The sequence below is a fragment of the Kogia breviceps genome, chromosome 2 (assembly GCF_026419965.1).
Source record: "Kogia breviceps isolate mKogBre1 chromosome 2, mKogBre1 haplotype 1, whole genome shotgun sequence".
Classification (NCBI taxonomy): Eukaryota; Metazoa; Chordata; class Mammalia; order Artiodactyla; family Physeteridae; genus Kogia; species Kogia breviceps.
The window spans coordinates 190,822,968-190,967,146 of NC_081311.1; the positions used below are offsets into that span (position 1 = coordinate 190,822,968).

General features: G+C 38.1%; 1 protein-coding gene across 15 annotated transcripts; it reads left to right on the top strand.

Moving 5' to 3' along the window:
• Window positions 1-1,049: 1,049 nt before the first annotated feature.
• Window positions 1,050-71,405, top strand: AGFG1 (ArfGAP with FG repeats 1). 15 transcript variants are annotated; one of them, XM_059051757.2, is made up of 15 exons: window positions 1,056-1,301; window positions 18,777-18,870; window positions 42,697-42,812; window positions 46,246-46,408; window positions 47,452-47,605; window positions 53,586-53,705; window positions 54,358-54,429; window positions 55,758-55,967; window positions 57,060-57,240; window positions 59,673-59,752; window positions 59,982-60,074; window positions 65,355-65,402; window positions 67,335-67,493; window positions 68,354-68,445; window positions 69,182-71,405. In XM_059051757.2, exons 1-15 carry the CDS (start codon window positions 1,135-1,137, stop codon window positions 69,239-69,241), a joined length of 1,809 nt encoding a protein of 602 aa, XP_058907740.1. In that variant the 5' UTR covers window positions 1,056-1,134; the 3' UTR covers window positions 69,242-71,405. The 15 variants fall into 15 exon arrangements, with proteins under 15 accessions (XP_058907746.1, XP_058907740.1, XP_066883163.1 ...); XM_067027062.1 differs by having other exon boundaries at window positions 68,360-68,445; XM_059051759.2 differs by lacking the exon at window positions 65,355-65,402.
• Window positions 71,406-144,179: the final 72,774 nt, after the last annotated feature.

Sequence of the window (144,179 nt, forward strand, 5' to 3'; positions counted from 1 at the left end):
AGCACCTAGCCTCCAGCTCTGGGAGGGGCAGAGGGTGGAGTAGTGAAGAAAACACTGGGGTGCAGGCTGTTTTGGGAACTTAAAGGGAGATCCCAGATAAAACATAGTAAACACTAAAGAAGGAGTAGGATTTTAAACAGCTAGAACTGTGAAGACTACAACACAGCCATTTCATGGAGAGTGACTTTCCAGGAACGTGGAAATATTCACATGGAAATACTGCACTTTCCAGGCTGCATGGATGCCGTGGCCTTCCACGTGTAGCAATGGTCCTCAGCCCCATTGATTTCACTTCCCTCTATCATCACTCCACATACAGCAATGTCAGGGGATTTTTGGTTGCCACAGCTGTGGGAGGGATGGGGAGGTCGTTCTGGCATCTAGCGGATAAAGGCCAGGATGATGCTCAATATCCTAACACCGCACAGGATAGCCTCCACACCAAAAATTAACTAGTCCAAAACGTCAACAGTGGCATGGTTGAGAAACCCCGCTATAGAAAGAACAGCAAGGGCAACAAGGGTCCTGAGTCAAGAGGGAGCTTGCTGTGTTCGGGATACAAATGGAAATCCACTGTGGCTGAATAAACCAGGATGAAGTGAGAGAGGCAGACTGGGCTAGATGATGGAGCGCAGTTTAGGGCACACGGTGAGGAACTTGGAATTATCCCCAAAGCAGTGGGCAGCCAGCCCTTGGAGAGCTTTAGGCATTGGGGGAAGGTAACCCAAGTAATGCGCTTAGCCCTATACGCGTGGTCGCAGTAACTCCTCCTGGCCAGCAGAGGGCGCCGGCTGACACTTGGCCTCCGGCCGCCCGTAGCGGGCTTCCTCTTGCCGTCCTCCTTCCTCGTCTTTTCCCCTCAGGAGAAGTCGGGAAGGTGGCGGCGGCGGCGGCGGAGGCGGTTGTCCCAGCTGGGCCGGTTGGTGTGGCCCGTCAGCCCGCGCTCCGCAGCGTCCGCGCCGCGCCCAGCCCAGTCGAGTCCCGCCGCGGCGGCCGGGTCCGGCGCGGGCGGCGCGCGCTGACGGAGGGCGGCAGCCGCGGCCGCGGCCAGGGCGGCCGGTGGGACCGCGGGTCCCCGGCGCAGCGCCGCCCCGGCTCCCGGCCCTGCCGGCCTCCTCTCTCGGCGCCGCAGCCATGGCGGCCAGCGCGAAGCGGAAGCAGGAGGAGAAGCACCTGAAGATGCTGCGGGACATGACCGGCCTCCCGCACAACCGAAAGTGCTTCGACTGCGACCAGCGTGGCCCCACCTACGTGAACATGACGGTCGGCTCCTTCGTCTGTACCTCCTGTTCCGGCAGCCTGTGAGTGCGGGGCCGCCGGGCGGGCAGGGGGCCCTTCCCCGGGCGTGGGGAGCGGGCGACTGGGTAGGGGGCCTGCGGGGGTCCGGCCGGCGGCGGCGGTTGGGGCCGGGATGCGCTGGGCCCGGTCCACCGGGCTGGGGATGCGCTTTCGATTTCGCCGGGCGAGGGTCCAGGCCCGGGGCAGCCTTTGTGGGTGGGGCGTGGGCGGTGTTGGGGTCCGGAGGGGGCGCCCGGCGTGAGCATCTCTGGTCCCCGCGGAGCCGGCGCCGCCTCCCTCGGGCCTCGGCTCTCCCGGGCGCTGACCCGATGGGACTGCAGGAGAAAGACGGGAGGAGGCTGGGGAGGGCCGTACGGGTCCTTTGTGTGCCCCGCCTCTCCGCCGGACGCGGCGGTCCCGAGCTATACACCTGCCGGGCGCCGTTGGGGGGTGGGGGAGAAGCTGGGGTGGGAGAGAGCAGGGACGCTTAGCTTGGGCTTTTTTTTTTCCTCTGGTCGAGAGTACCTAGGTCAGTGCGAGCCGGCACTTCGGAATAGTAGCAGGATTAAAATGTCTTGATGGTAGAGATGTGATTCCCAAGGGAAAAGTTAGAGAAGATTAATTGCGGGAGAGGGAGGCAGAGAAAGCAGACGTGAGGTTGCGGGGCTTTAGGTCTGTGGTCCAAAGAGAGTCTTGAGGAGTTTGGGGAAGTTTTAGTGGAAATAAGGTATTGACTCGGAGCTGTGTCATTGTAAGTATGATGGTGGTATCTATAAGATTTCTCTGTCAGTAGTTAAGTGTCTTGGCTGTGTACAGAAATGAGGAGAGATGGAAAGACAGCATAGTTTCAGATAAAGGGAGACCACCGTCTTGAATCACTGAGATGGTTTGCATTTCTTCCTCTTTGCTCCATTAAGCTGAGTTTTCCTAAGACTTTTGTTGCTGTGATTGAAGGTTTCTTTTGGAGAGTTTGCAGATGATTTTGGAACAGAATAAGTTGCTTTTATATGCTAGATTATTTTGTATTCAGTAAGTTATTGACGAAGTGGTAGTTACTAAATATTCGTAAAACCTTTGGTCTACCAAACATCTACTTAAGCTCTTTCACTTGTACCATTCTTTGAAATAAAGTACTTTGGTACCCCACTTCTCAAAAAAACTTTGTAAGAGTAATACTGAGGCAATGGATATATGAGAAAACTCATTCTTGGAAAATACAAGGTATGCCGAGTAGAGTACTATTTGTTTATGTTTTGTTTTCTTCTTAAGTTGGGCAAAGAAGCATTATTACTCTTCCATGACTATTATTTCTTCAACAAACATTTCATTGGGTGCCTACTAGGTTCTTTGTAAAGCCTTGGGCTGTGCTGATGATTAGAGCAAAATCCTTGTTCTCTTGGTGCTTACATTCTAGTGGAGGAGATGGGAACATATAATAAGTAATCAAATGAGAAAAATGTTAGGGGCAAGTATGCACTAAAATAGTGTGATAGGGGAGACCTTCTCTGAGAGGTCACTTTTATTATATATATATTTTTTAAAAAAATTTATTTATTTCATTTTATTTTTGGCTGCATTGGGTCTTCGTTGCTGCGCGCGGGCCTTCTTTAGTTGCGGCGAGCGGGGTCTACTCTTGGTTGCAGCTCGTGGGCTTCTCATTGCGGTGGCTTCTCTTGTTACGAAGCACAGGCTCTAGGCGTGCGGGCTTCAGTAGTTGTGGCTCGAGGGCTCAGTAGTGGCTCGCAGGCTCTAGAGAGCAGGCTCAGTAGTTGTGGCGCACGGGCTTAGTTGCTCCGCGGCATGTGGGATCTTCCCAGGCCAGGGCTTGAACCTTGTTTCCTGCATTGGCAGGCGGATTCTTAACCACTGCGCCACCAGGGAAGGCGGAGAGGTTACTTTTAGACTGTAGAGTCAAGAAAGCACTCTGAGAAGTTGATAATTAGTGATGTTATTGAAGTACAACACAGTCCTAGAGCTAGCTGGTATTTAGGAGATAGTCTGGTTCATTGTTTTCATTTACAAATAAAGACTTAGTTTGTGGGGCAACTTTTGGTTTTAAAATGAAGCCAGTAGTCCAGTTTGTTTTGAGTATACTTTCATTATGTGCATAACAAGTATGCCAGTGTTTTTACTAAACACAGGTAAAGTCCTTTGATACATTTGAAGTATTCAGTTTGAAAAGTATGTATATATTTACTCTTCTGGATTTCTGACATTTCTGTGTAGCCATTTGCAAGTATAAATTTACTTTGTTGCAGCAAATATGTAATATGAAAAATATTTACAAATTTCTTCCTAGAGGTCACGTTTCCGAAACATTATATATGAAAGGATATCTCATTATACATGACAATTGTTTATTTTATTGGAATTTAATCTGTAACAGATAGGACTCCATATCTCTGTTTAGTGGTGATTCTAACAAATATTTATTGCTCACTTGGCCTGTGTCATGTACTGTGGGAGGCACTGGCCCTACTTGGATCCCACTATCCTTAAGGAGCTTGCATTCTAAGTATGTAAACATAGTTATGATACACTGTAATGTTTCATATCTTTCAGCTATCCCTGACATATGTAAATGAATAGGGAAAGCATCACAGAAGATTTGATGCGTTAGCAAAGACCTTTAAAGACAAGATCCACATGGCAGGTGGCTTCATGTAGTTGAAAGAACAAATACTTATGAGCTAGATAAACCTGGTTTTGAATCCTGGCTCCACTTATTAACTGTGTGGTACTAAGAATGTCAGTCTCTTTGAGTTTGAAGTTTCTCATCTATGAAAAGGTGAGGATAAGGTTTACCTTATACATTTGGGATGTAGATTAGTTTTCAATATTAGAGATATTGTATGTTTGACATCTCACATGATGCCTGGGATATATAATATCAATAGCTCCCCAATATATGAGGGGCATTATTAATCAGGGGGACAGGGTATTCCATGAGTAGGGAACAATATGTGAAAGATGCTGAAAAGAGAAGCAGCTTTATAAAAAAATCTATCAGTTTGGATTCTTTAGATGTAGCTCAAAACCTGACTCAAGTTGGTTTAAAAATATGAGCGGAGGGACTTCCCTGGCGGTCCAGTGGTTAAGACTCACCTTCCGGTGTAGGGGGTGCAGGTTCGATTGCTGCTCAGGGAGCTAAGATCCCACATGCCTCCAGGCCAAAAACCAAGACATAAAGCGGAAGCAATATTGTAACAAATTCAATAAAGGCTTTAAAAAATGGTCCACATCAAAAAATCTTTGAAAATATGAGGGGAATTTATTGTGTGTTTTTAAATAAGACTTTATCCAGTGGTTAATGATGTTGCATCGATTTCCCTCATCCAAAGATGGCTGCTCCCAGCTCCTGCGGCTACATACGGCCTTAATTTATATCATTGTTACAACTTTTCCAGAAGTTGTGATTCAGTCTGGGTTAGCTTAGGTCATATGGCTAAGTAGAACCAGTGCCCTCATTGGATGTGTTCTATGATGACCTTATTGGAACAACAAGGATCTCCAAAATAGAGTTCCCAAATCAGAAATCTGGGATCCTTGTGAAGGAAAGAATGGATCCTGGATCAAATGTCTGCTGCAGAAATACTGAAAGGACAGTAATTCCTGAGGATTTTTTTCTTTGGAAAGCAATAATTAGGAAAATACTTTAAGAATAATATAACTGTTGAGTTTAATAATAATGTCTTTGCTATTTAGATGCCATGATATAATTGAAAGAATATGAATTTTGAAGTCAGATTTTGACACTGCCACTAGCTTTGTGACTTAGGGCAAACTATTAAGGCCACTATGTGTAGGTTGGCCTGGACCCATCCCCTCAGCCTCAGTTTCTTTATTTGTGATAAAAGATGATAATATATAGCTTAAGGTGGTTCTGAGGATTAAATGGTACAATTCATTGAATATTTATTGAACATATATTATGGGGCTAAGCAGTGGAAGTACATATATGAACTGAGTCATGTTAGCTACTGGTCAGAAACCTTGATGTGCCTAAAAAATGCTGATACACAGTAAAGGGTATCTACCATCATGAATTTAAAATTTTAGGATAGTCACCTGCCTTTTATCGTATATTGTAGCAGTATTCCCCCCCCCCCCCCGCGCCCGGTACGCGGGCCTCTCACTGTTTTGGCCTCTCCCGACACGCAGCAGGCTCAGCGGCCATGGCTCACGGGCCCAGCCGCCCTGCGGCACATGGGATCTCTTCCTGGACGGGGTGATTGGCAGACGGACTCTCAACCACTGCGCCACCAGAGAAGCCCTAGGAGTATCTTTGTTTAAATAAATCGAACAAGTATCTTACTGTTAATGTTACTAGACTCAGAGCTGATCTTTTATTTCCTGTTTTTTTTTTTTTTTTAGATGACTGCACTCTGTGCTTGTATGATGCTTATTTAGAATATGTAACTGAATTACGATTGTGAAACTTTAAAATAGACTTGAGATAGATGTATTAAACTGTTTGTCACTGAGGTAGAACGGGATTGTTCTAACTGATTGATTTGTCACTCTTTCTGCTTCTGTCTACAGAAATATTTAGAATTATGAATGACATTCTATTACAGCCAACATAAAATATTATCTTCATGTTAAAGAACTTACAGTTGACTTAAAGACTAGGTTTAGACCAAATTGTTTATTTTGTGGAGAGTTTTAGCATTTGTGTAATCAGTAAATAATATGAGAATTGTTCTATCCTTTAAAAATGATTCATAAACTTTTCAGAGAGTTTAGATAAAAATAAAAAATAACATTTGAGAAACACCGTGTCCCACTTAATAACAGCTCTTTTATGTGAACAGTGCATTTAAACTTGGAATTTCAAAGGAGGATAAATGTAGACAGATAGTAACTTATATTCTATTAATTTTGTGTGCATTTTGAGTCTTTTGGTGAATCTCATAAGAATTCTGACTTTAAAGTTGGACAGATGAAAAGAGGCATTTGTTTTTATATACTCAGTAGCATTTGAGTGGATTGCAATCAAATATCCTTTTGGAACTCTGTTTATAATATTCAGTACCACATGAGCTCACAGTTGGCGGTGATTTATATCCTTAATTCCCTTTTTACTTTTTTTTTTTTTTTTTTTTTGTGGTATGCGGGCCTCTCACTGTTGTGGCCTCTCCCGTTGCGGAGCACAGGCTCCGGATGCACAGGCTCAGCGGCCATGGCTCACGGGCCCAGCTGCTCCGCAGTATGTGGGATCTTCCCGGACCGGGGCACGAACCCGCGTCCCCTGCATCGGCAGGCGGATTCTCAACCACTGCGCCACCAGGGAAGCCCACTCCTTTTTACTTTTTTTAGTACTCTAACATGGCTACATTCAGTGAGATATTTTGACAGTGTAGTACAACTTCAATTTAGTGTGAGTGGGAAAACTGATACTTTTTCAATTGTGAAGGGCAGGTTTTTTTTTTCTTTTTTAAACAAATATTCATTAAGTCCAGGCACCAGTACATGTGTTAGGGATACAAAAATTAAAGAAATGAAAAATAAGATAATAATAACTACTAGTTAGAATTACTTGAGTGCTCACTCTGTGTCAGGCATTATTCTAGTAACAATCATATAAGGAAAGTACTGTTACCCTCCACAACTTTAAATTGTAAAATGTAGCTTACACTCTTAATGCTTGCTGTAAATTGTTGTGAATTCTATATTTGAGGGATTTAAATGGTGGATTTTACTTCATTGGATTTTAAAAGGCAGGACAGGTAGTTTATGGATGTATCATGCATTTTTGTTTTATAGTTATGTCATGCTTTTCTTAAATAGTTTTAGTTAGCTTCAAATGTCTGTTCATTGACTTATTTAGAAACTGTTGTTGTGTATTGTGAGTGTAATGGCATATGGTACTGACTGGTTCTGATACAGATTTTTTTAGTTTGGCACATAGGTACCAAGGCATTTTTAACTTGCTACCAAGGCATTTTTATATTAGGTTCGTATCTGTTCTTTCATTTGTCTGAATTTGGATCAGTATGATTGTAAACACTTTGACGTTTAGTCAGTTTCAAAGTAGTGGTTGTACAACTTATCTAGATTAAATCTATATTAAAATTTTGTGAGTTGGATTACAAATAAAAAGAATTAAAACATTCTTTTAAGGAACTTGCTGATCTCTGGACCTCAATTTAAAATTTATTGCCTCTTTAGAAACCTCTTTATCTAATTTCAGTATACTCTTTGGAAAATAAGCAAATGCCCAGACTGATAATTTTCAGTCTTCTCTATGCAACATGCATAATGCTTACATTCTTGAGAAGCTTCTGTGGAGATATTCAGGACTAGGTGCCATTACCCTTCCTGTTTTTTCCTCCACTCAGTAATGCATTTCCCAATCCACATGGTCAAATTGATGATTATCTAGGAATATAAACCTTGGGTTCTTCTAATGTATATTAAAAAAGTAAATCATTCATAACTTTGGGTACTTTGTTAATAGGTTCCTTGTGACATCCTTTACAGCCTCACACATTAGAGCTGTTGCCCTAAAGACAGCTGATTGGACATGATTAGAATGAAATTTATTAACTTATAGGAGGGATAGGAACCTTATTTGAATTGTTCTATGTATGGGGAATGAGTTTTTGTTTGTTTTTAAGTTAGAACATATTTTTCCAAAGACTCCTGAGTAAGAGATGGTCTCTTTTTGATTGGTACCATAACTGCGTTTTAGAGGGAGGGAAGTCATAGTACACTTTGCTTTTATTCTAGTTGCTTATTTTAAGAGATGAATTAACAAACTGGAGCATGGTGTGCAGAAGTTGATTAGGATAAGGAGATTTGAAATTCTGTATGAGAGGACTATTTGCAGGGACCAGAAGTGTTATTAGCTTAAAGAAGAAAAAACTAGAGAGTGAGGGTGGGGAGCTGTTCATGTAGTCCCTGTCTTTGGGTAAATTAAGGCCTTTATGTGGAAGAGGTAATAGGTTTATTCTGTAGGGGGAGATACAAGACCAGGTATGGAAGTTACAGAGAAACATACATGTTTAGGAAAGGAAGAGGAATTTTTCTTGTAGTGTCAGGTTCTAAAAATTCTTTTCTTCCCCCACTTTTTGGTTAAATTTTGCAAGATCTTTGATGGGGGAAGTATGAAAATCAGCAGAACTAATAATGTGGGAAGATGTGAAAACTTCCTCATTTCTCTCTTCTAACCTTTATCTCTTACTCTGAATCTTAGTGGCTCTAACTTGGAACAATTGTGTTCAGTAGGTACTTCTATAAAAAGATTGCTAGTGTCTAGTAAAGAGACTTGGTATTTTTGAAATAGGAGGGATTTAAAACTTTAAAAATTCCTCATGTTTTCTAGGAATGTTTTTTTATCAAAGAAACCAGCCTACGTGTATGTCAGTTAAATTTGATTTTGAAGGGAAAGAACCATTTATTTTCCTTTTTTTATGTTTAGTTTTTAATTGAATTTTAATTTTTATTAGAAGAATATATGCACGTAGTTTTAAAAAGGCCAAGACTTATAACAGCAGCAGCAGTCGTCTCTTCCCTTTCTCTGTTTCTGATTACGTATTTCTAGCTAGCATGCTTATAGCTGTTTTTTTGATTTTTTTCAATTTTTGCTTTTATCTATTGACTTCTCTACTGTACAAGAGGGAAGATAAGGCTTTGGACCTCTTAACACTCCTCTCACTCTCCACCTATACTCTGCATCTACTCCTTCAGTATAACATCACAATTTTAGGTTAAATCACTATTTAGTATTTACCTTATTGCATTATGTACATACTGTTCTCAGCTAAGTCATACAGTATATTACTACTACATTTTCTTTCTTGTACAACCTTTTCTCCCTGAAGTTTGTAATTGTCTAGGTTTCTTCACTTGCATTGTTTTCCATGTGTGTATCATTAATATATCCCCAGATAAATTATCACTGGCTGAGGTATATAACTGTTTTCAATATGACCAGATATGTCAGGTACTTTTTCTTTTTTTTCCTGGGTACTTCTGTCATCCTCTGGTCTGGAAATGCTGCTCTCTAGGCCTACTGCACAGCTGTCATCCTGGCACTTGCTCCTGCCTTCATTGTGGAAATGCCCTTCATGCCTAAGCTGTGTTGCAACCTCTTTTTCCAGGACCCCCACATTTCCATTAGCCTGATTCAAGGTTAATGGGAGAGCATTTTTGAGAGCTACATGGCTGAAAGTGTCTTATGCTGCCCTTACATTCACAAAGGTGAAAATACTTTACCCTTGTTTTAAGGCATTGTTTAATTGTCTTTAATTAATTAATTTTTGGCTGCGTTGGGTCTTTGTTGCGGTGCGCAGACTTCTCATTGCAGTGGCTTCTCTTGTTGCGGAGCACGGGTTCTAGAGCGCAGGCTCAGTAGTTGTGGCTCACGGGCTTAGTTGCTCCACGCATGTGGGATCTTCCCGGACCAGGGCTCGAACCTGTGTCCCCTGCATTGGCAGGTGGATTCTTAACCACTGCTCTTACCAGGGAAGTCCCGCTTAATTGTCTTTGATCCTTCAGTACTGCTATTGAGAAGTTTGATTCTATTCTTATTACTTATTATTTGTGCCCAGTTTTCCACTCCCTCTTTGGGCATATATATGATCTTTTTATCCCTACTATTCTGAACCTATATCGAAGTATTTTGGTATAGGTCTTTTTGTTCAATGTTTTAGGCTTTATTTTGGACTTGTTGGATTGGAAACTTACGCTTGGCTAGTTTATAGATATTTTTTCTCCAGTCTTCTTACTGGGGAATTAAAAAACCTGGCTGTCATTCTTCTAGGCGCAAGTTGAGGGAGGGAACTGGGAGCATAGAACCTATTATCATTCCGTGTGTAGAGTCTCAGATAAACGTCCATTTCTTAGCATAGTACCCAGTAGCGATCCTTAGCTGTGCCTGAGTCCAGAGTCTATTTGGTATAGCCTCTCCAGATCAGATTTTCCGTCAGACTTCTGCCTAGGACTTCTTAGGGGTAGTCTTATGGAAGTAGGGAAACTGGGAATCTATTTTTGATCCTATGTAAATCCCCCACCTTGTGGCTTGATTCCTTTCATGTATCTTCCAGGGGTTCTTTGGTGGGAATCATCTTTAATTGGCTTCTCCCACCTCTACAGGAGCATCTGTTTTGGCTTTCTTTTTAGTCTGCACAGTCAGTTACTGCTGGTAATTTTCTAGATTTTGGTATGCCTTTGGGTTCCTTCTTTGTTCTCTGTTCTTTTTGTGGGTTAATGTTTTTTTATTCCTTTGCTATCATTTCAGTAGAGTTTAGAGAGGTAGTAAAGACATTCTTGGGTTTTGTCCACTTTTAGCAAGAATACCTTAATTAGGATTAAATTGTTACTTGGGTATTATTTTTTAGGTGCTTGCCCTAAATGTTACAAGGACCTTACAGTGTAGTGTTTCTGGCTTTCAAAAACGGAAACCCAAAATAACAGTTATAGTTTGCACCGTGTGTGTGTGTGTGTGTGTGTGTGTGTGTGTGTGTGTGTGTGTGTATTTTCAGTGTTTTAAAGTTGTGTTCTGGATAAACTAATATTCTGGACTATCTAATACATACATACCTTGGTATCAAAAGTCTGTAGATTTTTATTTTTGATAACCTGTTAAAGGCATTTTTCATTTGTTGTAGATTTTAAATATAATTTTTATAATATGAAACATTGTATATAATATTTTTACTAAATACTAAGATTGGAATAGATTTAAATGCCAGATTAGCTTTATTACTTTATGCCAACATTAACAACCATCTAAATTTCCACAGCCTAGTAAAATATTTTAACCAGCTTTTCCCCCAGCAGGAGAAAAATAATTAATAAAACTAGCTAAATAAGCTTTCTTACTTATTCATCTAGCACACATTGTAATTTGAGTTGAACAAATGGCTATTTGGAAGATTGTTTGAGACGTAGTTAAGAGTAGCATACTGGTGGACATATGGAATGAGTCACACCATCTGGTTGCAGTCCTACCTGGGTGGTGGTCGTTAAAAACTAAAACTCCTGGGAATCTGCATATGACTTAATTATACTGCAGAAGCATATTGGGCTCCACCAGTAGATGACTTTGGAACTTCTTGAAACCAATTAAGTGACAAACATGCTTTCAAAATATCAATACTGCTGTTATTAAATGAGTCATTAAAGAAATTTCTTTTGCACTAAACTGGAGACTTAAAACGTGCATTTTAGGATCCAGAATGGGTGGTATTTCAATATTGGCACTGTAAAAATGATGTGGTTTACTTGCCTAACACTTTCATTCAATAGTTATGACTAATGTCATTACAGTAAAGTGTTTTATAAACACTGGATTCACATGATAGCTAAACTTGGCTTAGCAAAAAAGGGGAAGTGGCACCAGCTTCCAGGAATATAGCTTGAAAATAACTAGATAAATGAATAATTCAGTTTCGATTGAGGATTTCATTCATTTAAGTGATCAAATTTGGTGGATGGAGAAGGTAGTCTGCCAATGAAAAAAATTTAGTTGTGTAAAAATTGTGGTTTCTATAGACAGTAACATGGACTCTTAAGTTGACATACATTAAAACCAACTTTTTTGTTGTGTAATTTTAGGAATCTTAACATCTGTATAGATTCATGTAACTACCACCACAATCAGAACATGGAATGGACCTGTTTGGTTACCCCTCAAGACTCTCTAACCCTTGTCTTTCCTTAACCCCTGGCCTCTACTGATCTGTTCTCCAACAACTATAGTTTTTCTTTCTGAGAATGTCATTTATTCAGTATATAACCTTTTTAGATTTCCTTCTTCACTCAGCATAATACCTTTAAGATTAATTCAGGTCAGTTGTTATTGGATGGGCCAAAAGGTTTGTTCCGTTTTTCTGTAAGATGGCTCTAGTAGAACTTAGTTAACTGTCTTTAACTTCATTTGAAACAATTTTGTTAGATTGTATGTGGCAGCTGTCATATCAGCATACATTTTAAAAGACTTATCAAAATTGGCCATTTTAATATTGAAGATGGAAGAAAAAAAGCAACATTTTCGGTATATTATGCTTTATTATTTCAAGAATGGTAAAAATGCAACTGAAACACACAAAAAGATTTGTGCGGTGTATGGAGAAGGTGCTGTGACTGACTGAACGTGTCAGAAGTGGTTTGCAAAGTTTCGTGCTGGAGATTTCTCCGTTGGACAATGCTCCATGGCCAGGTAGACCAGTTGAAGTTGATAGTGGTCAAATCAAAACAATAATTGAGAACAGTCGACGTTATATCACGCAGGAGATGGCTGACATACTCAAAATATCCACATCAAGCATTGAAAAATCATATGCACCAGCTTGGTTACGTGAATCACTTTAATGTTTTGGTTGCACATAAGTTCAGTGAAAAAAACCTTCTTGACCATATTTCCGCATGCGATTCTCTACTGAAACGTAATGAAAACATTCAGTTTTTAAAACACATTGTGACTGGTGATGAAAATTGGATACTGTACAACAATGTGGAATGGAAGAGATCGTGGGGCAAGCGAAATGAACCACCACCAACCACACCAAAGGCCGGTCTTCATTCCAGAGAAGGTGACATTGTGTATATGGTGGGATTGGAAGGGAGTCCTCTATTATGAGTTCCTTCTGGAAAACCAAACGGTTAATTCCAACAAGTACTGCTCCCAGTTAGACCAACTGAAAGTGGCACTCGACAAAAAGCGTCCAGAATTAGTCAATAGAAAACACATAATCTTTCATCAGGATAACACAAGACTGCATGGTTCTTTGATGACCAGGCAAAAACTGTTACAGCTTGGCTGGGAAGTTTTGATTCATCCATCATATTCAGCAGACATTGCACCTTTGCATTTCCATTTATTTCAGTCTTTACAAAATTCTCTTAATGGAAAAAATTTCAATTCCCTGGAAGACTGTAAAAGGCACCTGGAACAGTTCTTTGCTCAAAAAGATAAAAAGTTTTGGGAAGATGGAATGATGAAGTTGCCTGAAAAATGGCAGAAGGTAGTGGAACAAAAAGGTGAATACGTTGTTCAATAAAGTTCTTGGTGAAAATGAAAAATGTGTCTTTTATTTTTACTTAAAAAACCAAAGGCACTTTTTGGTCCACCCAATACGTATTCTAGTAGTCCATTTCTCCTTATTGCTGAGTAGTATTTCATTGCTTGGGAGTTTACCCATTCCTCATTTGAAGGACACTTGGGTTTCCAGTTTTTGATACATATGAAACAACCCAGTTGTTTCATACAGTTATTTATATACAGATTTTTTGGTGAACACAAGTTTTCATTTCACCTGGGTAAATACCTAGGAGTGGAATTGTTAGGTCTTATGGTAAGTGTATGTTTAATTTTTTTTTTTTTTAAAGACTGTTTTTGGTTGTTTTGATTTGATTTCCCCTTTTTACTGGTTAGGAAGCTGTGAATTCTATGTTATTTTATGGTCACTGTTGAAATTTTATTATCCATCCTAATATTCTAGAGTTAATCAGTATTTTAACCTTCCCCTAATAATACAAAGTCTTTAAAAATACAAAGTACTCTCACTTAAGTGCTATTTTTGGTAAAACGTTAAATTTGCCCCCTCTCCTCCACCATACATAGGACATTTTGAAATCAGATGCTATTTGTTTAGATTTGCCAATGTGTTTCCCAGTTTTTTTGCATCGCACGACCTTCTTGGGGTTATTTTTCTTCTTAAAGTGTATACAGTCATCCCTTAGTATCCATGGGGGATTGGTTCCAGGATGCCCCACAGATACCAAAATCTGATGACGCTCAAGTCCCTTATATAAGATGCATATGACCTATACACATCCTCCTGTTAACTTTGAATCATCTCTAATTACTTATAATACCTAATAAAATGTAAATGCTCTGTAAATGGTCATAAGTACAATGTAAATGCTATGTAAATAGGTGTAAATACAATGTGAATACTGTGTAAATAGTTGCTGGGCACATGGCAAATTCCAATTTTGCTTTTTGGAACTCTCTGGAATTTTTCCCCCAGTGTTTCTGATCTGCAGTTGGTTGAAATCCTGGATGTAGAACCCAGGGACACGGAGAGCCAACTGTATGTTTCTTTAGTGAAGATCTCCTGGGGGTAAACTCCGATTTTTGTTTATCTGGAAATGTCATTTTGATCTTAGACTTAAAAGATATTTTTGCTGAGTTCACAACTTTTTTTTTTTTACTACTTAAAGATAATATTCCACTATTTTCTGGTTTCCATTGAAAAGTCTTTCAGTCAGATTTTGTTTCCTTTGTCTTTTCTTTCTGAGTGCTTTTAAGATATTCTGTTTATCTTTGAAGTTTCACCCAAATGTTTCTAAGTGTGAATTTTATTTGTCCTGATTTTGATAAGCTGTGCTTCCTATATCTGTAGACGCATGACTTTCATTGGATTTAAAAAAAAAATCTCAGCCGTTAGCTCTTCAAATATTGCCTCTCCTTCATTCTTTCAATTCTGTCTCTCAAAATCAAGAATAGCCTCCCCACCCCTGTTTTTTTTTTCCTTTTCTAAAAACACTTGCTTTTTTCTGTCTCCTTAAGTGTCTGTTCTGCCTTCTGGGTTATTTCTTATTTCTGTTTTCTAATTCACCAAATCTCTCTTTTAGTGTGGCTTACCTGCTCTTTAACTAATTTGTTGAGTTTTTAATTTCCACATTTATAATTTTTCATTTCTGAAAGTTCTGACTTTTAAATTTAACTGTTATTCTGATAATTACACATTTCCTGTTCATTTTCATTCCATCTTTTGTTTTAACATTTCCTACATGCTATATTTACTTTGTATTTTGTATTTGATAAATCGAATGGCTAAAGTCTTGGGAAGAGGTGGCATAAAGCTTTTGTTTCTACTGACTCAAGCTCAGTGATTTGTTTTGTTTTTGTGTGATGATTTTTATTATCATCTCATTTTTTATTGAAATTAATATTTCCAAATCCTGATAGCATAATTTATAAATTAGAAATGCATTTCTCTTGAGAGAATTTGTATATTCTTCTCCTGCAATCTAGGGATACTACCACCCTGAAGCTACTTAATTCTCCATCCAGGGTCTTCGGTTTAACAGGGATATCTCAGGTTTACCTCTCATCTTGTCTTAGTTATTGTTGGTATTTGCCTTCTGAGCAACACTGAATTTTTTTGTATGACATGGGCCACTCTTCTGGTTTCAGCTCACTCTTTTTTATTTCTTTTGGGAAGGGGGAATTCTTTGAGAGCCCCCTTACTTTCTAGAAATGTTAACAATTAGGGTTTTTTTCTTTTATAAAATAATTTATGGGGTATCATGTTTTAGCAGAGGAACCTTTCAAAATATCTAGTCTGCTATACTATTGTAAGTAGAAATTAATGAGATTAGATATGCAAAGTGCCAGTCTAGGTTACTTTAAAAATATTAATTTCCTTCTGTCTTACTGAATTATATTTTGCCTACCAGTTTGTATAAGTGTGCTTGACATCATATGGTTACTTTTTGTGGATACTTTCCTTAATCTCTTATAAGGGTTTCTATTTTCTGTTATTCTGGAAATAGTAAATTTATGGGAAAATTTAAGTTTTTTGTTGTATATGAGGTAAATGTGTAGCATGTTCTGTAGAAGATTGAACCTAGGTAGAATTTATATCTCAGTAGTGTTCCAAAGGAATTCTGCTTCTTTCTTCACTTGGTAGTTAACATATTTGGTATATTTAGAGCAGTGGTTCTCAAGTAGAAGGACTCTGCTGTCCCACCCCACACCCCTGAGGGACATTTATCAGTATCTTGAAACATTTTTCATTATTCCTTCTGGGTTGGGCATGCTTCTGGCATTTAGTGGGTAGAGGCCAGGGATGCTGCCCTACCTCCTACAGTGCACAGGACAGCCCCCTCATGGTAAAGAATTCTCTGGCCCAATATGTCGGTAGTGCCTGATTTAGAGAAATGAGGTAAAGATAAATTGTTGATGCTGGTGGCTATATTTGGGAGGAAAGTTTTCCAGATTTTTTAGAAAAACTGAAAGAAAGCCTTAAGAACGTTCTTTCCTTTTCTTTCTGTAATTCTTCAGCACAGACATTCACATCCAAAAAGCCAGGACTATAAGTCCAAATTATTTGACTACTACTAGTTAATTGAATTGTTTATTATTTCTTGCAATTTTTTTTTTCTGTTACAGAATAAGTAACAAGATTTCATTGTGGAAAACTTTGAGAGAATAGAAAATTATAAATAGAAAAAAAAATCATTCAGTTCCATAATCTAAGCAAAGACTGTTAACATTTTGGGGTATTTAGTTTGTCTGTTTTCTTTGCAGATTTTTTTTTTTTTTTTTTTTTTTTTGCGGGCCTCTCACTGTTGTGGCCTCTCCCGCTGTGGAGCACAGGCTCCGGACGCGCAGGCCCAGCGGCCATGGCTCACAGGCTTAGTTGCTCCGCGGCATGTGGGACCTTCCCGGACCGGGGCACGAACCCGTGTCTCCTGCATCAGCAGGCGGATTCTCAACCACTGCGCCACCAGGGAAGCCCTGCAGATATTTTTAATATAGCTTTGAGAATACTATATAATTTTCATCTTAAAAAAAACCAAGCATAAATATGCATAGTTGTACAGTTTTATTGTTGCTTAACCACTTCCCCTTTGACAATGAAGTGTTTATGTTATTTTTTTTAGTATGAGTGATGTTTGATGAACATCTTGTATGTAGTTAAGTTTCAGATTCCTTCTTTAGAATAGATTCCTAAAAGGTTATTACTGGGTCAAAATGCATGAATAAGGTTATTCACAGGTTAGTGAGTTTATCCTACTGTCATCAGTGTATGAGACTACATTTTTTTACTACAGCCTCATCAGTCTGCATTCTTCTTAAGAAATTGATAGAGTCAGCCTTCTATTTTTTTTTACCAAACTATTTTATAGTCATGTTATATCCACATACAAAGCTCTTGGAAGCTAAAAAAGGAAAAAATTTTGCACTGAAAATACAGTTAATCTACCAGAATTAATAGAATATAAAAGAGTAATTAGAGAAACCAATATGAACAAATGTAAAATTTCCTTGGAGTTACTCAATTTATGTAAATAATGTGGCCTTGCAAAATTGTGTCTACCAGTTTTGTAAATTGAATCTTATTTTAAGTGCACTGAGAGAGCGCATTTAAAGAAGCTCTGTAATAGGTCTTCTTAAGTGGGAAAATGTCCTGTCATAATTTGGTTATGAGTATGTTATGGTTTTGTTTGTTTCATAAGTGAGAAATTTTGTTCACTTATTTAAGTAATATGAATACCTTCTTTATGCAAAAATGGACATTGTGGTATGGTAGGGCCTTGAGATGTATGAGAGAGTAAGCTATACAGTGCAGTGCTTTCATGAGATTACATCTGTGTGTAACTTTAAGAATCAGGGGGTTCCCTCATTTGATGATTTGAGAAGTACAGGGATATAATTCATTGCTCCAAACTTTCTTATTCAAACATACACCCTTGTAGCAGTGTTTGACATTTCCTTGTTAGAAAGTTATTCCTTTGCTTTTTTTATTGAAAGGATACTATAAGGGAGATGGAAGGGTAGAGGGTTGGCTGGAACAAGGAGGCAGTATTAGGGAATAAGGAGAGACAAAGATGCTAAATGTGAGGGAGGGAGCAGAGGAATTTGAGAGAACAATAATAAGTTAATTCCTTTTTAAATTGTTTTGGAACAAGGTAGGACTTGTTAGGATAAATATCATAAATGAATAAGCTGTGAATATGATGAATTTAGTTTTATTCTCATAATACAGGTGAATTGGAAAACAAAATGTCCTGCTTTAAAGGAATAATAATGACTTTGCTAAATTTTCACTTTTGGAAATTTAGATGATATCGTTAAAGCCTTAATTTGTGATTGCTAGTTGTAAAGGTACTTGAAAGTAATTCATATGGTAGTTGTTTCTTCATAGTTAAGTTTGGAAGTTTTACTAGGATGAAATTGCTGTGTTCAGTTTCTCCTACTGTGCAGTCTTCATTTCTGTATTTTATGGCTTACCAAGAGCTGGAAGGAAAGTAATTTATTAGTTTAAAACTTAAAGCAAAACAACAAAACCTAACTTAACATTTCTCCACTTCGAAATGTAAAACAGATAACGTCCAAACCTGACATTATTGTTACTTTCTTAGGAAATATGAAAATATTTAAATAATAACTTTGAATTCTTTACCATTGAGCCCATCATATATATATTATTCTCCTTCCATCACACATACACTAAAGCAATGTTTGTGTTTCCAAGAAGCTCATGTGTTACAGGTACTGTTTGCTTCTAACTAGGTGGTTACTTGAATTTATCTTTAAATATATTATTTAGTGTGGGTCTGACTAAATTTACATTGACATATCTATTGTGGGGATTAATAGTTTAAGATAATTTCTAAATATTTGTAGTTTATGGAATGAAAACACTGTTCCAGGTTTAAATGTGCTAATTAAAAATGTTTTGAATTATCTGATACATAATTTTTAAAATACTATAGTTTGTAATAGTAAATCTGTAAAATATTTTATGTTTCAGACGAGGATTAAATCCACCACACAGGGTGAAATCCATCTCCATGACAACATTCACACAACAGGAAATTGAATTTCTTCAAAAACATGGAAATGAAGTAAGTGTTTTTTACAATTTTCAACTTTTTTGTTGGTAGTCATTTTAATAAGATTTAATAAGTTGTTTAGAATGGTGAATTTTCACTGTCTAAAAAGTTATTTTTTGTATTCTATATTTAGATGTTGTAGAAAGTACTCATTTAATAATGTGTTTAGAATTAATGTCTACTACATAAATACTTTACCTTAAACCTGAGATGAAACGTGTGTAAACTTCGTCAGTATTGAGTGTAAAAGGCATTTTTGGAGGACATCTAGTATTGGAGTAACTGTTAGTTTTTGCTTTAAAAGACAAAATAAGAGAAGGAGAAAGGGAATTAACATGGTATTGTAGTAAACTTTTGTTAGGCTGTCAGCTTTCACTTGAGGACCCCTCTTTCCTTTTTACGTTTTTAAATTTAGATGTATGTGTGATGTTTAATATTGAGCAGGTGCTCAGTAGGGAGGAGGTTAGTAGTTCTGAGGGGGCAGCCTAGTGTCATGAGGAACTCAGTAGAGGAAAGATTTGCAGGGGAGCCTTTTCTTTCTACTCTGCTTTAATGGGCTTTCAGGAATTCCATTCTGTTTTTTGCTTTCTTGTTTTAGTTCCATGTTTTTCTATTAGTAAAAGTGGTGGTCTACTGTTTTTTTTTAAAAAAAACTATAAAATTAACTGCAAAAGCAAGCATGTTTTATAATCTTGGGTCAAGGATGAGCCAGTCAACCCAGTTGATCAGTAATAGCCATTATTATTTAGTAGACACTTTAATCACTTCCTAGAAAGTAAATATTACTTTAGTTGTACTACAGTGGTTGCATGTTTTTGGGTGGTTTTTTTTTTTTTTTTTTTTTTGCATGTTTATGATATGACACAGAAAATAATTTAAGTCTTAAGATTTTATTAATTTCAATCTTCTTTTTCACCCTCAGAAGATATATGCAAGCGTTTTGTACTCTGCCTCTTTTTTTCCCTAACACTTTGATAGTAGCATCTTGAACTTGCTTGTCTACTTGTGAATCATGTGTGTATATGGTTCTAAAGTAGTAAAGAAGTATAAATTTAAGATGATGAAATATTTTTAAGTACATGGTTTAGAGAATTGAGCACACACTTTGAAGTTTCCAGATTTTGCCGATAAAAAATTATCTTGAGGGCTTCCCTGGTGGCGCAGTGGTTGGGGGTCCGCCTGCCGATGCAGGGGGCGCGGGTTCGTGCCCCGGTCTGGGAGGACCCCGCATGCTGCGGAGCGGCTGGGCCCGTGGGCCGTGGCCGCTGAGCCTGTGCGTCCGGAGCCTGCGCTCCGCAGGGGGAGAGGCCGCAGCGGTGAGAGGCCCGTGTACTACAAAAAAAAAAAAAAAATTATCTTGAGTAATCAAGTTCCAGACTGATTGTAGGTACATTACAGGAAAATCTAAAGCAAGATGAAAGGGCAGAAGGTGTGTAATGACAGTAAGTGTAGAAATGTATTTTTGGATTAAAAGACAATTTGAACTATTTGTATAAAGTTTGGAATTAGCCTAGCAGTGCATATTTTAAATTACTTTCTTAGAATTTTGGCCTTCTATACAAAATTTTGGACATCAGAATGGAGTCAGAAATGAAAAAATATTATCTGTTCTTAGATTAAAAATCAACTGACAGTAGATAAAGTCAGAGTAGTAGAACTGGAAAGGTGATAAACAATGCGTTTGAGAAGTAAAACACATTCAAACCTGTCAGTAGATAAGATTAGGTGGAGACTGGTTCCAAAATACTACGATTGAAGAACCTTTTTTTTCTGAAATTGTGGTAAGTACACTTGACAGGAGGTGTACTCTCTTAAAAAATTTTAAGTGTAAAATGTAGTATTGTTAACTATAGGCAAAGTATTGTAAATGGATCTTTAGAACTTACTCATCTTGCATAACTGAACTTTATACCCATTGAATAGCAACCACCATTCTATTTTCTGCTTCTGTGAGTTTGACTGTTTTAGATGCCTCATTTAAGTGGAGTCACGTAGTACTGTTCTTCTGTCACTGGCTTATTTCACTTGGCATAATGTTCTCAAGGTTCAGCCATGCTATTGCATATGACAGGATTTGTGAAGGAACAGTTATTAAGACTGTAATATCAAAATAAATTTAGAATATATGAAAAGAAATTTTAGGTAACTTATTATATCAAATAGTAGAAACAAAATACAATTAGATGACTGGAATGGATTTATGAATCTTAAATCCTAAAAAGAGTCATGCAAATTAATAAGCCATTTAAAGCCCTCACCGTGGCAGTCACTGTACTAGGTACTTGGATACAGTTATAGAAGTGTCACATAGGCTTAGCTGACATAGAGCTCATGGTCTAGTTAGAGAGACAGGTATGTAACAAATAATTACAACAGTGTGTTAGATAATTAATGATAAAGAATAAGAAATTTCAGAAGTAATGTGGAAGGAGGGACTCAGTCTGTTGGTGAGAAGGAGAGGATTGGGAAGATCTCACAGGGGGCTGAACATTTGCTGGCTGACTAGGACTTAGGCTGGCAGGAAAAGATATTGCAGGCAGAGCAAACACAGTGCACAAAGAAAAAGAAATTTGCAATGGTTCTTACAGCTAGAAAGTGTACCAACCATTTAATTACTTGTTAAGGGAGAAAAACATGCTTTCTTGTGTTCCTAAGGACACCTTAGAAACAAAATATTGGACTAGGTATATTTGATTCTTTACAATATTAGCAATATCTGTGTTCTTAAAATTTCAAGAGATGTATAAAAGGTGAGGATTGATATCATGAATTGCAGGATGATTGGTACAACTTAATAAAAAACTATAGACTTGAAGTGCAAGTGCTTTATTATCAGTTTATCTTATTTAAACATTTAAATCTTAAGTATAACATGCATAGAGAAAAAATACAGATCTTTATTTTTTGTTTCAAATTATGTTGCCATATTTGCACTGTGTTATCTCTCAGTAGTCTGGAAAGGGCATACTCAATCATATAAATTTTGGATTAAAAAGAAGGTACTGTCATACATCTTGTGCGTGAATGGGTTCATGCCTGAAGTTAAAAGATCAAAAAGTATATTAACTGGCAGAAGTCTTGGATCTTCTACCCCTATGAGGAAGTTTTAACGTTCTGAGGGGCATGTTTGGTTGTCACGATTAGGGAATGTTGCTGGCTTAAGCAGGCAAGCACCATGGTGGCTGGATGATTCAGTGTTGAATAGAGTTAACCTATATTCCACATGCTTTGGATGTTCCTTCCGACCTTTATAAGTGGGAAAATCCTTTTTACAGGCGGACTGCATGTATAACTTAAATCTGTTTTATATGCTTTCATTAGTAGTCGTGAACAACTTATTGCCAGAAGTCATGCTGCCAAGTCCAGAATCAAGTGTGGGAGGGGACTACCAAATTACAGGGCAGAGGGCTTGGAGACAGGAAGCCGTTAATTGAGACCGTCGATGCAGTGACTTGACACATTTGTATATCTGGGAAAGATTTCACTTTTCATTGAGAACTTTACTAAGAATTGTTCACTGTTTTTGGGAAGTCACAAAACTGATGGCAGCACTTCTCATGGCATTTGAGTCATTAATAGAGTACATCTGAATTGGTCTGAGTTGGTAGCTGTGGTAAGCAGATGATGTTATTAGTATTTATAAATATGTATCACAGACACCCTTGATGTTTATAACATATCATTAGTATCTACAGATATAGTCTACAAGTTACTTGAATATTACTGTAGAATTCTTAGACTCCTACAGTGTGTTCATTGGAGGAGATATGTTACATTATCAGGTTATAGAACATGCCAGATGTTAGTAAAATATTTTATAGCAAAGCACTTCGTGTTTATTGGTGTTGACATTTTTTCCAAAAGTCAAATATTTCACAAAAAATTTCCACATATTTATCTTGTAATGCTTTCTTTTGTATCATGATGTTACTTTAAAAAATCTTTAGTAGTTTGCTCCATATGTCCTCTTTTATGATGTTGTGGGTCAACCATGGTCCTCTAGTTGAAGGAATTTCACTATTGGGTTAACTTCTGATTATCAAACTTAATGGAAGGAAGGCTGGCTAACAGTGCTATAGATAATTCAGTGAAAGGAAAATGTAGAAGTAATTTTATTTTGAACCATACAGTTTTTCTTTTCTAGTAATAAATCTTCCTAATTATGTTTTAGGACAGAGTAAAAGGGTTACTGCTGATGCTCCACAGGCATAAAATCTACATGTAGAAATAAAATCGTGGATTGATTGACAGTATTTGATCATGTTTATGCTAGATTAAAAAAATAACCCCCCAACCCAGAAGCTAAAGCTTTAAAAAAATCCTTCTTAAACAGTAGACCCGTAAGGTAAGGTGTGCTTTTCCCTGGTTAACATTCATGATTGATTCATTCTTCATTCTTGAAGCGGAGATTTATTAATCATCTCATGTGCCAGGGATTGTCCTTGGGTGCTAGGGATACTGTCCATGATTCGTGCCCTCAGTCAAGCATACAGTCTGGTAGGGGAGAGGGACGGTAAAAATCATTTTTTTCAGTTCCATTTTGGTATAAGAGTGAGAAAGGGCTTCAGTTTAGAGTTGTAAATGCTTGGGATTATGCAGACAGTTTTTTTCGAGAAGTTATACTTAAGGCTTAAATAGGCTTTATTTTATGAGACAGCTCTTTAGGCCTTTTGTGTAGTTAAATTGCATCTTTGGGAAGATTGGAGCTGTTTTATAATCAGAAACAAGCATTGCCACAAAGAAAATATTTTGATATCTAAAAAATTTAAAATTCCAAGTTCACGTGCTGTGACAGTTTTGTTGGAATATTCAGGTATCATTTTATGATATGTTATACTCAATCTATTATGCTGTTAAACAGGACACTAGTGGTTATTTCCTAAATCATCCTGTTATAAACTTATAATAAGTGATGGTCATTCTCAGTACAGAACAGTGGACTCTGTAAAGTAGAAGGCCAATATCAGAAAGAGCCCGTAGGCCATTATCATAGTAAAGACAATGAGCTTTTGAATTAATCCTGAATCAGGGCATGGAACTATCAGGTAGTTTCAAAGTGTTGTATTCATTTCTTTTAAGTTTGATTAAAAACTAAACGATCTAACCCAAACTGCAGCTCTGTAGGGAAATTGGTAAAATTTGGGCTGGGCCTATTAAAAGAGTACTTGAAGTGAAGTGGTCTTGTGCAGAAAGGATTGGATTTGGACTTGGAAGGTTGAGAACGATGGACAAGATGCCTCTGAGCCTCAATTTCTACAAGTGTAAAATAATAACAGTATCTTAATATAGAAAGGCTAGAATAATTTGAGCTCAAGCAACCTATGAAAGTTCCCAGCATATTTCTTATAGAATAATATAGATATTCAGATGTTTGTTGAATCAGAATCTAAGATAGTAGAAGGTATAGAAGGATTATCAATTTTTTTTTGACTTTTTGCTCAGAGTGGTTTCATTAGGGGAATTTTTCAGTTTTCTTAGAATACAGTAGCATCATTTACATTAATTTTAGGTTATGTATTTAAACTCTTGGAGCATTTTAATTATATGCTGAGCTTAAATAATATTAGTAAAATTTGGCAGTTATTTTAGTAACAGCATATTAAATGTCATTATTGAGTGGCAGAGTTAAGTTACATACTCATTACTCCAGGGTCTACAATTACCTTGCTGTCTGTACAGAGGTTGGCAAAACTGTTTCTCTAAATGGCCAGAGGGGAAATATTGAAGGCCACCTACATACAGTCTCTGTTGTATATTCTTGTTAGAAAAAATCTTTTAAAAATTACCCTTTAAATATGCATAAACTAAATGATCAGGGGCAGTACAAAAATAGGTCAGTGACCCAAATTTGATCTGCAGGTGGTTGATTTTAGACTCCTGGTCTATGGAATTCCAGAGTTTTCAGTTCTCAATATAAATTCTTTTATAACCTTGCTTCTTTTCCTACTTAATCTTTTTCTTGCTTCATTACCAATAGAAATGTTTGAACACCAGTGGTTTCTGGTTTGTTTTCTATATATGATGTCTGTATCCCAATTTTCTTGCCATTTTGCTCAAGCTGAATCATTTATCCTGAATCTTTTTTTCAAGACCTATCAAAGTTTTTACCCTTCCATCAAGTCTTTCAGGAGTATTTTGTTTGTTTTTCGGTTTTTTTGTGGTACGCGGGCCTCTCACTGTTGTGGCTTCTCCCGTTGCGGAGCACAGGCTCTGGACGCGTAGGCTCAGCGGCCATGGCTCACGGGCCCAGCTGCTCCATGGCGTGTTCCCGGACCGGGTCACAAACCCGTGTCCCCTGCATCATCAGGCGGACTCTCAACCATTGCGCCACCAGGGAAGCCCATTTCAGGAGTATTTTAGCCCACAGGGCCTAATGCCCCCCGCCCCCATACTTTAAGCTTTTTTTTTTTTTTTTTTTTTTTAATATAGCAATGACTAAGAATTTACACAAATTTTTTTTTATTGCTCTCATAGTTTCTTCTGTTTGGTCTTATTACCCTCAAAACATTATAGACATTTCCATGGCATAATTTATATACTTCTTCATTATACCTAGAGCAGTGAGAATGTATGAATGTGTGTGTGTGTGTACATATATATGTATGTAAATATGTGTATTTTATTTTTAATTTTCTTTTAATTTAATTTAATTAATTTAATTTAATTTAATTTAATTTAATTTTATTTGTTAGAATTCCTGGGTTTTACTCCTTAGAGATTCTGACCCTGGGTGTGGGGTGAGGCAGAGGAGTATCTGTTTGCATTTTCAGCCAGAAGCCCCATGTGATTCTGTTGCTGATGGTTACAGACCACCTTTTGAGAAAACCAGTATAGTAACTAAAAAGGCTCCATCCAGTCTAGACTCAAAATAATGTATGGTCTAGTTTCGGCACCACTAATTGATAAGCCTTGTTACCTTGGGGAAACTACTTTTCCCTGAGCTTCATTTTCCATTGTGTACTATGGGAAGTACCTATCCTGCCTATTTGATGAGGTTGATTTGAAGGTAGAACATGTGAAAACATTTTGAAAACTGATGTATTATGTAGATGTAAGATAATCAGTTTTAAGTGCAAATGTACTTTTTCATTGACTTCTAAGCTCAGGGGATAAAAAAGTAATCATATAGGAAAATGGTGTGCTTTGAACTGAATTTAGTTTAGTTTAGGGAGATATTTGCAGAATTACAGTCAATATGATGGTATTAATCAGTATGAAAAGTTAATTCAATAATAATAGTAACATTTCAAAAAATTTTAACTAAAAATATGTAATTATTTGAGAGACTAGCTTCCTAATGAGATATTTGAGGTTTAAAAACATCTAGCTAAAATATCGAAGCATGTTCTGTATTAAAGAGGCTATTTGTTTAACTTCTGCATATTTATGAAGAAGCACATATTTTAAAGTCTGGCCTCTATTTTGAAAGAAAGGCGAGGTGTTAAGAGTTTCTAAAAATTCTGCTGAATCAGATCAGTAATGACATAGTAATCTTTAAAATATTCAGAGTGTATTCTTTGATATTAGTTGTTGGCTTTCAGAGAAATACTGATACTAATTAACAAAAAGAATGTTGGAAATGTTATCTTTGTTTTGTACATATTGTAGCATGTGGATCTTTCTGAAATGATGACTGAAAACTCAAGAGTATTGTAGAAGGAGCTGGACGGTAGTTTGTAACTACTCTGAGCATTTATTTAACTTTTTATTGCATTTGTGTCCCAGGTCACATTATTTATTTCCTTCTAACTCTTTGCTTCAGCCATTCTAGCTTCCTCTCATCTCTCAGCTTTTGTTTCTTTCTTTCTTGCCATTAAGTGTGTTATCTTTTTTTAAAAAAAAAAATCTTACTTGAATCTAATTAAAAATAAAATTATTCATTCTTTTTGTTCTTTTTTAAACTTTTTATTGTGGAGCTGCTCATAAATCTACACAGTAGACAGAATAATGTACCAAACTCCTGTCCCTCTTTTATTATGTTTAGCAGATCTGAGACATAGAATTTTCCTCTGTAAATTCAGGAACTAAATGTTATCTCTAAAAAAGGACTTTAAAAAGAATATATAACTCCATATCGTTTTCATATCCATAGAAATTAATAGTAATTAATTACATAGCCAGTGTTCAAGTTTCCTTTTATTTCATAAATTTTCTTTTTTCTCTTCCTGTAAGCATATGTTTGAATAGAGATGCAAGTAAGGCTCACATGTTATGAGTAGTTAGTATGGGTTTTGAAACTGACAGAGGATTGGAGGCTAGATGGGTCAGGCTTTGGCCTGCCTAGGCCTGGCTGGGACCAGGCAACTTCTTGGGGCCTGTACCACTTGGTCTGTGGTATAGAGAAAGGTTTGTGCCAGGACAGTGGGGACCTCAGACCAGGTGGTTACTCTGGGGCTGGGTACCCTGTAACTGCGGGCCCTGCCAGCTCAAGTCCCTGGGAAACATAGCAGTTGAGGTGAATTCCAAGCTTTGCAGTCAAACTCATAGTACAAGTTCCCCTGGTACATATCTGAGTTGTAGTCTTTCACATGTGTCTTCCATTGCTCCAGCGTCACCTGCTACCAGGCTGCTGAAAATCAATGTTGGGTTCTTATTATAGAGCAGGAATGCTAGTTGGTTGCTAGGACCAACCAACAACCAACAACTGGCATTCATCTTGGCAACAGAAGATGCCATCTGGATGCAGGGTGCTTTATGAGCTGGTAAGAAGGAACTTAAGACAAGCTTTGGGGCCATAGATTTTTGAGGAATTGGTGATGACATCGAAGGGTTTTTGGTTCTGTTTCATGAAATTCAAGCCATCCTGCACGGGCAAGATCATCTTTGGGTAGTAGTAGCCATAGGCCATGCCCGGCAGGAACTTCTTAAGAGATTTAGATGGTATCTTTTGTCAGTTTTCTCCTAGACCATGGGCTCCACCAGTTCCCCAGGGATGATCTCTTACTGGCCTGTTGTGATGCTAGGATTTTTCCAAGGATGAGGTGGCTGTGAGCAGTCATCTTCTGGCACCAGAACCTGTCCTGCTTTGTGCCACCTAACTGCAGTATGGTGCGGGAAGTCTTACTGAAGGTGAGCAAGGTCTCCTGGTAGTGTGAGTGCTGTAGCTGCTCTGCTTGAGGGGGGCCTGGTTGGGTTATCTGCTAAGTTGTCTCTCATACCCCCCTCTCATGGATGGCCATAGCAAGATCTTGTCCCCGGCAGAGGCTTCTCAAAGCCACAGCACAATGGCCATATTTGGCTGTCTTCTGCCCCCGCCTACCTCTCAACATTTTATTATGAGAAATACATAAAACTTTAAGAATTATGCAGGCACATTAAACACGGTGCTGTATTTGCACTATCAAATATCTGTATGTGTCTCCATTTGGTCATCCACCTTATATTTTTCTTGCATTTCAAAGTAATTTGCAAACATTAGTTCATATCACCCCTAAAATCTTTTGTATATCATTAATTAGAATTCGATATTTGTTAAGACTTTTTTGAGGTATAATTTATGCACAGTGAATGTAAAAGTCTTAAGTGTACCTTTGGAAGAGTTTTGATAAATGTATCCAGTTTGGTAACCCAAAGTCCTATAAAGATATGGAACCTGACCGTCATTCCCCCAGAGTTCCCCTAACATCTCTTCCTGTTCAATCCCTCCCCTTTCCTGAGGCAACCACTGTTTTGATTTTTATTCATACTTGTATAAAGAAAATAATTAAGAATGTGCTTTTTTTGTTCTACAAATAACAAATACTGGAAAGGGTATGGAGAAAAGGGACCTCTCCTACACTCTTGGTGGAAAGGTAAATTGGTGCAGCTACTATGGAAAACAGTATGGAGGTTCCTCAAAAAACTAAAAATAGAGTTGCCCTGTGATCCAGCAATTCCTCCCCTTGACATATATCTAGACAAAACTATAATTCAGAAAGATAGATGCATCCCTATGTTCATAGAAGCACTGTTAACAATAGCCAAGACATGAAAACAACATGTGTCCATCAGCAGATGAATGAATAAAGATGTGGTACATATACATAATGGAATACTACTCACCCATAAAAAGGAATGAAATAATGTCATTTACAGCAAACATAGGGGACCTAGAGATTATTGTACTATGTGAAGTAAGTCAGAAGACTTATCATATGATATCAAGTATATGTAGAATCTAAAAAAATGTTACAAATGAATTTACTTACAAAGCAGAAACAGACTTAGAAAACAAACTTATGATTACCAAAGGGGAAAGGTGAGGGGGAAGGATAAATTAGGAGCTTGGGATTAACATATACACACTGCAATATATAAAATAGATAATCAACAAGGACCTACTGATTGCCTTTTCTTTTGATTATGGATCACACTCTCTTGTTTCTTTTTGTGTATCTAGTGATTTTGGATTATATCTAGAGCATCGGCAAATGGTAGGTTGTACAGCCTCTGGGTTCTGTTTTGTTTGTCCAGAAAGTACTGGTTTTGTTTGTTTGTTTTGTTCACTTTTTACTTTAGCAAACTCTGCCTCTCCTGGTGGAAGCCAGTTGAAATCTCTGTTCAGTTCTTTTAGTCCTTAATTGAACTGCTTTGAATTGTCCCTGTACATGCCTCGATCAAGGGTGAGCCAAAGATTTGTGCAAAGTTGGTATGCAAGTTTTGCAGCTCTCCCTTCTTGGACATACCCTTCCTTCACTTTCCAGTTTCTGTGGTTGTGAATTCTGTATTTAAGCTTTTAGATTTGTGGATTTCTTCTTGAGTTTTGACAGCTCTGCTTGGCAGATGTCTGCTTTCAAATGATGAAAAAGAGTAGATACTTAGTGCTGTTTCTTTCTCACAGGTGTTGACTCTTCTCCAGAATCTGTTTACCTTGTGGTTGCTTTCTAGTGTCTTTGATAATTCTTATAATGTGTGCTGAGTTTATAGTTGTTAATTTCTGGGAGCTGGGTTTTAATTTGAGCTACACTGACGTTACTGGAAGTAACGTTACTGGAAGTAACGTTACTGGAAGTAACGTTACTGGAAGTAACGTTACTGGAAGTGGAACCTGCTCTGCTTGTCTTTTAAGTTTTTTTTTTATTCTGTAAGTTTCCCCTTCAGTTATTTGCTCCTATTCTCTCTCCCCCTGCCTTTTTCCCTCTCTCAGCTCCGTCATTTTTCAGTAGTGTCCCACTATCATGATTTTGCTGATTCCATCCACGCAGTGTTCCTCTGTCATCTCAGTTCCCTATAAATTGATAGTTGGATCTAGTAGCTTCCTAAGATTCACATTTAATTGAGGGAAGAGGGAAGACTCAGTGTTTCATAGGTTAGGTGGTGTGTTCTTTTGTGGAGAAACACATTTTCGTGTTTTAGTCTGTGTTGAGAGGGGTTAGCTAATACTCTATGCCTACATCCTTAGTAGGGATTGTAAAATGGTGATAACTTAGTCTGGGAACCTGTAAGGGGGTCCTTGAGACCTTTACAAGGGTTCTCTGAGGTCAAAAAAATTTTTAATAGTAATTCTAAGACTTGATTTGTGGTATTTACTCCCAGTCTCATGAGTACACAGTGGAGTTTTCCAGAAGCTACATAACATAACAATGCAGAAGTTGATCAGAAATCAGCTGTCTTCTATTTAAACAGGTATTAATGAAATTTGCAAAAATGTAAAGCAGTACCACTCTTCTCACTAATTTTTGCTTTAGAAAATATAGCTATTTTTATGATTAAAAGTTAGTTACATTAACATACAGTATTTTTATTGCTGTTAAAAGTACATTAATATTGCCTAGGATGTGGGAGTAGGGGTAATGTAGAGAGACTGCTAATGGATATGGGATTTCTTTAGACGATAATAAAAATGTTCTAAAACAGCTGTGCTGGTGGCACAACTCTTGAATATACTAAAAACATTAAATTGTACACTTTAAATAGGTGAATTATATGTTATACAAATTATATCTCAATAAAGCTTCTAAAAAGTCAAAAAAAAGTACATTAAAACTGTTTCTCATAAATATCAGTAGATAGAGTGCACATAAACAAAGCCGTTTATGGTCCTCAACATTTAACTGTTTTCAAAATGAGTTAGTTCTGTAGCATCTCCCACAGTGACCAATCAGGGGTGTGTGTGTGTGTGTGTGTGTGTGTGTGTGTGTGTGTACAATAAATTGGTCATATATATATCATTGTGAAATTGTTTATTTATTTCAGTCAGTAGCAGTTATTCTTGTTGATGTTCAGTTGTCCCCTTTGGACAGTTAGATAATCTGTTTTGGAAACCTACTATAACTTACCACTTCTGCAAATCTCATTTTTACTTAGAAGAACTTTCCCTAAATTTTCCTTTTCCTCTTTTTATATTAACCTGTAAGCCATCTGTCTATTTGCAAATATTCAAAGAAAACTAAATGTTTCTTCTTCTCATGATTGATTTATGTAGAATATGGTACAGATCACGTTTACTTCAGAGACTTGTTTTGCATTTGGGCCAGTTAATCTCTCTGTTCCTTTGCCAAGGGCTACATTCCCAACCTTAGTCAACTGCCTGGCAAATGCATGCCTTCAGTCACCAGGACAACCAGACAATAGAATGTCAGTCCAAATCAATCACTATTATTGAGCCTTAGATGAAGCTAAAAAGTGGATGAGTAGTGTTCACGTTAGAGGTGGTGCTCTGTCTGGTATTGATGCTATCCCTAAACCATTGATAATCCACGAACAGTTCTTACTTCATATCAAGACAAGTAAATAAAACTTCTTAATATTCAGTTCTAAATGAAGTATCAGACCAACTTGCCCATTCTCTTCCCTTGCTCACCTCTGTGTTTATTCTTGTTATATTCTGAAAAATGTAAAAAATGTAAAACTTGCTCTGTAGGGAGAGAAACATAAACCTTTGGTAATTTTTCCTTCTTGGCAAGCTTGCATACCAGATTCATACTGTCTTAGGGAATGAGAATGCTTTGCTTTAAGAGACTTCACAAATTAAGTTTAGAACAAATGGAACCAAAACGTTGGTGGGAATTTTTTTTAATACCATTTTAGAAAATGGTTCTAAAGTTTATCCAAAAGCTCAAAAAAAGTAAAACTAGCTGGAAAGAATTTATAAAGCGAGGAGTAAATAGGATTGGCTCTAGTAGATACTGAATGTGTCTCTATGTTTATAGGCAGTAATTTGCAATGTAAACTTGAAGTAATTAATTACAGTAATCTGAAGCTAGTGCAGGGCCTAGTAGACTAGATCTGTAGAATAGATCCTGAGATATACTATAATCCTTATGTATATTAAATATGTATATGAAGTTATTATAAAATAGATAAAGTTCAGCAGTCTGCTGTGGAAGGAATTTGTTATTCAATAAATGGAGAATCAGTTAGAATGTTCACTGACATGGTATGCCAAAATAAATTTCAGAAATATTTTAGAGTTAGGAAGCCATAAAAATATAGAAAATATTCTCAAAGTATTTCCCTACAAGATACTTACTAATCTTAAGGGGAAAAATAGTGACTTTACTGTGGAGAAATCTGGCCTATATTGTTTTAACCAAGTGATTAAAGTTAACATCACCAGGAACGGGGCAAACTGACATCATGTGCTTCCTGATATGATGCACTGGGAAGGATACAACATCACTTATGTGGTATTCCTTCCCAAAATGCATAACATAAATCTAATTATGAGGAAACCTAAATTAAGGAACATACTATAAAATAACTGACTTGTACTCTTCAGAGATGTCAAGGTCATTAAAGACAAAAACAGACTAAGGAACGGTTCCTGATTCAAGGAGACAAGACAGTTATGGATACTGTACCAGGAGAACTTTTTCCATTTGCTGTTAAGGATACTGTTAAGATAATGGTTAGTCTGTGGATTAGATAGTAATAGTATAAAGTGTTAATTTCCTGATTTTGATAATTGTGTTACGGTTATAGGAAAGAATGTCCTCGTTTTTAGGAGATACACATTTAGAGGTAAAATGTTCATGTCTGTAATTTAAATGGTTCCAAAACTTTTTTTGGAGAGAGAATGATAAAGCAAATGTTAATCTTAGAGACTCTAGGTAAACAGTACATGGGACTTCTTTCCACTACAATTGCAACTTTTCTGTAAAACAGATTATTTCATAACTAAAAGGCAGGCAAAACTAAATGGTAGTGTTTAAGGTTAGCTGACTACATATTTAACATTTAAATGTGTGGAGACTTTATAGACTAAAAGCAATGGAAGAAATCACAAAAGTAAAAATTGGCAAATTAAACGAAAACATGAAAACTTACTAAAGACATAGCATACAAAATTGAAAGAGCAATACAGGGTACAGGGTAATTTATATATGTCATCTTAGTTTGATAAAATAGGGCAATTGATAATCTTTCTCCAAACTACTTGTCCCTTTGCTAATATACTAAATCTTACATTTATAAAGCTGTTTATAATTCATAAAGCACATTCATGAATAAACGTGTGTTTAGGAGGTGGGGGGCAGCTTTCCAAGCTCATGCTCCTTACTGAGGAAAGGGGGGAAGGCTCCCTCTCCTGGGAAAACCACAAAACACACACGCAACACACAAAACACACAGCTGTTTGGACTAAGAATGGATGCCTAACCCTAGGGGCCAGGGACTAATCAGATCCTCTCTTACGAAATTGAATTAAGGTTCACAGAGGCTGGACTGAAAAGATGAATCACTTAACCGAAAAGGCAGTATATGTAGTTGGGCCATGTGCAGTCTTAACAAGTAAACAGGAAAAAAAAATTGTACTAAGATAAGCAAGAGCAGAGATTAGACATAGTATGGGAAACAAAAGCGATAAACTATGTGTTTGCAGGGGCCGGGGTGTGGAGAAGGGCTTTGGAAACAGGTAATCAGACTGCTTAGGTCCCAGATGGCTTCCTGTTTGCAGGGCAGGTTCCCATGTTTTGTGTTACTGTTGACTTTGCATAGACTTGTTTTATCTGATCAAATGTGGCTGAGTTTTGGTTCTTTGCAACCTACCTGGAATGCAATTCTGACATTAGAGACATTAAATGAAACAAGGCATGGGAGTGTGCTGTGAGTTGTATATACTGACTTTTAGCGTAGGTGTCTGAATTAGATCTGCTGGTCTCCTTCACAACTCACAAACACTTGCAATTAAGGTTTATTGCTATTTCCACTTCATTTAATTTCTCTCTAGTATCCTAAATATTTTCTTCTTTTATCTTTTCTGTTTCTTTGTAATTATCAGTTATTTTGAAAAGTGTTACTCTCTCCCTGAAATTTAAACTCTGGTACTTTTCTCCTTTATTCTCAAGTGAATGGGTATGTATAATAAATTGGCCCTTAGATAGTCCTTACTCTTGGAAAGTTCTTCTTCAGGGAAAGGCTTCTTTCATTTTATGTTCATCTCTCTGTTGTTATTCCCCATGCACATTATAACATGTACCTCAAAAACAGGCTTTTATTTATTATACTATTTAAATCATTGTTCTTGGATGCTGGGATGGTATCATAGTAAGTCCACGTTGCACATAATTAAGGCATTGGCAAGCTTTTTCTATAAAGAGCCAGATAGTAAATATTAGGCTTTTGTATCAGTCTCTGTTGCAACTACCTAGCAAAGCAGCCCTAGACAATAGATAAACAAGTGGACATGGCTGTGTTCCAATGAAACTTCAGCTATAAACACAGGCTGTAGGCCAGATTTAGCCTGGAAGGTATAATTTGCTAACCTTTGGCCTAAATTTGATTTTGAGAATTTGGATCAGTGAATTTATTACTTCTTGCGTAAGTCGGTAAGCTGAATGTTCTAGGTCAGCATGTATATTTTAGATGGAACGAAGGGGAAAAAAAGATAATTTCTACTGTACGTATATTTCAGGGCTGTTAGGAAGTTGCTTCCACTCATGCACCAGATATTTATTTAGTGTCTGCTCTATGTTTGGCAGGCACTGAGAATACAGATAGTGGCGAATCGGAGAGAAGGTTCCTGCCACGTGAAATTTACATTTAGAAGTTGTGAGATAAAGGTCTGTGAAAATAAATAATACATTGTGATAACATGTATATGAGTTTTGGTGTGGAGAATGTTACCCCATTGGAATGGGTGGTCAGGGAAAACTTTATGAGGGGGCCTTTGTGGCTGGAAAGAGCGATGATGTAAGATGAGTTTGGAGAGTTAATCAGGTGTGAGATCCTATGGGGCCTAAACGTGGTGATGAAGAATTTGATTCTTAGGCTAAGGAAGCCATTATAAGGTAGTTCGTGCTTAAATTAAACAACAACAACAACAACAAACTAGGATTAAATAAATTGGATTTGATGTCTCATAAATCTGATACTCCCTCACAAAGGCTCTAGTGTCTCTGTGGTCTGCACATACAGCTTGTGCGTGCCTGTTTTCAATGACTCGGTTGCGTATGTTCTAATTCTTGCTAAAACATTTTTTAAAACCAAATTTTAAGATGGAATATACCATACAGTCCTAAAAAGATGTAAATAATTGCAGAACTATCTGTTTCTTTGCATAAGGCATATGGATAGTGTTATTTCTTTAAGCACTATTAATGAGTATAAATCCTTTATAGATAGGTCATCACTGAGAAATACCTGTCAGCTGTTGACCTAGAAATACTAGCATAGTCATGCTCTTGTAGACTTGGGTGAGTGTAGAAAATTTTAATAATGTACTTGTTGTTTCAGTATTTAACTTAAATCATGACATATATATGAGATATTGTTTCTGAAATAAGGCAAAAAAAAAAGCCCCTTGTTTTCCCTTTTAGGGAAAAATGTTATGTTGCTGATAGAATTTGTGTATGTCTATTGTAACTCTCCAGAGAGCTTCTAATATTAATATTTATTTCTGTTAAGTTTTTCTTTCTGCTTCCAAAAAGTGGATGTTAGTTACTTGCTCATGAATTTTTTAGTTCTTTAAGTCTGCTATTTGTTCCTATATTTTATGGGCAGTACTGTTAACTGCTGTAATTATATCTTACAGAAGAAGGCACTCTCCATCTCTCTACTGAGGAGAGAAAGGACAGAAAGGATCTGAACTCTAGTTGATGTGTATAGGTTGGCTTAATGAAAAACATTTCTCTTCTTCCAGAGAATCTTTCTGTCCTTTCCTTATTTTTATATCTTTGGACCTAGAGGTTGCAAGCAGGGTCATGTCACATTGTTTATTCTTTGTATCTCTTTTATCAAAATAAGGGGTTGTCTGAATCTTAAAGGTAAGTATCCATTCCAGCAAGTTTCCACTCTTATTTTGTTGTCCCTGGGAGGATTATAAAACTGTAACATGTTATCTCTATTCATATCTATTTGTCTGATGCAACACTGTTTTCTTACTCTTCCTTTTATATGTGAGTAATTGAGAATTAGTATGGATGTTCCCTATTTTTTGGTGTTCATAATTGAGTTTGTTAAACTGCTTGCACTGCATGTATTTACTATCATGATTTAGATTCAGTGCTGCATAGCTTTCAGCTTCCCTTCTAGCTCTGTCTCCAAACACCTGGTTTGCCTGGATTCGCAAATGGGCTTTCTTGCCTCCTGGCTTCTGGCGGGGGGCGGAGCGGGGGGCGGAGCGGGGGGCGGGGGTGTTCAACTGATGGAGAACGTTGTCAGCAGACCAAAGAAAGGAAGGAGGGAAAGATTAAGATATTTACTCTCTTAACTTCTTTCATGTGGCATTTCTGTAGCCTGGCTGCCTCCTTTCATTGAAGGTCAAAACTCCCATCAAGTAGCCCTCTTAGTTTTAAGGTTGCCAACCACTTCCTCTCCTTCTACCTTCACTGCCAACGAACCGGTGGTGGTAGGTCCTCCTGTTGTTAACCCTGGGACACTATACTCTCACTTGTGATTTCCTTACAGCCTACCTACGCTTTAAACAGTCTCTATTAAACTTCTCAAATTACCCAAATTGAGTGTGCCATCTGTTCCCTAAGGCAACCCTGACAAATATACTTTAAGTATTTTAGATTCTGTCAGTGGTTATTGTGATTGCAATTCTAAAGTGGATTAGCACTAGAATAAGGGAAAAAATTATTCTGACAGTTTCATGAACTTATTTTGTTGGTTGATGTGTGATTTTATTTTTAATTCCTCCATAAGATCTGGTTTGGGGTAGTATCAGCCTGGCTACTGAACACTTAGTATGGCACAACCCATTGTTTTAAGCATTGTGGGGAATTCAGAAGTAGGTGAGACACATGCTCAGTAATTCTAATAAAAAGCAGTTTGTGGTAAGTTTCATGTGAGAATTACAAAGTGCTATAGTAGTTCAGAGAGGGTGATTGTTCCATTAAGACCACTTTGATTCCATCTGCAGCAGGACTGAAGAGAGACCTACAGTTTCCTGTAAGGCCTGTATTTCCCAGTCCTTTCTTACTTCATCACCCCATAACATACCAATGCAAACCACATAAGATACCAGGCCCCAAAGTAAGACTAACTAATACTGTTTAAAATTCACTTATATATACCTGTTCTGAGTAGACAACATATTAACTCATTTAACCCTTCCAACATCTCAATGAAGCAGGTTCTCTTACCTGAGTTGGAATCCACATTAAGGCAGTCTGATTTCCTAGTCTAGGCTCATAACTACCATACCTACAATATTATTCTCTAATTAAAACTAATTATCCACCTCTCCAGAGAGATCATCAAAACGAATCCATCATATATGCAGCCCTTTCAGATGATGGCTTTTAGGTATCCTTGTTGCTCCTCAGTGATGTTTCAAGGCCCTCAGCCCTGTGTTCCTCTTGCCAGTAGACTTTATCACTTGCTCTGTCATCCTGTTGCAGTCATACCTGTTAGCCCCCCTCATTCAGTATAGATTTCAGCACTTCATGTAGTGAATGTCTTTCTTCCACTAGTGTTAATCATTTCTGCCAATCCCAGTGTCTACACAGATAACTCAGCCTCTGGAATTCTTTGACTTCTTATGTCCAGTAATCCTTCCTTCTGTTTTAGACTTTATTTATCAGTAACTGTATTACTTCTCAGATTTCAAGTGTAAGCATCCTGTTCTCTGACCATCACTGCTTCTCTCTTCCCAGCCCATTCCCTCTAATTTCTTATTCCAGCAGTTCTGGGACAACCATAAGAGACCTCCAGTCCACTGACGCTAAATTTCTTTGTTGTGTATCATCCTTACTGTGTTTTCATTTTTCTTAACCTAGCTTTGATTCTGTGGTCTGTTGTTATAACCACTCACTTTAACTCCTGTTGTATTTTACCCGATTAAAGCCAATACTCTACCTACTTTGTAGCTAAACAACCAGATGAGACTGGTGGAAAACACACCACTATCTTGACTAGTTTCACTTTAAATACTTGTGACCTCAAAACCTTAGTGCTGCCTGGAGTTTTAGTTGGTTCACACTCCCATTTTTCTTTAGCTCTGAAAAACCCTCCCTTTTCAGTTGATGGTGTTTACTATTTTACTTTAAAAGAAAAAAAAACCAAAACGAACATGGAGAAAGAAGAACTTTATACTTTCCTATCAGCAGATGTACAAACCGGAAAGAGTAGTTTCAGGAGAATGGTAGGAGCAGAAGCCAACTTTTCAGGGACTAAAATGTGAATATGGATCAAAAGAGATAGACTGTGACATTTTCCCAGATGTATCTTTGGAACACTGTCTTTATTTCATGAATCTTGCTCAAGAAAAGGTTTAGTGGCTAAGTAAATTTGAGAAGTGCTGAAAACTATATATAGTATTTATATGGAAAGGAAGTTTCCATTTGCTGGCCTAGATTTTACTAAAGCATTGGTTTTCAAACTTTGGTCTATTTCACAGTCACCTGAAGGGCTTGATTGCTGGGTAGCACCTCCAGAGGTTCTGATTTCACAGGTCTTGGGTGGCTCCTAAAAATGTGCATTTACAACAAGGTTTTAGGTGACACTGATGCTGCCAGTCCAGGAAATTGGGGAATCCCATTTTGAGAGTCACTTTACTTGAGTAAGAATTCAGCTGCCAAGAGTGGCAGGTATAGTTAGGATTTTGAGCAATATAGCAGATAGCTATTGTGGGATAGCATAGTCAGAAGAAATAAGAGCAGACTAACAACATCATGGAACTTTGGTAGTAAGATAGCAGGAATTTGTAGTGGACCCAAGCAGTGAGTTTTAATGACTTTCTTCTCTAGCAGTTTGACCTGTCAGAGAGAAGGATGAGAACCACCAGCAGTTAGTACAGAATTTTGAGTGACTCCTACAGGCTGCTCATGTCAGATATCTATACAATTTGCCATCATCAAGCACTCCATCTTTGCTTTGTATTCCCATGATGAGTGCCAAGACAGTAACTTTACGATCTGTCTTTAACCCATCTCCTTTTTATTTGTTCATATCAATGTTTATTATTTACTATTCATTAATTGTTTTTAGTTAAAAAATTGTATATGTTAGTTAATAGGGGTTTTGGAATGCAAAGACTAAATGTCATGAAGTGTCCTAAACTAATTCTGTCAATTACAGTTAATAAGTCTTTGAGCAAATTTCTCTTGTTTTCTCACTTCGGAATTTTTAAAGTAAAAGAATTAGAAACTACCAGTTCTCTCTTTATGAATGTAATTGTAAAGCCACAGAATCTTTTCCAGAGGAGAGTCTCATGTGGGTTTGGTTTTTTTTAAAAATATTTTAATTTTATTGGAGTATAGTTGATTTACAATGTTGTGTTAGTTTCAGTTGTACAGCAAAGTGATTCAGTTATACATATGCATATATTCATTCTTTTTTTAGATTCTTTTCTCATATAGGTTATCATAGAATATTGAGTAGAGTTCCCTGTGCCGTACAGTAAGTCCTTGTTGGTTATCTATCTTACATATAGTAGTGTGTGTCTGTTTATCCCAAGCTCCTGATTTATCCCCCCCCTCCCCTTTAACCATTAGTTTGTTTTCAATATTTGTAAGTCTGTTTCTGTTTTGTAAATAACTTCATTTGCATATTAAAAATTAGATTCCACATATGAGTGATATCATATGATATTTGTCTTTCTCTGTCTGACTTCACTTAGTACAATAATCTCTAGGTCCATCTATGTTGCTGCAAATGGCATTATTTCATTCTTTTTAATGGCTGAATAGTATTCCATTGTATATATATACCACATCTTCTTGATCCATTCCTCTGTTGATGGACATTTAGGTTGCTTCCATGTCTTGGCTATTGTAAAATAGTGCTGCAGTGAACATTGGGGTGCATGTATCGTTTTGGATCATGTGGTTTTTAAAAAGTAGCTAAATATTTATTGGAGAAACTGGCCCTCTACAGGGTTTATATAGTATTTCTAGCGTAAGTTGCATTACCATTCCTGGGTATCTGAACTTCTTGGGCTTTGCCACTGAAATGCTTTTATAATGAGATTGCCTTCACCTAAGCCTCATTTGTGTCAGTTGTACTGTCTTAATGACTTTGTAGTGTCTGTACTGAGCCTGGATTAGGAAGGAACCACAAGAAATGCTGTTTTGAAACATGCTTGGGGTACATAGTAAGAGAGGAAAAGGGTGAATCCTTTCTTCCTGTCTTTATTTCTCTCTTACCCACTTCAGTGAGGAGGTAAGCTTGAGAAGGGTGCTACCTTTCTGTCTCTGATTTCTCAAATCTTTGTCAGGCTTTTGAAGTTAGATACTGCCTTCTTTTCAGTGTTACAGCTGGTTATTCTTTAAAGTAATATAATTTTGGAAACGTGTGGATGTGTTTTTATAGCATTACTAAGGAATAATTATTTATAATAAATTGTGTATATTTAAAGTGTACGATTTGAGTTTTGACATATGTTAAACCATCATTACAGTAACAAGATAACATACATTTTCATCATCCCCAAGAGTTTTTTGTGCCCCTTTGTAATGCTTCTCCTGGTCTGCTTTCCATCACCATAGATAAGTTTACATTTTCTAAGATTTTAAATGAATGGAATTACATAGTATGTACTTTGTAGGGGGTGGTTCTGAGGTCTGTCAGTCAGCATAATTGTCTTGAGGTTTATGCATGTAGTTTCTTGTGTCAATAATTTGTTCATTTTTATTGCTGGATAGTATCTTACTTGGATATTCCACAATTAATCCATTTACCTGTTGATAGACATTTGGGTTGTTTTCCATTTGGAGTTACTAGCAGTAAAGCTGCTGTGAATATTTGTGTACAAATCTGAGTATGGACATGTACCTTTATATTTCGTGAGTAAATACTTAGAAGTAGGATGGCTGGGTCATGTCGTAGGTATATGTTTAACTTTTAAGAAACTACCAACTGTCTTCCAAACTGGTTGTACCATTTTTACATTCTTGAGAGTTCTAGTTGTTTCACATTCTCACCAACATATGATATGGTCAGTCTTTTTTTTCTTTTCCTGGCTAGAACCGTTATTATTTCAGAGATAACCATCCAATGTAACTTGAGGTGGTTAGAATAGTTATTTCTGGATGACTGTAATACATATTTGTCAAAACACCAAGTATCTCAATAATCATACACTTACTTCATTCATAAGAACTTCCAGGGTTTCCCTGGTGGCGCAGTGGTTGAGCGTCCACCTGCCGATGCAGGGGACAGGGGTTCGTGCCCCGGTCCGGGAGGATCCCACATGCCGTGGAGCAGCTGGGCCCGTGAGCCATGGCCGCTGAGCCTGCGTGTCCGGAGCCTGTGCTCCGCAACGGGAGAGGCCACAACAGTGAGAGGCCTGCGTACCGGGAAAAAAAAAAAAAGAACTTCCAGAAGTTCTTATGTATCAAAAAAACTTACAAATGGCACAAGAGAGTTTAATGGTCTATAGAGGAGAGAAGGAAAATTATTCTAGGGGAAATTCGAATGAAGCATTTTCTCCATTGCATTCTTGATTAACATAGTTCATGAAAAAAGCCTTGCTTTGCCTTCCTTTAGTCTTTTTGTTTTTGGCCATTCTAGTGGTATGTACGGGTGTCTGTGTAGTGGGGTCTCAGTGTTTTTTAAATTTGCATTTTCTACATGACTAATGAAGTTGGGATGCTTATTTGCCATTTGTGTATCTTCTTTGGTGCAGTGGCCAACTTTTCTGCCCACTCTTTAAAAAAAAATACTGTTTTGGGGTCTGTTTTATCACTGAGTTTTAAGAATTCAAGGTTTTATACATTTTGCAACTACCTTTTTTCAGTTGGTGGCTTGCCTTTTCATTTAATTTTTTTGAAGAGCAACAGTTGTAAATTTGATGAAGCCCACCTTATAAATTTTTTCTTTTTAGTTCTCTTTATGCTTTGTGTCTTATTTGAGTTCTGCATCATTTCATTTCTTTGATTTTACTGAAAACTTAAATAATCTCAGATTCTCATTTTTTAGCCATTAGGGGAAAAAAGCATAGGAGGTAATTATAAAGCTAGAGTTGTATCTGCCTTGTATTTGTGTTATGTTATACTTTAATAGCAAATTACTTATGATTCTAGTACTTTTTATTTGTTCTTTTTGGTTGATTTTTAAACTTGTCAAGGATTCAGGAAATTGCCACTCACTGGTCTAATTCCTTTGTTTTATGGGGTGAAGGAACTGAGGTTCATAAAGGTTACATGACTTTGCTGATTGTTTACAGTGTATGATTATTTCAAGACCAAACAATCTGAGGTCCTCTTAAATGCCGTTTCACTGTTTGTCTCCCTGTAAGGAGCTGTTCTTTTTGATACTGTTGATAAGATTTTACTGCATGCTGTAACATTAAAATAAATTTAGTTCCTTCATTTGTTGCTTCTTCATTGCTCATTGTGATAAATATCCTCATTGAAAGCAATATTATTAAAATTAAGTAGGTTATCTTTCTGAGAGAATCTTAATTATCTCTTAAAATTTCATTAAGTTAAGATGTCGAATTTAACACTTTTGTTTTTTTAATTCTTTCCAAAGGTCTGTAAACAGATTTGGCTAGGATTATTTGATGATAGATCTTCAGCAATTCCAGACTTCAGGGATCCACAAAAAGTGAAAGAGTTCCTACAAGAAAAATATGAAAAGAAAAGATGGTGAGTGAATAGTTTGTATTTAGAGCAAAGCCTCCCCAACTCGCATTAATTATGAGTAAGATTAGTATAACAGGAAGGAAGGAAGGAAATAGGTAGGTAAGTAGATAGGGAATAAGGAAATAGGTAGATACTCATTATACTTTGGCTTTTTATTGAATTTGGTTTCCACAGACCTTTACTTCTGCTTTATCTTAACTCATCTGTGCCTAGCAGTAGCCTGTTTCTTATCACCAGGCCTCCTACCCTTTTTTGGGAAGTTAGGGATTCTTCCTTCTAAACCTTCTCTATCCCTGTTAGCTTCTCTAGACATTTTAGTCTTATAAAGCCTCCTTTCTTAAAATCTTCCTTCATTTAGCAAGTGTTTATTTAGTATCTTTGATGTACTAGGCACTATGCTAAAGCCCTCGTGAAGCAGTGTATTCATTCACGTAACTGCACGTTGTAGTAATTCTGTGCTCACAATACCACTCACGGCCCAACCAAGAAGCCATTTTACTCTACCTGTTTAAGAAGGAAGAGTTTATACCTTTTTAACTAAATCTGTCAGGTGTTAATTTTTAAAAAGGAATTAAAACAGGTATATATTGGCTAGTAAGCCTTTTTTTAAAGCAGAGCCGGGGGTATATTCGTAGAACTAGTAGTGTTCAGTTACTTTGAGCTCTTCATTTTTACCTGTATGAGTACAATTTAAGTCAGTTTACTGAGACTCATTAATGATGAATTCTTGGTTGTTTCTTTATCAATATTCAGTAGTGTATATTTTCCTTCTTGGGACGTTAAGAAGATGAGAGAGAGAGAGTCACAGATAGAAGGAATAGGTAATGAGGAAGTACATGGCCTCTTGTTTCCCTGAGGAGCTGTATTTGAACCCAGAGAATATCTTCAAGAGCTTGTTTTGGTTGAGGGAGTACTTGCCATGGTTATGAGTGAGATATCTCTACCTTCATTAGGTGAGCATAGTAGAAAGAAGTGGCTCTGATTTGTATGTTCTGTGAACTTTGTATTCTTACTGTTGCCTAGAGGAGACTAATTTTTGCCAGGGCTATATATTCAGCATTACTAGAAACATTAAGTATGAATATAGAAGAAAACATACCAGTAAGATTTTAGTTCAGGAAAGAAAAATCTTAGAAGATGCAGTGATAGTAAAAACATGGTGCCATAAATGATTCTCTTAAAATGAAGTGTATAATTATCTTTTTATCATTTTAGTTCTTAATTTCCTAGACCTTTTCCTAGACCCTTTCCTGTAGTTAAGACATTTCTGCTTGATAGCCTTGGCCTAATTTTGGATTTTCCCAACAGTTTTACTTTTACCAGCTCAGAGTTTGAACAGGACTTAGCTGGGATTTCAGATAGTTTAGCTTCAACTAGTAAGAGAAAAGTGTGTGTGAATAAGGTTTATAGAATTAAAACCAGGAACGCCCCCCCCCTTAATAATAATAACAACAAAATAAAAATGATAATAAAAATTATTCATTCAAACAGTAAGCAAATAATTATAAACCTGGTGGGTAGGGGAGAGGAAGTGACCAACATTCAGCTAGGCTGGGACCTGTGTGCGTTTTAAACTCACGCTCCTGCATACCTGCATACCTGTGACATGTAACTGGAGTGGTGCAGTGGGTTTTTAATAAGACATAAGCACTATCCAAATGCAGTCTTTACTATGGGCAACTACACTTAAAACATTGAGGCTGTTGTTGTCATCTAAAGGGATTTTGAGATTGTTCTTTTAACCAGTTTTCAGACTCAATTTCTATGCTATACATGCTTAGCTGTTTTACTTTTAGTTAAGCAAGCCTTTGAGCCAGACTATTATCTGATTTTATCCTTTAATAAGACTTGGCTATACTCAGAAATTGGCATTATCACTGATAGGCTAAATTATGGGAAAGTGTGACTTCCTGTTTTCTCCCATATACTGGAAAAAACAAAGCAGTTTTATTGTTTGTGATTATTATATAATTTGATAATAGCCAACACTTGTGTAGCTAACACCTGTACCAGAAAACTGTTCTAAGTACTTCATAAATGTTAACTTGTTTATACCTCATAGTAGCCATATGTCAGTGTTTTAGAAGAAAATTTGGATGCACAGAGAGTTGAAGTAGTTTGCCCTACGTTTCATAGCTGTCGAGTGATGGAGTTGGGATTTGAACTCAGATTCTAGAACAGAGTAGAAAAGCTCTGTTTTCCTACTTCTCCTACCTGTGTGATATGGGAAGGAGGGTAGGTAGAACAGACCCCAGAAATATAGAGAGCAAAAGCTCTCACATAATCCCAGCTCTGGAGATTAGCGTTGCGAATATTTGGGCATTGGGGCTTCCCTGGTGGCGCAGTGGTTGAGAGTCCGCCTGCTGATGCAGGGAACGCGGGTTCGTGCCCCGGTCCGGGGGGATCCCACATGCCGCGGAGCAGCTGGGCCCGTGCGTCCGGAGCCTGTGCTCCGCAACGGGAGAGGCCACAGCGGTGAGAGGCCCGTGTACCACAAAAAAAAAAAAAAAAAATTGGGCATTATATTCTTACTACCTCTCTTTCCTTCCTTTACTCCCTTGATCCCGTGAATTCTTACATGACTGAGATCAAACGTGAAAGACCTGTAAAGTGTTACAGACATCTTTGCATGTCAAGACAGAGTAGCTATGTATTATTCTATTATATAGATGTTAGTATAATCCTTTTAAGCATTTTTCTCCTGGTGGATTTTGGTTTATTGTCCAATTTTTTGAAATTTTAAAGAGTGCTGTGATAACCTACATATACATTTATTTGTGTACAGTTAGTCAGTTATTTCCTAAGGGTAAGTTACTAGAAATGGTACTTCTGGGGCACAGAGTATACCTATTTATGTATTTTAATAGACAGTAACACAGTTTGTAAAGTTTATACTCAGATCAAATGCGAATGTCATTTTAATTTACATTTTTATTCAGTTACAAGTATTTTCATTTCTTTGTCTCCCTTGGTGAATTGCTTTTGTCCATTAAAAAATTGCATTGTTAATCTTTAGATTTGTAATAGGCCTTTATATTTTGGGCTACTAGCTGTAATAAATAAATGTTTCTCCTTTCCTTCTGCTCTGTTTTCAAACTCATTTATGAGCGTGCGATACTTTGGTTTTTAAAAATTAGAATTATTAACTGTCATCATGATTAACTACGAGTCCTCTTTTTCTAAAAAGGCAGTTATTTAATATATTTATTAGAAAAACTGTAATAATCGAAACAAGTTTTGTGGTTAGTCTTTATTGCCCTTTCTCTGAATATTTTAATTAAGTGTAGTATTAAGCTATCAATTCTAAGATGGTTTTGAAATAAGATTAATATCAAAACAGTCTTGTACAAAATTAGAATTAAGCTTATCATTTTGAGCTTAGTGTTCCTTACATCTTCCTTAGTTAACTGCCTCTTTAACTTTTCATATGTTTTAGGTATGTCCCACCAGAACAAGCCAAAGTGGTGGCATCAGTTCATGCATCTATTTCAGGGTCCTCTGCCAGTAGCACAAGCAGCACACCTGAGGTCAAACCACTGAAATCTCTTTTAGGAGATTCAGCACCAGCACTGCATTTAAATAAGGGCACACCTAGTCAGGTGAGTAGTTCTCAAGTCTTTGTAGAGGCTTCTACGTAAGGAGGATTGAGTACAATGAATTTGGGAATTCATTAAGACAGTTGCATAACCTTGTATACCAGTAGCATTATGTCCTAATGGTTTATAATACATTAAAAGATACTTGGTTAAGTGGTTGGAATGTGTTTGTGTTTGTTCTTTTTGCTATTGCGAATGCTATTGCGAATACGAGTTTGTAGAGCTGTACAGGAACATTGTTATAGCTATCTATCAACATATATGTATCATACGTATCATATATCAACATACAGTGGTAAAACATGAATCTGTGGTGACCATCAGAGTTAGAACAGTATGGCCTCTGTGATATTCTTTTACAGGAAAGGATTTCTCAAGCATAGAATTTTTTCTCCATTCTGATTGTGAAGCATGTTTATTGTTGAAATGCAGGTGGCTTTGCATTACATAGCGTATTCTAAAAAACTGAAGTCTTTTCAGCAGTTGGTGTCTAGAGTTTATGCTTCTGTACTTCATGATAGTCAGCGAGCTGTGACAGATCTGTTACTGTGTGGCATTATAATGTCTGTCCTACACAAGAATGATTCTGAGGCATGGTACTATTTGAATTAACTTCCACCTTTTTAAATAATGCATATACTAGGGCATCTAGATAAGTTGCTCCACTTTCATCAAAGGTTTGAGTAGAAAATGAAGAGAAGGGTAAAGTCAGTATATTGTAACTCTTCCCATGGATAAAAGATTTGTTCTATGAAAGCCTTATCATCATACTGTCTTAGCAGTAAGTCTGTCTCGTGTCATGAGTTGTAACAACTGTTGCAATTATATTTCATTGCTTTTGACTCTGTACTTAACTTTGAAAGATAATATAGGAATAGATGTTGAAAATTTGTGCTTTTCAAAAAATATCAAAGAACTCAAAACTCTACAAATAGAAGATTATGTAATCTTTAAACTCTGTTTTAAGCTTGGTGAATTGGAAGTAGTGGTATAAAAATTCAGCAGATCTGACTGGAAGCTCTTCATAGTTAATATGTGGTTTATAGTCTCCTGTTGTAGGTCGCTCTCAAGGGCAGCAGCAGGAAAAGAAGCAGTTTGACCTTTTAAGTGATCTTGGCTCAGACATCTTTGCTGCTCCAGCACCTCAGTCAACAGCTACAGCCAATTTTGCAAACTTTGCACATTTCAACAGTCATGCAGGTAAGTTTTTTCCCAGCAGCTTTTGCCAGAGTGATTGAATAATCATCAAATTAAATGTTGTACACTAATTTAAGAATTGATTTGGTCATTTTGAAGCAGTTTTATTTGATAATTTGAAACTTTGCTTTATGTTTTTTGCATGTATATATTTCACTGTTTTTTAAGCGTAACAGAAGTCAGTGCTTACTGAATTGATTTCCTGTGTATACTTTGGGATTTATTTTACTTTCTTTTATTCACCTATGAAATTGTGATGCTATCCCACTTTTTTTTCCCCTTTCGATTTCATGTCCTGGCTTATAGTTGGATAATAATGGTACAAAGTATGTCATGTATATATGCATCCAGAAATGTGCCTTTTGAGATAGTTTGGAAAATTATAGAAAACCTGCTCTTCAGCCACATTTCTTTCTATCAAGCATTGAAAGAATTTTTTGTTTTAAATACCAGTGGAAACATTTTCTAAGAATATGCTACAGAAGGAAGTTGTGGTGCGATTTAATGTGTGTGTGTGTGTGTGTGTGTTTGCTTTTCAAAAGGGATTCTAGGATGAGAATTTCTTTCAGGAGAGATTGTACTGAGAAGGTTAAGAAATCAGGAGGCTCACGCTATTAGGGCTGTGTTAGGTTTCCATCTGCTTTACATTAGCTGAGCCCAGAAGTCCAGAATGAGACTGAGGAGACTCTTTTCCCTTCGTACTGTAGGTGGGAAGCCATTTCCCTCTCAGAGCAGACAGGAGCCCTAGCTTTCTGTTCCCCATCTTGCTTTTCGAATGGTGGCCAAAAGAGTTGGTGGAAGACTCAGTGAATAGAGAGTGCACCTTCTGTAATTTATGAGTATTCTGCATTTATCTCAGTTTTAGGTTTATGGAAATGTAATTTGAAATGATGGAAAAGTAACTGCCAAACTCTTGTAAATTTTCAGCTTATTTCATGACTTATTTCATGTTTCCCTTGTGTGTGTGTATGTGTGTGTTTCTTTTGTGTTTTTGTCTCTAAACGCAATTTGCAAGTCAGGGAATTGATGTTACACTTTTCTGTGTAATCATATTAGCCAAAAATAGACAAGACAGTGCAGCTCCACAGACTAATTTGTACCATGATTACCCTCATACTTTTAATAACTCCCTTAAAATGCTTTTTGAAAATAGTTGTCATTATTTAATTGTAGAAAATGTTAAAAGAGAGATAAATGTATGATTTTATCAGATTGATAGAAGGTAGTAAATCTTAACTATTTTGTCTCTTTTCCACATATGGCAGAAAGGGTAGGACAGATGTGTCTGTGAGGAAGTAGTTGAATAAACGTATAGATTAGGTCAGGTTCCCTGAGAGTAATAGTTTTTTAGCCTGAAGTTCTTTTGTATTTACAGATGACTACTCAGATCACTCTTTTCTTACTTCATTTGATTGATCCCAGGAGCATAAAATATATATGGATATTGCAAGAACAAGCTAATAAAATTTACTCATTTATTTTCCCTTTTAGTATAGTTGATGCCATCTTTCACATTTTACCTTAAGTCGGTGTCACGGTTCAATCTGAAATGACTTTTTCCAGAGTCTTTGCAAGCACTCTGAATTTTTACTTTTCCATACATGGTTCACAGATACAAAGTCATTGATAGCTGAGTTTTTGCCCTGAAATTAATCATTAAAAAAAAAAAACACAAAACATGAGGTGAAAATTTTCTCCTTAACACATTGATGTGACAAATGGAACTTTAATAGCAAACAGTAATTATTCAGATACGCCAGCCTGGCTGGCATTGTTTTAAAGGGAAAACTGTTCTTTTGCAGATAGTTCAATGGGTTAAAAGCCAGAAGTCTTTACCCTTCTTTATTTGAACATTCTGGCTGAGTTGGTATGTGTGTGGATATGTGTCAGTGGTGGGGTCAGTATTATGTTCAGGAAAAGTCATCTTCTACAGAAATAGGCATGCAGTTAGAAACATAATTTACTACAACATGTGATAGTTATTTTGCCTGGTAATAAACGTATCACAAAACCTGTGAACTGTAATTGATTTTGGCTGCACCTTATACGAGGGATGTCAAACTCAATTGCCTTGCCACCCAGTTAACACAAATGAATAATATAATGCAGTGCCCCTTTCAAAGGGGGATGGTGTATAATCTCCTGTTGCCACATGAAAATACAGGCTCAGGATTACTAAATACACTGATTTTCTTTTAAGAGAAGTATGAAAACTTCTTATGTAATGTGAAATGCTCTCTTTTTAAATGTTAGGAATTAATGAAAATAAACTATCATATAGGTGAAACAAAGTGTTTGTTAGCTGAATTTGATGAGGGTTGCCTGTTTCCATCCTCTGGTCTCTACATTTTTTTTTTTTTTTCCTTTCTCCGAGTATCTGTTGCTCACCGAAGAGTAAAGACAACTCTTGGCAAGACTCAGGCTAATTAACTTGGTGCTTTAAATTCTAAATTCCGAGTTGACTCCTTTGTACTTTTTGGATAAGACTATGTAAAAAGCATCTTTATTATTCTGTCATATTCTTTTTAGTTTAGATTTCTTTGTGTAGAGATTGTTTGAGGTTTCAGATAGTAATTTTTTTTTTTTTTTTTTTTTTTTTTTTTTTTTTTTTTTTTGCGGTACGCGGGCCTCTCACTGTTGTGGCCTCTCCCGTTGCGGGGCACAGGCTCCGGACGCGCAGGCTCAGCGGCCATGGCTCACGGGCCCAGCCGCTCCGCGGCACGTGGGATCCTCCCGGCCCGGGGCACGAACCCACGTCCCCTGCATTGGCAGGCGGACTCTCAACCACTGCGCCACCAGGGAAGCCCTCAGTAATTTTTGTTTATTGAATTTATTAGTGTTTAATTTCCAAAGTTGTGTTTATCTGTTTCATTCCGCAACACTTTACAAATTTAAAAAGTTACTATAATCAGTTGTTGAAGACAGTAGATTCAGTGTCTACAAATAAAAATGGATAGAAGTATTACAAAACCCTGTCTGGCTATACTGAATAGGTATTTGATGAGTGTGTTTGGTGCTCTGGTTGGAAAACATTGGGAAAATATAAATGTGATAAAATAGGCTTGCCCAACAAAATGGATTGCATTGAACTGATTTTTTTTCCCCTGATGATGTTTGAAACATGTTACATGTAAAATTTTCCCATATGATGTTCTAAATATGTTAAATGTAGAATATGTATTATTATAGGCTACATATATGTTCGAGGTTGTAAGCCACAAACTAGCTTAGGGACCCAGTTCTTGTTTCTACAAGGGACAGATGTTTCATTTGTTGTTCTCAACTATACAGCTAAGTGTTCACAAAACTTGGAAACTTGCATTTTGGAATATAATCCACTCTAAATTTGAGAATTTCCTATATCGTGTTCTCAATTCATTTGGTTTATAGTTATATTATCTATTTATTATCTATTTTGGCCTTAATAAACTTATTTTGTCTTTCAGTAGAATTTTCTTCTCTTTGGCTTAGTATTTCAAAGCTCTTAAGAAATTTATTTCTGTTGTTTCATAAGTTGTAGAATCATAGTGTTTGTTCCGTTTGCTAGTAGAGACCATCTAGCAAATCTTCTCATTTTGTTAGTAAGAATACTGGTAGAGCCAGAACAATTGAGGGACTTGTCCAATAGTTTACAGTTACTTATGTTAGAATGGAGTTCCCTGATTCTTATCTTAGATTCCCTTTTCACTAAACTGTACTTGCTTACTGGTGTTCTCAGCAATGCTAAATGTTAACTGTATTTAAACTTATATTTAAACTGGTATAGATACTCCTTTCAAAATATTTTTTAGGAAATTAATTTTTTAAATTTATTATTTATCCATTAGTATTTCTTCCATTATATTTCTTTTGGGGAAAGTAAAATTTCAGCTTGTAAAAAGTTGAATTTTATATTAAGTAAAAACAGACAAAATATTGTAGTGAGTCCAGAATACAGAATTTATATCATTAAGCAGTAAGCAGCCTTTTTTAAAAAAAAATTTATTTATTTGTTTATTTATTTTTGCCTGTTTTAGGTCTTTGTTTCTGTGCTAGGGCTTTCTTTAGTTGCAGCGAGCGGGGGCCACTCTTCATCGCGGTGCGCAGGCCTCTCACTGTTGCGGCCTCTCTTGTCGCGGAGCACAAGCTCCAGACGTACAGGCTCAGTAGTTGTGGTGGACAGGCTTAGTTGCTCCGAGGCATGTGGGATCTTCCCAGACCAGGGTCGAACCCGTGTCCCCTGCATTGGCAGGCAGATTCTCAACCACTGCGCCACCAGGGAAGCCCAGTAAGCAGCCTTTTAATTTAGATTCTTCTGTGTAGTGAGTGCTTAAGGGCCAGGTCAAATGTGTTTCAAAAAGGTTTTCAAGAACGCAGTGTGAGCAGTGACATGGGGATAGCACTCCACTCGTCAGAAGTGGTAGGTGCGAAGACACTAGAAGGGAAGTGGCACAGGTGTGTAGGAACGGGGGTTACTCTAGGTACATTCCTTTCCTGCCCCCATCATATCCATTTAGATAGATAAAACAGCAATTAACATGAAATACTGTTAAGTTTTCTTGATTTCCTTCCTAGAATAATGTTTTACTTCGTTAATGGAAAATTTTTTTGCTTAGTGACTTCTTTTGGTTTGTTTACAAGTAGAGTTACATATTCATTGAAAAAGCTAGGCGAACTCAAGCAAACAGAGAAGGAAATTATACCTACCTGAAATCTCACTACTTCGATTTAACTAAAATGGAGATTTTCTATGCACATGATGCCATGTTTAACGAAATTAGCAGATGAAAATGTTATCTGGAATTTATTAACCTATTTATCTTATTTACTTTGCTGTAAGTATTTTTGTATAGGGCTAAATATTCTTTTACATGAATTTTTTAAATGGCTGCATTATATTCCATTGTATGATGTTCCATAATATATTTAAGTGATCTCTCGTTGGCCATTTGAGTTTCTAAGTTTTTCATTATTATTAAAAACACATTGTTTAGCTGTTAGATTCAGCCATGCTCATTTGCAATATTATCTCTTTACAGAAACTACCTAGAAGTAGAATTGCCTGCAAAGGGTTTAAGTGGCTCACTCATTTTGTTGGTGACATAACCTTTCTCCATCTTTTGGACATGCTTTTCGTTCTTACCACTTAGCATTCCCTTTCCTGCATACCAACCACTTCTTATTCTTACCTTATCCTCTATAAAAATCTTATCCAGCATCTGTTTTGGCCTTAAAAAAAGTCTTTTGAGTTATTTCATTTTACTTACATATTTTAACTTTGGGGAAGCCTAGAATTTTGCTCTTAGGTTGGTGACCAGTTGGGAAATACCAGTTGGTCTTTTTCACTAGGTATGAGGTGCATTTATGCTATGATTTTTATGTTTTTATCGTTTCTTAAGTTTTAATATGTTTTTAAAAATGGCAGCCTCCTAATAAAATATGAGTATCTTCAATGTATTTGGTGATCATGTCCTTCTTTTTATACACTCGAGTTTTCTTTTTTTAAATATGCTATGGTGTGACATCGTTGTAAACTCAAAAAGCAACCGAAAGACAAATGTAATTAAGCCATCTTTGTGTCATTATTTTAGATTCACATACCTGATGAATCTCTTATCAGTATTTTAAATCTGAATTTTCCAAATGTATCCTATATCCTGCATCTCTATCTGCTTTACTATAACTAAATATTTAGTGCTCTTAATTCAGTTTCCTTTAACAGAGGCACTTTATAGTACTCTTCCTGAGGTCACTCAAAGGCTATTGTGTACAAATTTATCATTGTACAAAGCGTTTTTGGAAATTCCTGGATACCCTTTAATAAATTGCTTGAAGTTGGGTGAAATAAACACTGGTAGGTTTAAAAATCTGATTTCTAAATGAATTTTCTTTAAAGTAAGTTGTGAGACATAGAAACTTTCATAAAATTCTTAAATTCATTTATCATATTTTTCATTTATAATTTTCATATTCATTAACATATACTGTTCCTTACCATTTACAGCTCAGAATTCTGCAAATGCAGATTTTGCAAACTTTGATGCATTTGGACAGTCTAGTGGTTCGAGTAATTTTGGAGGTTTCCCCACAGCAAGCCAGTCTTCTTTTCAGCCCCAATCTACAGGTAGAGCTCTCCAGCATTATGCTTAAATGTTTACTTCAAAAAATAAAAAACTCTCTAGAGGTAGTTTTGGAAAATTACTCTAAACTTAAATGCTGTGATTATCTGGTTCTAAAATAGTTCTGTCTTACAAAGCTCTGGGGAAACCTGAAATCTTTATATATTTTTTTGTTCGTTTGTTTTTCTGAACGCTAGTATTTTGTCTTAATTCACATCTATTCTCCTTTTCCTGCACATGAATCTTCCTTAAATTTCTTAGGCACAGAGGTATTAACGTACTACAAGTTTTTTAGGTTCACAAAACACATTACGATTTAAGCTCTGAATAAAGGAAGCTAGTTGATTGCTTCCATAGAACTAAAAACGTTAAGTAGTTTTCAGGGCAACAAGCTTCAGAAAATAAATATTATTAGTTGAGTAGATATTTAACAATCACTTTAATAAACTTTAAGTAGTTTTCTGTGCAGGAATTGGTCTTTAAACATTGAATACTCTCCCATAAACTGTATTGTTTTCAGAAACTCATTGAACCTTTGTTTAGATCTTTGGCTGATTATTTTTCATTCAACTTTTAACTCTGTATTGTCTTAAAGCCTTTTCTTTCAATTTTCTTTTTCTTTAAATTTCATCATTTACATAATATCTGGCTGTCCAGCATTTAGAATGCTTTCATCTAGCTCCAGTTTTGGTGAATTTACTTCAGCTTTTCCTCTCCAGGCTTCCAACAGTAAGTTCTGTTGTCAAGTAGGCATCTTTTACTAATTTATATGTTTTGTGCTATATTTTGTAGGTTTTTCAGTTATAGAATGTTAATCATCTTTTAACGATAATCCTTCAGAAATTCTCACTTTTACTCTCTCCACTATTGCTAAACTCAGAGAACACAGTAGTATACCGTAACAGAGTTAGCTGATATAATAATTCAGTTTTTATTAATTTGAAATAAATTTCTTCATACAGATTTTGAAAGCTCAGTATGTACTTTGTTCATCAGCTCCTTGTAAGAGATCAGTCTTTTAAATACAAGCATTACTTAGTTTTAATCAAAAACAACTAGAGTTTAATTCCTGAAAGAAATATATTTGTTTTAGAATGCATAAAAAACTGACTGATGGAACGTGTTTGCGGTTATTTAAAAAAATAGGGTGTAACCTTTCTGTTTCTGAAATACCTAGAAGTGTGCTTTGCCCTCACTTAAAATAAATATCTATATCTACTATCTTGATTGCTGAGACTGATGTTTAGGCATAAAGAACCAACATCAAAAAAAGTGTAGCACCAGAAGTGTAGAATGAATATATTACTGGTTTTAGTATTTTAGTAGTACCTTAGGGAGTACTGTAGAATACAGAACAGTCTTTAAAATCTTAGCAGGATAAAGTTGATGTAATATTTATATTATTTATATATTATGTGCTATAATTTTCTCCTTGAACTATACATTAGGGCATAATTTTACTGAAGACATTGTGGTGTTGTGTGTACATTAAATTATTATGTGGAATTAAGTAATAGCTCTTCAAGTAAAATAAGTCTAAAGCTCAAAAACCACCTTTTAAGAAATTTGGATCAAAATAGTACATGGTAAACATTTTAAATCTCTACCCTGGGATTTGTTTCAACCAGGTCTCCATTGGAACTACAAAAACTTCTGTAGTGTAAGATATTTTGCATCTTGCCTACAGAGTTTGTTTAGGGAGAATTGGTAAAAGGTCATAGTATACATAGCTGAATGTTCTATGAAGTAACTGAGTTTCAAATTAGGTAGCATGGAGGCACTCTCCTGTGAATTATTTTCTTCATTCTAGGGTAGAAAATTACACACAGAAACTTGTTACCCTGTATGTTGCCAGGGCCTTTGAAAATCTAGTTTTGTAAATTATGAAAAGTTATGTGTAGATAAATAAAGTTGAATGCCATTTGCCAGTTTTTAATTTTAAGAATTTAGGATTGCTTATAAAACACTTAATTTAGGAAGAAATGATCATATAATCTTTATCAAAGGGTATTGGGAAAAGTCTAGCAATTTCAAGTTTTCTGTCTATTCTGTTACAGGTGGAAGTGCTGGATCAGTAAATGCTAATTTTGCTCATTTTGATAACTTCCCCAAATCCTCCAGTGCTGATTTTGGAACCTTCAGTACTTCCCAGAGTCATCAAACAGTATCAGCTGTTAGTAAAGTTTCAGCGAACAAAGCTGGTCTACAGACTACAGACAAATATGCGGCACTTGCTAATTTAGACAATATCTTCAGTGCCGGGCAAGGTATCAAGCTTTAAACAAATGAATACAAATTTGTATATTAAACAGTCCTCTAAATTTGGTTGTATTTATTAAAATCTGAGGGTGTGCTTTTCTTAGTTGTATAGAGGTTTAGTTTACACTAAATGTTCATGACTATTTGGCACATTTTGGATCTGAAATAACTACACAATGGAAGGCCTAGAAACTGATTTGTAAACGTCTAGATTTAAAAGAAAATAATTGACAAAAATTTAATTTTGTCTTAGAAAGCATGCTTTATTGTTCTAAGGCCATAAAGGGCCAAGAAATCCTATTAATAGAGATGACTAGAGGATTATTTGGTAGTTTCTGTGATATATTTGTTTTGAACTATGTTCTATTAATATTTTTGTATTTATTAAAAAAACCCAAGATATTTACAGTGTATTTTTATACCTAGTTTTGGTCTTAAGGCTAGTATTTTTGCCTCTCACAGTGCGTAGTGTAGTGGGGGAACAGCAAGGGTCTACTTTCAGACTGGATTCTGCATCCTGATCTCTAACCCTGATTTCTCATCTACCATCCGAAATGAGGGCAATAGTAATAGCATTGAATTTTAAAAGTTGTATTATATGTGTTATAGCATGGGAGGCATTTGGAACAGTGCCTGGCATATCGTAAGTGCTCTGTGAATGTTTTCTCTTACTACTATCTAATTTTTTCATGAACAACCCTAGGAAAATGATATTATTAATAGACTCTTCACATAGTTCAAGCATTTTATGAGTGTATATGTTCACTTGAATGAGATGTCCCCGTCTTGCAGATTTAATATAGCAGTTTGAGAATTTCTTCTTTATGTGTAATCTAGACATGTTATTGGTACTGGGTCTTAGTTTTTGTTACAGAAACAGTATGTTGTCTTTATCAGAGTGGTATGTGTAGCACTAATCTTGTCCAATATTTTCTGGATTATTTATTGGATAAGACTCTAGAATCATGTCCATTTATTTGCTAAGCTCCAGATCGGTTTTAAATTTACATGTGTTTCATGGCAAATGTGGTTGTAAGTTGAAAGCGTAAGTTAAGCATAAGTTAAAATTTTTGATGTCATATGTTTTTGTTTATTCACAGGTGGTGATCAGGGTAGTGGGTTTGGGACCACAGGTAAAGCTCCTGTTGGTTCTGTGGTTTCAGTTCCCAGTCAGTCAAGTGCATCTTCAGACAAGTATGCAGCCCTGGCAGAACTGGACAGCGTTTTCAGCTCCGCGGCCACCTCCAGTAATGCATATTCTTCCACAAGTAATGCTAGCAGGTAGCTTGTCTTAGTCTGTGTTCCTGCTTTGTGTCTTATCTTTTAAACTGTTTTTCAGCTCTGAATAATAATGCTGTTAAGTAATGACCATTTGGGGTTTAAAGATTCCTGAATGTTTTTGTAAGTTTGAGGAAACTGTGTTTAAATTTTCTAATTAAAATATAACCCTTGAGTTAAGTGCCATAGTTTTATTTTTTTATTTAATCAAAGGCTTTGTTACTTTTTTCCCTTGAACACTAAAATGTAATTTAGAGTATATACACATCTTGAAATGGATAGTCATATACAAATTTAATTGTACTCAGAGAATCCATTTACAGGATTATTTGCTTTTAATGTACAGTTCTCAGTCATGAAGATTAAACACTGAAAGTAGCATGTTATAGCCTTAGTTGTAAATAAGCAGTTTTAGAAATGTTTGTACCAGAACCCAAGACCAATTCTGTATCTCTTTTGTCATATGGGTATTTATAAATAGACATATCTGTTACTGTGTTCAGATACATCTGGTGTAAGAAATTCTTGGCAGCAGAAAGTCTACTGCATCTTAACAGTGTTCGGTCTTTAAAAACTCTTCTAGTTTTGACTTTTTCATCTTTGGGTCAAGGACGCAGACCTAGAAGTACAGGTGACTTGCCTGTACAGTGTCTTACCCCATCTCTTAGCTTTCCATTCCTGCAGCTTGTCTCTTCTTTTATGTTATCCCGAGTAGCTTTTTATTTCCCTTTAGCACCTTTTCCAGAGAGAAATGGTAGGATTGTAACATTAACTCGTTTGGCTCACTCTCCAGTAACAAATTTTCTGTATGGCAGGTGGAAAAAATTGAATCCAAAGAATAAAATTTAGAGTATTTATATATTTTTTGCTTTATTAATGTTGTCTACATTACACATATATAATAGTGGACTATAGCAAGGTGGTCATAAAGTCTGGAAACATAGACAGGTATATGTAATGAAATGGTTTATTGGTATTATATTATAATCATAAATGGCCCCTAGAGTGTAACCCATGGAATGTTTGAAGTACCTGAGACCTATTCAAAAGGTCTGTGAGGTTAAAACCTAAATTCATAATAATTCTGAGCGGTTGTTTGTGTTTTCAGTAATTGACATTTGTATTGATGGTGCAAAAACTATGACAGGTAAAACTTGCAGGTGCCTTAGCATTGGTTTACAGCTTTGGCACCAAGCCGTACAAATAGTCATCATATTCCTTACCACCACACATTCAGTTTTACTTAGGAATATTTTTGATGCAGCTTTTATTATGAATATGCTTTATGAAACAGTAAAGGAATTTAAGTCTTGACCCTTAAATATGTCTTCTTAATTTTCTGTGTGTTGAAGTAAGTTATGCATCAGGTAGTTCTGCTATATACTGAAGTATAAAGCTGTCTTGAGTAAAATCAGTTTGTATGGTTGTTTGAGTTGTGGAATGAACCAGCCACTTGTTTTATGGAACACCATTTTTCCTTGAAAGTATGATAGACAAACCATAGTTATTCAGATTTGGATGTTTGGTAGACATTTTCTCAAAAATGAAATTTTAAGTCTGTCACTTTAAGGAAAATAACTACTTAAAATACATACTCTCAAACAAATAGTAGAATTTTGGAAAATTTAGGGGCCACCATGGGCTTAAAATTAAGCTTTACTTTTTCTGATGAGATGGATGGTGATATTAATGATGGTAATTTTTTTATTTTGCATAGGGAAATATGTTGACATTTTGGAGATTGGCATCAAGTATTTTCCAAATGATATAAAGTTAGTAAAAGATTCATTTAAAGTGTAAGATAGACTAGTGGATGTTACTTTACATAAAAGTCCATTGATAATGGTTTCAAATTGCATATTGCAACTAACCTTTAGGAAACTATCCCTGGTGTTTTTTGTATGATGTCAAGGAAGATATCTACAGTTATCTGGAAAAGGTGTTAAAATTCTCCTGTTTTGTTCAACTATGTTACCATGTGAGGCCAGTTTTTCTTCATATGCATCAACCTAAACAACATTACAACAGATTGATCATATATTAAGCCAGCCATTAAAGAGATTTGTAAAAATATCAAACAGTGTTACTCTTCTCATTAGGTTCCTTTTGTTTTAGAAAATATAGTTACTTATGAAAATGCTACTTAGGTTAACATGTAATGGCTTTATTGTTATTTTTAAATGAATAAAATTATTTAAATTTGTTTTAATTGATGTACAATATATATTGGTAAATACAGCAACCTTAAAGTTCTTTGGGTTTCTCAATAATTGTTTAGAATGTGAATGAGTTCTGAGACTTAAAGTATGAGAACTGATGTGATACATGATATATTCAGTATTATTTGTTTCCGTATTTTATGGCTACCTTGTAGATAGATTACCGTTGCTTTTTTTCCCCCTCAAAGCATGAACTCTTTCAATACTTGTTTTCAGTAATGTTTTTGGAACAGTGCCAGTGGGTGCTTCTGCACAGACACAGCCTGCTTCTTCAAGTGTGCCTGCTCCATTTGGAGGTACGTGTTTCTGGTGTGTGTATATATATATATATATGTACTGGTTTTTATAAAGAACCCTAATATATATTGTATTGCATTTTCTTAGGGATACCAGAAGACAATCAAAGCACCAGTTTATTATCAGAAAGCTCTAGTTTTCTATCTTCATAAATTTATGAACAAATACTTTAAATAATTGAATACAAATGCATTAGGATTTTATAGTGTATTTTATAATTTTTTAAAGCTACACCTTCCACAAATCCATTTGTTGCTGCTGCTGGTCCTTCTGTGGCATCTTCTACAAATCCATTTCAGACCAATGCCAGAGGAACAACAGGTAAGAAATAAATATAAATTATAGAACAGTAAGCTTTGGAAAAGGTATGTATTGCAAAGACACCATATGAAGAACATCGGAAAATAAGGTTCCTTTCTTACTGAAGTGACTGTAAAGTGGATTAGTTTTGTCCTTAAAGACATATAGTAGCTGAAAGTTTATAAAATCCTTGAATTTAGTATTTGAAAATGGACCAGAGAAGTTATCTAGCACCCACCACTCAAAGCTTTCGTTTTTCAGGTGCAGAAGCCCAAGCATGGAGATGAGAGTTAAAGCCTTAAAGCCCACAGCCAATATATGACAGAGATGGTACTTGAACATTGTAATTCTGACTTATTTGTTGGTCTGGTTTCACAATTATTGGTTATAACTCAGTCTTAATAGAAAAAAATGTGTAAGTTTTTTTGCTTTTTTCCTTTTCATGGGATTGCAAGGAATAGATGGGTATTATTACATGAGATCTTAATAATGAGGTCTTTTTTTAGTACATATTTCTTTTAGGTGTTCACATTTTTTTAGGTTGTGGGAAACTGGTTTAATTTGTGGTATAACATTTGAATATTTTCTTTTCTGATATTTTTAAAAAAATCCTCTATCACTCTCCCTTATTTTCTTTCTGGTCCACAGTGTAAGCCAGCTACATATTTCTTGTATTGTACCTCTTTGATTTTTGTCTAATTACCCTGAACACCAGAGTTATTTGCCAGTACCTTGGAATATTATCGAGTGCATGTGGTATGGCCCAATACCCATTAAGCTGAACTTGTCAGTTTTGTTTTTAGATTTAGCTAATTTTAGAACTAAAGCTTTGAACTTCAGTTATAGCCTTTGTTGATGTGATATTTTGAGAGATTAAGGTGTTTGTAACATCACTATAAATTTGCACCATTAAGAATTGGTAATTACTAGCATATCTTTTTGTCCTTGTCAAGGTTGAGAATATGTGATATTGGGAGTTTGAACCATAACTTTCCTTCTCGTATAAATGTCTTCAGTCATAATCTGTTGATATCTCACATAATAGATGTTTGATAACTATTTGAATTTTGCACATAATTTGATTTTTTTAATGGTTTATTTTAATTCAAATATACATAATCAGTGATTGTTTCAAATTTTCTGTTGAGTTTTGGACAAAATATTTATACAACACTTGTGACATATGTAATATTTGTTTCTAAGCATATTATTTTGGCTTCGTGGAATGAATTTATAAAATGTCTCATGACACAGGGTTTTCTACATTTTCTCATTTAGTCCTCTTCACTCTCATCAAATAAATGTTTTAATCACTCTTTGACAGCTGAGGTAACTGAGGCTCAGAAAAGTTAAGTGCGTATGCTTTGGGTACAGCCAGTTTTGTGTTCAAATCCTGATTTAGATTTTCTTGCTAGGTAATCCTAAAAATGCTTTCTGTATATTGTTTTTTTAATGAATGGAGGAAAAGTGATAGGAAGATATATTATTTGCAAGATATCGTTGAGATGTTTATAGCTATTATAACCCCATTTGACAACTGAAGGATGGAAACTCAAGTTATATCTTGACCAAGGTTATGTTGATGTAACTCCTCAGAACCTTATTGTTGTCCTTTTCTGTAAAATGTGAACACGATTCTCTGGCAGGGCTGTTGTGAGAATCGGATGATGTAAATCACCATGCGTGGTCTTTGCATTATTGTGTGTACTTGGTAAACCATTCCTGTTCTTTTCCTTTCATGACTGTACCTCCAGACTGGTTCTGTTATTAGAGCTAAGGGCCCACCCCCCCGCCCCAATTATTTGGAATATGAAAGTCCTTTAAAGTTAAGGTTCTACATGGGATGTGAAATAATATAAAGTGTACAAAGTATGTTCAGATGATATAAAGTAATTTTAATTTAGCCTAAGCAAAATTTATTGAAAGGTAAACCTACTGTGTCCACAAATTTTTATTTCAAGGTAAAAAATTTTTTCCCCTTATAAACCATTTTGATTTATCACATTGATCATCTTTACTGGGTTATTATTGAATTGACTAAGTCAAAGTAAATGTTAACTATATAACTTGTTTCTGTTGAAGCTGAAATATAAACAACACTTTGACAAATACACTGTGCTTAGGTATTTCCAGTGTTGTTTTTATACCATCAAAATTAATATTAGTTCTTTAGGAAATATTTTGTGTTCTTCACAAATATATTAGTATTGTTAAATTCCATTTGAGGTAGCTTTTGAAAGAGGTTATTGATAATAGTTCAATGTGAACTATTTAAAAAGCTTTACTGATGTATTTCATTCTTAAAATGCACATTTTAATAATAACTTTTTTCCTGCATTTACAAAGCTTTTGGGCTTTCTTTTACCATGTTATATAAAAACCTTCAGTAGGGCTTCCCTGGTGGCGCAGTGGCTGAGAGTCCGCCTGCCAATGCAGGGGACACGGGTTCGTGCCCCGGTCCGGGAGGATCTCACATGCCGTGGGGCGGCTGGGCCCGTGAGCCATGGCCGCTGAGCCTGCGCGTCTGGAGCCTGCGCTCTGCAACGGGAGAGGCCACAACGGTGAGAGGCCCGCATACCACACACACACAAAAAAAACCTTCAGTAGACTAGCCAGTGGGGGTTAAGACCTTTTTTATTTTATGATTCTATAATATTAAGCATTCTTTTTCCAGAGCACTTGAGTCCTTAAATCTAATTAATAAAGTTAATATAATTTTCAGTTATTAGGAAGTTCTCTTATAACTCTTAAATCTCTCCTTTGTCCCTGAATGAGTACCTTTATTTTCTAACTTTTCATTTAATGAAAAAATGATTTTAAAAGATTCTCACCCTCACCCCCACCCCCCGCCTTAAGGTTAGGGTCCAAAATTAATCAATGACTAATCTAGTATTAGTACACAGAGTGCTTCTAAACCAGCACTGTTTCCACTGGTTCCGCTCATTCCACTCATAGGAAAGTAAATGAAACATATCCACACAAAAACTTGTAGACAAATGTTCACAGCAGCGTTATTCCTAATAGCCAACAAGTGGAAACAACCCAGGTGTCCATCCACTGACGGATGAATAAACCAAATGTGGTATAGCCGTACAGTGGAATTTGTTTGATAATAAAAAGTAATGACGTGTACTGATACATGGTACAACATGGATGAACCTAGAAAACATTAGGCTAAATAAAGGAAGTTAGTCACAGAGTGACATATAATATATGATTCCATTTATAATCTGTTCAGAATGGGCAAATCTATAGAAAGTAGGTGGGGCAAAATGGAGAGCTGATAGGTATGGAATTTCTTTTAGTGAGGGGGGTATGAAATGTTCTAAAATTAGATTGTGATGATGGTTGTACACCTGGTGAATATGTTAGAAAAAAGAACACTGAATTCTACCCTTTAAGTGGACAAATTGTATGATATGGGAATTATATATCAAAAAGCTTGTTAAAACAAGTCTACTTTTTGTTTGTTTGTTTTTTGGTGTGGTGCGCGGGCCTCTCACTGTTGTGGCCTCTCCCGTTGCGGAGCACAGGCTCCGGACGTGCAGGCTTAGCAGCCATGGCTCCGCGGCATGTGAAATCTTCCCGGACCGGGGCACGAACCCATGTTCCCTGCATTGGCAGGCTGGACTCTCAACCACTGCGCCACCAGGGAAGCCCCTAAAATATTTTTATAGCAGCCCAGGCAGGACTAGGCATCATTGTTGCAGGTTGAGGTACAGAAATTAATACTGGTTAACAATCACTGTTGACTAAAAGTCAGTTTTTGCCAAAGCCTATTTTGTAGAACATGTGTCCTGAGATGGTGTTATCAGTACTTCGTGGAAGGGGATTCTACGCCCAAATATTGATGGGAAATGCTGAGTTAAACAGAATTTAACCAGTATTATTAATGCAAGATTTCTCAGAGCTTATAAAGTGCTCTAAGAAAGGAGATAAACATAAAGTGACCAAACTTGTTTCAGAACCCTTCCCCCTCAGTCAACCTTTTGTTGAATTTAGAACACGCTGTAAACATCTTTTTAAGTTAGCAAGAAAAAATAACACTCCTTGGATATTTACTCTGTAGCACTTTTAATCACAGCAGCTTTGTAAAGTAGATACGTATTATACTATCCCTGTCCCTCCACCCCCTGTTTGCAAATGAGGAAACTGAGCCTTAAAGAAGTTGTGGTATCCTGTAATTAGAAAACTACAGAACCAAGACAAAACCGCTCTAATCTCTCAGTTGCTTTGTTTCACCAAATTTAGTTGGTGTTAAGTATGTTAATTTAAAATGCATGGCCATATATTTTAGAAACAACCCCACTCCAGATGGTTAAAACTGTGGTTCTGGTACTTAACAACCTAAATTTGTTTTCTGTTAATTACATTTATTTATATGTAACCTGTCTGACCTCAGTCATGCCAGGTAAGATCTGCACAAGATGTATTTTTCTTTTCTCTCGCTTTTTAGCCATCATATTTTCAACTGAAAGTGCTGCTCGCCTTTCTAATGAACTACATTGAATAATTTACCCTGCGTAATGTTTAATTAGTTCACTTGAGTTATCATTAGGCTTTTCTAGTTAATGTATGGAGTCATAAATAAAACAATCAAACATTATTCAAGTGCTTTCTCCAAGATTTGAGTTTTTATTTTACTTTATTTTATTTATTTATTTTTTTGCGGTACGCGGGTCTCTCACTGTTGTGGCCCCTCCCGTTGTGGAGCACAGGCTCCGGACGCGCAGGTTCAGCGACCATGGCTCACAGGCCTGGCCGCTCCTCGGCACGTGGGATCTTCCCGGACCGGGGCACGACGAACCCGTGTCCCTTGCATTAGCAGGCGGACTCTCAACCACTGCGCCACCAGGGAAGCCCTATTTTTATTTTTTTAGATTTGACTTTTTAGATGCTAAAGGTAGATGCTAGATCATTTTAGATGATCCTATGAATAACATTTTTGGGTGTAAGTGGTGAGGCCTAGAAAGTCTTTTTATGGATATTATTGTATCTTCACATAAAAAAATGTTATTTGTTTAAAAGATGGATTTCATAAATGTTTCTTCATTTGATATTTGTTTTTCTGGTATTATTCTAATCTCCCCTTTATTTCTAACAGTGTAAATACTACTGTCATGAATATAATTGAAATAAAAAGACTCTGTTGGATGTGTCTTTATTATGTATTCTTATGCTACCTACTTTGTAACAGTATATTCTAATTTTAGAACATCTTAATGAAACAAATTTACTTTTATTTTGCCAGTAGTTATTCATAAGTTAATTGACATTGGTCTCTTTATGGCTTTCCATAAGGCCTTTCTGGAGCAATGCATTCTCAAGTGTTTCCTCACGCTCATTTTGGTAGGTGGCCACAACTAATATCTAGATTTGTGTGGCAATTTGTCTACCTGCTTGTGGAAGCTTCTGCTGGTGTTCTGGATCCCTGCATGTGGAATTAAGTTTTTTCCATGTTTTAAAATGGAGTGGTCATGGATGTGTGGCATTGGGAATACATTATATTTAAAGTTACATGAAAATCTTCTGTGGCATTTTAATACTGAAAAGCATATTGCTTACCTCCATGGTCACATTAGAATGTTAATAGCTTTCTCAATTATTTTTCTTAAGCTTGAATTCATAGTACTTTGAGTGACACACCTTTTCGATGTACCAAACCATTTTACCACATTATTCCATGGAGTTTGGTTTTGCTTAACTGTATCCAACTTTTGCTTTATACTGCTTTCTTTAAAAGTGATTTTTCAAAGTTATGTCAGTGCATTGTTGTCTGTTCTGAAATCCTCCTGTTTCCCTTGCAGTGTGCTTATTATTCTTTAATTCACTTGCTTCCCAGTGGCTTAGTTCCCCTTTTTTCTTATCAATAATAAAAAGTAATATTTAAAATTGGAAAATCTAATTAGGTTCATTGCGGAGAATTGCACTGTTGTAAAAATTAGGATTATGAGAATTACTTTGGGCAACATCTGTAACATGATTTTTAGTTTTTTTTAAATAAAAGATAATTCTGTGTAGCACTTTTAGTATTAATTTCTTGTGCCTTAAATCAGCAATCAAGTTGGTAATTCTTTCTTAAAATCAGGAAATTCAGTGAATTATGTTTTTTTGATAGCATCGTGCTGAAAATATTTCACTATGTCATTACTAGTGTTCTGTATTAAAAGCACCATTATTGGCTCTTATTTCACTTAGGCTTTTCCTACAACATAGTTGGAAGGTTCTATTTTGAATCTTCACTAGCAAAAAGTAATATACTGTTCTGCTACTACGTGTGTTTATATAAATAATATAATAATATGATAGTGTAATAATGTGAATTAGTTCATAAGTGATTCGTAAATGGGGGGAATGATGGCAGCATACCATGTATATATATATAGCTGTAGTTCACACACGAATTTCCCCAACTTGTGAATGAATGCTTTAGTCCATCAAGTTATAGTGGCTGGACACGGCAAGCCATGGAGAAGTTATTGGACACAGTGTCATTCACCTTACATTCTTTGTTTCTTGTAAGGATGCTTATTTCACTTTCTGTTCAATTTTTATGTAATCTGCCCCAGTTTGTATAACTCATCAGTCCTAACCTAACCTTCCTTATACCCCTTATACCCCAAAGCAGTGTTCCTTTACTTTCCCAAGAAAAAGGAATGGGAGTCTGTATGTTTTCAGTTTAATTGTGTTAGTGTTTTTATTAGGACCCCCCCCCCCCCCGGCCCCACCCCTTTTTTTTGCCTTGGGTTAGAAAGCTGCATAGGTTTTGAGTGGCCTGCCTGAGACCCCATTTCTCTTGTAAGTTTTATTTATAGTGAACTATTTTGCAGAGCTTTTAAATGTTTTTCCAGGAACACATATATTACATTATAGCAGACAATTCACTGGATACAATTAAATGTTTGACTTTTTTTACTGCATATAGCAAAACAAAACTTAAAAATGTATATACTAGTATACATGTGAATTGCATGATGATGGACTTTGAAAGTCGACTGCTGATTAGACTCAAAAACTGTATACAACTACTCTGAGAAGTTTTCTTGTGGTTTCAGATGATAGCTTTATTAGTTTCATTCTGGTCATTGGTTTCAGGAGAACAAATACAGATTATGTTAAACTGGAGCTAAAACTTACTATTAAGTTTGTTGGGAGTTTTGGAATTTAAAATGCATCTTACTGTTTTCAAGGTAAATGATGTCTGTTTCATAATGTTGAGTATGAGCATAGGAGGCCCTACCGTTCGCTTGTGAGTGACCAGCCTTTCTTTTCTCCGGCCAGCGGCGACCTTTGGCACTGCGTCCTTGAGCATGCCTGCGGGGTTTGGGGCTCCCGCTCCGTACAGTCTTCCCACCAGCTTTAGTGGCGGCTTCCAGCAGCCGGCCTTCCCAGCCCAGGCAGCTTTCCCTCCGCAGACAGCTTTTTCTCAGCAGCCCAACGGTAAGATCTAACATTCGGCTAGCTGTAGGTCCACTGCAGGTATCCTTTATGTATCAGAATATGAATGCTTGGACAAAAAGACTTATCTAGAGAATGCTGTAGCATTACCTGCTGAGTGTTTACTACACAAATATAGACGCCTTTGGTGATTCGGGCCACAGAAAATTGAGTGATTTAGTAAGTTTTTGTGACCAGGTTTAGGAGAAATCAGGGACTAAAGAGTACCTCTTCTTTCTCAGAATCTCCAGTGTCTTTCTTATATCTTCTGTGTTCTAATATGCCTCTTGATTTTAAAAGGAAACTTTATAGACCTAGAGTGTTTTTGTTTGTTTTGCATTGGAGAACTGTTTTTGTTCCATTTCATGTACGTTTTCTGTTGTTGTTTTGGGTTTTTTTTGGTGACATAAACTCATTTTCTAAATAGATAACTGTGTTGTGGTTGGAGTTTGTTACTTGTTTTCAGGAAGATTCACTAGAGACCAGTTTTTGTTTTTTTTGGTTTTATTGTTTGTTTTTTTTTGGGGGGGAGCCCATTTCACTCATTTGCTAAAGTTTGAAATCCCTGGATCACAGCCCCTCTCAAATAGTCACAAGTTTATCTCTTGATTAAATCTTTTGTCAACAATTCACTTAGCTGAGACAAACTGGAATTAACCATTTCTGGAGAGTCAGTGTAAGCTCTTTAAGACATGCCAGTGGAAGTTTAACTGCTATTTGAAAGAGCCTGAGACTCAACAGTTTAACATTGATTTTTTTAATTGTTGCTCTGGTAGGAATTTTTCTGAAACTCATTATGAAGCTTTATAAGCATCAGATTGTCTCAAAGGTATGGTTATAATTGGTGGGTTTTTTTGAACAAGGTGCAGGTTTTGCAGCATTTGGACAAACAAAGCCAGTGGTAACCCCTTTTGGTCAAGTTGCATCTGCTGGAGTATCTAGTAATCCTTTTATGGTAAGTGAGATGCAATTTTAAGTACTTTATAAGTTGTTGCATTGTTTTCAAATTGGGAAAAGCAGGATGTGATTCCTCCTAGATGCTCTTTGGTATTCTGCAAGATTACAAATCGAGGCAGCCATTGTGCATGATCCCTTTTTGATTTAAGAAAACACATTAAAGGGGGGAAGTGGCGGGCTGGGGGCGGGTGTGATGAATTGGTTGGGAAATTGGGATTGACATATACACACTAATATGTATTAAATGGATAACTAATAAGAACCTGCTGTATAAAAAAATAAAATTCAAAAAAAAACCCCAGAAAACACAATCAGTTGCAAATCAAAGCACTGACAGTAAATAAGCTATTTTAAACATGAAACTTGTCTCCTTTCTTGTCAAAATAATGCTTTATGAGAGGCTGTAGATTTAGTGAACAATGTGAAAAAGGAATCCTGGAGTCAGGTTTGGTTTGAATCATAAATGTATTTTTTTAGGGCCAGGTCCCTTCTTAGCATCTATTATGAGAATTATATGAAATAATGGCTATAAGAGGCACAACACGGTACCTGATAACCTATTGCTTTATTACATTATATTGCTAAAAACAATAATGAATAAATGTGATTGCCAATAATTACGAAATAATTCCTAATCTAAATACTAGTTAATTAAATAACATTAAATATTTTCATATTTTCTCCACACACTCTTATTTGTTTATTTATTTATTTTGTCTTATGTTTTCCTTTAGACTGGTGCACCGACAGGACAATTTCCAACAGGAAGCTCATCAACCAATCCTTTCTTATAGCCTTATATAGACACTTTACTGGAACGAACTTTTACATGGTCACATTACATCTCTCTGCCTCTTGCACTGTTGTCTTGTTTCACTGATCTTAGCTTTAAACACAAGAGAAGTCTTTAAAAAGCCTGCATTGTGTATTAAACATCAGGAAATATGAGCAAAACAGAGGGCTCCAGTAACAACTTTTAACCTGTGAATTGGCAAAAAAAGTAGCGGTATCATGTATATTAAAAATTGGCTAATATTAAGTTATTGCAGATACCACATTCATTATGCTGCAGTACTGTACATATTTTTCTTAGAAATTAGCTATTTGTGCATATCAGTATTTGTAACTTTAACACATTGTTATGTGAGAAATGTTACTGGGGAAATAGATCAGCCACTTTTAAGGTGCTGTCATATATCTTGGAACGAATGACCTAAAATCACTTTAACCATTGCTTCTGGAAAGTGACAGAGTCAAAATTGGAAGGTTTTATTCATTCTTGAATTTTTCCTTTCTAAAGAGCTCTTCTATTTATACATGCCTAAATTCTTTAAAAATGTAGAGGGATACCTGTCTGCATAATAAAGCTGATCATGTTTTGCTACAGTTTGCAGGTGAAAAAAAATAAATACTAGAAAATATGCTATTGTTTTTGTGTTCTTGCTGCAATGCCTTTACCAAAGTGGCCTTAAATATCAGTAGTGAATTGAGAACATCTTGAATTCTTAAATTAGAATTTCAGAAGACTTCTAGTGACTAACTTTTATGTCTAAAAGAGAAAATTTTATAAAAAGGCCATGTAGAAAATTTATTAAAACTGCTATGTTCAGGAATATGTCAGTGGTAAAGCATTTAAATATAGCTTGTTAGATTCACCGTAATCCTTCTGATTTCTTTGCAACTTCTTAATTTTGTGAAAATTTGTATATATGAAGAATTTGCATGTATGTGTATTTACAAATTTTTTTAAAGTATCTTGAATTCTCAGACTGCAAAAGGCTTATTTTAACTATTGATTTTTTTTTTTAATACTGTCTTTGAATGTATTGGAAGCAGACATGCATTAACTGTGACATGATTGCACCTCAGTTTTTTTTTCTTTGTTTGGAAAACTGATATTAATAGGACATTTGTTTATGTTCATTTCTGGGGGGAAGGAAACTGGAACCCAGTGTTACCTTAAAGTTATAGAATACTTTGTTTAAAAAGGCAACAATACTAATGTTTAGTTATAGCTTTATGTTAATATTCAAATGAACTTGTTTAAATATTTATATAATGCCTCATTCATCCAGTGATAATCTGGCAATCCCATCAAAACAGAACACAACTGAGAAACTTGTAATCGTTTTTTTTAAAAAAATGCCTTGAGTAGCCCATGTAAGTCACAGTATCTGTACGTTAGAGCTCATGCATTTGTCTTTATGTTAAGTTTTGATGAATAGATTTCCCAGACCAAAAGCATATATTGTCAAAGACCAGTTAGTGTAGGGACAGCCAGCCCAGCTTAGAGGGCATCAGTATATTACATCTTCTTCTGATAATTGTCTATTACTGTGACTCTGTGTCATCAAGAAAAGGTGAGGTTACATATATAAATATGTGATACATGTTTGAAAATTTTTCTTATAGTGTTTTAAATTGTTTTTAAAGCTTGGTATTAAGCTTGGTATTAAAAGAGGTGAACATCAGTTTCCTCAAACATTATTTATTCATGTTGAATACCTTTTCGAATGGTGACTACAGGAGTTGTTTTCATACTATATTAAAATCTGTGTAGAGTTCCAGACTTCTTGAAACATTGCTGTCCAGTGCATATCTAGCTGAATGTATAGTTATCGGAACTATTTTGATAAGCAAGATAATTGGGAAATCTCTGCCCCTTTTCTGAGCAGTATGCTTCTTAGAATTAAATGAATGCTGCAAAGGTCTGGGTGTGTCTTGGTGTATACTTGAAATGTCTGCATTTTGGGGGTGTCCTTCCAGACCCCTTCTCATGGAGGGAATTCTTAAGAAATGTCTTTGGATTCCTATGTTTTAGATTGTATTGGGTCCCAATCAACTCGTGTACAAAGTTATGCTATAAAATTGTAGGCCATTATTCAATTAACCTACCAGGCTTTCCATCTAAGGAACAAGTAAATTAAACAGTTGTTAATAAAATAATTTTAAAGACTATTTTTTTCTGGGTAAATCTTGAGGTTTGTAATTAAGTGGGAACTCTTGTTGACTTTAAATGAAAACTTGTGAAATTGAAATGCTTAGTGTAAGAAGTGATCCAGATTTGATGTGGATTAAAATCTTCAGTTAGAATTTCATATTCAGATTTGCTTCTGGTTTTGCACTGACCATCAGAATTGTGTTGAGCACTGAAGAGGAGAAAATACTCAGAGGTGGCAAGGATGAAGACTCGAGTTTCCTGATTTTTACTAGTTGAGTCAGGTCTTCTCTGTTTGCTGAGGAAAGAAAATTTTCTTTTTCTTTTAGGGTGACAAACTTTATTGATTAGTTTAAAGGCATATTTTACTCTCATTTTTGTGAAAATAGAGATTAGGTAATCACTTTCTTCTGTAGAATAATTCTTTCTGTAAATTTGAAGAAGCTGATGATCAGTGCTTTCTTTACTTGTGTGCTGCCCCTGCTCCCAGTATACATCCTCGTTGGTACAGTTCCTGTAAATTGGTAAAATAGAAGCAGTAACTGGCTGCTTTCCTGTCACAGTACCAAGAGTTCTGAAACAGTTTGGTCTCAGGACTATTATTAAGTCTTAAGTTATTGAAGATCCCCAAAGAGCTTTTGTTTATGTAACTTATATCGCTCAGAATTTGTTGTATTAGAAATTAATACTGAGATTTTTTAAAGTATGTTTATTCATTTAAATATAACGATAATAAACCCATTCATTACATGTTAACATAAATACCCTTTTTGATGACAAATTACTGTTTTCCACAGTTATCTAGAAAACCATTGTTTTACATTTTGCACATCTCTTTAATATCTGGCCTAATAGAAGCAGTGGGATTCTCATACTACTTCTGCATGACAGTTCTTTTTATGTGACATGGCATGTGGGCACTGGAAAACTCCACTGTGCACTTGTGAAACCATGAGTGAAACAGACATATAACATTTTAGTATTATGAAAGTAGTTTTGACCTTGCGTTTTGGGGGGACCCTCAAGGGTCCTGAGACCACACTATACTTTACGTTTGTATTTTCTGGAACAACAGTGTTTGGTTTCAGGGTAAATATGCTACTCCCTGAACTTCTAAGTGTTTTTGTTGGCTTGGTGGGAAGAATTGAAATTTCATTTGAAATTGTAAACTTTTTAAACACTGTTTTCTGGGTTTTAATTTTATTTGATTGTATTTCAGTAATGATGAAATTAGTGAATATCTCCTTTTTAAAAGGGATATTACAAGTTCTGATTCCTGGTTATGACTGTTTATTTGGGAATTATTTACTATTCTGACCACTTTGAAATTGCTTGTTTCAGGGGAGTATCAAATAGCTATTTAAAAATTAAAACACCTTGTTAAAGAAAGTTCAAAATGAAGAATAATTTCTTCTCTCTCCTATGCTTATAGTTAACGAAGAATTTTAGCTTTGTGTATGTGTGTGTGTGTGTGTGTGTGTGTATATATATATATATATATATATATATATATATATATATATATATATATAAAATGAAAATTGGATTTCTCTAACAGAAATCACTACCCTCCAGGAAGTCGGCTACAATTGAAGGAATGTGTTTACTTCTTAAGAAGGAGGTTTGCTATGGTTTTCTCCCCCAGTGTTTTTTTTTTATACCTTGTCCATTTTTAGAGAGAGCACTTGTTGCTTCTCATTTAAACAGAATGTTTTAAAATTCTTTTGAAGACAGAGTGACTTTGTAAAAGGTAACTTATGGTACACAGTCAGCACAAAAAGCTCTGGCTCTGTTGCTGCTGCTGTTGGCACACCGCAGAACACGCTGCCGTCCCCAGGCCGGCCTGTGCCTTCCTTCTGGGGCCTCTTTGTCCATATATTTGTGCTCCTCTGCTGAACTCATGTTCAGAACGACTCACCTCATGTTTAGCCTCCACTTGTTGTCTCAGACTCGTATCAGAAAATTCATCTCTAGGGGAGTTTATAAAGGTATATTTCTTCAAAAATAATGACTTGAAAAGAACCTGGTGGTGGTATTACAGAGTGTGGCTTATTAAGCTCTTTCAATGTATCAGAAACTTGCTAAATGCTTTTCACGTATTATCTCATACAGTCCTTAAAGTGGACTCATACTTTAAGGATGAAAGAAGCAAGGCACAGGCTAATGACAGAGCTTTTGCTCTGGGGAGCAAATATTTTATTGTTGGATTAAAATGCTGTCTACATTTATGTGTAAGTAGATTTTTAATAAAATCTTAGGAAATTCTGAGAGAGTTGCTTTCTATATCCTATATACCTAATTAAACTTAATCATTTTTAATTTGGGTTCTCTTCATAATTTGCTGAAATCAGTACAGTTTATTCTCTAGGGTTTTATTTAAACTTTACAAGTTAATGGGATAATTAGTGGATCAGGTTTTAAACTAAAGAGACATCTGAAGTATCACAGGGACTCCTATTTTGTGAAACATTTCAACTTTATTGATAAAGTCTGTGCCCTACACAGCAGTAAAATTTACTTTTGAAAGGGTGCTGTTACTAACATCTGTGTTACTACATTAGCCTGTTGTATTGAATTTATCTTCATTTTAAAATTTTTTCTTTGTATATTTTAAAACGTCATTAAAAATTTGATGTGGTACATTTGAACAAATGAACATATGACCAAGATGAACTGGTCATATATTGTGCTGGTGAATGCTTTTCTCTTATGAAAAAGTGCCCTGTTTTGTAGTGTTGTACTGACATTTGTGGTTATAAATACTCTCACCATGGCTGATTACACCTACCAATCTGATATCATTAAATTTGGCATTAGAAAGAGACACACACCAGTCTTCTTTGCAGGCCAGCTCCAGCACACAGCACTGATGTGTAATCCCACAACCCAGTTCATTAAATATACTGGTGATTTGGTGATTGTATCCAATGTTTGAAGAACCTTTTGTTTTATGTTGTTAATCCAGAAAACATTTGAACACTAGTTTACTTCTGGAAGTGTACTGGGCACTGAAGTATTTAATCTGGAAAGACCCAAGTATTGTGAATTCTGGTTTTAAAAAGTCCAGTTATTGTGCTAATGTAGAGGTTGCACATTCATGGCATATACTCTGAATTCTGTCTGCAGTTGTGTTTTGTTTGACCATCACAGTGTTTTAAAAACTCCGATTTTATATAGTTTGAAGGGTATTCGACTCTCAAAGTGGCCACTAGCCTACCTCTCACAGTGTTCTGAACCTCAAACGTTCAAGCATGTTTTAAGGCCTTTGAATTGGCAAATCCTGAGTAGACATAAAAGGGCTCTTCTTACGCCACCTCTTAACTGTTCTAATTTTGGAGTCAGTCCTGTAGGATTTGAATTTATGATGATATTTTCTCGTGAAGACTCTTGCCAAAAATGTATTTCCTTTCAAACTTGATAACCTCTGTGTATTTTGCTTATTTTATGCCAATGGATAAAAATTCAATATATATTTAACTATATATTTGAAATCTGTGCTTGTCCAACTCACAGGGCTATAGAGTTTAACGAAAACAGAGTGTGCAGTGATTCAGGCTTTTGTAACAAGGAAAAGTGATCCTAGATAAGATATTTTAATTGGTGATTCAGATGTCCATTGATTAATTTTTTAATTACAGTTTAGGCAATGAGAGTTAAACTAAATTCTCAACATTTCCCCCAATCTTGAGTTGGAGGGACAGAGAAAGCAAACACCCCAACGAGCCTTCTAATTTTGACTAAATGACCATTAAGTAAAAGGCAGCAGAGGATTGCGAATTGATGTTATGCAGTGTTTCATAGAATGCTGTGGGTACAATCAGGTTTTTTAAAGACTTTAAAGGTTTTTTTATGTTACCATAGAATAATACATGTTTATGATGTTTTAAAAGTATGCAATATACAAAGTGAAAAAGTATGTCTCCTTCCTGGGACTTGATTCCCACATCCCAGAGAAATACAGTTTCTTGTGTTTTTGTATAGTCTTCCAGAAATGTTAACATTTATTTTATATACCTCTTTCTCTACATGCCTCTCACTGTCCTCCCTTATTTTAAATGTGTGGTTTTATAACTTGGTTCTCTTTGTTTAACTTGGTTATTTTTCCGTATATTTCGATGTTCTCGAAATCCATGTTGGTCTAGCTTGGTTTTAAGACAGTATTTTTTGTAATTGGATTTTTAGTTACTCTACTGCCTATTGAAATTTAAAAGGAAAATAGTGAACTATTTTTAGTTCTTCACACCCCTAATCTTATTTCCTGGTAGTAGTCACCATTATTTTTTGTATATCCGTCTCAGTTACTCTATCATTTTTGTTATTTTCATTAGTTAATCTTCATTAATCATCACCAGAACCCAGAAGAAATTTTACTTTCCTTAGAATCAATAATTCCACCACCACTACCACCACTCTTCTCTCCCCTCCCCCTAGGGGGAAACTAATATTTATTTTAGTCTCACTTATTTAATGAGGAAAGATTCAAATTCTTGCTTTTTTCTTAAGTAGTATGCTAATGGTTTTTTTTTAAACTGGACTTTAGGATTGGGACTCTGAAAAGTACTAACCCAGAGTCAAGTTTCCTGTGTTTCAGTCTTAAATTCTGCCATTAACTGGCATTCAAGCAGGTAAGTTAGATGCCGGTTCCCCGGCTTTAAAGTGAGATCTCTTCCAAATGGTAAAACATGGTAGAATGTCAGTCGTTTGGTATACATGTTTAGAGAACAGTTAAGCTTTGGAAATTGGAATGAGACATTTCAGAGTAACAGGTGTTCGGTTGAACATAAGAAACGTGTTTTTGTAGGTTGAAAGTACCAGGTATCAACAACATCATATAGTTTAATGTTATGGCCACTATTTGTTAATTACCAGCTTTGTGAGGTGCACCTCATATAATTGATAGCATTTAATGGCCAAAACAACTTCCAGGCAGTATTTGTCACAAGAAAATTCGCATTTAGGTGTCTCCTTCGCCGAGATTATACAGCTGTTTAGTAAGTGGCAGGACTAGAAGTCTACCTGACTTTAAGATTCATCCTCTCATATTGTATTCCTCCCTTGAAGCTCTTACTTAGTTCCAGCGGTTTTAATAAGAAGAGTGTGAGTTTAAGAAAACAAAAACAAAAACTCTCACAAACATCCCCCCGCCAGTACGCGGGCCTCTTACTGTTGTGGCCTCTCCCGTTGCGGAGCACACGCTCCGGGCGTGCAGGCTCGGTGGCCATGGCTCACAGGCCCAGCCGCTCCGCGGCATGTGGGATCTTCCCAGACCGGGGCACGAACCCGTGTCTCCTGCATTGGCAGGCGGACTCTCAACCACTGCGCCACCAGGGAAGCCCTCACAAACATTTAATGGAACTCAGACTCAGCGTTCTTATCCCCAGTGATCTAACTTTGGTTTTTTTCTCTCCGTATTTGCTTTTTGCCCATATGAAATTTTGCATTGTGATCATAGCTGGTTAATTTTTAATATTGTACTTTTCCCAGATAATTTTCTTCCACATTGGAACTACATTTATTATTTTCCCTGATTGTAAAAATAATATATGCTCACTGTAAAGAATCTGAAAATACAGAAAATTATTTTTTAAAAAACTATAATCCTGGGCAGGTATATTGTAAGTACTTCTGGATTTTGTTCCATGTATAAGTGAATATAAAGACTTCTTTCAGAATGGGATCATGCTATGTTTACTACTTTGTAACATTTCCCTCAATATATCATGGGTTTCTTTCAATTTCGAATATAGATCTGTATTCTCTTACAGTGATGTTTCATCCCTATGATAAACATTTAGATTATTTCCAATTTTCCAACATCAGAAATTTTACCTGTACTTCTGCACACTTGGCGTTTGGCGTCATGCTTCTTAGACATGGAATTGCTAAGTGAAGAGTGTACATCTTAAGAACTTGGGTACGTCGCATATATTTTCTGTATTGCTATGTAGTCTTCATGGTCATTTAACGTTTTTCATAGTTTAATGTTAATTGAGTACCTTGCTGTATATAACCTTTCATTTGTGTTATTTCTTGGAATAAATTCTGAAAAAAAATTCACACTGATGGCTCATAAGGATTAACATTTTATCCTCTCAACTAAATTACTGTTTAAAGGGATTATTTTAATATTTACAAATACGAAAAAGACGTGGGCCATTCTTTCTTCAATCTCGTTGTCAGAGGGAATTCCTTTTAATGATTGCTAATTTAAGGCATATGAAATAATGCCTTTATTTATTGGTGGGGTTGATTTTACCATAGTTTACTAGTTGCATTTTCTCATTTATGAATTGTTCTAAAAGTTAACTTGGAAATATTAATTTGATCACCTAAATCTGTATTTTTATTTATTACATTCTATATTGTTTAGAAATTACAGAGGCACAATCAAGGACTTTTCTATTGTTAATAATGTCATTTAACTTTCAGGATGAATAACATCATCTGTAATGGAATTTCAAATCTAGAAATTTCCTTTTAGTTCTGTAATTTTTTTCCCTTTTAAACCAGTTAGAGAAGGATGAATGTATTCAGATACTCTAGTTGAACTGATCATTATTCAGGCACAGAAGCTCATCTTTCCTCCCTACCCTGTATTTGCGACACATAGCAACCTAGAAATGGCTATTGGCAGGGGGTGGGGGGTGGGGGGGGCAGGGTATTAGTTTCACTCCGATGTGTCTGGATGTGGGTGTTTATTTTTATTTTGTGCTTGGAATTTGATGTGCTTCTTGAGTCTGGATCGCTCTTTTTACCAGTTCTGCAAGTTTCTTGACTTCTATCTTCAAATGTTATCTCTGCAGTATGCTCTTCTTAAAAACCTTAAAGGTTTTTAAGAGAGAATTTTTGATGAGGGAACTAAATAAAATTTTGTGGAATCATAGAATTTCAAACATTTAAATGCTTATGGTTATAAATAACAATTCAGACTAAATTTTGATAAGGTTATCACCAAAGAATACTGTAAACTTATAGAATACAGTAGTTAACGATTTTAGAACTGTGCAGTTCCTTTCAAGCCTTATTCTTTTCAGTTACTAAACGTATTTGGGTAGGTCCCTCAGAGAAGAGAGGAATTACCAGGCTTTCCAGATAAGATGTCCAGCATCCTAAACCGGGAATTTTAGATTAGAGGACTTTGCAAATCCCAGTGCGCCATGCCGAGACTTCCAATATTTTCAGTTTCCCCTATTCAGAAATAATACCTTTTAAAATGCAGAACAATTTTGACTTTTTAAGTAACGTTTGAGAATTTCTCATTTGAAAGATTATACTGAATGCTGTATGTCATTGTCGTAGTAGCTTCCATTTAGTCGGTGTTAATTTGGTGCCACTTTGCTAAATGTTTTTTAAACATTATTTCCTATAATTCACAACCTTATATGAGTTCTATTTTACCAGACGAAACAGGCTAATATGGCGTTTACTTGCTCAAGAAAAGTAAGTGGCAGAACTCTCCAAGCAGATGTTCAGAACCTCTCCACCACAGTGCCCTGGAAGAACTGATCGTCTAGATGGGGGAAGGCTGATGTATACAAACACGCGAGCCAAGGGCAGGGAAAAGGGCTCTGGAGAGTAGGAGGGATCTCAGTCCAGCCTAAGGCAGACGTACAAAGGAGTAGCCGCCTTGAAAGAATAGTAGAACGTAAGACTGAGGGCTAAGGCTGAGCAGAAGCTGAAGGAAGCAGGAAAGAGGAGTTTATGCTGTGGGAGCTCCGTATCGATGGAGAAGCTGCTATTTGCGGCACTTTGGACAGGTCTGTCCTCCCAGCATTTGAATAAAGGATGGCGTATGTGTGTAGGAGTACTTGTTGCAAACACTTCCGGGTTCCTAGGGCATGAAGAACATGGAAAGCAATGTAAGAGTCAATAATAATTACTATTTAAAGTTAGTGTAAAATAGTCTTAGTTTGGAATTCTCTAAAGCAGGGGTCCCCAACCCCCAGGCCGTGGACCAGAACCGGGCCACACGGCAGGAGGTGAGTGGTGGACAAGCAAGCGAAGCTTCACCTGCCGCTCCCCACCGCTCACATCACCTCCTGAACCATCCCCAGCCCTGTCTGTGGAAAAATTGTCTTCCACAAAACCCATGTCTGGTGCCAAAAAGGTTGGCGACCGCTGCTCTAAAGCGTATAGATTGCACCTATTGCATTAAAGATGATTGTGGCCACTTGGTACTCAATGTGTGATCTGAGGACCTACAGCCTGGACGTTGCCTGGGGGCTTGTTAGCCATGTAAATTCCCATCCCAGGATCAGGATAGTGATCAGAATCTGCATTTTATGCAAGCTAGTCTGTATAGAATGGATAAACAGCAAGGTCCTACTATATAACAGGGAACTATATTCACTATCCGTGATAAACCATAATGGAAAAAGGATATTTAAAGTATGTATAACAATCATTCTGCTGTACAGCAGAAATTAACAGAACACTGGAAATCAACTCTGTCAATTAAAAAAAAAAAAACACCTTATTTTTTTAAAAAGGATCTGCATTTTTTTTTTTTTCCCCCCCCAGTATGCAGGCCTCTCACTGTTGTGGCCTCTCCCGTTGCAGAGCACAGGCTCCGGACACGCAGGCTCCGCGGCCATGGCTCACGGGCCCAGTCGCTCCGCGGCGTGTGGGATCTTCCCCGGACCGGTGCATGAACCCGTGTCCCCTGCATCGGCAGGTGGACTCTCAACCACTGCGCCACCAGGGAAGCCCAAAAGATCTGCATTTTAATCTTAGGTAACTTGTATGCATGATCAAGAAGCACTGATTTAGGTACTATCTGTTTAGATAAATCATTTTTGTATTTAGCTGTTTAAATCTTTATAATGTCAGTTTATTATGCAAAAATTGCTCTAGAGAATTTTAAAAGGTAGGTTAAGAAAAACTCATCAAAAGATATTATGTAGAAGCACATTTGAATTAAGTTCCCTTTTAAGAATGTTCAGTTTAAGTGTTTCTAGGAATTAGGAGTCAGCGCAGAGGCCATTTTATTTATTTAAAAGGATTAGTAAAGAAACATACCAGTACTGACCTCATAGCACATAAAGGCATTAGGAGGTTTGTGTGAAGAGGTGAATTCAAAGAGCACAGGTTTCACTGTCACCATGAAACCAGTCACTGGAAAAGGGGAGGAGGCTCTGCAGACAGAACAGAAGCACCCAGGGACACCCGAAGTATCTCTTGGTGGCAGTAGTTGAACCATGCCGGTCCACCTTGGAGTGGTTGGCTCAGAAGAGTGGTGGCTCAGAGGACGAAGATACATGCGTGTCACATCCCCTGCTGGCCAAGGTATGGCCCAGGTGCAGGAAGCTGGCCATAGGCCCGTGTATGGTGATTTTAAAGAGCTGGTGTTTAAAATTGTTTTTCTTACACCCTAACCACTTTGAAAGCAGTTACTTCACAGTTCATTCTCTTGCATTTTTACAAAAGATGTTTACTGAAGAAAACTTGTTCTTCCACTGAAGAAAACTTTTAAAGACAGCCCCCCCTTCCCAAATTATCTCAGATCACCAGTATCAAAATTTTGGTGTAGAATTTTTCTTAGCTGTAATTCTTTTTGTATACAATTCATGCAAATAGTATATTGTCTGATTTTAAATTTTAACAATTGACCAAGTGCCTTTTAAATGGCGTGTAAAGTCATTTTTAATGGCTGTAACTGATATGTATCTCTTTTTGGACAGATCGTATATTTCTTCACTCATTCTATGGATTAGGAGTTTGTAAGCTTTTTCTTTAAATGGCAGATAGTATTTATTTAAGACCTTGCAGGCCATGTGGTCTCTGTCCCAACTACTGGACACCACCTTGGTAGAACCAAAGCAGCCCTAAGAGATATGTAAATGAGCAGGCTCTGTTCTGTCCCAGTGAAACTGCAAAACCAGGCTTGCAGGCTGTAGGTTGTTTGCATTCTCTGTAATCATGAACCGTACTTTCAGCATCTTTGCGCAATTGTAGATCCGTCAATTAATCCCTGGAATGGGTATTTCTGAGCCAAAGTGTATGCGAAACTTTAACTTGTCATGTTATAGTTCTCCAGTTTAGAGTTCCCACAAGTTTTCTAGTGTTTATTCCTCCGGAACATTGATAACACTGGTTATCTTTAAAAACCTGTCAACTTGATAACCAGAGATGTTATCTAATAGTTCATTTTTTTCATGGATTGCTAGTGAGGTTCATCATCTTTTCATGCTTTGTAAATTACTGTTTCATGAGATTTATCCCTCTATTCTAGTAGGCGCATCTTTTAAAAATTGTTTTGTTAGACCTTTTTGTATATTGATACTAAGTAAAGTCACGTAGGTATTTTGCAAATATTTCTCCGAAGTTTTATGTTTTTATAAAGTCACGTCGATATTTTCTGTAATTTCTAATTCTGAATTCTTACTCAAATCCTTAACCAAACCAATGTTATATAATCACGTCATTAAGTACTGTGAAAACAAGATTTTTAATATCTATGTAGTATTCTGTAACAGATATGCAGTAATTTATTAAACATTACCCCATTTAGTTTGTTTCCTATTTGCATTACTACAAATAATTTTTAAAAAATTCTTATACATAAATTTGTGTGTATATATAATGTTACTATTTGAAAGATACATTTCCAGGAGTAAGTTTTTTGGGATTGATCTTTTCAAAGTATTTCATATTGCCAAATTGCCTTCCAAAGAGATTTTACCAAGTTTATACTCCCACCAATCCTTACTGATGTGGGACTTTTAGGAACTAGGCATTATTATAAGCAAAAGACTGTATCTCATTTTTTAAATTGTAGTTAAATTGCCAGAAGCTGACTATTTCCCCAAGTGTTATTTGCTTGTTCTGCTTCCTTTTTTTAAATTTTGATTGCCTGTTCATGTCCTTAGCCTGTTTCTTAATTGCTTAGTAAATGCAACATTTTTCCTGCTTGGAAACCATTCATCCTCCAAAGCTCATTCCAGATGTCACTTTATTAATAACTGTTTGGAGCAACTCTTACCAATAAAAAGACAAATGACCTAATTGAAAAATGCACAAAGGATCTGAATACACATTTTTCTATTCAAAAAAATATATACAAATGGCCAATAAGCACATAAAAAATGTTCAACATCATTAGTCATTAGCAATATACAAATCAAAACCACAGTGAGATATCACTTTACACCGATTGGGATGGCTATAATAAAAAAGACAATAACGAGCGTTAATGAGGATGTAGTTGGAACCCTCATACGTTGCTGGTGTGAATTTAAAATGATGCAGTTGCTTTGGAAAAGAGTTTGGCAGGTCCTCAAGAAGTTCAGCATCGAGTTACCATATGATTCAGCAATTCCACTTCTAGGTATATACCCAAGAGAAATAAAAACATGTCTACACAGAAACTTGTACACGAACGTCCATTGCAGCGTTATTCATAATAGACAAAAAGTGGAAACAACCCAGATGTCCATCAACTGGTAAATGGATAAATAAAATATGGTATGACCATACAATGGAACAATTTTCAGCCATAGAAAGGAATGAAGTACTGATTCATTCTGTAACATGGATGAACCTTGAAAACATGCTAAGTGAAATAAGCCAGATACAAAGGACCACATATGTATGATTCCATTTATATGGAATGTTCAAAACAGGCAAATCCATTGAGACAAAGTAGAAGAGTGGTTTCCAGGGCTTCTGGGGATGGAAGAATAGCAAATGACTGATAATGGGCACAGTGTTTCAGGAGTGATAAAAATGTTCTAAAATAATGAATTTTGTGAATATCCTAAAAACCGTTGATTTGTACACTTTTTAAAAAGTTTTTTAAATTATTTTTTTTGGCTGAATCGGGCCTTTGTTGCTGCGCATGGGCTTTCTCTAATTGTGGCGAGCGGGGGCTGCTCTTCTTTGCGGTGCGCGGGTGTCTCATTGCAGTGGCTTCTCTTGTGGAGCACGGACTCTAGGCGCGCGGGCTTCAGGTGTTGTGGTGCACAGGCTCGGTAGTTGTGGCTCGCGGGCTCTAGAGCACAGGCTCAGTAGTTGTGGCGCACGGACTTGGTTGCTCTGCGGCATGTGGGATCTTCGCAGACCAGGGCTCGAACCCGTGTCCCCTGTATTGGCAGGTGGATTCTTAACCACTGCTCCACTAAGGAAGTCCTGAATTGTACACTTTAAAAAGGAAAAATGTATGGCATGTGAATGATATCACAATTAAGAATGCAAAAATAAAATAACTGTATGCATAGGTAAGTCATTCAAACGTTTAATCTCCCCTAACTAGACTATAGGGACTCCCTCTGTATCCCTAGCACCAAACAAGTGCTAGCAAGTAGTAGGCACTCTCTTTTTTTTTTTTGGAGCAATTCACCAAGTGAACTAAATACATATATCATCCTAAATTGAATTCCTGTGACTCATTTCCCAGTGATGATGTGGCTGGTGGTTCCACTGCTTCCCTTCCTGGAATGGCTTTTGCCATTAGCCACTTACCAAATATTATCCACTTGCTCAAGTGATGTTATGAGCAGTCTGGCCATAATCGATTGTTTCAGCACTTTATTGACGAGTATTCTCAGACTTCATATAAGATGCTCTGATAACATGGATGAAGACACCAGGTGGGTTGTGTCTGTGATGAAAGAATCTCACGACTTATACTGGGTCACGGTTGGGTTGAGGTGGCATGGGACGCGAAAGTGAAGCTACACGTGGCAGTGAGAAAAGCAAGGGATGGACTAGCTAAGGTACAAAGGGAAAATCGTCCTGTCCTCTGCTTGGAAAGAACCTGATGCCTGTATGTTTCTTTACTGCTTTTAATGTGATAGAGCACTGACACAGCTCAAATCAAGAAAGAATTTAGCTGGCCTCAAATATTTCCTGATAAATTCATTGTCCTTATCCAGAGAGAATGAACAGTGCTTGTAGTTACTGCTAAAATATATGGAGGCATCTGGTCACCCCTACCCCACCATTTGCCCTAGTTTATCCAGAAACCCACTGTTTCTGTGACCCTGCTGGTGTTGGCAGTGCAGTAACAACGTGGGCTATGAAAACTCTCAAATCTGGATCAAAATTCCAGCTCCACACCTCAGAAAGCCTTGCACCTTTGGCAGCTTATTTAATTTCCCTGAACATTAGTTTTTCCCTTTGTAAAATGTAGATCATAATATTGATCTTTCAGAATTATCATCGGAATTGTTAGATTGATGTATGTATGCCCTCCGTAAGTGGTGACTATTATTATACCTTCATTATTATCATGGTGGGTTTTGTTTTCAAGTTTTTACTTGTTCAGAGTCTAAATTTCTTTTAGGTCTGGTCTAAATTTTAAGAATAAAATTTGGGTCTATATGCTTACATTAAATTACTATTCTAGCATCATCTGCTTAACCTCTCATAAGTAAATTTGACTGAAATCATTTCACGATTACATAGTTGTATACATTAAGTTAAAAAAAAATGAAACCATCAATCCAGATCAAATAAAAGTAACTTCTGCCCTCTTTAGGTGAATCACTAATTCCCTTTATGAGCATATATCTAGAGAATAATTTTTAGTTAAAATGGATCATTCTGGGCTTCCCTGGTGGCGCAGTGGTTGAGAATCCGCCTGCCAATGCAGGGAACACGGGTTCGTGCCCCGGTCCAGGAAGATCCCACATGCCGCGGAGCGGCTGGGCCCGTGAGCCATGGCCACTGAGCCTGCGCGTCCAGAGCCTGTGCTCCGCAACGGGAGAGGCCCGCGTACCGCCAAAAAAAAAAAAAAAAAAAAAAAAAAGGATCATTCTGTATTATCATTAAACTCACCGAAGAATTAAGAGCTGGATGGATCCTTGGGAGAGCCTGAGCCCAGTGTTTCTAAGGGAAGAAATGGCTGTTTAGAGACGTTTAGTGACTTATTGACAGGCAGACAGCTGCACTGTGATACCGAAAAAACCAGATGGCTCTGCCTGCCGTGCCCACTCAGCACTTGTTCCAAGGCACCAATTCCTGTATTAAGAAAAAGACAAATAGTGATACTGGTCACTTGCCCTTAAGGTCTTACTTTCTGTTATCCCTTCAATTATCTGTTTGAACTCCCCAATCAATGTCCATCTTCCATCTCTCACAGCCTCCTGACCCTTCCTAGCCCATCAGTCTTACAACACTCAGGTTCTTTCTGACCTCAAGTTTAAAAGGCATCGTAGAGCCACCAGTGGTAATTATGGCTTCCCACCCTCTATTCCCAGAGTCTTATGAACAATTACAGAACTGGTGATTTCTGGGTAGAAATACTCAGCCCCATATCCTATGGTCTTGTTGAGAAGTGTTTGGTGAAGATTTGGTCCTACCTGCTGGCTCCTGGTGGGTTAGTGATGTGTCCCAGACACCCCTTTTTTGTTCCTTTCAGTGGCTCTTAGTTTCTAATTTCTTTATTCTGTCCTGCGTCAGAATAGCTCAAAGGGAAAAGAATATCCACGAATACTCTCCTTGAAAAATAGTCAAAAGTCATTTTGAAGGTCTTAGGTCCCAGGGAATTAGACATATCTCTTTGGTCTTGCCTTGGTTCTGCTGGTAAGTCTTTTTGCCCCAGGATGAAGAGGCTGGTGATGGAACTGAGCAGGCAGCCCTGCCCCTGGGGCTAGGTGGGTCTGGGTGGAGCTCGGTCTGCAAGTGTGGAGCTGATGGGAAGCACGGGGGTGGGGGTGGGGTGGGGGGGTAGGTCTTCTCTTTGGAAGCTGAGTTTCTGGCCTGTTGAGACACTTAGATGGAGGGTGTTAAGAAGTATCCACATAGATTAGACATCTTAGGTACCTCATTCCAAAGGTTTTCTTTTTATTGTCCAACTATGGGGCCCATATATATATATATATATATATATATATATATATATATATATATGTAGCTCAGTTTTGCTTGTATCTAATTAGTACACTTTTTTGTAGCAAGCAACAAAAACCACAATAAAAACAAAAACTCTAGATGAATTGGGAGATCATCTTAATGTCTTTTTTAAAGGGCATTAACATGATCTTATGTTAGCGTGGGTTTAAAAAAGGAATACTTGCTTTTAAGATGATTTTATTCTCTGAATTTCCATCATCCGCTCTGGTGACCTCCCAGAAGCGAGGTCACTTAGGCATCCCTTATGAAAATCACTGATTTAATTTTGAATGAAATTTGTTGTATGACTATTATGGGGCTTTCCTTTCCCTAATGTTTTAGATGAGGTAGCCTTTTAAAAAGCATTCCAGTTTAAAATCTTTCTAGAAATGCAATTGTGCTTTTGGTTTTCAGCTTTGCTCCTTTATTTTGTGAGTTTTCTGTGAAGAATGTCTTTGGCCAGAAGCTTAAGGACATGGCTGAATTGTGTACTTTAATGAGAAGGGAAGTGTCAGGTCGTTGGTGTCTGACCCTCATACCTCATGGTGAGACACTTTTCAATACCCATCCTTGCTGGCCTTGTAAATGGCTTTAAATGGATTCCTGGGGACGTGACCACCTGGTGTCATCCCCTGGAAAGAGGATGGTCCTTCATTCATCAAATATTAATTGATGCCTCATACTGTGAAAGGACCTGGGAATTCAAAACCAAAACATGTGGCTCCTGCCCTCTAGAACTGCAAGGTCTTGTAAACAAGCACGTGCATGATTGTGTTGATGTACCAGTGAGATCATGTAAAAGGCAGCTGCTTGCCTGGGGTAAGGGATTAAGACAAACCTAGAGCATGGAGGGAGGCCATTGGTGGGTTGTCAGCTCGGGCATGATGTGGTCCAAACTCGAGCTGCTGTGTGGAAAAGGGAATGTATCGGGGATAAGGGTAAAGCATGGAGAGTAATTTGGAGATTACACCTGTACGGAAAAGAGACAGTGGCTAGTAGCGGGGTTGATGGTACTGGAGAAAGAATTGGATGTTGTTAAAAGAGGAATTCACCCAGTATATATGGTGAAGGTGGGACAATCCAGACACAGGAGGAAGCGTGGGAGGATCATAATCTTCACAGTATAGACAGAATGAGCAAATGGAGTCGCCAGAGAAGAGCTGGAAGGGAGGCCTTGGGGGTCTCAGTCAGCCTAGGTGCCTTTTTGATCTAGACGTGTTCTTGGCAGCTTTTTTTTTTTTAAAGCTTTTTATTTGATGATAGTTGTAGATTCACATGCACTTGTAAGAAAGAACGCAGAGAGGTCCTGCACACCCTTCACTCAGTTTCCCCCGGTAGTAACATCCTGCATAGCTGTAGTTGAGAATCACAGCTGAGAAACTTGACATTACATTGCGTTCGGATTTCACCAGTTTTACAGGCACTCATTTGCGTGTACTTAACCTCTGTGCAATTTTATTGCATGTGTAGACGTGTATGACCACCGCAGTGAAGACACAACTGTTCTGTCACCAGGACCCCTCCCGTCACCCTTTTCCAGTCACATTTACTCCCTTCCCTCTCTTCCTCTCTAACCCCTAGTAACCACTAACCTGTTCTCCATCTCAGTACTTTTGTGATGGCAAGAATGTTATACACATGGAATTATACACTATGTATCCTGTTGAGCTGGACTTTTCCCTCAGCATCATTCCATCGAGGTCATCCACGTTTTGCATGTAGCAGTAGTTTGTTCCTTTTTTTATGACTGAGTGGTATTCCGGGGATGGATATGCCATAGCTTGTTTAACCATTCACCTGTTGAAAGACTTCTGAGCTGTTTCCAGTTTGGGGCTATTATGAATAAAGCTGCCATAAGCATTTATGTATAGGTTTTTGGTGAACATTAAGTTTTCATTTCTCTGGGATAAATGAGAGTACAATTGCTAAATTGTATTGTAAACACATATTTGGTTTTGTAAGACATTGCCATATACTTTTCCAGAATGCCTATACCATTTTTTATTCTTGCTAACAGCGTATGAGTGACTCAGTTTCTCTGCATCCTTGCCAGCTTTGGGGTTGTCACTATTTTTTATTTTGGTCATTCTGGTAGGTACATAGTGATATCTCATTGTGGTTTTAATTTGCATTCTTTAATGGCTAATGATGTAGAACAGCTTTCCATGTGCTTATTTGCCATTGGTATATCCTCTTCAGTGAATTGTCTATTCATGTCTTTCGCCCATTTTCTAACTGTGGAGTTTTGAGAGTTATTCATGTATTCTAGATATAAGTCCTTTGCGGGATATGTGGTTTATAAATATTTTCTCCAAGTCTATAGCTTGTCTTCTCATCCTCTCAACAAGGTCTTTAACAGAGCAAACATTTTAAATTTTGATGCAGTCCAATTTGTCAGTTTTTTATTTTGCCGTTCGTGTTTTTGGTGTCAAATCTAAGAACTCTTCATCTAGCCTTAGTTTCCAAAGATCATCTTCTCTATTAAAAAGAAAACTTCACTGGAAAAATGAGATAGAAATAGTTAACTAGATGCCTCTTATAATGAGATGGTTCTCTAAATCTAAATAGAAAAAGAGCTTCTTCTATACTGATACAGTCCAAAGGTCTCAAATGCAAGCATGCTTCAGAATCACCTGGAGGACTTGTTAGAACACAGATTACTGGCTTCACCTCCAGACTCTCTGAGAATTTGCATTTCTAACAAGTTCCCAGGTGATGCCAGTGCTGCTGGCTCCAGGGGCGACACTTTGAGATAGACTAATACATTCTAACTCTACTGAAGGTTAAAAATTTGAGGTCGTTGCTTATTGGGGAAAAAAATAAGACTGAAGACTGTCCTCAGGTCTATAAAGAGATTTGATTTGCAGACTCTCATCTAGGTCTACAGTGGACCAGGGGAAACATGAAAGCAGGGAAGATTCCAGTTGTACATCTAGAAGATGTGAAGTACCGGGGTGAGGGTGCACTGGGATAGGCCAACAGTGGAGGATACAGATTTTCTATACCTGGAGTCCTTCTAAAGAAAATAGGCCAGAGGCCATCCTTTGCTCTGAATTGTTGAGAAAGTCTCTTGTTTAAAGGTAAATGATTAAGTTTCTAAAAATGTAGGAGATGGCACAAGTCAGTGTAGATGAATTCTTGCCAGTTTCTAAAACTACCAAGTATAGTAATTGAATCCTTCAATTTTGTAGACGTTTTCTCTCTATATTAGACTAGCATTCCCTTAGTTACACGCAAGGGGAATTTTCCTGGTCCTGACAGTCAGGTACTCATGGTATATTCCTGGCATTGCTCAGCTAAGAGTCACTGTAATCCTCATCCCCGCATCACACAGAAATTTCAAAAATCTTCATCCTCTTGCACATTAATGTGCATAAATAAAGTGTGTGGGGGGGCTTGATCAACATCTTAGATCTGTCTTGCTCATTTATTTGTTCTTCTCATGAGAATAGGGTGGAGAATCACTCTCAGAAGCTGGCAAATGCAGTATTCAAACATTTTCACCATTTCTAAGAGTAGTACCAGAGTAAAAGCAAAGAAATTAGGACCTAAATCTTCAGATGAAGGTCTGACCTTGGGTCAGTGAACTTTGATAGCACCTGCATACACCTGGTCCCAATCCGTCGCAACACATCCTGGCACCCAGCCATTGCTATGTAGGAGCCAGAGGCCATCCGTGGTCATGGCCTCTTAAAAAAAAAAATCACTCTCTGTGATAAGCGTTTTGTGTCAGAGGCCATATACTTCCAACTGAGATTTGAAAAGAAAAGATTTAAGGCAGATTTGGAAATGTATTACATTTGTCTTAAGAATATCCTTTCCAGGGATGGGGTAGGCTGATTTGGGCTGGAACCAGCCAGCTGTTATTCTGGAGTGGCAACAGCTCAAGCTGTGTTCATGTCCTTTCACACCAAGGTGAGATTGTAGGAATGTTTGGAAAGAATAATAACATTCCCATTGACTTCAAAGAAATGAGTGTCACGAGGAGATAAGGAGACGGAATGTGGGTAAATCAGGCTCTGCTCTGAGACCTGCTTGTGAGTGTGCCATAACGCATCAGTGCAACTGTGATCGTCAAAGAAAAGAATCTTACAACTGGGGAAACCCTTCCCAACAAGGGTTTCTTTATTTAGCTTTCCTGAATTTAGAGACCACAGAAGGTCTTTTCATAGCAAGACAATTAATAAAAGTAAAAAACAAAACAAACAAAACCCAACAGAGATCTTTAGCCATCAATGTATGGTGCATTATTCTATTTAAGATTTCAGTTTTAGCAGCACAGCACCGCTGGGCAGAATACAGAAGAAATGGCATGTAATGTACAGCACAGTGAAAACAAGGGCGGGCATTGAAGTTGTGTAAAAGGATTTCAGAAAAGCAAAAAAGTCACTATGATTCGATGTTAATGTTTGTTCAGTATGTGAATTGTCTCCAGCGGCTGGGCTGTCTTGTTGGCACAGTTCTTACCGTTCACCTCAATAGCAGGGTCTTTTGAAATTATCAGTTTGTGATGTGGCAGAGGTTACAACCCTTGAGTGCACAGGAGTGACTTCCGGGTCACGGAGGGAGAGGCGGGGAGGGCTGGAGGAAAGACTTGCCAACCGACAAACCCAATCCCAGCAAACGCTGCCAGCCGCTGAGCTGGCCCGCGCGGCAGCAGCGTTGCTTCCGGCGGCAGCAGCTCTCGTGCTGGCAGCAGCCCTTCCGCAGCCGCAGCACCTGCAGACCAGCCCGCTTAGCAGCAGCGTTGCTTCGGGCAGCAGCTCTCGCGCTGGCAGCAGCCCTTCCGCAGCCGCAGCCACACGGGCTGCAGCTCCGGGTGCGGCGCTGGCGGCAGACCGCGGGGACGCTGCAGCAGCCCCCAGAGCAGCCGTAGCAGCAGGGACAGCAGCTGACCCGGGAGCATCTGCACGGGGCGCAGCCGCCGCCACCCCAGCCGAGGCAGCCACCACACCATCCACAGCCACAGCTGCCCGCGGTGTCAAGTAGGGAGGACGCGAGAGAGACGAGGAGGGAGACCCAGGAGGGGAGATGGGGATGTGAAAATGGCAACAGAGTCAAAGTCCACCGCCAAGGCCAGATGCCATGATTATGCTCTGTGACCGGAAGGAACTGCTGAGGCTAGAAGCTTTTCTTCCTTACCTCGTCACCTGAAGCATACCATTGTGATTTGTCTTCTCACACCCAGGCTGTAATGATTATTTTAAAAACAGAAATACATCCTCCGACGAGTCTGAATTTTGATGATGTCGTTCTTGGTGTGTTTAGCTTTGGATGAGGAACTAATTTTGTCTTTGATGATACGACATCAGTTGATGTCTGAGAGAAACACTATGCTAAGTAGCCTGACTTCGGTGATTCTGAGAGCAGGGCAGTTACCCCGAGGAGTGCAGGGGCAGAGGCCAGAGATGCAGGGGAAGTTGGGAAAAAGGAGTCTGTGGCTATGAGGGAAAGCATGTAGTTGTGGATCCTGGTGAGATTTGAGGGTTGGTGACCAACACTGAGGCTGTAAAAATATAAGGTAGGAAAGATGAAAGTGCAGGTGGGCTATTCATCACACAAGCTGGTGTAGGAGCATCTCTAACCATCACTGAGAGTTCAGGGACCTTGGTGGGGATGTTTCGTGGCTGACTTTCCCCCAAGCTTCATTTGCAACAGCCTTGCTCTTCAGAACCCATTTTGCCGATCTGGTAAGATTGTTCTTGAGGAATTTGAGTGAGAGGAGATGCTGTGGGTCTGACTGTGGGTCATCAATGATCCCAAACCATTTCTGTGGTATGTGGACCAAAGAGCATTTCAGCTGCTCAGGGGGTGCTTGTACAGGGGTGAGAGGCACAGGGGAGCAGAGATATGTGAATAGGTGTGAGAGCTTTTAAAGAGGCAGAATCAACAGAATTTGGCGAAAGGCTAGATATGGGTTGAGAGAAAGGAAGGATTCAAAGATGACTTTTTTAATAGATTGCCAATTTGATGGGAAAGGAACAGTGGAGACATTTACTTTTTGTGGGGGGGGGGCAGGGAAGATTAGGACTTGAGTCTGGGGCAATGGACACTGGAAGTGCCTCTGAGATACCCGCAGGGAGAAGGTGGACTGTAAGTTGGCTAAGTTTGGAGTCTGGAGAAGATGCCAAGCCGGACGTGCACACTGAAGGAAGGAGTCCGGGCATACACGTGTGGAAGTGGAAACCATGGGTGTGGATGTGAGCGCTAAGGGAAAGATTGCAGAGTGAGAGGGGAGAGCATTGGATCCAGGTTTTTAATAGACAACTTTTGAGGTTACAAAAGAAAAGAGGGTCATTTCACTTAAAAATGTTATTTTCATTTCATTCCAAAAATTTTGGAAATATTGCCGTGAACATGTAACCTCACAAGAACTAAAATGGCCAATTTAATGAGGTGGAAGGCACACAATAGTAACAAATGGGAAAATTCTGAAAGAGAATGGCTTCTCCAATTTGCATATTCATATTTACTCCTCTGCATCTTGAAGTTTCTGTTAAAGCAGGGTGATTTCAACTGAATATGTGGAGAGAAAACCATTGAGGAGAAACGGAACAGGAGCTGGTAGTAATCGAGTGCCTTCTTGATTCAAAATCTCAAAGATTCAGCTGTGTTTCTGTGAAAATGAAGATCCCTTCCAACATGTTAGCATCTCTTGGTTTGTTTCTAAAATGACTTTAAAGAGAAAAGCTAAAATTAGCAAATGTATTGGGTCAAATATAGTCCATAAGAATGTAAACAAGGAATAACCCCAGACAACCCCGTTTGGAAACGGCAATGGCAGCAACGAGGGAGTGACCACTGGTCAGGAGTCCTGCGTTGCTGCCTCTCCCTTCTCCCAAGATGGCATATAAGGGCTTCATAGAGGGCGGCGTCAGACCTCCCTCCCCTCCTGAGTCTCCCTCCTCACCTCTCCCGAGTCCTCTCTACCGACACCGCAGGCAGCTGTGGCGGCGGAAGGGCTGCTGCCAGCAGAAGAGCTACTGCCCGAAGCAATGCTGCTGCGAGATGGGCTGTGTCTTTATTCCCGTCTTGCCCCTAGGTTCTTCATGACCATTTTTAAAAAAAATTCCATATATATGTGTTAACATATGTTATTTGTTTTACACTTTCTGACTTACTTCACCCTATATTACAGACTCTAGGTCCATCCACCTCACTACAAATAACTCAATTTCTTTTTATGGCTGAGTAATATTCCATTGTATATATGTGCCACATCTTCTTTATCCATTCATCTGTCAATGGACACTTAGGTTGCTTCCATGTCCTGGCTATTGTACATAGAGCTGCAATGAACATTGTGGTACATGACCCTTTTTGAATGATGGTTTTCTCAGGGTATATGCTCAGTAGTGGGATTGCTGGGTCCTATGGTAGTTCTATTTTTAGTTTTTTAAGGAACCTCCTTACTGTTCTCCATAGTGGCTGTATCAGTTTACATTCCCACCAACAGTGCAAGAGGGTTCCCTTTTCTCCACACCCTCTCCAGCATTTATTGTTTGTAGATTTTTTGATGATGGCCATTCTGACTGGTGTGAGGTGATACCTCATTGTAGTTTTGATTTGCATTTCTCTAATGATTAGTGATGTTGAGCAACCTTTCATGTGTTTGTTGGCAATCTGTATATCTTCTTTGGAGAAATGTCTATGTAGGTCTTCTGTCTATTTTTGGATTGGGTTGTTTGTTTTATTGATATTGAGCTGCTTGTAAATTTTGGAGATTAATCCTTTGTCAGTTGCTTCATTTGCAAATATTTTCTCCCATTCTGAGGGTTGTCTTTTTGTCGTATTTATGGTTTCCTTTGCTGTGCAAAAGCTTTTAAGTTTCATTAGGTCCCATTTGTTTATTTTTGTTTTGTTTCCATTTCTGTAGGAGGTGGGTCAAAAAGGATCTTGCTGTGATTTACGTCATAGAGTGTTCTGCCTGTGTTTTCCTCTAAGAGTTTTATAGTGTCTGCCCTTACATTAAGGTCTTTAATCCATTTTGAGTTTATTTTTGTGTATGGTGTTAGGGAGTGTTCTAATTTCATTCTTTTACATGTAGCTGTCCAGTTTTCCCAGCACCACTTATTGAAGAGGCTATCTTTTCTCCATTGCATATTCTTGCCTCTTTTATCAAAGATAAGGTGACCATATGTGTGTGGGTTTATCTCTGGGCTTTCTATCCTGTTCCATTGATCTATATTTCTGTTTTTGTGCCAGTACCATACTGTCTTGATGACTGGAAATTTGTAGTATAGTCCGAAGTCGGGGCGCCTGATTCCTCCAGCTCCGTTTTTCTTTCTCAAGATTGCTTTGGCTATTCACGGTCTTTTGTGTTTCCATACAAATTGGGAAATTTTGTGTTCTAGTTCTGTAAAAAATGCCATTGGTAGTTTGATAGGGATTGCACTGAATCTTTAGATTGCTTTGGGTAGTATAGTCATTTTCACAATGTTGATTCTTCCAGTCCAAGAACATGGTATATCTCTCCATCTGTTTGTATCATCTTTAATTCCTTTCATCAGTGTCTTGTAGTTTTCTGCATAAAGGCCTTTTGTCTTCTTAGGTAGGTTTATTCCTAGGTATTTTATTCTTTTTGTTGCAATGGTAAATGGGAGTGTTTTCTTAATTTCACTTTCAGATTTTTCATCATTAGTGTATAGCACTGCAAGAGATTTCTGTGCATTAATTTTGTATTCTGTTAATCTACCAAATTCATTGATTAGCTCTAGTAGTTTTTTGGTGGAATCTTTAGGATTCTCTATGTATAGTATCATGTCATCTGCAAACAGTGACAGCTTTACTTCTTCTTTGACAATGTCTTTTAAATAATAATTTTTTTTTGGATTTTCAAGGCGATAAATAAAGGGATGACTTCCATAAAAAAAGAATAAGAATTTAGAAGGCAAATACAGGTAGAAATGAAATAAGAATAGGTTGATATCAAAACAACCAATCTGAAATCTTGGGAATAAAAATATGCAAGCTGAAATAAAAACTCAAGCAACAAAATGTGGGCACCATCAAAGAGAGAATTTGTGAATTGTAAAATTGATATGAGGTGTTTACTCAGCACACAGCAGGGAGAGATCAAGGCCAATAGTAGAGAATAAAGTCGTTTGTCTCAACATTCTATCTAATCTGGGAAGAAACATTTTGAAAACTTTCCCAGTGGAGCTGCCTCCTATGCCCAAGCATTTCTTCCCACTACCCCTAAACTCATTCGCCTTGGACGTAAATTAAAGACACCTGGGTGGATTAAATTTCAGGCATCTTTTATCCTTGGGTGGACTAGTTTCCAGGCAGCTTTTACTCTACTAAAAACATCAGACTCCAAATTATCACAAAGCAAATGTCAGTGTTTTCCATTACAACTTCTAGTGAATATTGAGTTGCTTAAAATTAATTAGAACACCTCTGCTTAGACAGATCAAGTAAGAATTTAGTAGATTGTGCATCTGTTTCTTTTCTGGGATGCTAACTAGCCAACACCACAGGTCTCTGTGAGTTAGGCTATTCTGATCACTGCTTTGGCTCCATGGAGTAACCATACCATCTTGTCTTTGGCAATTAAGTGACAACACTTGGCCTCTGCTACCCCAGGACCCCATTATCTCCATTGCATTTAAGTATCTCATTTCAATGGTATCAGCTCCCACTGTAATTTCTGACCTGTAGAGAAAAGCAACCACAGAGTTCTTCAGGAATGCTGAGCTCCCCTCACAAATGTATTTCTCACAATCATGGTAGCATTTTTTAGCAATAGTGTATTTTTTAGCTAAGATTTGTATGTTATTTTTTAAGACATAATGCTATTGCACATTTAATAGACTACAGTATAACTTTTTTTTAACATCTTTATTGGAGTATAATTGCTTTACAATGGTGTGTTACTTTCTGCTGTATAACAAAGTGAATCAGCTATACGTATGCATATATCCCCATATCTCCTCCCTCTTGTGTCTCCCTCCCTCCCACCCTCCCTATCCCACCCCTCTAGGTGGTCACAAACCACAGAGCTGATCTCCCTGTGCTGTGTGGCTGCTTCCCACTAGCTATCTATTTTATGTTTGGTAGTGTATATATCTCCGTGCCACTCTCTCACTTTTTCCCAACTTACCCTCCCCCTCCCCCGTGTCCTGAAGTCCATACTCTACATCTGCATCTTTATTCCTGTCCTGCCCGTAGCTTCATCAGGACCAATTTTTTTTTTTTTTTTAGATTCCATATATATGTGTTAGCATACAGTATTTGTTTTCCTCTTTCTGACTTACTTCACTCTGTATGACAGACTCTGGATCCATCCACCTCACAAGTAACTCAATTTCATTTCTTTTTATGGCTGAGTAATATTCCATTGTATATATGTGCCACATCTTCTTTATCCATTCATCTGTCGATGGACACTTAGGTTGCTTCCATGTCCTGGCTATTGTAAATAGAGCTGCAGTGAACATTGTGGTACGTGACTCTTTTTGAATTATGGTTTTCTCAGGGTATATGTGCAGTAGTGGGATTTCTGGGTCATGTGGTAATTCTATTTTTAGTTTTTAAAAGAACTTCCATACTGTTCCCCATAGTGGCTCTATTAATTTACATTCCCATCAACAGTGCAATGTAGTATAACTTTTATACGCACTGGTAAACAAAAAATTCATGTGACTCACTTTATTTTGATATTCACCTTACTGAAGTGGTTTAGAACCAAACCTGCAATGTCTCTGAATTATGCCTGTATACAATACTAGTGTAATAATAATAATCACACATTGATCACTTAATATGTATTGGACCTGTGCTGTGTAGTTCTTTATCTATTATCCAATTCAAAACAAATCACACTTTTATGAGGTAAGGCACAGATAGCTAACATATATCATTCACTCTAGGATATTTCATCTTTCTGCTCTTGGGTGATCCCAGTTGTCTGATTTCTATGTTATCTTGGGGACAGACTTGAAAGTATTGAAATAGAGTTTTGGGTCCCAGTTGCTCACTGAGACCATACAGGTGGTTTGTTTCAGTTTCATGAGCTCCATCTTTTGGTTGTATCCTGTTTACTGGCCAATAGCTGAGGCTTTAATGTGATGTTGATTAGATTCATGATGGTCCTGTCTTTCATGGTATCTTAGTCTAGGATAAAACACTAAAGAACCATGTATTTTAGCACCATACATATTCAGGAGGCCTGTCCTCTGAGTCCATGGTGGGAGAGACCAGACTAAAACTGTGTTACTGGGCTCCTGTCAGGAGTTGAGTCCTCTGATTCATTTAGTTTCCGACTAGTAGAACTACGTTTTCCCTTTCTGTATTTGGCTGAATAGATTATGTAAATGCTTATTATTAGGAAAAGTCCAACGATGACAGAAAATTAACTCCGCTAAACTAAAAACTAAAAAAAAAAAAAAAAAAAAGAAAGAAAAAGAAAAGGACATTACTGAGTCACATAAGTCTGACACTGAATATATATAATGATATTTTACTACAAGCTGAGAGAGCTTCCACAGGTGTGATTCTCTGTCTTGGTTTTCTCATTTGTAAAATTAGAATAATAACAATACCTACTTACACACTTGTGAGGATTAAATAAGTTGTTACATGTAAGGCATATAGAAGGGTGCCTATATAGTATGAATTCAGGAAATTTTAAGTTTGTATACTTCTGAAACTCTCCAAGTATATACATATTCTAAAACTATAACTATATAGTTATATATACAGATATAGTACATATTTACTATATCTGTATATATAGTTTATTCTTTTCCTAGAATGTAATAAACTTGAAAAAATTGCAGTGTTTCCATCTAGAACCATTGAAATTATATTAATAGACCTATAAAAGTTTAGAATTAATGTATGTTTCTAATGAAATAATTGAACCCTTAATTGTTTTAATGACTCTCTTTATATGTCTAGATCAAGAGGCCTTAATTATATTTTATATTTTAAAAATTTAACTATAGTAACTTAAAAAATTTTTTTGTTTGTATGGTGTGAATTTTTTCTTTCCCCCATCTCCCCCTTGAACTTTAGATGTCCTTGTATTTTAGATGTGTTTTCTATAAATAGAATATATTCAGAATCATTTATAATGATTCCATTTATAATTGGAATCCTGTCTGGCAATACCTTTTAGTATTTTACTTTTTTTACTGGGTAATTTAACTTAAAATAGTTTGAATTTAATTTTTAGAAAATTATAAACATTCACAAAAGTGGACAGAATAGTTTACAAATGCCTATTTATCCATCACCAGTCTTCATCAATTACCAGCTCAGAGCCAATCTTGTTTCATCAATGCCCCAAGCACTTACCCTTTCCCCTCATAGATTAATTTGAATCCTGTATCATATAACTTAATAAATATTTGTGTGTATCTTTAAAAATAAGGACTCATGAAAGCATAACCACAAACTACTATCACACCTAAAAACATTAATAATTCTTTAATATCTCTAGTCAGTGTTCAGATTTCCCTGATTAGTTTCTTGGTATGAATCAGGATTCAAATAAAATTCACACATGGCAATTGTTTGATAGATCCCCTAAGATACTATCACTTCTTTTTCTTATCCCCTTGAATTTTATTTGTTGAAAAGAACCATAGCTTCCCAGATTCTGGTGTTTTTGAGTGATATCCCTGGATGTTATTTAATGAGTCCTTGTACCTCCTCTATTTTCTGTAAATTGGTAGTTCAGTCTAGGAGCTTGTTTATTATTCCTTACTACTATATTTTTTGTATTTTTTCATGCTCCTGAATTCCCCCCTCCTTTCTTGAATTCTTTAGGGTTATCGTTTTTCCATAATATGTTGTATTCCTCTCTTCTGTATATAAATTATGTAATCTATTTCTAATTTTTTAGTAGTTACACTTGACATATTCACCCTTAAACAAAGCGGGGGTGTATACGAATGCTGGTGGTGGGAGTTGTCTGTCCTGGGTACAGTCAGTAAGGGGGAGACTTGTCCATAGAGAATTTAAAAGCAATAATAAAACTGATTAAAACTCTGTTTGCATTTTATTATTGCCATGATCCAGCAATTCCACACAATGATGCTGATAACTCTTTTAAAACCTTTGTTGGTCTGATTATGCTGTTTATTACTTCAGTTGATTTGCTTATGATATTTTATATCCTTATATGATTGGGGATTATTTAATCATAAACTCATATTTGGTGGAATTTCATCTGTGGCAATATTTTGATTCTTGTATTGAGGGACACTCCTCTAGAGAGCATCTGCTTTTAATACATATATGTGCCTGCAACCTTGCCATCTGGACCACTTTAAAAAAAAAAAAATTTATTTATGTATTTATTTATTTATTTTTGGCTGCACTGGGTCCTTGTTGCTGAAAACAGGCTTTCTCTAGTTGGGGCGAGGAGGGGCTACTCTTCGTTGTGGTGCACGGGCTTCTCATTGGGGTAGCTTGTCTTTGTCGCAGAGCATGGGCTCTAGGTGAGCAGGCTTCAGTAGTTGTGGCTCATGGGCTTCAGTAGTTGTGGCTCATGGGCTCTAGAGCACAGGCTCAGTAGTTGTGGCGCACGGGCTTAGTTGCTCCATGGCGTGTGGGATCTTCCCGGACCAGGGCTCGAACCCATGTCCCCTGCATTGGCAGGCGGATTCTTAACCACTGTGCCACCAGGGAAGTCCCTGGACCACTTTAAACTAAATTCTCAGCTTAAAAAAGAAATTAGCTTACAGGAATTGGGTTCTAGAATTATGTGAGTGCTGGCTTATGAAGACAAATTCTTAGAGTTAATTCTTCCAATTCCACCCAGATTAATCTTCCTTGTTAGGGTTTTCCCCCCCGTTTTATTCTATTTCACCACTCACTGAGGATGTAGCACTTTGGGGTGCCACTGAAACCCAAACTCCAGGTCACTGGGAGAATCAGCAGATGCCTTGAGCACGTGACAGACGCCGTGCTTCCTTGTCTATCTGGTTTCCTGTCCTGCTTTGGCCTCTGAAGATTTTTTCTTACTTATTACCAATTCAGACATTTATTTTAAAAAGTTAAATTTATATCCACAAGTTTTACGTGTTTTGTAGTGTAAGGATTTTCCTGATATCTAGTCTGTTGTTGCTTTAATGGAAGTAAGCCTTTCTTATTTTAATATTTTTAAAAACACTTGTTGAAATTTGTTTAAATTGTCAAACATCACTCTCTTTTCCTTCTTCAAGTTCAATCCTTCAATCCTATTCCCCTGAAGATAACTGCACTAAGGCCATCTCCACGAGAATAGAAAGGTAAGAAAAAAAGTTGTCCGAATGATCAGGGCCCAAACGCGTTGAAAATCCCATATAATTTGTTGTTTTGTTTGATATTGAAAATCTGGCTTTCAACTTCAGCTATTCTTTGAGTTGACTCCAAAATAGCTTTTGAAATAGTGAAGCCTAAGGCTGAGCAACTGTACACATCACAGGTTTGGATTAATGGATGTGAAGTAAAAATACTCATCTGAGCTGCCTGGGCTGGCAAATATTACATGCTTTAAACACATCTGAAAATGTTCAGTTTTGGTGTATGTGAGGCTGCCCCAAATTTGAACACAACCCTATTTCATGCACTTAAAATAACAGCATCACTGCTCTACTTTCTGTTTAGAGTGTCCCTCCCTTAATTAAGCCCTTTGGGGTTATAACTAAAAATCCATTTTCATGATCCTAATTTTATTTAATATAGGGTAGACGAAAGCACCAGTTATCCTAGCTAGATAACCTAATGGAGTGTGTAATCAGGGTCCATCTGGCTGGTCCTAGAGTAGCTGAGTGCAATGGCTTTCTGCCAGGAGAGCTAGAAAGGATCATTTTTCATTCCCCAGGGAGGACAGGAAAGACAGAGCACACAACACTGTGATTTTCATGACATCAAGTGACCACTTTGCACCACTACTCATCTCTTCTTTTTCATGTGTACTTCCCAGACTTGGTGGTAATGGGGTTTAAGACATGCTACCCCCAAATATGCATCTTGGCATACTAAATATTTTTTTTTAGCAGGTTCTCATTAGTTATCTATTTTATACATAGTAGTGTATATATTGTCAGTCCCAATCTCCCAATCCATCCCATCTCCCATTTTCCCCTGTCGGTGTCCATATGTTTGTTCCCTATGTCTGTGTCTCTATTTCTGCTTTGCAAATAGGTTCATCTGTACCATTTTTCTAGATTCCACATATATGTGTTAGTATACAATTTTTTTCTCTCTTATATTTTTAGTAGGAATTTGAGACACTGCAGGTGCAGGAAGGACTCTCTGACCTTCCCCTGAAGCAGGTCATTAGACCCTCATGTGAGAGGCGCCCTCCCTATACCCAGAGGAAAGGAGCATCCTTACCTCCAAAGGCAAAGGGACACAGAAAGGAACCTGAATAAACAGGCTATGCTAAGTTTCCCCCAGTTTACTACTTTTAGCGCATATCCTTTCTGTCCTATCACATTTTTTTTCATGACTTTCCAGTCTTCATCAAACCTAAGATAAAAACACACAAGGAGCTTCCCTGGTGGCGCAGTGGTTGAGAGTCTGCCTGCCGATGCAGGGGACGCGGGTTCGTGCCCCGGTCTGGGAAGATCCCACGTGCCGCGGAGCGGCTGGGCCCGTGAGCCATGGCCGCTGAGCCTGTGCGTCCGGAGCCTGTGCTCTGCAACGGGAGAGGCCGCGATAGTGAGAGGCCCGCGCACCGCGATGAAGAGTGGCCCCCGCTCGCCGCAACTAGAGAAAGCCCTCGCACAGAAACGAAGACCCAACACAGCCAAAAATAAATAAATAAAAAACAAAACAAAAAACCCCACACAGGTTTAAATATTTCTCTGGGTCTTCATTTCCTTATGAAGGCTCCTGTGGCACATGAAACTTAGATCAAATAAATTTGTATGCTTTTCTCTTGTTAATCTGTCTCTTTGTTACAGAGACCCAGCTAAGAACCAAACAGGGTAGGAGGAAAAAATATTCTAAAATTACAGAGTTGCTTTTCATATCTTACGTCTTCAGAGCATCCAGGGAGGAGGAGGGTGAAGGCAATAAGATTCATGAATGGGAGGAGGTCCTGACTGTCAACGCCCTTCACCGAGAAGAAACGGGTGTTCACCCAATCTGTTCCCCATTCAAAAGAGTATCTTTGCAAGTCGGAGGGTCCAGGATGTGTGTGTGTGTGTGTGTGTGTGTGAGAGAGAGAGAGACAGAGACAGAGAGAGACAGAGAGATGGAGAGATAGAGTAACAGGCAACCAATTTGTCAATAGCTGGGTGTTTGGTGTGAAACTAGTGAGGTGTTATGACTTCATTTACTGAACTAAAGGGTTATCTGAAGAAGTTAACCTTTATTGAGAGGTTGTGTGGTTATCCACCCACTTCCTCTAACACCCCATGCCCCACCCCCCATATTTTAGACTGAGGAATTTCATCTATCTTTTAAAAATAAGATTCCCCCCAGGAAATTATGTTATATCATCTGTATATCACAACATATTCTTATGCTTTTAGTAAAGATAGAGACTTTATAGTTACCACTCCTTGCCTAATTGGCTGTGTATTTAAAGATTATTATTAAATTACTCCTTAACTCTTTCTAGATGAGGTAAAAAGACTCTTTTAGCTTTTCTCATGGGCCTTTTTTCCCCCTAGCCTTTCAGTAATCTTTGAAGATGTGCTTGAATCATCTTTTTAAGCTCTTCATGGCTTTTTTTAAATTGCAAAATTCATAAATAGCCTATGTTGTCATAACGGTTTGAGAAATGTTGAGAAAATAGAAGTACTTTAGGATGTTTCAATGCAGTCTTCTCTCTGATAAATCTCTGTGTCATGTGGAAAATGCTGACATTGTACTTTCTATTTTTTTTAGATTCCAATGTTTTAAAAAGACATTACATTAAAGAGCCCATGGGATGGCATAAGTGCCTAATCAATGATAAATGAACATTTATGATGGAGATTAGGGAGTTATTAATCAATATATCTTTACAGTCTTGGCGCTTAGAAGTTTAATTCAAGCATATTTAATTAGATTCCTACCAAAAATCAATTTTGAAGAAGTTTGCTTTTCAAAACCAGGGATTTGCAATAACACATTTTGTCTAGGGAAATATTTTATTGAAATAGGATTTATCTTCTATTATGCCTTTGGATCGTGTGGTTTTTTGCTTACTCTGCTCTGGCACCTGGGTAAACAAGTCCTTTCTTTGGGAGCTGTGGTTTAAAACAATTTTCAATGAAAGAACCTCAACGAAAGTTGTTCCTAGTGCTGAGGATGTTGGCAGAAACTAGAAGAGAAAATATAGAAATACAAAGAAAAATTTTGGAGAAGTTACTTAAATCTAGATTTCTCTTGGTTGAGAAGTTAAAAAGATTAGAAATCTTTTATTATCAGGGGAAACAAGATGAAGCTTGACTTTTTCTGCCAAATTTAATTTTTTTCTGAGTCTTTGATATTTGCATGAACTCCCCAGAAAGGTCAAAATGATTTGCCAGCAAAGCAGACATTTAAATCACGTTATACAAAATTGCAGCAGAAGGAGGATAGACAGATTGATGGATAATTTTCATCTCAAGTTCTATTTTGCCTACTTCAGTCATAGGAATATATTCATTTCAAATTAAGACACAGTGGGTTTGTGTAAAGAAAAAGGAACTATCTGGAGATGATTAATGTACAAGTCCTTAGAAAAAATAAGTACATCCTAACAGTGTGACTAATTACATATTTATTCTATTAGGAGAAGAGAGAAACACACCCATGTATTGAATACACTATGGGCCAGGAATCATGTGTTTAACAGGCTGGTATTTCGTCTCTGCAAAACTTCATGAAGTAGGTGTTATATTCTCCATTTTACTGATGAGAAAACTGAAACATTAAAAAAGGTGAGGAATTGCATGAGGAGTACAGATGAAACAAGATTGACCACAAAATGATAATCGTTAAAGCTGGGTGAAGTTTCACTACACTACTCTACTTTTTAAAGTGTATTTGAAATTTTCCAAAATTAGAAGTTTTAAAATAGTTACTAATAAACTTGAATATTCAAATCTATATTTTTCTGATTTCAAGCTTGTATGCTCTCCATCACACACTTAATAATTTCTGAAAAACAGGGGAGAAAATTGCAAGCCAGATAATAAATCGGGAATTCAAATTTAATTTTAGAGAGTAAAAACTGCTTGCTTTATTATCTCAAAAAGCATTGAATCTATATGAATCTTAGTTTTAATATTTACTAAATGCAGATATCCTTCCTTCTATTGAACAAGTGGGAGGTTAAAATAGATTTTAAAAATATCCTGGTGTTATTTTATTTGTGTTTTGTGAAATGATTTCTTTTTTTGTTTGTTTTCAAAGAAGATAGCTCAATATTCTAAGTATTTTGTATTACATATTTATAGAGATATGTAAAACTGACCATTTTGTTCATGAGATTGAGTAGGCTTACGGAATTTGTGAACTAAGCTTTAATGAGAATGAACTTTAGTCAAGGCAAGGAAAAACCTTTAGCTGTGGGAAATGGGAAACACTTAAACGGGAATGACTTTATGGTTCTATTTTAGGTAGTTCCTTCATCCCTTCACCTGTTTAATAAAAATCTCATCTGTTTAATGAAAAAGTTTCTTAAGAAATAGAATGCATCTTAACTGCATTATATTTCTATTTCTCAATACAGAATTATTCCATCTGAAGACACTATGAGAAATGGAAGAAGCCAGAAACAAAAGGCTATATACTATTATAATTCCATTTCTATGACTTTCTAAAATGACAAAGCTATAGGGATAGAAAACTGATCAGTGGGCTGGGGAGGGAGGTTGAAAGAGGAGACTGATGAAAAAGGGGCATATGGGGAACTGTTTGGGGTGAAGGAACTGTTCTTGATTTTCCTTGTGGTGGTGACTACACAGTTGTTATCTTTGCTCAAATTAATAGAACTGCACATAAATTTATTTATGTGTAAATTTATTGTATGTAAATTATGTCTCAATAAATCCTCAATGTGGGCTGGAAGCCCTGGTCCCTGGTTGTCAATCACGGCCACAGTCAGGATGGTTTGGGTCAGCAAGGCAACGAAGGCGTTGACTCCCAACACCAGGGCAGAGGGTTCCATGCTGAGATTAATGGCGATCTGAAATCTGACATCGTACAAATGGAAAGAGTTTTGAAAGAGCACATATATACAGAGCAGTAAATCGAGTTGCTCTGCTCAGGAAGCCAAGGCTTTTGTTGACATTTTTTTGCTAAAAGCTCTTCTAGCAGAGAAGAAGGAAAGGACAAATGGAATAGTGAAACGTTGCATTTTAACATTCCATGGGGGGGATGTGATAGATTATGATAAGAATTTAGAACTAGTTAACCTGTTCTAAAATTAAGCCAAATATTCCAACTACTCTGCAACTAGAGGATATTGAACATTATGTGATGTAGATGAGGTTCAGAGGTCACCTTTTTTTTTAACATCTTTATTGGAGTATAATTGCTTTACAATGGTGTTAGTTTCTGCTGTACAACAAAGTGAATCAGCTATATGTATACATATATCCCCAAATCCCCTCCTCTTGCGTCTCCCTCCCTCCCACCCTCCCTATCCCACCCCTCTAGGTGGTCACAAAGCACCGAGCTGATCTCCCTGTGCTATGTAGCTGCTTCCCACTAGCTATCTATTTTACATTTGGTAGTGTGTATATGTCCATGCTACTTTCTCACGTCGTCCCAGCTTACCCTTCCCCTCCCCCTGTTCTCAAGTCTATTCTCTACATCTGTGTCTTTATTCCTGTCCTGTCCCTAGGTTCATCAGAACCATTTTTTAATTTTTAGATTACATATATATGTGTTAGCATATGGTATTTTTCTCTTTCTCTCTTACTTCACTCTATATGACAGACTCTAGGTCCATCCACTTCACTACAAATAACTCAATTTCGTTTCTTTTTATGGCTGAGTAATATTCCATTGTATATATGTGCCACATCTTCTTTATCCATTCATCTATCAATGGACACTTAGGTTGCTTCCATGTCCTGGCTATTGTAAATAGTGCTGCAGTGAACATTGTGGTACATGTCTCTTTTTGAATTATGGTTTTCTCAGGGTATATGCCCAGTAATGGGATTGCTGGGTTATATGGTAGTTCTATTTTTAGTTTTTTAAGGAACCTCCATACTGTTCCCCAAAGTGGCTGTATCAGTTTACGTTCCCACCACTTTTTTTGTGTGTGTGGTACGTGGGCCTCTCACTGTTGTGGCCTCTCCCGTTGCGGAGCACAGGCTCCGGACGCGCAGGCTCAGCGGCCATGACTCACTGGCCCAGCCGCTCCGCGGCATGTGGGATCTTCCCGGACGGGGGCATGAACCTGTGTCCCCTGCATCGGGAGGCGGACTCTCAACCTGCGCCACCAGGGAAGCCCCCCACCACTTTTTAAACAAGCTGTATCAGTGAGTGAAAACACAGGTCCATTGATGAATTTGTACTTATTTGAAGATTGTTCACTGGATCACTGATTGTCTACATTAGCAGTTTCAGGGTCTAATAGGTGAATTTTTCTCTGGAAAAGTCACAAATTATTTCCTTTCAAAGGTGATAATATCTGGCAGTTAATTCATTTTAAATAATCTTACTGGTTTTTAAATTTAGTCAGGCCAAGCTAACATATACCAACTAGAATTCTTCCATGTAATTTACTCAAACATTTGTAACTTGAATCTCTTTAAAAACATAAAACCAAATGAGAAGTTTTAACTACTTTTATATCCCTTCCAAAATCCTCACATTAAAAACAAATGCAAGCTATTTACAATAGCCAGGACATGGAAGAAACCTAGGTGTCCATCAACAAATGAATGGATAAAGAAGATGTGGCACATATATACAATGGAATATTACTCAGCCATAAAAAGAAACGAAACTGAGTTATTTGTAGTGAGGTGGTTGGACCTAGAGTCTGTCATACAGTGTGAAGTAAGTCAGAAAGAGAAAAACAAATAGTGTATGCTAACGCATATATATGGAATCTAAAAAAAAAAATGCTTCTGATGAACCTAGGGGCAGGACAAGAATAAAGACGTAGACGTAGAGAACAGACTTGAGGACACGGGGAAGGGGAAGGGGAAGTTGAGACGAAGTGAGAGAGTAGCACTGACATATATACACTACCAGATGTAAAATAGATAGCTAGTGGGAAGCAGCCGCATAGCACAGGGAGATCAGCTCGGTGCTTTGTGACCACCTAGAGGGGTGGGATAGGGAGAGTGGGAGGGAGACGCAAGAGGGAGGAGATATGGGGATATATGTATACATATAGCTGAGTTACTTTGTTATACAGCAGAAACTAACACAGCATTGTAAAGCAATTACACTCCGATAAAGATGTTTAAAAAATATATATATATTTTTAAAAAACAGCAAATGCAAGTGTTTAAAAATTATGTGATTCAGTGAAAATGCACTACTTCAGGGCAAAGAATTACCAACTAAACATAACTAAATCAAAAATAACCCCAGGTCCCACAAAAAGAACAGAACATGTGGTCCAAATGAGCCTTATAATTTCAGGTATTTCTTGTTAAGCTAAACATTTTTCCCTTGAACAAATGTTATACTAGATTGATGTTTTGAAACCTAGATTAAATCAAATGGCAGATTCCCATTTAGCATGTAAATTATTCCAGGCTTGGATCTTGATTTAATTTGTACAGATGCTTAAACAGCTTGTCAGTGATGACTTGGTTTTGGATAAGACCTATGCACATGGTGGTTTCGGGTGAAACCACAGTTCTGAAGGCAGGCTGAGAGTGGCATTGAGTACTGAGATTTCTCAGTCTAACCCCAGAAATTACTTTCCCAGGTACCTGAAATTCCATGTAATCATATTACCTAAGACCTTATTTCAGAATTCCTTCTGGGTCATTTCTCAATGGCACCCACTTGTTCACTGTGGAGCCATAAAGCTACTATGCAGAGTACATGGCCCCAGCTAGTAAGTTCTTCGAAAAAGAACTGTATTCATGTTCTTCTGTTAGGCATTTAACACTAAATACAAGTGAACCTTTGGGATAGTCTGTAATTTAAAAGATAGAACCACCTTGAAACTTTATTTAATTGTTTATGCCCCATGTATTATGAAATCATGGGATTGGCATTTACCAGCTTACCCTGTAACTTAAAGGAAAGCAATAGGAACACTTTCCAAAGCATTAAAGAACATTAATTTGTACCTATATGAAAATAGAATGGTTAAATTTTTAAAAATTCAATAGCCCAAAGTATTTTAAATATTTTATTCGTTCTTTATTTTTCTCTAGAAAGGCTGGTCAAGTGCTCGCCATGGAGCAAGAACCAGGATAAGTACCAGGTGTATAATCACGAACAAGCTTGACACTATCCTCACAGAGCTTGCACTCCATCAGAGAATAAGTAATTGGTACTAGATAACTGTTTTGTCTAATATTTAATTAAATTTATCAGTTTTTGTATCATGAAAAAGAAATAGGAAGTAAATATATTTTTATAGAAGAATCAATCATTTTATGTGAACTTTTTATATCACATGATGGTTGAAACCATGGTCAATAATTTTTAGAATTTCTTCCAAACCTGAACACTAACCTTTTGCATTATAGATACATTTACCCCACACTTGTTAAGTTTATTTTAAAATTTGCCTAGAAGTTAGAGTAGTAATTAGATATGAGTGAATTTACGAGATTGGATCTTGAAGAGATATTAGCACTCCCGTGTTCATTACAGCACTATTCACAATAACCACAATATGGGAACAACCTAATGTCCATTGATGGATTAATGGATAAAAAAATGTAGTACATACATACACTGGGATATTTCCTTTAAAAAGGAAAGAAATTCTGTAATATTGGACAACATGGATGAACCTTGAAGACATTACACTAAGTGAAATAAGCCACTGACAGAAGGACAAATACTGCCTGTTTCCGTTATTATAAGGTATCTAAAATATAAAATTCATAGACGCAAAGAATATAGTGGTGGTTTCTAAGGGCTGGGTAGAGAGGAAAATGAGGAATTGCTAATCACCCTGTATCATTGTGTATATTTCAGTAATGCAACATGAATAAGTTCTGGAGATCAGATGTACAAAATTGTGCCCATAGGTAACCATACTGTATTGTACACTGAAAAATCTGTTAAGAGGATAGATCTCATGTTACGTGTTCATACCAAGAAAGAAAAGGAGGGCACTATGAATGAAAAAAATCAATAAAATGATTCTGTTAAATAAATAAATGGAATACCAAAAAGATAAAAAATCAAAACGTGAAAAATATATCACTGTTTATTAATTGTGAGAACTCTGATTTTTTTTTTGCCTGATTAATAATTTTAAGTCCCAAGAGAAAGTTGGTTAAAATAGGAATATAGTTCCATTGTCTCTTATACGAAGCATTAAATATAACAATGCAAAATGCTATTTAGAGGAACTGGAAGAATAAAGAAAGAAACATTTTTTGCTTGAGATTTAGATGGTTAAAGAAAGAAATGATACATACATAAGCTGCTATAACTATAAGAAGCATGTAACTTGACTTGAATATCAAAGACCAGCAGAGCACACCCAGCTATTAGCTGTGTCTGCATGAGAAATAGAGAACGTGCACCAGCTGCAGAGAAGATTCCCAAAGCCAAGATTCCCAAAGCCACTCTCCCAGGAGATTCTAGTTGATGTTTACATGGCCCACTGCCATGTACCCCTGAAAAGAGAGGAAACCCCAATCATCCTGTTATTCTATGCATAATAAAGTAGTGTACTGTTTTGCTAAAATCTACATTGCATAAGCACTGAAGCATTTCCAGGCTATGGTAAATAAGGCTGACTTATTGTGAACTTTGAATTAAAAATCACTTGATCCAGCCCTGCAAACTGTACATATCTTTTTTCTCTCAGCGTGTGAAATAGACCAACTATGTTTGGGTTTCCATAAATCATAGACTGGAAAGGACCCATAGAGGTCACTTTTTCTTTCCGCTTCCCTTTGCAGAAGGTAAAACTCAGGCTCAGAAACCTGGTGTCAAACAAAAGCAAATCCGGACTTCGACAGGGAGAGGTTTATTTATAAGAAAAGTGATTGGAATCTGGAGAATGCTGCAATTGCCCAAATCTGAAAGTATCTTAAAATCAAACCGAAAAAGGTTTTTCTTTTAAAAGATAATCCTTTGCTATTGGGCAAGCAGAGATATACAGGATCTTTGGAGGGGAAGTTGGACAAGCAAGGGGAAGTGACCAAGAGTCTGACAGGAAAGTGTCCCTCTGCGGTCAGCCAATTCCCGGGAGAAACAGATAGGCAGGGGGTGGAGGCCTGTAGGAAAGAGGGGAGCCTGATTAAAGTTTGGTCAAGACAAAGCAATAGGTAAGAAATGGGCAATTGTTAACCCTTGTGACCGAGTGAGGTGCCGAGTTCTTCAACACAAACACTAGCTCTTTCTAGCACACTCTTTCACTGCGCCAAGTAAGGATGCTCTAGTAAGAATGGCCTCTCTCTTTGTCCTTGTCTCTGTTTTTCTCTTTCTTCTCTGTAACATTGTTTAAAATTTTTTCAAGGTCCCTGACAGATACCAAACTTCCTTTCCAGAATTCTCTCTACACACTTTTTCCCCATTTGTGTGTTTGTTCATTCCCTTCTTTATTTGGTCATTCATTCACTTACTAGCCCACCAAGCATTTTGGAGCTTCTCTGTGGGAAAACATGGTAGTAAACTATGGATCCTTGCTCGCGAAAATAATACACCCTACTGAAGAGATAAGACAAATAAGTGTGTAGTTTTTTTAAAGAAAAATGTTTTATTGAAGGATAGTTGAATTACAATGTTGTGTTAATTTCTGCTGTACAACAAAGTGATTCAAATATACATATATATGTTCTTTTCCATATTCTTTTCCATTATGGTTTATTACAGGATATTGAATATAGTTCCCTGTGCTATACAGCAGGACCTTGTTGTTTACCCATTCTATATATAAGAGTTTGCATCTGCTGATCCCAACCTCCCAATCCTTCCCTCCCCCACCCCTCCTCCCCCTTGGCGACCACAAGTCTGTTCTCTGTGTCTGTGAGTTCGTTTCTGTTTTGTAGATAAGTTCATTTGTGTCATATTTTAGATTCCACATATAAGTGATATCATATGGCAATAAATTTGTAGTTTTAATAGAGTGTGACAAAGATTGTAAAAGTTCTGATCCTAACTCAAATCGAACGTAACCCTAACCCAATGGTTCTCACCAGGGGTGTTTTTGCCTCCAGGGGACAGATGGCAATATGTGAAGACATTTTTAGTTGTCATGACTGGGGGAGGGGCTGGCTACTGGGATCTAGTGGGCTGGAGACTGGAGATTCTGCAGAACATCCTACAATGCACAGGACAGGCCCCATGACAAAGAGTGACCCCGCCCAAAATGTCAATAGCGTGAGGATGAGAAAGCCTGACCCAAGCCCTGACCCAACTAATGGAGTGCTTGGGAGCATATGTGGCCACAGGACAATCCGTTTTATAATGTGCATAATATAGACAAACTTCCAGTGTGTTCCCACAATGTGCTGGGAGCTAAGTAGCCAATTGTCAGATTTCTTACTACCCTCAGCTTTCTTTCTTAAAGACATAGTTTAATTTGCGTGCGGCCTTAGGTCAGCAACCCTCCTACCTCACCTGGTTTTGCCTAAAAATTTGACACTAAGTAAGGTCTTCACTATCACCAAGAGACTAAAGACTATTTGTGTTTAAAGGGCTTGTCAAGAATACATTTTATGAAAATTTTATCTTTTCTACACATAACCTGGAGAGAAGAGGAATTTTTCCTGCTTTTCCACAGGAGCAAGTACTTACAGAGGAAATAAGTGAAGGGGAACCAATTCCTAGAACAGTTTTCTAGGAGTCAAAATAGAATTTCCAGAAAGGGAAATGAGAAGAATATGAGCTCAACAATGGACCCTGATATGTTCAATAAATACATGGGTGTGGAACACCCCAACTTCAAAAGTAAGTATCTTCAAAGTCTTATTTGATGTGAAGGCTTTGTTTCTTCAGGAAGATCCGTGTGCATTGTTGGGCTAACTTCAAAGATGGCTCTGGGCTCTGCCTTCTGACTGTAGAGTATTAACTTCTGCATCAGCCCATCTTCCCTCTCTCTCTGCAGTTCCCTCCTTTTGAAAAAGTGTTTCAAATTTCACAATATGTGTTCTGGGAAAAAGGAAGAGTGCTTGGACATGCATCTAAAAAACCCCAAAGACTGTAGCTTCTCAGCTGGGAGGGAAGTTTTGCCAAAACAGAAAGCCCAGGAAGGGTTGAAGGGTGACTCCAGTAGCAGAAGCTCGATACCCTCCATCCCCTAGAGACCTTCTCAAGGCTTCTCCAGGCCACTCAGTCTCCCTGCCTTCTTCCTACTGGACAAGATGCAATATCAGAAATCTGTAGTAAATAAGGATGAAACAGACACATACCAGCCAACTCAAGGAAAAACCATAAATGCTCATGTACACCATATCCTCTCGGAGGGCCTTTCCCTTTCCAGAAGGCTCTTGGACCTCTGCTGCCATTTTCACCAAAATCAAGGATTACTGTGTATTTGTTAAGAGTGACTATGTGCTCAGTTCTTACTAATGACAATTTAATGAAAGTATTATATGCATGAAAGGCCAGAGAGAAAATTATATGGGATAATACAATAACTTGGTTGTGGAGAGAAGATTGAATGGAGTGTTGTTAGAATCCAGTCTGGATGCACTTTTATTCTAGTAGATAATTGGATATGGTAGGGAATGGGGTAAATGGGTATGGAAAATAGTCCTAATAGAGGGCAACAAACTTTGGCAAATCCCCACATGTATAGTTAAGGAAAGATACAGATATTTAACTTGTCTCAACTGGAAAACTTTGAAGTGATAAGACAGCTCCTAGAGCAGTAACCTTCAAACCTCTTTGACTAAAGCCTGAGAAAGAAATATCTTCTATATGTTGACCAGTACATATATATGTGTGTGATGTTCATCACATGTAGATTTATTCCACCAGGTATAAAGAAAGAGCAGCTATTGCTCTTAGTTGTTATCTGCTTCTTACATTTTAACATGTAATTTGATCTGCATAAGCTATGGAGGCTGGGAAAAGAGTCCACGATGCATACATTCGTCTTTCGCACTGCATGGTATTTCCAGGGCAATTCAGAGCTGCTCAGGTGCTGTTGCCTGTGAGCACTTAATAGTTTACTCTTCAAATTCAGAACCACAAGGGTAAAAAGGATGTTTCACTCCTGAAGAACCTGAACATCTTCACCTTTGAGCTGCATCAGTGTTCAAGGACAGACCATCGAGATACCATCATGGTGATCACGCAAATACAAAACAAATGATCAGTTCAAGATTGAGAGTCAAAGAAAGAAATATGTTTGTGTATCTTGCTCTTCCACATTCTTGGCCTTATTTTATTGGGCTGCGATGGAGGAACCATGAGAAATTGCTTAGTAGCTCTCTTGCTTAAGTCAATTTGGGTCACAGTTTCCCACAGAACACTGGCTGTATTAGCAAATTATCTGACCCCATCAATAGCACATGATTATTTCAATTTCCATAAGTGTAATGTATAGTGAAGGGGAGATGACGTAGAGGAGGTTGGGGTAGACCCTCTTGAATCTCAGTGTCTCTCAGACCTCTGAAATAAACCCACTGATTTACTGAGCCTGAGAATGTCCTTTGTTTTGTAAGAACCTGTGTCCTCACCTCTTGAGTTCCCCGGTAGACTCTTTTTATTATTAAAAAAAATTTATTTAGTTAGTTTATTTTTGGCTGCGTTGGGTTTTCATTGCTGCGCATGGGCTTTCTCTAGTTGTGGTGCGTGGGCTTCTCATTTTGGAGGCTTCTCCTGTGGCGGAGCACAGGCTGTAGATGCGCGGGCTTCGGTAGTTGTGGCGCAGGGACTTAGTTGCTCCGTGGTACGTGGGATCTTCCTGGACCAGGGCTCGAACCTGTGTCCCCTGCATTGGCAGGCAGATTCTCAACCACTGCGCTGCCAGGGCAGCCCTCCCCGGTTGACTTTTATCTAAGTGTTCTTAAAGTTTGGTAGAACAATATTCTTCCTCTTCCTGGCCTTTAGGTGTAATTACCAACCTGGGAAAAGCTGCATTCCAGATCTGCTTTTTATGACAGTCTGGAGTCTAAGTCTGGAATCTAAATTTAGCTGGGATATCTCCCAGCTAAACCAGTTTACACTTAATGGCATTCAAGGTTGACATGTACTTGTGTTTGGTGTGAGGAGAAAATGGTGGATTAGTTTAGGGGGCAAGGTTTCCTTGGTGTGGGGTGGGGGGATGCGGATGGTGGCCGGGCAGGGCAAGGACGCAAAGGGAGATACAACTGTCCTGCCCCGTTTGCTGAATCACCAGGATGTAAATCAGGCGGTAGTGATTTTTTTTTTCCCTAAAGAAAAGTGAACTGATTGAGTTCCTTGTCTGATCGTTTTATTGCTCAGTGGTTCAAAACAGTGGTTCTCAAATTTTAGCATATTTCAGATTTACCTGGAGGGATGGCTAAAAGCAGATATTCAGATTCAACAGATCTTGGGTGGGGCTTAAGAACTGATATTTCTAACAATTTGCCAAATGATGCCGCTGCCCTGGTCCGAGGACGATACTTTGAGATCCACTGACTAATGGGCTTGAGATTAGATCCTATCACCGAACAGTTAAAACTGCCTTAATGTTTACAAATAAAGAGGGGAAAATCTTCAGAGGATTTTTCACATGATTTTCCAGTAACTTTTTCCCCTCTAAATCTTACACTATCTTCTAAGACGTGTGCTCATAACTAAGAATGACTTTATTTTAGCTTAATGATAATAAGCAATGAAGTGCTCAAGTATGATTTTTGTATAACTGAAAGATTAAAGTTGTTTTGCGCCCACCCTATTTTTGCTGTAGCTTGAGTTTATAGTCTTACATGACAAATACATGAAAATCATTCAGGCCCATTTGTTCACATTTGAGATGTAGAAAGTGCTGATATTTTGCTCCTACCCAAGGCTTTAGACATTGGTTCTAACTAGATTTAAATCTAAGATCAACATGGTAGCTAACTTACCACACTGAGGCTTATATTTTCTTCTGGTCCTGCTAAGTAAAATATGACAAATGGCTCTGATAGTGTCATCACTGAGAAAAATCCAAATAAGCAGAGAATGATTGGGGGAAAAACCCAGGAATGGCTTGGTGAAGTTTGGCACCAATTCAAGGATGGTTAAACCGCTGCAGAAAGAAGAGAAAAGCAGGTAAGAAGAGTAGTCATCAATCTAATTGACTTCTTGTCATAAAACTTGCATATTCTCTTCCCCATGCTCCATTGTGACAGTGAGAATGTATCACAGGTCAAAACACAAAACTTGAGTCTTTTCTTTTGGATTTCTTGGTCTAAAGAAAACTAATGATTATTGGAAGACACTGTAGTAAGGGATTAAATTTCATCTCAGATGGAATGATGGGGTCGCTGATAGAAAAGTACTCTCAAGCTTTGCCTGAGTAAATCAGTCACACCCTCCTTTTGTCTTTTATGGTAGAAAACAATCAGGAAATTGCTCCTGAGGTAGAAATCATGGACAGAAGATAAGATTGGTAGAATTTAGGTAGAAAAGAGAGTTTCCAACAGACATAATTGCTAAGCAAAAACATCTACTTTGTGCCCCCCCATCAAGAGCTTATTAACATGTAGCTGTCGATAAACTGGAAATTCATTTTACTGAGTATTTAGAAGTGGTGAATAAAATGGCCTTTGGGAAGTAAGGATTTATAAAGCAGTTAGACCCCTTGCTTTTTCTAAGTATAGTCATCCCTGGGTATCCCTGGGGCATTGGTTCAGGGTGGGGGGCAGGGTGGGGCACGGATACAGGTGCTCAAGTCCCTTATATAAATTGGCACAGTTCAGTCAACCCTCGGTGTGGATCTGAGGCTAGTTGAATTCAGGGATGTGGGACCCGTGACTGCCGAGGGCCGACTGTATCAAACTCAAAGTGAACATTGATTTAGTGTAAGAAGTCTTAATTAATTTCAGCTGTCATCCATCGAGATGATTTGATTTGTTTTTAATACCTATTTTCAGAAGAAGAGTTATCATGCCATCTAGATAATATCATGTCATGCATGAAATGAAAACACAACACTTAGAAGTATTTTGGGGAGTTGCTATTTAGCCTGTGCCCTGTTCCTACTTTTTTTTCCATTTATCTTGCTAATACTGAAAAGTGAGAACTTATGTTCTGGATGATAAGCCTTAAGGTTGGCTGACAAAAAGGAAAGAAGTGGGTATCCTTTAGAAAGGCAATACACAGCTCCGGGCGAAATCTCACTCACTTGGTCATTGACTGGGTTTTCCTCTCTGAAGCCTCCTGGCTCTCTCCTGCTTCTCTCCCTCCTTACTCTGTGTCTCATCTCAGTTACAGCCCTGGGCAAGATATTATGGCACAGCAGTCAAAGACAGGGCTCTAGAGTCGATTAGGTCCAAATCCTTCTCTGCTACATACAGCCATGTGAACTTAAGCAAGTTCCTGGACCTCTTTACACAGGTTTCTCACATGTAAAATGAGGACGATAATTACTACCTTATATGGTGAGGATTACATGCATTAGTACCTGGTAGAACAATGCCAGTTCATAAGCACGAGCTATACAGTCTGTAATACTGATAGCTTAGAAAGGCACTGAGGTGTGGACGTGCAGTTCTGCACCTTCGCCTGGGAGCTCCTCGGGAGCAGGGATTCATCTTTGTCACCCAGAGTCTAGCACAGGATCTGACACACTGAAGGTCTCCTGGAAAGTTGTTGTAAGTACAGCCATTGGACCAAATGGAGTTTCTAACTGACCAGAAAAATTCCAAATAATAAGAACAAGAAGTTTTCCAAGTGTTCAGTTATTTGAAGTTGTTCTCTGGAGTGGGAACTGCACACCATTTGATTTTCAAAAATATGTAGGTTACTCTTAGAGCAGTTTTGGAATAAGGAAAAGAGGATTTCCTGGTGGGAAGACATCGGCTTTGTGGTTGAGCAAATTCAAATCTCTAATCTGCCCTCTCCAGTCGTGTGGCTCTGGACAAGTTTCTTAGTGTGTTGGGACCTCAGTTTTCTTCACCCGCAAAGGTGTATTGTAATGTCCATCACATGAGTGTAGCTGTGGGGAGATTTCCTGGCATAACGCCTGTCATTGTTGCAGGTACATAACGTGGACTAGATTCCTGCCTCTACCTGGAGAATCCACGTCCAACTTCTGTGGCGATGGATAGGGAAAATACTAGAGAGTGGTGGCATTTGGCACCATTGCACTGGTTTCTGTTGGAGTATGACATGCTTAATCTGCGGGTAGGTTCTAGAACCTGGGACAATTAGGTTTTAAGTGAGTGAGTTTAGCAATTGAGATGGTTTTTACACAAATCAGTCCTGCTGGCAGTTAAGGGGAACAGCCAGGGGAATTTTCTATTCATCAGAAAGTAATCCCCTAAAGAGCAACATACTTAAATAATTGCATACTTTATAAAAATTCATAATTTCTCACTGTCAGACCCATTGAAGTTTTTGAAAGTGTTTTTGAGAGAGTAGTAATTCTTGTGATACTACGAATAAAATGCAGAGTAGAATCAGATAGTTCCTAATAGAGGTTGTATCGAAGAAATCTCAAATCCCCCTCCTGAATCTATGCCTCAGTTGTTGGCAGGGATGAAATAGCGTCATTTTTGAGACCAGGGACTTTGGTTCCAAAGAGACCATGTCTCAGGTTTTTATGTTGAAAATAACTTCCGATTCTACCCCTAACGTCGGCAGCCAGTCGGTATAAGCAGAATATTGGACTCAAAATGTGTGGATTAGTTTGACTAGATTATGGAATCCATTACAACCACCATGAAAAGACTCATATAACAAGTGATCGCGTGGAGAAATAGTACAGCAAATCCTCTCACATGTGAGATTTCCACTGCAGTACTCCAGTTAGGACAGGCTCCAAGTTTGCCCCCTGCTGTTATCTTTATTTATTGCAAAAAGACAGTGTGTTTTTATTTTACCTATCGATGTTCTGCCTACACAGCCCCTCTGAATTGGATGACTTTCCTATGGTCTATGGAAGCCTAATGGCTCCCTAGGAAGAACTTCGAAAACATGAGGAGTACAGTAGTCCTTGATCTGTTGTCTCTGCGAAGATTGAAGGGAGCAAAAAAGCTCAACCTGAAAGATGAAACACACCTTTCTTAGAGCTCTTTTTCTAATTCCAAGGCATTATTATTTTTTTAATTTTAAAAATTAGGGGTGGAGTTGTAACTTTAAAAAAGGCCAGATACTGAATTTACAATCCCAGCTTGTCTTAGTGGTACAATTTTTAATATTTCAAGCAGGTAATAATTTTTAGTTAATTTTTAACCCGTTGCTTCAAAGGTTACTGGTAATCAGTTAAAATGTTACCAAACAAATGCCTTGATATGCTCCTAATTATGTTAAAATGCAAAGTTGGGTGCACTGAAAGCGGGGGGGCTTCTGTTTCAGGACACTGATCTATCCTAGCGTCATTTCAGCCCTGGAGTCCGGGAAGCCGGAGGCCCTGGCTGTTTGTGTAGCTGGCTCACTCCATGAGTGGGTGGGAATTAAATAAATATCCCGCTATTATGTGATGTGGCCCATGAGGCCACAAATCTTTTTTTTCTGTTGTACTTAATCATTGTTGGCTGAACTTACTCAAATCCCTCAGTCTTTCTGTGTCCCACTGATTAAAAGAAGACAAAAATTATCTCCTTTACCATTTGTGAGGAGTAAATGAGGTCAATAGGAGAGGCCTCAGAGCTGTGCCTAACACAATAAATACCAAATAAATAATAATAATAAAAATAAAATAATAATAAATAATAAATAAATGTCTTTCCCTTGCCTTTCTTTGAGAATCTGATCTAGTCTCAGTGACCCAGGAAATCACAAGGGCCAAAGAATTGCTAATAAAGTAGAAGCTCATAATATCAGAGCCAGCTAATTTGGATTGTGGATCATTAGTACAAAATGTATAATTAATGTCAAGGTTATTTTAAGATAATAAGGAGAGACTGAAAAAGTAAATTTATAGTTTAAATAAGGTTGCAAGGAAAACTATTTCTTGAAGGAATTACCTTGTCTGAAAACCCCTTATAAATACTAACTTACATTAAAAAAAAAATCATGTCATACTTATCTGCCCTTTAATCAAATCTTTATGGTCTTTCACTACAAGAACACTTGGTCAGTTTAGTTAGGTTCTGCTCAAAATACATGTTGTCCACACACATACTTCTCCATTCAGATGTTCTACTAGTTCATTTAGATTCTTATAGTCTAAATGAATGAACATTTACTGTATGTCCTTTTGTGTGTGTGGTACGCGGGCCTCTCACCGCTGTGGCCTCTCCCGTTGCGGAGCACAGGCTCCAGACGCGCAGGCTCAGCGGCCATGGCTCACGGGCCCAGCCGCTCCGCGGCACGTGGGATCTTCCCGGACCGGGGCACGAACCCGCGTCCCCCGCATCGGCAGGCAGACTCTCAACCACTGCGCCGCCAGGGAAGCCCTACTGTATGTATTTTTTAAAGAATTGAAAGGAAATGATCTCTATATTCCATCTCATCATGACTCAGGGCTAAACATATTTTTTACCCAGATTACGTATATCAGCATTCCATAACTACATTCTCCGTCTGGCCCCTGCGTTGCCCTTTTTAACCAGTAGGGTTGGTTAACACACACTGACTATGTAGCCTCATCATTTTTAAATGGTGATTAGACAGATTTTCTCCTAGTTCACTTTCAATGCTCACCTAACTCATCTCACTATTTCCATGCTACGAGCTAGCTGTAGGGACTCATTTCGATAGCATGTTTCCTGCACACCCAGGAAATCACAAGGATTGAAGAAGTGCTGCTACCAGTTTTGGTACTAGTAAGTGGGATGCTGCTGTGACAAACACCTAAAAATGTGGAAGTGGCTTTGGAACTGGGTAATGGGTAGAGGCTAGAAAAGTTTTGAGGTACCTGATAGAAGAAACTTAGCATACCTTAAAGAGATTGTTGGTAGAAATATGGACATTAAAGACATTTCTTGATGAGGCCTTGGAAGAAGAGATAGGGGCTATAGAGAAAGGGTCTACTGTCTTAGAGAATACATATATCATCATGAACAGAATATTGTTAGAAATATGCATGGTAAAGGTGCTTCTGGAGAGGTCTGAGATGGAAAGGAGGACCGTGTTATTGGACGCTGGAGGAAAGGTGATCTTTGTTAGAAAATGGCAGAGAACATGTTTGAATTCTGTTCTATTGTTGAAAGTATAATAGAACTTGTAAGCAATGAACTCGGATATTTTGCTTGGAGATTTCCAAGCAGGGTGGAAGGGATAGTTTGGCTTCTTGAATTTTTGAGAATTTGGACAAAATGTAAGAGGTATTTCACATTACAAAATTTTCACTAAATATACTCTATCCTGGATTTCCACGTATACATACTTTCATTACTGTTAAATAGAAATAGGACAAATGAGTCTTTATTTATATGTGGAGTAAAATTTCCCAGTTTGTTTTTACAGCTATGCATAAATATCTTTAGCTAGGTAATGAACATCAGTTACACCCCATATGGTGGTTGTTTGAAAACTTAAGTATTCTCATAAAAGACTGAAATGTTAGTTTTTAAAATTTAATGTTATATGAATTGCAGAAATGATACTGCCTCACCCTTTTAGGCGACCTGCCTTTTTAAGCAAACTGTAATTTTCAAATAAAAAAAATTATAAATTTACTTATAGCTTAGTCATTGCTCCACTTGTAAAGTTATCTTATACTGATTTTCTGCTTGTGAGACTAATGTATATAACCATTGCTCTCCTTTTTACTGGCTCTGTTGTCTTTGTCAGGTTATGAAGTCTTGGAAACAAGTGTGCCATGGTGGCAATGAAGGTGCCTCTTGTATGGGAGGCTGGTGCTCCTAGAGCATTTAGTGAATTCACGTTTTCAGCCAACGGAGCCCTCATCCATCCTAAGTATTCAGGCAGCCTCTGGGGGAAGGAAGAAGGAAGAAAGACTTTTTTTCTTGTCCTTGTAGTGAAATTGCCTTAATCCATTCATGCACCTTTATCTGGTTTCCCTGGTCATGAACAGAACATAAATTCATGATGGATGGCCAGAAAAAAAAAACTTATGCTGGAAATACCATCCTTTATTTGTCTTATCCTAGGTCAGCTTTATAGGGTTTTCACCACTACTTCACCATGCAAACCCTGTTTTTTACAATGGGTGTTATCAGCACAGAAATGTTCTTTCAAAGTAAAGTCGATCAGGTCCATTCTAGAATGTTCTTTTGTCATTCATGGCAGTGCTACAAAACAATTGGGTCCAGTGATTTGTTGGAAGAGACGTAACTCCTATGGCATAAAGTGAAGACTGCTGAACAAATGCTAAGTATGGAAACTCTTCTGTTTATGAGCTTCTGGGTTTTCAACAGGCTGGTCCCAAGTTCATTTTTTCTTAATTAAAGGCAACATGGTATAAAAAATTGCTATCCACCTGTGAGTGATAGGCTGAGTTGTGATTTTGCTCCTTATCTGGGAGGCGTGTTTAAATACTGATTTTTGGGTCCCTCCCCCATTAACTGACACAGTGGGTCTTGGGGAGGGAGACGTGGGTTCATACTGAATATTTTCATTTCTTTTTTTCTTTTTTTTCTTTTTGTGGTACGCGGGCCTCTCACTGTCGTGGCCTCTCCCGTTGCGGAGCACAGGCTCCGGACGCGCAGGCTCAGCGGCCACGGCTCACGGGCCCAGCCGCTCCGCGGCACGTGGGATCTTCCCGGACGATCCCGGAGCACGAACCCGTTCGTGTCCCCGATTCAGGGGACACGAACCCGTGTCCCCTGAATCGTCAGGCGGACTCCCAACCACTGCGCCACCAGGGAAGCCCGAGAATATTTTCATTTCTAACAAGTTCCCAGGTGATGCTCATGTTGCTGCTTGGGGACCTCACTTTGAGAGTCACTGCTTAGCAGACAGTCATCTTGGTCAACTCTTAGGTGGAAAGTTTGAAAGGAGAGATTTCTGTAGTAATTTTAGCTTTACTTTCTTTGAAGATTAGACACTAGAGGGCGGTGTGACCACAGCACACACACTAAATCGAGCCTAGTGATTTCCAACTAGTCTAAACTACTGCTTCAGCCCAGGCATCTGTGATTTTAACTGTTTTGTTTATTGATGTTGCACATTGGAATATATATGTAAGAAAGGTTCTGCTGCTAAAAAGGACTTTAAAAGCTGCACTCTCTCCAGTCCCTTCTTTGTAAAGTCATAGATCCTGTTATCTGGAGAGCTGGGGCTCTGGGGGGAGTGTGTGTGATTTTATGGAATTTTTTAAAAATTAATTTTTATTGGAGTAGAGTTGACTTACAATGTTGTGTTTCTTCTGTATGGCAAAGTGAATCAGTTATACATATACATATATGCACACTTTTTTGGATTCTATTCCCATACAGAGTATTGAGTAGAGTTCCATGTGCTATAGAGCAGGCAGACCCTTATTAGTTGTCTATCTTATATATAGTAGTGTATATATGTCAATCCCAGTCTCCCAGTTTATCCCTCCCTGGCACCTTTCCCCCTTGGTAACCATAAGTTTGTTTTCTACACCTGTGACTCTATTTCTGTTTTGTAAATAAGTTCATTTGTACCATTTTTTTAGAGTCCACATATAAGTGACATCATATGATATCTAATTCAGACAACTTTGGAATTGAAAGTTGAGTTAGCTCTTTGAGGCTCGCATTTCTAAAAGTGCTTTCAATGAACCCAAGTTCAAATAATAATGGAAATAGGGTTTTGAGACCAAGTAAGTTCGGAAACATTGGGTTAAATAAAGTTATACAGGTTCCTTTACTGGAATGTGACTCAGAGCCTTTATTTGTCAACTGGAAACCACTGGGAGGGGGTTATAGAATGCAGGGTGACTGTGGGTATTTTGGACAGGAATCAATGCTCTGGTCCTGATCCTTCATCTTTTCCAGAAGGAATCAGAGACCAGTAGATAGAATGACTGCTGGGCAGGGACCTTCCACAGGATCAAACACCTACAGGACCGCGTGCAGTGACAGTGCCCAGCCCAGTCCCATGCAACTCCCTACAGGCCCTCGGGTCTTCATTTCCACTTGCTGGACTATCCTTCCTCCAGGTGCCTGCAGTCTGTGCTCCATCACTTGGTACTGACTGTGCTCAAACGCCCCTTATCAGAGACAGCTTCTCAGACCATCGTGTCCAATATGGCACCTCTGATGTCATCCTCTGTTTCCTTGCCTTGCTTTGTCACCACCTGTTATATATGAATATGCTTAACCGTTTTTATCTGTTTATTCCTTCTAAAATAGAAGTGCCATAACGGAGGGGATTTTTTTAAATTGAAGTATAGTTGATTTATAATATGTGTTCATTTCAGGTGTACAGCTAATGACTCAGTTTATATACATATATGTATATTCTTCTTCAGATTCTTTCCCATTATAGGTTATTATAAGATGTTGAATATAGTTCCCTGTGCTGTACAGTAAAACCTTGCTGTTTAACAGGAGGGGCTTTATCCATCTTGCTGTCTGCTGTATTCCTAAGTAGATGCTCATTAACCTTTTTTGGTTAAATTAACTAATGCTATCCAAGTATATAAGATTGATTATTGTATCAGTCAGGGTTCTCCAGAGAAACAGAACCAATAGGAGTTTTATATTCAACATTATGCATTAAATGTGTTAAAATGGTAAAAACTGGAGTGCTTTATGAAATAGTTTTAACAGGATCCAGATAATCTGAACACTTTAAATTTACAGGAAATTTTCCACTTGCATTTCCGGGGTTAAAAGTCCAATATCTAACATTTTTTAGTTTAATGGTATTTTATTTTTATACCCTCTGGTTATGTTAGAGAATATTCTTACAGGCTTCAGGAAGTTTGAATTTAAATATTTTTCAGATAATGGGTATTTACATTTATACAAAGGCATTTCTGAGAAGGAAATCTACACCGGGTTTGACTGCGATTAAATATAATGTTACAGGGCTTCCCTGGTGGCGCAGTGGTTGCGAGTCCGCCTGCCGATGCAGCGGACATGGGTTCGTGCCCCGGTCCGGGAGGATCCCACGTGCCGCGGAGCGGCTGGGCCCGTGAGCCATGGCCGCTGAGCCTGTGCGTCCGGAGCCTGTGCTCCGCAACGGGAGAGACCACAGCGGTGAGAGGCCCGCCTAGCACACACACACACACACACACACAAATAATAATAATAATGTTATAAACCAATGTTACTTCCATGAAAATAAAATAAAAATAGCAGGATGAACGTAAGGAAAGTATACAGTTGGAAATAATTAAAAGCAGAAGTTAATAAAACAGAAAATAAAGAGATTACAAAGGATTAAGAACTCATTGTGACTTAATGGGCGGCCTTAAAAGACAATGTGTTCAAGAAAATCTGCACCAAATTTTTCAATAAATGTACAGCTTTCTTAAAAGAAAAGCTAATTGCCTTGGAGAATACCGGTCATTTAAAATCCTTCCCCTCTCGGAGCCTCACAGGAGTACCTTTAATGGGCAGACTGACCTGCAGCCATACAGGGAAGTGAATCCAGGCAAATGTCTCTCCAGGCTTTTTCTTTCTTTTTTTTTTTTTTTTAACATCTTTATTGGAGTATAATTGTTTTACAATAGTGTGTTAGTTTTTCCTTTACAACAAACTGAATCAGTTATACATATACATATGTTCCCATATCTCTTCCCTCTTGCATCACCCTCTCTCCCACCCTCCCTATCCCACCCCTCTAGGTGGTCACAAAGCACAGAGGTGATCTCCCTGTGTAGGCTTTTTCGATGAAGGAGGGAGGGGGCCCCCGGGAGCTGGTGGTGGTGATGGTAGTGATGATGCTGAGTTGCCAACAAACAAGGAAGCACAGGATCTTTCCAAGTTGTTTTTGAGGTTAACTGCCTTTCAGTGATAAGGTCTCCCTTGCCGGCCATGCTGAGTCTCAAAGGGCTTTATCTTTTCTCCTGGAACCACAAGACCCCTCCCACACTTCTCCTGCTGACCATGAGGTAATAGGGTAATAGAACTGAGGAGTGGAGGAGTGTGTGTGTGTGTGTGTGTGTGTGTGTGTGTGTGTGTGTGGTCTCCGAAATGAAAGAAAGCTTGAAAATAGATGTGGTGTGTCAAAGAACTCACCCGTTAAATACCTGGCTTCTGGTATTAGCTGGAGCAATCCTGTCTACGTGAGAGATGAAATTCTCTTTATAAATGCATTTACACTAACTTGCTAGTGACAGTCGATTAGTCCTCTGGTACTTTTGCTTTGACAGGAGGTTAGATGCTCACCATGCAAAATGATACTCACCTGAAAAAAGAATGAGGGTGGCTCCAGCTCTCACAGGAGAAGAGCTTTGGGAGGGATGGACCTTCCAGGTCACCCTGTATTGTTCACCACCCCCTCTACCCTTTCACAGCTGGGTCCACATGAAGATGCCTTATTTCGGGACCTATTAGATGAACTGACCTCTTCTTTTTTTTTTTTTTTTTTTTTTTTTTTTGCGGTATGCGGGTCTCTCACCGCTGTGGCCTCTCCCGTTGCGGAGCACAGGCTCCGGACGCTCAGGCTCAGCGGCCACGGCTCACGGGCCCAACCGCTCCGCGGCATGTGACATCTTCCCGGACCGGGGCACGAACCCGCGTCCCCTGCATCGGCAGGCGGACTCTCAACCACTGCGCCACCAGGGAAGCCCTGACCTCTTCTTTGAGGTAAAATAAATACTGATCCAATTTATATCAACAAAGCTCTTACTTAGAGTGGGTGGCAATGACAATGAGAAACAGAATTATGTCACTAAAGAACAATAATGACAATGAAAAAAAAATTGCCAATGATTAAGTGGGGTGACTGCTGTCCATCTACCTCTACTTCACAGAAAGTAGGGAGTTGCTCTTCTATGCAGGATGCTTCTGGGGTTTTCCAGGTCTTTCTTGTGTAAGTAACTGATGAGTCATTGATGAGCCTTACTGGGGTCATCTCTTTTTTTGTGCTTCTGGAAGCTCAGTCTCTTCTTTTGTCCATTATATTTCTATCTATTCTGATCATGAGTTGTTTGCACAAGTCCAAGGTTGAACTTTGAGCTAAACTTCTTGTCTTTTCTTCTCCATGTCTCTCATGGACCTATGACTATTTCTGCCGTCCTGGAGATGCTGAAATTCTGTCTTTTCTCATCTTTTTGTCGATTCTAGCATTCTTGCCCTCTGAATTTGGCTTGAGAAAATCGGAAATAAACCTAATAGAAAAAAACATAATCTCCCACTTGATGGGGAGGGGAGAGGACCAGAGCCTCCTGGAAGAGAGGAGAGGATGAACAGGAAAAGGTGCCAGGATCAGGCAGAAATAGAGGAAGATGATCTGGAGGAAGAAGGGAGATGGAAGTTATTTTGCCCAATTGATAAGAAGACCAATAATGTTGCCAGGGTTGCTCAGCTTCTTGAATCCAAATACCAGCTTTAGCCTTTTCTAGCTGTGATTTTGGGCTTTTAGCATGTGGTAACTGATGTTCTCCTTGCTACTCATCACTGCCCTAGATAGTTATTCCCAACCTCCTTAAGAAGATACCAACAGGGGCTTCCCTGGTGGCGCAGTGGTTGAGAGTCCGCCTGCCAGTGCAGGGGACACGGGTTCGTGCCCCGGTCCGGGAAGATCCCACATGCCGCGGAGCGGCTGGGCCCGTGAGCCATGGCCGCTGAGCCTGCGCGTCCGGAGCCTGTGCTCCGCAAGGGAGAGGCCACAACAGTGAGGCCCGCATACCACAAAAAAAAAAAAAAAAAAAAAAAGAAGATACCAACAAGCTCATTTTCTGGTAACTCATTTAACGTGACCACTTTCTCCTACTTGCTGGTATCTGTTGGCCTCCTGATCACTTTTCCTAAGCCATCAACCTCTTTGGCATCAACTCTTCGTCCCAAGTCCTGCTACTATCTTGCAGTTCTTCAATAGCCACATGAAAATGTATCTTGTCTTTCCAATTCCTTGATCTTCTTATTTCCAAAGACCTCTTTCTTCATTCTACTTCAGCTGTCCATTCTCATGGCCACACCCTATTCCCCCTGAATCAGAGAATTCGGGCGTCTGGCTCTGACTACACTCATCTCTTCTGGCTTGTTACTCGATCAGCTAGTTCCACTGCACCATTCTTCATCAAGATACCTCTATTCTCCTTCCAATCTCCCAGGCTTCTCCTTTCTTTCTTTTCCTTATTATTTCTTTAATAATCATACCAATGCCCTAAATTCCCTTGCCTGTAAAAGTTTTGATCACACCAGTGTGGAAAACCCCCAATTCTGGGGTTTTTACAGAGCCCATTTCTTAGTTGGTGATTTTACATTCATTATAGTGTCTATTGGATTAATAGCTGAGTTCTCGCTTAGGCTGTAAGCTCCATGACATCAGGGATTAAGTGTGTTATTTTATTTGCAAGTTTATTTGCAGTGCCTAGGAAATGGTCTGGTAGAGTATGGGCTTAATAAATATATTTTTTTAATGAATGGAAAATCGACTGAGCCCCAATTGCCTCATTTTTTAAAGTAAGGATCATAATATAGACTTCAGAGGAAGGCTGGTGAAGATTAACTGAGATCTGTGCATGTAAGGAACCCAACACAGTATCTGGCATAAAGTTACTGCTCAATATAGTTTTGGTTCAATTCTTTTCCTCCTTCCCCCTTTTTCTTCCTCCCATTTTATAACTAGCAACTGTTTACCTGCCTGCATGAGTGTGTGGGTGTTCTGTGGTCCAGACCCTGGTCTTGGAGGATGAAAACAATGAGTAGTGGCCTAGGGAGGGGTGGAGGGCTCATTGTTGACCTCTGGGGAGGTTCAGAGGCTCCCTTAGCCTGTATTTCTCCAGACCCTTGACCACGTCCACTGTGCCTAGAGAAGGTTGTTTCTGCCAGAGGGAAGTGACAGGAAGACCATTTGCTCAGAACAGCCAACAGACCTTTGATCTTGGGCGGACGGGCAGAGAGGCCAGAGCCCAGGACTGCAGAGAAGAGCTGAGGTTTTCAGCAGTCATCAGAAGATTCCTCGGTAAGAAGCAATTTCATTGGCTTTGACCTTTGACCTCAGCTCTGAGATCAGCTGGGAGGTTTCTGAGCCTGAATCCTGCCTCTCAAATGCTCAGATGTGGGCACTCCTCCAATTCTACTTTTATTTCAATGGTTGGCTGACTGTCCCAGTTGATTCATTTATGTGTCCGCCTTATCCTTTGATGCTCTCACACACAGGCCATTTACCAGGACCGTAATGAGCAGCTTTTAGCATTGTATTCACTTGGGGAACTTGGTAAAAATATAAAGGTCCTGGTCTTATCTCTATAGCTTCTGATTGAATAGATAAAGTTTGAAGTCCAAGAATCCGCACATTTACAGAGCAGTAGTTTTACTGATGGAGTGGTCACAGTTTGCAGCAGCAGACCAAGGCACACTGCATTTCATGCTCTCCATTGGCCCAGGGATCCCAAAGACAACCTCCTGAGGTATGTACGAGGATGGCCATTCACAAAGGTAGGAGGTGAGTTTATTACAACTATTGTACTTCGCGTTTTCCCCATCTCTCACGGAGATCCTGGAGTGCCCTTCCAAGAAGAGGTACTAGAATCTCCCATGTGCAATTTTCAGCTTCTACTCTGTGAGCCTTCTGTTTCTGATGTGCTCCACCCCTAAGCTGAGGACAACTCCGGCGCCCCTGCCCAGATCGCTTTCCCAGAAAGGGGTCACCTGAGTGTCAGGTCTGCGTGCTGTCCTGGTTTAGTGCTGCACAAAGCGGTACGGCAGGGTTACACTGGCTAAAGGAGACATGCACATAAATATCTGACACTCTTCAGCCCACAAAAGACTTCTACCACCTACACACGTCCTGGAAGCCCCTCAAATAAAATACGACTTGTCTTCTTCTAAAACCTCTTTAATTTTAATAACCGCCTATAAACATGGCTTCTAGCAACCTAATTCAGTCTGTCCACACTTCCTGAGATTCTGAGCGTTCAGCTTGTCTTCCAAGTATGCAATTCTCCATCAAAACCAAATCAATTCTGGGAATTCCCTGGCGGTCCAGTGGTTAGGACTTGGTGCTTCCGCTGCTGTGGGCCCGGGGTTCAATCCCTAGCTGGGGAACTGAGATCCTGTAAGCCGTGAGGTGTGGCAAAAAAAAAACCAAGAAAAACAAAAACAAACCCCCCCCAAAACCCCCAAATCAATTCTTCTTAACAAATACTATCAACAAGCTCATAAAAGTAACACTGCTGGTAATTGCCATTTTTTTTTTTTTTTTACTCAGTTCCTACTTGGACAGCTATTTATACCACTTGCTTTCCATGTCTCTAATGTTTCCTTGTCTCTAATCCTTTGAAAAATTTGCAAAGTAGCTTTTATCTCCGTTTGGTGGATGAGAAAACAGAAATTCAGAGACAGATAATGTAGCCTGCCCAGGGTCATAGAATTTTAGAATCCAGTTCTGTTAAGGATGTAAAGCCTGAACTCTTTTTTTTTTTTTTTTCCTACTGGGTTAGGACATGATGATCTCAGTTTCTTTCTCTTATTCCTTGCAGGCTGATGCACGAGCTTGTTTACTTCCTCTGTCCTTGCTGTCTACTCCTAGAGATTGAACCTGGGATGCGTTCCCAATTTAAGATTGTCATCTAAAATGAGGAGTATCATAAATGTTCATGTATCACCCCAACTGATAAGACGTAGAGCATGCGTTCTTGAGATTATTTCAGTGGACATTTGTAGATCTTCTTCTTTTTTTTTTTTTTGGTGGTACGCGGGCCTCTCACTGTCGTGGCCTCTCCCGTTGCGGGGCACAGGCTCCGGACGCGCAGGCTCAGCGGCCATGGCTCACGGGCCCAGCCGCTCCGCGGCACGTGGGATCTTCCCGGACAGGGGCACGAACCCGTATCCCCTGCATCGGCAGGCGGATTCTCAACCACTGCGCCACCAGGGAAGCCCTGTAGAAGATCTTCTTTGACTAGTTTAAGCACCCCATCCCCCAAAGCTGTTCCTTATACCAAAGTGATACTTGACTATACTGCTGGTGACATCTACCAGTTGTCCGGCTTTTAGTGGTAAGACACTTAATTACCATCTGGAAAGGTTCCTAAATTGAAAGTTCAGATGAAAGGGAAGGAGAATTTACACTGAGAGCCGCCTGTGTCTGTGAGGCCTGGGGATGCCGGAAGGGGGAAGAGCCCTTTTCTTCCCTTCCCCCAGAACCCCTGTTCCAGTCTGCTGCTGGTGCTACTAACAGAGTTTTGGAGGTTACTTCAAAAATGTTTTGCCTTTATTATTGCACCTAATGGTATATAATTTTGAGTATATTTTGCAGACCCTCTCCAACCTATGGCAAATTACAAGATCATTGACATTTAAATCATTATTTGACTCATGTAACGACCTTCCCCATAAGAAACCCAATGAGGAGTAGAAATAATTCATACAAATTGCTGTTTTGCTATTGCCCTCTCTGTTCTGATGTAACATTTTTTCTTCCCTCTGGAATGAAAAATTTTTTCCGTACTATATTTTACTGTATGTATTAAGATCAAGCAAGAGTGGTTTGATATTTGGTGAAACCAATGTCTGAAGCAAAAACTAGAAAGATGTCTTTCATCAGCTGCCTCTTCCAGCAGATTAAGTCAAGCTTGTCTGGGCTTACTTCTGTGATCTTGGAAGAGAAGGCTTTACACAAAGGGAGAGTGTTAGCCAAAAAAAAAAAAAAACAAAAAAAAACCCAGAATCAACAAGGTGAATGTGGAGTTCTGTACTCTGCTCCATTGGAACACAAAGGCCAGCCGCAATCAGTCACAATCTCAAAGTTCCATCTATAGGGCAGATGGGATAACACTTGCCACAAATCCTTATTGAGCAATGAAGCGTGCCATGGAATGCTGCCATCCTCAGCAAACAGGAAGGACCGCGTCAGAGTTCCATTACCACAGATTAATGAAACGGCTGCTGTTGCGTTGGAGTGAATTGATTTTTCCTTGTATTTTTTTTTTTTTTTTTGTGGTACGCGGGCCTCTCACTGTTGTGGCCTCTCCCGTTGCGGAGCACAGGCTCCGGACGCGCAGGCTCAGCGGCCACGGCTCACGGGCCCAGCCGCTCCGCGGCACGTGGGATCCTCCCGGACCGGGGCACGAACCCGCGTCCCCTGCATCGGCAGGCGGACTCTGAACCACTGCGCCACCAAGGAAGCCCTTTCCTTGTATTAAAAATAAATTACTACTATTATATCAACAACTTCTTGAAGAAGTTAAGTTTTTGGATTTTCTCAGCACCTAATTTTGTTAGTGACCAGAAGAACAGTCCCATTCTTACTATTTCACTAGCTTCATATGTTAATCTTATGCCATAGGGCTTTTCTGAAGTTGCAGTTTTCTTCCTGGTACATTTAATTGGGTTGAACTTTTAGAAGTCTGCACACTTGTCCTTTTTCTCTATGACATTTTATTCATTCCTATCTCCAAAGTTGGTTGTGTATTTTCCTCTACCATTTTCTTTGATAAAGTCTTCCTTCCAGGATCGCAAAAGCATTTTGGTCTTTTAGGATTAAAATTTAGACGTCTACCTCCTTTTACTGCAATTATTAGTGTGCTGCCTCATTTTTCCTGTTATAACACTTACAACCTGCTCTTGAATCACCTCCTTTAAGACATTGGCACTGGCTCCAGGCCAGCATTCCTCTGTCTGTACATGGGTATAGCTCACAGGGCTAGATGTTTGCCTGTCAGCACTATGGATTTTATATAATGACCTGAAGCCCACAAACATTCTTAGGTTTGGTCAGCTGTCTTTATACAGCCGTCCCTCGGTATCTGTAGGGAATTGATTCCAGGACCCCCTTGGATACCAAAATCCACAGATGCTCAAGTCCCTATATAAAATAGCATAACTTTTGCATAGAACCTACAAACATCCTCCTGTATGCTTTAAATCATCTCTAGAGTACTTATATATCTAATACAATGTAAATGCTATATAAATAGTGACCAAGGAGTGGAAAATTCAGGTTTTGCTTTTTGGATTTTTTTGGAATTTTTTTTTTTTTTTTTTTTTTTGCCTCACCACATGGCGCGTGGGATCTTTTTTTTTCTTTTTGGAATTTTTTTCGAATATTTTCGTTCTGAGGTTGGTTGAATCTGCAGATATGAAACCCTCAGACACGAAGGATCGACTGTAATCATTTTGAAAGATCTGAAAGAGAAATGACATTCATGAAGAAAACAAAAAGGAACAACAGTGTTGCCAAGATTCCAATTTGTGCAAAATATAAGGGAACAGGATGTGGGATGTACATTCCACCAAATACACTTAAGAATTTGCTTTGGGGAATTTTAGCTTCCCTTGACCTTCAAGATTCATCTCTTATCTTCCTGGGTCATCCTGGGAGAGAAACTCAAACGCAGTACCTCTAATAATAGTGTCTGTGGAGTGGACACAGCCAAATACCCCAATATTTTTTCACTCCTCCCCTCCTTTTTAATTCCAAAGATCTAGAAGAGCTAAGATGGGGATAAGAAATTTGTAAATGATTGATTTTCATTACCCCAAATGCCCACGTTATTTTGGCAACAATGTTTTACACCCTTCTTCATAACCCACTATTTCCTTATACTGTCCCCAGAATAAACTCTGCCAATAAAGTTATAGATTGGGGGCTGGGTGTAGGGACTACAGAAATTGAATACCTAAAAATGGAAATTTAAGGATTTAGTTGAATTTCATATACATTCAAATAAAATAAATTTCTAATTTACTCCTAGTAGTGTTAAAGCAAGGAAAATCCCCCATCCATTTAGATAAAGCCATCATATGATGTCCTAATCTGGGCCAAGATCTAATCTGGGCCAATTGAAGCAGAAGAGAATGCTAAGGGAAGAGAAGAGAGCTGTTTGATTTCTATGTCTCTGCTGAAAAAAGGAAAATGGAAGGTGGTTTTTTTAAGCCTTCTGATTAATGCAGGACCTAGAACAATGACTGGTTCATATCCAGCACTCCATTAATTACTAGTACATAAAAGGTCTTACTTTTGATGGGATCTTCTCCAGTGCAATTCAGTATTTTCAACTTCAAGCAGACCGTCTCCTTTCAAGACCTCTAATTTTCCCATTAGTGCAGTGACAATAGTTTCCAAAACCCAAACTACTGCTCTGCTACGTAATTACTCAGTACAGTGATATATTTGAAACTTTGTCCCAGAAAAATTCTAACAATGTGGTCTCTGAGTCAAAACTTGGGTAGCTCCAGAAAACATGTATGCCTGAACATCTCACATTTAGAGAAATAATCATTAAGAGTAATATTAGCCCAAGACTTATCCAGGGCTTACTGTGTCCGGGGCCCTCTTGGGTCCATGACATGTATGTCTTAACCCATTTAATCCTCACAACAATCTTATGATGTAAGATCATTCTTGTCCCCATTTTGTAGGTGAGCAAACTGAGGTACAAAAATGTTAAGTATCTTTCCCCAAGTCATTCAGTGCTCAGGGATGGGAAGCCGGGCAGGTTGACGGCACAAATGAAACAAATCTCCCTGAAGCTCCATCGGAATATACCATGTCAAATCACCCGATTCCCTCTTCTGTTGTCGAGGCAGACAGGAGGTTGGCAAATGGATGGAGTTACCTTTTCTCAATGCTGCCTGTTTTGATTCCTTTCTGTATGAGTTCTTATTTCTGCTTCTCCTGCTCCCAGTATCCGTGATCGCCCAGCTTCTGAGACCCCGATAGCCACACCCCCCCTTCACTGGTAAACTGTAAGGGCATCGTCTGGACACTGATGCATACACCCGGCTGAAGTCAACTTCTTTCGTAAAGTCACACAAAAACTCGATTCTTGGGTCCAGTTCTTTCTGGAAATATGGGTAGCTGGGGAAAAAAAGCATAAACCAAGATTTTCCCCAGACTGATATGCTCAGAGAAACCGAATTCAGAATTTCTTTGGAATTTTGTGTCTAGCGACCTGAAGTCCTAGAACCTCAGATTTCGAAAAGATTCCCAGGGTAGCTTCCCTCCCAGAGTCACTGCCACCAGAATACTCCCCCCACCTCCCCATCCCCCTGTGATGGTTTTCCAGCCTCTGTAGAAGCAAAGGGACACGGAATGGCGGGCTTAGAATGGTGTTGCTTTTATCTGGCTTTTTTACTTTTCAGTTGAATATGAGGTGTTTTGATATATAGGGAAGAATTCGTGTATCCGTGGAGAACTAGACATTATCTAGACTCTAGAGCACGGGGTCCCCAACCCCCCGGGCCGCAGACTTAACTGGTCCACGGCCTGTTAGGAACCAGGCCGCACAGCAGGAGGTGAGCGGCGGAAGAGCGAGAGAGCGAAGCTTCACCTGCGTTCCCGCGAGAGAGCGAAGCTTCACTTGCGTTCCCGCGAGAGAGCGAAGCTTCACCTGCGTTCCCGTTCCCGTTCCCCATAGCTCGCGCTGCCGCCTGAACCATCACCCCACCTCCATGCTCCGTGGAAAAACTGTCTTCCGCAAAACCGGTCCCTGGTGCCAGAAAGGTTGGGGACCGCTGCTCTAGAGCACATGCCTTCCAGTTACCTGATTCTAGCCGTTCACTGCCAAGTGGGCTATTTCACAGAGCTGTATATTGTAGATAACTAAAAGCAAAAGGAAATAATTATCATCTGTAAACGTGCAAATGAATTCTGTCCAGTAGAGGGACCATCCTTCTTCCTTGTGATAAAAACACTTGAAAGGGAGTTTCTTTTGGATACAATTCTTGGTTGACTTTTATCTTCTACTGTCTCCAGACTTTCTGCCTTTGATTTAGTAATCATTTCTTTGCAGGTAATTCCCCGCCCCCCACCTTTTTTTTAACTGGCTATGTTTAGATTTTATTTTTGTGTGTTCTTCAGTTTCACTATGATGTGTGAAGTGTGGATTTCTTTGATTTTCTCCAACTTGGTATTTGTTGAGATACTTCAATTTGAGGATTGGTATCTTACATCACTTTGGAAAATGACCAGCCACTACCTTTGAATATTAAGTCTTCTCCAACTTCAGGTAGATATTTATTAAACTAATGTTTCTCAACAAAAGTACTATTGTAAATTGGGATAGGAGATTCTTTATTGTGTGAGACTGTTCCTTGCATTATAGGACATTTTACATTCTTGGTTCCCAGACACTAAATGTTATTATTGTGATGAAAGTGCCTTCAGACATACCCAAATACCCCTAAAACTAAGTATCTCTGCTTGGGAACCACTGTGATATATCTTCACTCTTTCATCTAAGTGTTTTCACCTTCATATTTTTAATCTTTATGCCTCTCTGTGCTGAATTGTAAGTAATTTATTAAGCTGTGTTTTCTGTCTCTGGTTTTCTCTTCAGCTGTGTCTAATGATCTGTTTAACCTTTCTATTGGGTTTTAAAAGTCAGTTATTTTTCATTTCTAGACATTCTAGAAATTTGCTTCTTTTGTAAATGTATTTAGTAATTGTTGATAACCTTGTGTTCCTTTGTCATATTTATATTGGCTTCTTTTATTTCTTTATACATATATTAACCTTTTTATATTTCTATACATCATTGAACCCAAGATATCATTGATTATAAGAAATACCACTCATTTATGTATCACTAAGAAAGATAAAAGACTCTGTGTGACAGATAAGTATCCTTACAGTACCCCTCTGTAAAGAAATATATTTTCTTCTTCATTCAATATCTTGAGGGCATGAACAGACTCTTACCCATTTTTGGAAACCAATCAAACATCTAGCACTTTTTCTTCAGACTCCCCTGTAATCTGAATTAAGGCTTACATTTTTTTAAGGCTTACATTTTAAGACTAGTGGGAGAAACCAGAGAGATGAAGACTCTCATAGAATTCAAAATTCAAAGGAAAACTTGGTTTAGATACAAAATAAGATTTCAATTGCACAAGTTATTTTCATAATTCTTTAATTCTATTTTGTCCATCCATGATCATCTTTGTGTTTGCAAGTCAACACATTAGATATGGATGCCAGGATGAATGACATTGCCATATTACTGTCAGAAGGATATGTACTTTCAATTGTGTGTCTAGAGGTGGTAATGATTTGCTCTGAGTAATACACATTTCCGCGCCTAAGTCAACCTGCCAACCCATGGTGTACATTTATAGGACGATAGGGAGATTTAGATATAGTCTGTGGTTATGAGGATGGAATAAAGATAAGTGGCCTACATACGTGTAAAACCTGTTCTCTGGCCCCGGTCAAGACCCAGTGGTCCTTCCTTGATGACACAGCCCCAAATGGGCTCTCTCTGGTGCTGCCGAAAACCTGGAAGATGGTCTGTATCTCCCATTTGATCCCAATCCTGGATGTCTGCCCTCGAGTCCTTACTTCCGGGATCATTTTACTCCTGCCCAACCTCAGGACCCCTGGCAACCTCAGCATCTGGCACAACCAGCTCTCCTCGTCGTACTTCCTCAGTGCCAGGGGACACTCAGCATTACTCTCTCAAGGTGAACAGAGTACCCCAGGGAGAAGGTAAGATACACGTCCACTCATTCCTTCTACCGACATTTTTCTTTCTTTTCTTCTCCCTGCAGCACCCCTGTGGTCTGCTGCCACCAGCACCACACCTGTAGCTGCAACTCGTATGGCTGCGGGTTTAGGAAGGGCTGTTGCCAGCAGAAGAGGGAAGCAATGCTGCTCTAGGTGGCCTGACCCGGCCCTGCTTCTGGGGTAAGAGATGCTGGAAGCTGTTCTCTGCAGTGAAGGAGACTTCCTTTCCTCTTCCCACTTTCTGTCACCTGGATCTCCTGGGACTTACTCTTTCGGACAATATCTCTGGGTTTTGAACTCTGTGCCCCTCTCTTTCAAAATGATGGTCTTAAACCTTTTTATTTGAAAAACATTCCAAACAAACAAGAAATGGCCATTACAGGGCTGTAAACCCAGCCAAAGGGATCACAGTTCTGAGTGTTCTATCTGATGGGTGTTTTGCAGCCTTCCAGCTTGGTACTCCTACCTCTCTATGTGCACACTATGTCTGTTACTCTTACCTGCTCGAGTCCTATTACAGCTGTTTCCAGTCATCACATAGCTCTTGCCTAAATTTCCTAATAAAACACGAAAACCGACCCTCAGGAATTCTGCTTTTACTCTGCTATGGCAACAACAGATTTCCATCTTCTTGAAAAAGTTGAATGACCCACATGCAGAGACAGCAATGCACGCACAGGGCCTCTGGGGTCCAGGCCTCCCAGCCACGTGCCGTTTTCCCATCTTATGAGATGGATGATTCCCTAAGTTAATTCAACTCCTGCTACCTTGTGTACCTCTTCCCTAAAGGCCCCGTGACCCTGCTTATCTGTCAAAAGTGCATCACATGCCTCTCCAGTGACAACTTTCTCAACCAGATCTACAGATTTCACCTATGTCAAGGCCTAAATATAGGCAAAGGGCAAGTCCAAACAAGCTAGAACTATCACCTTATTTTTTTCTTCTCAGAAATGGCTATTTTCTTGCCATTTCTATCCCCTTATTTCTGTTATTTGTCTATGAGTTCTGTTTCTGGTGTTGTTTCCGAGTCATTCTATGTACAAAACAAAACATTTAAAATTTTTCTCTATAAGGTGTTCTTACCAGTCACAAAACCCTACACCTTACAAAGCAAACCTATGTGTTAATTCAAAGGAGTAATCATCTTTCTCTTTAATGAGAGACCAAATAAAAATTTTTATTTTAAAAAATATTTGATGTTTTTCTTCTGTGTTTGTTCCTTTTAATTATAAATGCACATTTACTTTTCCATGCATATTGCCAAAAATGTAAAAACGTCAGAATGGTTGCATATAAAAAATATACTGGTGTCTCATAATACATCTTCCCTGTCCCCATTTAATGAAATTTGAATAGTTTCCAATCCTTTGTGTTTAGAAACTTTACTGTAATGAAAAACCTTTTCTACAAATCAGTTCTCAGGCATGCAAGTATATCAGAAGTATATATTTCTATCAGAGATATCTGTAGGTGGAAAGATATACACATTTCTAATCTTAAGAATGCTGAATTTTCCCTTGTAGCAATGAAATTAATGTACACTCCCACCAAGAGTCTTCGAGACTGACTGTTGACCCATTCTGAGAGAACAAATTCTGTCATCACACATTTAGATTATTTTCTACTTTGACAGGTGAAAAACAGTGCTTCGTTGTAGTTTTCTTTTAATACATTACAGTTTTTTTAGTAGATCTTTATTGGAGTATAATTGCCTCACAATACCATGTTAGTTTCTGTTGCACAACAAAGCAAAACAGCCATATGCATACACATGTCCTCATATCCCCTCTCTCTTGAGCCTCCCTCCCATCCTCCTTATCCCACCCCTCTAGGTCATCACAAGCACTGAGCTGATCTCCCTGTGCTACGCTGCTGCTTCCCACCAGCCAACTATTTTACATTCCATAGTGTATATATGTCGATGCTATTCTCATGCCGCCCCAGCTTCGCCCACCCACCCCATGTCATCAAGTCCATTCTCTATGTTTCGCTCTTTATTCCTGCCCTGCAACTAGGTTCATTAGTACCATTCTTTTTTTTTTTTTTTGATTCCATATATATGCATTAGCATACGGTATTTGTTTTTCTCTTTCTGACTTCACTCTTATGACAGACTTTAGGTCCATCCACCTCACTACAAATAACTCAATTTTGTTTCTTTTTATGGCTGAGTAATATTCCATTGTATATATGTATCACATCTTCTTTATCCATTCATCTGTCGATGGACATTTAGGTTGCTTCCATGTCCTGGCTATTGTAACTAGTGCTGCAGTGAACATTGTGGTGCATGTCTCTTTATGAATTATGGTTTTCTCAGGGTATATGCCCAGTAGTGGGATTGCTGTGTCATATGGTAGTTCTATTTCTAGTTTTTTTAAGGAACCTCCATATTGTTCTCCATAGTACCTGTACCAATTTACATTCCCACCAACAGTGCAGGAGGGTTCCCTTTTCACCACACCCTTTCCAGCATTTATTGTTTCTAGCTTTTTTGATAATGGCCATTCTGACCGGCATGAGGTGATACCTCATTGTAGTTTTGATTTGCATTTCTTTAATAATTAGTGATGTTGAGCATCTTTTCATGTTCCTCCTGGTCATCTGTATGTCTTCCTTGGTGAAATGTCTATTTAGGTCTTCTGCCCATTTTTTAACTGGATTGTTGATCTTTTTGATATTGAGCTCCATGAGCTGTTTGTATATTTTGAGAATCAATCCTTTGTCTGTTGTTTCATTTGCAAATATTTTCTCCCATTCTGAGGGTGGTCTTTTTGTCTTGTTTATGGTTTCCTTTGCTGTGCAAAAGCTTTTAAGTTTAATTAAGTCCCATTTGTTTATTTTTGTTTTTATATCTGTTACTCTAGAAGGTGGGTCAAAAAAGATATTGCTGTGGTTTATGTCAAAGAGTGTTTTTCCTATGTTTTCCTCTAAAAGTTTTATAGTGTCTGGTTTTACATTTAAGTCTGAATTCACTTGGAGTTTATTTTTGTGTATGGTGTTAGGGAGTGTTCTAATTTCATACTTTTACATGTAGCTGTCCAGTTTTCCCAGCACCACTTATTGAAGAATATGTCTTTTCTCCATTGTATGTTCTTGCCTCCTTTGTTGTAAATTAGGTGCCCATATGTGCATGGGTTTATCTCTGGGCATTCTATCCTGTACCATTGGTCTATATTTCTGTTTTTGTGCCAGTACCATACTTTCTTGATTACAGTAGCTTTGTGGTATAGTTTGAAGTCAGGGAGCATGATTCCTCCAGCTCCATTTTTCTTTCTCAAGATTGCTTTGGCTATTCGGGATCTTTTGTGTTTCCATACGAATTGTAAGATTTTTTATTCTAATTCTGTGAAGAATGCCATTGGTAGTTTGATAGGGATTGCATTGAATCTGTAGATTGCTTTGGGTACTATAGTCATTTTCACAATGTCGATTCTTCCAATCCAGGAGCATGGTATATTTCTCCATCTGTTTATGTCATCTTTGATTTCTTTCATCAGTGTTTTATAGTTTTCTGAGTACAAGTCTTTCACATCCTTAGGCAGGTTTATTCCTAGGTATCTTATTCTTTTTGTTGCAGTGGTAAATGGGAGTGTTTCCTTAATTTCTCTTTCTGATTTTTTGTTGGTGGTGTATAGGAATGCCAGAGATTTCTGTGCATTAATTTTGTATCCTGCAACCTTACCAAATTAATTGATTAGTTCTAGTAGCTTTCTGGTGGCATCTTTAGGATTTTCTATGTATAGTATCATGTCATCAGCAAACAGTGACAGTTTTCTCTTCCAATTTGTATTCCTTTATTTCTTTTTTTTCTCTGATTGCTGTGGGCTAGGACTTCCGAAACTATGTTGAATAAGAGTGGCAAGAGTGGATATCCTTGTCTTTTCCTGATCTTAGTGGAAATGCTTTCAGTTTTTCACCATTGAGTATGATGCTTGCTGTGGGTTTGTCATATATGGCCTTTCTTATGTTGAGGTAGCTTCCCTCTATGCCCATTTTCTGGAGAGTTTTTGTCATAAATAGGTGTTGAATTTTGTCAAGAGCTTTTTCTGCATCTACTGACATGATCATATGGTTTTTATTCCTTAATTTGTTAATGTGGTGTATCACTTTGATTGATTTGTATATATTGAAGAATCCTTGCATCCCTGAGATAAATCCCACTTGATCATGGTGTATGATCCTTTCAAAGTGCTGTTGGATTCTGTTTGCTAGTATTTTGTTCAGGATTTTTGCATCTATTTTCATCAGTGATATTGGTCTATAATTTTCTTTTTTGTGATACCTTTTTCTGGTTTTGGTATCAGGGTGATGGCGGCTTTGTAGAATGAATTTGGGAGTGTTTCTCCCTCTGCAGTTTTTTGGAAGATTTTGAGAAGGATGGGTGTTAGCTCTTCTCTAAATGTTTGATAGAATTTGCCTGTGAAGCCATCTGGTCATGGACTTTTGTTTGTTGGAAGAGTTTAAATTATGGTTTCAATTTCATTACTTGTGATAGGTTTGTTTATATTTTCTAATTCTTCCTGGTTCAGTCTTGGAAAATTGTTCCTTTCCAAGCATTTGTCCATTTCTTTGTGCTTGTCCATTTTTCTGGCATATAGTTTGTAGTAGTCTCTTATAATCCTTTATATTTCTGCAGTGTCAGCTGTGATTTCTCCTTTTTCATTTCTAATTTTACTGATTTATGTCCTCTCCCTTTGTTTCTTGATGAGTCTGGCTAAGGGTTTATCAATTTTGTTTATCTTCTCCAAGAACCAGCTTTTAGTTTTATTGATCTTTGCTAGTGTTTTCTTCATTTCTATTTCATTTATTTCTGATCTGATCTTTATGATTTTTTTCCTTCTGCTGACTTTGGGTTTTCTTTGTTCTTCTTTCTCTAGTGGTTTTAAGTGTAGGCTTAGAGTGTTTGAGATTTTTCTTGTTTCTTGAGGTGAGATTGACTTGCTATAAACTTCCCTCTTAGAACTGCTTTTGCTGCATCCCATAGGTTTTGGTTCATCATGTTTTTGTTGTCATTTGTTTCTATGTATTTTTTATTTCTTCTTCGATTTCTTCAGTGATCTCTTGGTTATTTAGTAGTGCACTGTTTAGCCTCCATGTATTTGTGTTTTTTACAATTTTTTTTCCTGTAATTGATTTCCAGTCTCATAGTGTTGTGGTCAGAAAAGATGCTTGATACAATTTCAATTTTCTTAAATTTCTGAGGCTTGATTTGCGACCCAAGATGTGATCTATCCTGGAGAATGTTCCATGTGCACTTGAGAAGAAAGTGTATTCTGCCACTTTTGGGTAGAATGTTCTATAAATATCAATTAGATCTATCTCGTCTACTGTGTCATTTAAAGCTTGTGTTTCCTTATTTATTTTCTGATTGGATGATCTGTCCATTGGTGTAAGTGGGGTGTTAAAGTCCCCCACTATTATTGTGTTACTGTTGATTTCTCCTTTCATGGTTGTTAGCATTTGCCTTATGTATTGAGGTGTTCCTATTTTGGGTGCATAAACATTTATAATTGTTATATCTTCTTCTTGGATTGATCCTTTGTTCATTATGTAGTGTCCCTCCTTGGATTTTTCAGAGTTTCCTCTGAAAAATCAGCTGATAACCTTATGGGTATTCCTTTGTATGTTATTTTTTGTTTTTCCCTTGCTGCTTTTAATATATTTTTCTTTGAATTTAATTTTTTTTTAAATTTATTTTTTGTTAGTTTGATCAATATGTGTCTTGGTGTGTTTTTCTTAGGGTTTATCCTGTATGGGTCTCCCTCTGCTTCCTGGACTTGAGTGACTATTTCCTTTCCCATGTTAGGGAAGTTTTCAGCTATTATCTGTTCAGATATTTTCTCAGACCCTTTCTTTTTCTCTTATTCTTCTGGGACCCCTATAATTCAAATGTTTGTGTGTTTCGTGTTGTCCCAGAGGTCTCTGAGATTGTCTTCAATTCTTTTCATTCTTTTATCTTTATTCTGCTCCTTGGCAGTTATTTCCACCATTTTGTCTTCCAGTTCATTTATTCATTCTTCTGCCTCAGTTATTCTGTTACTGATTCCTTCTAGTGTATTTTTCATTTCAGCTATTGTGTTGTTCATCTCTGTTTGTTCTTTAGTTCTTCTAGACCTTTGTTAAACATTTCTTGTATTTTCTCAATCTGTGCTTCCATTCTATTTCTGAGATTCTGGATCATGTTTACTATCATTACTCTGAATTCTTTTTTAGGTAGATTGCCTATTTCCTCTTAATTTATTTGGTCTTGTAGGTTTTTACCTCACTCCTTCATCTGTTACATATTTTTTTTGCTGTTTCTTTTTTTTTTTTTTTTTATGAGTAGGATTATGTTCCTCTTTTACTGGTTGTTTGGCCTGAGGCTTCCAACACTGGAGTTTGTAGGCTATTGGGTAGAGCTGGGTCTTGGTGCTGAGATGAGGACCTCTGTGAGACCTCACTCCTATGAATATTCCCTGGGGTCTGAGGTTCTCTATTAGTCCAGTGGTTAGGACTTGGAGCTCCCACCACAGGAGCTTCTGCCTGACCCCAGGCTTGTGAAACAAGATCTCGCAAGCCATGTGGGGTGGCCAAAAAAAAAAAAAAAAAAAAGAATAACAAAATAAAAAATAAAATTAGACTATGAAACTAACAGATACTTTAGAAAGAATGTAAAAATAAAAATATACATGAATCAACAACCGGAAGATACATGAGTACCACAGTAGTCAAAAAGAGGAGGGAAGAGAAAAGAAAAATGGTGGGGGGAAGGCCTTGGCTGTGGAGGGCAGGGACTAAGCAAGGGTGAGGTTTGGGTGGTGGGCGGGGCCAATGCTCAGGACCCACAGGGCTGGAAAAGGCCTTGGGGACTGTGGTGGGTGGGGCTTAGGCTCAAGGAACAGAAGGGGCCCAGGCGTGCCCCCCCAGGGGACCTCACCTGGGAGTCCAGCAGGCTTCCTGGGCTTGAGAGGGCAGGGAAAATGCCCTCCTTTCCTCTCCTGCTCCTCCGGTCTGGGGTCTCAGAGGGTTCCTCCCACCTGCCTCTCCTGATCTCCCCGGCCTCCCTCCTATGACCCCAGGACCCAAGTGATCTGGGGCTTTGAATTGCAGGGGACTGGCCTGGGAGCTCAGCAGACTTCCCGGGCCTGAGTGGGCAGGGCAATTGTCCTCTGCTCCTCTCCCGGCTCGTCCCGGAGGGCCCTTCCCACCTGCTTTTCCTGTTCTCCCCTTGGCCTCCCTCCTATGCCCCCAGGACCTACGTGGCCTGGATGGGGCTTTGGAGTGGGGGGAACCGGCTTGGGAGCTCAGCAGGTTCCTCAGCCGAGGGGGCCAGGTGATCACCCTCTGCTCCTCTCCCACTCTTCCTGGAATGTCCCTGCCAC

Excerpts from the sequence above, each read along its gene's own strand:
- AGFG1 (XM_059051757.2), top strand. The coding sequence starts at position 1,135 with ATGGCGGCCAGCGCGAAGCGGAAGCAGGAGGAGAAGCACCTGAAGATG. Across the intron at positions 46,409-47,451 it reads ATAAGGGCACACCTAGTCAG|TCTCCTGTTGTAGGTCGCTC; the intron begins GTGAGTAGTTCT and ends TGTGGTTTATAG. Across the intron at positions 67,494-68,353 it reads TTTTTCTCAGCAGCCCAACG|GTGCAGGTTTTGCAGCATTT; the intron begins GTAAGATCTAAC and ends TTTTTGAACAAG.